General features: G+C 37.3%; 2 protein-coding genes across 14 annotated transcripts; both read left to right on the top strand.

The window, feature by feature from the left end:
* The first annotated feature begins 30,065 nt into the window (after nt 1-30,065).
* On the top strand, nt 30,066-35,807 carry ccn2b (cellular communication network factor 2b). 2 transcript variants are annotated; one of them, XM_048201973.1, is made up of 5 exons: nt 30,066-30,367; nt 31,215-31,431; nt 31,579-31,830; nt 32,118-32,329; nt 34,164-35,807. In XM_048201973.1, the coding sequence occupies exons 1-5, from the start codon at nt 30,311-30,313 to the stop codon at nt 34,467-34,469; spliced, it is 1,044 nt and encodes a 347-aa protein (XP_048057930.1). In that variant the 5' UTR covers nt 30,066-30,310; the 3' UTR covers nt 34,470-35,807. The 2 variants fall into 2 exon arrangements, with proteins under 2 accessions (XP_048057930.1, XP_048057929.1); XM_048201972.1 differs by having other exon boundaries at nt 30,077-30,367; nt 31,579-31,842.
* A 2,286-nt stretch (nt 35,808-38,093) lies between these two features.
* epb41a (erythrocyte membrane protein band 4.1a) lies at nt 38,094-138,982 on the top strand. 12 transcript variants are annotated; one of them, XM_048201969.1, is made up of 22 exons: nt 38,094-38,159; nt 38,408-38,579; nt 87,540-87,922; nt 89,792-90,292; nt 91,298-91,402; nt 94,566-94,608; nt 94,705-94,780; nt 96,989-97,207; nt 97,531-97,618; nt 99,013-99,165; nt 99,608-99,705; nt 99,822-99,997; nt 107,289-107,533; nt 107,953-108,027; nt 108,785-108,823; nt 113,815-113,877; nt 118,897-119,067; nt 130,343-130,471; nt 131,086-131,184; nt 131,600-131,680; nt 132,380-132,496; nt 136,306-138,982. In XM_048201969.1, exons 4-21 carry the CDS (start codon nt 89,864-89,866, stop codon nt 132,476-132,478), a joined length of 2,388 nt encoding a protein of 795 aa, XP_048057926.1. In that variant the 5' UTR covers nt 38,094-38,159; nt 38,408-38,579; nt 87,540-87,922; nt 89,792-89,863; the 3' UTR covers nt 132,479-132,496; nt 136,306-138,982. The 12 variants fall into 12 exon arrangements, with proteins under 12 accessions (XP_048057926.1, XP_048057927.1, XP_048057925.1 ...); XM_048201971.1 differs by lacking the exons at nt 38,094-38,159; nt 38,408-38,579 and adding exons at nt 64,347-64,522; nt 114,006-114,053 and having other exon boundaries at nt 87,522-87,922; XM_048201970.1 differs by lacking the exons at nt 38,094-38,159; nt 38,408-38,579 and adding an exon at nt 38,712-39,037.
* The last annotated feature ends 5,197 nt before the right edge of the window (nt 138,983-144,179 follow it).

Raw genomic sequence — 144,179 nt, 5'->3', positions numbered from 1 at the left:
AGATGTCAGCTTTCATTTAAAGTTTAAGGCAGCAATAAAGCTACATATTGCTGCTAGGTGCCTGGTCTCTTATATAGGACTGTTGTAGTTTAAATATCGCTGACTATGCAAGATCTACTAAAACCACAAAAATACTACTTGTCCAAAGAGTTGTCATCGCCAGTATTTTCAGAAGAAAGTTGGTTGTCAGACAAACATCAGCCACTCCCATGTGTCTTTCATGAACGGATGCCAAAGAGCAACTTGATTAATTGCTGGGTGGTAAGAAGTTTGACATTGTGAGTTAATTCACTTAAGTCTCTGAATCCATTGCCTCATCAGCTGTCATGGTTAAGTGCTTTGTGTGAGTTTCTCAGATTTGTGTCGGTTTGGCCCACTGCTGCAGGAAAAGTGTTGCAGCAGTACAATAGTACAGTGTTGGTATAAAATAGTAAGCTACTTTGATGCATACAGCAGAACCTGATTTTATCAAGTACAACATGTTCCAGCATCAACATCTTTGTTGATCCTGGAACAACATTCCAATCAACCAATCGATCAGATTTGAGGGACAAGTGTACAGTTTATGTCAAGTTTAAGTTTACAGTCAGGATTTGGTGCTTCTACATTAGTGTTATTCACCTATCATTTCCCTCTGATTTTAGGCATAACTTATGTGTAGGAATAGGTTTAAAGGAAGGGATGGGGTTAATTTTTGGACAGGAATGTTACCATAGTACTGAAGGATTGCCATATTCATGTACCATGGTATATGCTACTCCAACTTAAAAAAATGTGCAAAAAAAGTATTGCCATGCACTTTTTGGTGTTTTTTAGTGTACATTTTACTGCTGTGAAGAGGGCAGAAGGGCATATCACAGCATATGCTGACATTAAATTACACTGATAAAGCTTTTTTCCAAAGCAAATTATAACTGGAATACACTAGGGAATGCTAACCTTAGGAATAATGCCATATTTGTCTGATCCCTCTAAATAAATCAAGGTGCAGACACAATGAGGCCTTTGGCTCTGAGCTGTTACTAGGTCGTCATTTGCTGTACTCAAGCATCAGTGAGTTTAGAAATCGTCATTACTGTTTCCAGCCTTTAGCATGGGGAGATCAACTGTACTGAGGTGCTGATCCTCCCAGGGTGATGCCCTTTTTATATTTGGATTGTTTTGCTATGACCCCATTCTATCTATCCATCTAGTTCCTTTCCATCTCCCATTCCATGGCACTTTAACATGGATTCTCCATGGAAGCTGATCTTTGGACTGTCAATGAATATTTTTAACCCTCCTTTTTTTTTTTTTTTTTTGGCAGGGGCAGATGGAAACCCAGCTATTATTTGAGTACATGGGCAGCTGAATCATCTATCTATTTTCTTCTAATATATAGGGAAAATTGGATGTGTGGCAACATGTGTCTAATGTTTCCATCAGAAGGTCACAGTTAGTCTTGCATGTGTACCATTATGACTGTTGTCTAATGAAGCTTGTGTGAAAATAGCTATGGTCTTATCCAGCAACACATTGCCCTCCCTTTTTTACTAAATGTGCTTTAACATTTGACCACCTAACAAGACACTAAAAATTATAATAGCTAATGTTTACCAAAAGTCATCAATTCTGGAACCATTCCTAGAGCCTTCAATCTATTATGAACAGAATATTGAATGCAGTAGACCACAGTCTGATATGGGGGTTCTGTGCTGGAGTTCAGTGCAACTCTTTACATAATCATGATTTTCACAAAAGAGCATTGTCAGGAATAGTTCTGGAAAGCGAGGACCCAAAAGCAGAGATGCACTTCAATGTTCTTTATTTAGAAAATGAAACAAAAGACAAACTATTCTACCCCATAGGGGGAAAAACACCAAGGCCTCCAGCACAGCAGGTAGAATAGGGCTTGAGCACAAGGCTGGGTGCAGGACACAGCAAGGCTAGGAGCAGGGCAGGCCACGACAAGGCTGGGAACAGGATATCACACGTGGAGCGTAACAGCGAACTGGCACAGGACAGAAAACACAGGGAGAATAAATAGGAGAGCAAATTAGGAGGGTGACGAGGAAGGATAGGTGGGGCAAATAATCCAATAGTCAGATAACAAAGTGTGGGGTTAGTCAATAGACAGGAGAGCATATGGCACATAGAAACAAACATAACAAGCCATACGCTCACAAAAAATAGGGGGTATTCCAGAAAGCAGGTTATGTGACATACCCGGGTATGTTTAAGTGTAAGTAAGCAGATAACCTCAACTTACGGTTACCAAAATGGAGGTAACTTTCAGGGTATCTAAGTAGCCATAGCAACTTACTCTCTGAACATAACCTGCATGTACAGTGGGTATAGAAAATAATCACCCCCTCTTTAAAATAATCACATTTTGTTGCTTTGCAGCCTGGAATGAAGACGGGCACAGTTTTGTTTTATCCAGCTGTATTTACTCTTTACAACTTATAACATTCAAGTGAAAGATATAACTCCAGCATCTCAGAAAAAAAAAAAAAAAAATTAAAACCAGAATAACCGAGTTGGAAAAAGGATCACCCCATTGTGTCAGTATTTAATTAAACCACCTTTTGCTTTAATTACAGCCTTTAGTCTGTTGGGATATGTCTCTACTAACTTTGCACATCTAGACTTTGCAATATTTGCCTACTCTTCTTTGCAGAACTGCTCAAGATCAGTTAAATTGATGGTGACCGTTTGTGAACTACAGTCTTCAAATCATTCCACAGATTTTCAATTGGGTTTAAGTCTGGGCTCTGGACATTGACATTTTTCTCCTTCAACCACTGTGCGGTCAGTTTTTGATGTGTGCTTTGGGTCATTGTCATGTTGGAAGGTAAACCTTCTTCCCATTGACAACTTTCTGGTAGAGGGCAGCAGATTTTCCTCATTTACTCATCCTATTTTGCCCCGTCCATTTTTCCTTCTATCCTGACAAGTCCCTGCTGCAGAGAAACACCAGGACATTACCACCTCCGTGCTTTACCGTAGGAATGGTGTTATTTGGATGGTGAGCTGTATTGGATTTCTGCCAGACATATTGTTTGGTGTTAAGGCCAAATAATTCAATTTTAGTCTCATCTGGCCATAACACTTTTTTACACGTGGCCTCAGAATCTTCAAGTAGTGACTGCATGTGGACTTTTTTGAGGAGTGGCTTTTTTCTTGCAACCCTCCCAAACAATCCACATTTGTGTAGAATTTGTGATATTGTTGTCATATGCACACAATGACCACTCTTTGTCATTAATTCCTGCAACTGCTTCAGAGTTGCTGTAGGCCTCTTGGTAGCCTCTTTGACCAGTTTCCTCCTGGCTCTTTCATCCAGTTTGGAGCAACATCCTGATTCAGGGAGGGTCTGTACTGTACCAAATACCTTCCACTTGTTTATGATAGACTTCACTGTGCTTCTAGGCATTGATTTTTTAAATGTTTTTGTATCCATCTCCTGACTTGTGCCTGTCCACAACTTTATCCCGGAGATCTTTTGACAGTGCCCATAGTTGATTGTTTGCTTTAGTTGCTCTTTTCATGCTGAGCTAATCAAAATGACCACATCTGATCACAGTTGAAAGTCAAATGACTTTGTGTGCCATTGAGAAGGTGTTTAGCTACACCTGATTGAGTATTCAAGTCATTTTTAGGAGGGGGGTGATCCTTTTTCCAACTCAGTGATTCTGTTTTTTTAATTTTTTTCTTTTTTTTTTTTTCTGACATGCTGGGGTTATATCTTTCACTTGGATGTTATAAGTTGTAAAGCATAAATACAGCTGGATAAAACAAAACGGTGTCTGTCTCAATTTCAGGCTGCAAAGCAACAAAATGTGTATTATTTTAAAGGGGGGGTGATTCTTTTCTATACCCACTGTATGTATATATATGTAGGTATATGTATTTATATACAGTCAAACCAAAATTTATTCAGACACCTTGAACATTTCATTCATTAATACAGTTTATTCACTATAGTTTTTAAAAATGGTAATGAAATATGACAAGATCTCAGAGTTAAACTGTGTCAGAAAAAATAATCTTAATTATGATAACACTTAAGCAAAACATGGTCAGGTCAAAGTGTCTGGATAAATTTTTATCAATTTTACTGGTAGTCCACTGTATGAAGTATGGGTATAAGATGTCACAGTTTACTTTATTTTGCTATCCTCACTTACATGAGTTTCCTGCACCCACTAATAAAAATATACCAAAAATATCAAAAACATTTGAATAATTTTTGGTTTGACTGTATGTATATAGCACTATTATAAAGCGGTAATCTTTAAACGTTTATTCAATTGTAATATATGTATTTATTTTACTGTTATCTCACACATGGATCTGCTTTTTTTCCTTTTTATAACAGGACATTTTCTATGCTATAATTTCTATAATAAAATACATATGCGATATCTTATCTGGTTTCGCATTGTAAACAATATAATTCTTATTCTCTGTGAATAAAGATTACTTATTAAATGAAAAGATTGAAAAAATGATTGCACAATCACCAAATAGTTGCACTAAGTAGGTTATGTAAATCGCCATTAAACAAAAGAAGAAGAAGGAAGTTGAATGGCATGCTTTTTCTTACTCCCGGACATGTTTTTGGTACCAGCATACCTCGATTAAGCAAGGTTTAGGTTAATTAACCGAGAGTTCAGGGTATATGTGACGGTAAGTTAACCTTGCTTTCTGGAATGCCCCCCAGGAGCACATGGCCAGCAAACACAATCACTTTTACACAAAACATAACATGAAAGGACGCAGCAAATGAATACGCGAACCACGTGCTACATAGAACACGACAACACAAGAACACCTGGAAAATGAAAACAAACCAGGCAGTTCACAAAAACACATGAGACAAGAGCGCACTGCGACTGAATGAACGCTCAACACGTGCACTCACACCAACAGATAAAACACAGAGCGTGAATGTCCGAACTAGACAGAACACCATGCTCCACATATGAAACAAAGCATTTGGACAAGAGAGCACACGGCTCAAGCACACTGAAAGCTGCACGCTCACACAAAGACAAGACGATACATGAGTGTCAGGGCTCTGTCACAAAACCAAGAATAAACCAGACTGAAGTGACAGAACCCTGACAAGCATTACATTTAACCTGCCAGCACAAATTATCCTTTGTGATGTTCCAAGATTGTTTTTACATTTAATAGAAAGACAATTAATCATAAGAAAAGCTGGAATGAAATTTAACAAAAAGCCCTTGTTTACGCCTTAGTATGTTACACAATGCTTATCGGATCACATGTGGATGTGTTTAACATTCCCTCTTCTCATCTCCAATTCCCTTGATTCTATTTATCTCTCCAAGGTTTCCCTCCACCAATGAAGTTCTTTATCTAAACGTCCTTGATGCCTCTCGCCTTCCCTTTGCCGAAAATCCTCAAAAAGCAGCCAAGAACTCCTGAAGGAAACTCTTCACTCTCTGAAAATAGATAAAGGGGTCAAAGGGCACAGGAAAACTTTAAAATGATGACAGAAGGGCCATTCTCAAAGGTCAAATGTGATGGAGCTCTTCCTCTTCTTAAAAACTCCCTTCGTTCATATTACTGTGAAGGATTGTGCACAACAGAGCAGTATATACAGGTCAGAGCACTCTTCTAAAGTCAGGTTGTCTCACCAGGGCCTCATAGTCATTTGGAAATTAAATTAATGTGGATTTGAGATAAGGCTGTAGAACAAGGGTAGCTAAAGACTGATTTATACTTCTGCATCAGACCTACGCAGGAGCCTCTGCGCCGTAGGCTATGCGTCTGTTTTCATTTATACTTCTGCGTCGTTGTCTGCGTCGACGTGCATGCAGACCACTAGTAGGCAGTGTCCACGGACATGTTGCATATCAAGGCAAAAGCCGAAGAAGAAGCAGCTTGTCATGTACGTTGTCAGAGAAGCTTACAAATAGAACCAGCAGAGAAGCAGCAAATAGGTAACGACTTTTGTTGCATTATGACTGCATGTGTCCCCTGAAACAGAGCATTTTTTCATTCCTATGGAAATTGAAAACGCTCGCTCTTCTCCGAGTGTTCTGCACCAGTTTTTTTTTTACCTGAGGGAGGGATTCTAGCAGACCAATCACAGCGCCTGCGGTCCGCGTAGAATACATGACATTTTTGAAGAGGTGCACGTCAGGCTACGTCATAGGCTATTTCTTGGTACACACAGCCTACGCCGTAGCTACGGCGTACACTTGACGCAGAAGTAGAAATCAGCCTTAACCGTGCTCCTTGAGGGCTATCTTCACACAGATTTTTGTTCCAGCCCTGTTCCAACACACTTTCTTGACATTTTCAAGAAATCCAGGACACCTTTATTATCAGGTTCAGGTGTGTTTGATTAGAGTTGGAGCTGAACTTTGCAGGATGTAAACCTCCAGGAGCAGGATACTGATACTGATGGTATTTATAAGGCCTATGATCATTTTTACTTTTAAACTCTTACCTATGGCGCTCTTCCACTGCATGGTATGGTTCGGTACGGCTCAGTAAGGTTCAATGCTACCAAACCCACAAAATTTAAATAGTCAGTAACAGCCACCGTAGTATAATTTGTTTGTGTGACTTTTTTTAAACAACTTGCTTTAAACGACCATTGCACGCAACTTGAAAAAAGAAATGGCTGTATCATAATGGCAGACTCGTTGGTAGCCGAGGAGCAGATCCACGGCAGTAAAGGCGCCGCAACTATAATGATCAGTCTATAATCCCACCCACTTTGAAGTGGTACTAAACTGCAGTGGAAAAGCAAACCAAAAGTGCGAGCCGAGCCATGCCGAACCGAACCATCTAGTGCCATCTAGTGGACCCGCAGTTTATTCCAGGCATGTGTGCAGACGACTCAAATGGACAAATGAACCATACTTTCGGTTTAAGGCAGCCATGCTGAAACCACCTTAGTTATCCACCAAGCTTGTTCCCATGCAGTGGTCAGTCTTGTTTGCTTTGATGTACTTGATATACTCATGCTTGGAGACAATACTGTGCTTTATGGCCTTTTTTCCTTTGTTTCCAGATGCCGACACCCAGTGCTCACGTTTTTCAAATAACATCAGTGTTAACTTTCAGTACAAGGTCTGTGTCAATATTCTGGCAGTTGTACAGCACCACCCCGGCTCCTCACTGCTTATGTCAACTCCTCTGTAGACCTCACCCAGAAAATACTAGAGCAGCCCAGTTCCTTTGGAAAGCTCTCAGAGAGCTGGGCCATTAACATGGAGAAGAAACCCATTAATCTTGAAGATGTTTCTGAAAAGCATTAAATGTGCTTCATCTGATCTGGCAGTCACTTTGATTGATCGAGGGCCAGCTGGCATGGGCGCCTGATATTTTGGCCCTTGATGCAAAGGAAGTCTTGGGAGAAGCATCAGAATGGAGAAGGTTAAGAGGTCTTCCAGCATTCCTTTAATCATTAGGCTACAACCAGAGTCACATACTAACACCTTATAAATGTATATGCAATAGTACATCAACACAATACAGTGTTAAAGTGTTAGTTCACCCAAAAATGAAAATTATGTCATTTATTACTCACCCTCATGTCGTTCTAAACCCACAAGACCTTCGTTCATCTTCAGAACACAATTATGCTATTTTTGATGAAATCCAATGGCTCAGTGAGGCATCTATTGCCAGCAATGTCACTGAACCTCTCAAGATCCAGAAAGGTACTAAAGACATATTTAAAACAGTAGATGTGAGTTCAGACGAAGATACTTTTTGTGCACCAAAAAAATAAAAATAACGACTTTTCAACAATATCTAGTGATGGCCGATTTCAAAACACTGCTTTGAAGCTATACGAATCTTTTGTTTCGAATCAGTGGTTCGAAGCACCAAAGTCACGTGATTTCAGTAAACAAGGCTTCGTTTAAGCGATCCAAAACACTGATTCGAAACAAAAGATTCGTAAAGCTTCAAAGCAGTGTTTTGAAATTGGCCATCACTAGAGATTGTTGAAAAGTTATTTTGTTTTTTTGATTAAGGTTGAACCACTGTATTCACATGAACTGTTTTAAATATGTCTTTAGTACCTTTCTGGATCTTGAGAGGTTCAGTGAAATTGCTAGCAATAGAGGCCTCACTGAGCCATTGGATTTTTTATCAAAAATATCATAATTTGTGTTCCGAAGATGAACGAAGGTCTTACGGGTGTAGAACGACATGAGGGTGAGTAATAAATGACATGATTTTCATTTTTGGGTGAACTAACCCTTTAACAGTGAGTGTTGTTTTGGCTTTCTACAATGCAAGGTACCTTTCGACAACACTGCCAAATTGGATTAATAATTACATCTTTTCTATGTTTTTGGTTGGTATAATTTAAAAACATACTAGGGTTGTCCCTGTAATACTGATGGCATCTAAATGACTGCTATGTTTGACATAAGATCTAGTGTGGAAATACGTCCTCCTCATTTTGAGAGAGTTGTGCTTCTTAAGAACAAGGGATTGGTCATGAAGGTGGAACAGGGAGAGATGGTAACGACAGAAGAACTTAATTCTGATGGGGTGTGTCTCCCTGACTCTGGGAAAATTGGTCCGACCATCTCGTCCACCTCCCCCACCCCTTAATTCCTTCCAGACAGGCCGAATGTTGAAGCTGGAAGGCCTTCAAGGGCCTCTCCTGTCTGGAATGTGTGAACGCACTTTGGGGGGAAACAGTGAGACGGGTTATTGGGCGCTGGAGAGAACCAGGGCAATGTGATATGCCACCTCAGCCACTGCTGAGCACCTGTGGGATTTAGTTTGGAAGGAAAAAATTCCCTTGCTTTCATCCTTGATGGCTGTCATCTCTCTGAACACTCGCTGTCCACCGCCTCTACCCTTTCTACCCCAGCCGATATACCCTAGCCTCCCCCCCACTTTCAGCCTCCAGCCCTGGTGCAACATTTCATCCGTTCGGCTCAATGGAGACCCACCCCAGAGTCAGCCTGGGCTGTGCCAGAGGTATTTCCGTGCAAGAGTCTTTCCAAGTCAAACCTCTGGGGACGGAATAGTCCCTGCCAGCATGGAGCAGTCAAAACAACCCTCTATTCTGAACAACTACCCTGTGGGTCTGCACCACCAGTGCCTAACTAAACCAAATGCTCTTGCTGTTTACCAATAGAGCAAAGGCTAGTTTGTCTTGGGTGTTTTATAACTTTCCTCATATAGGGTTACCAAATGGGATAGTAAATGCCTGTTGAGAATATGTCTGTAATAAAGTACAGTGATTGATGTAGAATATTTTCTCTAGCTATAGGGTTGTGTAAGATGATGAATGGTAATAGTAACTCAGTTGCTCTCTCAGTTCTTATTTCCTCCAAAGATATAGGATAAATCAATGCTTTGAAGTCACTCATATATTTCTATTGCTTGATTAAACTAACCAGTCATTGTGATTTTGTTCCTTAAATCCAAATTTGTGTTAACACATGAGTTTTGAAAAGAGAAATACGTGATGGTAAATTTTCCACTGGAGTAAAAATCGTTAAAAGACATGTGAGTTGCAATTGATGTTTTCTTGTTTCTTTGTGTGTTTGAATCATGCACGTCACTTAAAACACTGACTATCTTGACTTAAATGTCTCAGAGTTATCATTTGAAGACTGATTTGTCCAGCACAACCTTTCTGTCACCTCTGGTGCTGTACATACAGTGTATTCACCACAACAGTTCCTAATTTTTTCCCCCCTGTCTCACTCTTTCTTTCTCACACACATACACATACGCACACACACACACACACACACACATACACAGACAGGCTTGTGGAAAACCATGTCTGCTGCAGTGCTTTGCATTCCTGTGGTTTGACTGGCTTTTCCTGCCGTGAACGTGAAGCGCGGCTGCACTGAAGAACATTCCTTGATGCTTTTTTCTTCTTGTATTTTTTATTAGCTCAGTTTGTCTTTGTCAAAATGCACATCGTCCACGCAAACACAATGGCAGTGATTGTGTGCCCGTGCAGGATGTTTTAGCTTTGCTCTGGCCATGAAAACAGCTACCACATCTTTTAGCCATTCACCGCTGATGCTAGACTGATAAAGATGATAACAAGAGTTTCGAGTTGACACAGACGTCCGAATGTTCTCATATCTATCTCATATCCAGCAGTGAGAAGGAGGTCTTATAAAACTGTACAAACAGAGAGAGGTCTTTTAAAACTGCAGCCAAGGATGCAAATTCAAGACCACATGTTTTTCTAGTTGGTACATTGCAATGACTGAGACCAACAAGACAGTTCATTATGTTATTCAGAACTATGGTGGGATTTCGAGACATCATAATATATTTGTATCCCACCCTAAAGATCTTCCCTTAGCCTGGCGTGCCAAGAAACCATAAGTTTATTGAAAAAGCAGCATGAGTTACATATGATCTCACAGTTAAAGCACAATCCTGGGGATAACCGAAGCACAACCCTTGGGCTTTTTACTTTGTGAACAATTGTCTCAGTTGGGGGTTAAATAAGAACTTAGAGACATTACAATAACTCACGAGTGTGCCCATATAATCTTAGCGTAAGTGGTAAACAGATTTGGCTTGCTGTCTGCTATAGAGGGGCTCAGAGAAGATATTCTACTCGAGCTCCGATTGCCCCCCTATAACAGGCAAAATGGTACAAAAAGGAGGAAAGGGGGGGGGGGGGTGCTGAAAGAACTAACAACAGGAAGAGGAAAGATGCTGGTTTTATACCTTGGTATTAATTGGAAGATTAGATGGGTGTACTCCTCCCGAAATTACGGTTATTAACTTCACTAATTACAATCAACATGAAATGAAAAGTCACCACTATATACTTAATACATATTCATCAGTACACATTATTCCAAAGGGAAAAAAGTGTTTTTTCTCATAATTTTACATTAAAATGTGAAAACTTTGCATTTGAAAAAACTTTTGCTGTTTGTTATGGTGTTTGTAATGACCTTTCCCTGCCTACATTTCTTTCATATAATATCCTGTTTTACTCAGAAATATATCAGATTATATTTCATAAGAAAACATGTTGATAATTGCATTTGGTCATGTTGACCAAATTGTGACTTTGTGAAACTGTTGCTTTTGAGTACCAAAGCAAAAATTGTCTGTTATCTGAAGTAAAGTCAGAATGATTTTGATGTCTGCAAATTGAACTTCTAACATAATATCTATTTTCAACCTTCACCTGTGGCACCAAGTAAAAGCTGCTTTCCTTTGCCTCACCGTGATTTTTCCGATGCAAATGTCCTCGTTCTGATCCATTCATGCAGCTCTGTGCACGCTTAAATTGTCCTTCCAGCTGTGCATTTCTCTGGATCCCATTTCCATTGAGCTTTAGCCAATCACAATGGCTAATTTTAGTACAGTGTTCAACAGTGAATGAACAATGTAATTCCCAGCTGAAAAGTTAGAGCTGATTTGGTTGTTTTTATTTCTTTCTCTGCTTTTGAGAAAAGAAAAATTCACTGTCATTATATATTACAGTACGGTAGCAAATATTGTATAATTTTGAGATATATTTAAAGGGTTAGTTCACCCAAAAATGAAAATTTTGTCATTTATTACTCATCCTCATGTCGTTCCACACCTGTAAGACCTTCGTTCATCTTCGGAACACAAATTAAGATATTTTTGATCAAATCCGATAGTTCACTGAGGCCTCCATTGACAGCAAGATAATGAACACTTTCAGATGCCCAGAAAGGTACTAAAGACATTTAAAGGTACCCTAGAACGTTCTTTCACAAGATGTAATATAAGTCTAACGTGTCCCCTGAATATGTCTGTGAAGTTTCAGCTCAAAATACCCCATAGATTTTTTTAAATGAATTTTTTTAACTGCCTATTTTGGGGCATCATTAACTATGCACCGATTCAGGCTGCGGCCCCTTTAAATCTCACGCTCCCTCAATTTTTGATTCTATAGCACCTTTAAAAGTTTATGTGATAGTGGATCAACAGTGGATCAGTACAGTGGTTCAGCCTTAATATTATAAAGCGACGAGAATACTTTTTGTGTGCTAAAAAAAACAAAATAACGACTTTTAAACAATATCTAGTGATGGCCGATTTCAAAAACACTGCTTTGAAGCTTTACGGATCATTTCGAATCAGTGGTTCAGAGAACCAAAGTCACATGATTTCAGTAAACGAGGCTTCGTTACATCATAAGTGTTTTGAAATTTCAATAGTTCATGTCACTTTGGCAGTTTGATACGCGATCTGAACCACTGATTCGAAACAAAAGATTTGTAAAGCTTCAAAGCAGTGTTTTAGTGTTCAAACTAACCCTTTAATTCTGAAAACATTAAAATACCTTAGTCTAGTTTATTAGATAGACCACCAAGAAAACACTAGCAATTGTATAGCAACATGCTTAAAACCATAGCAAAATTTTAACAAAATACCACTCACTATACTTTTTTTTTCTCCAAAAAAATTCACACATTTAGTTACTATATACTTGATTATACAGATTCACACAAGCAAACTAACCAGAGTATTTACAATTTACAATTGTTTTATTTTTTTGTAAATGTCAGAGACATCTTGCCTTTATTAAACAGCTGAATAATGAATAATAATAAAAGTTTGCAGAAAAAACACAGCAGAAGACTCATTTCCAGGAAACAGACCTCAAGCACCCATAAATGTTCTACCTGCCTGTGTCTGTTATTCTAGCCTTTTTACCAGGTCATTTCACAGGGTCAGCTAACAGCAGCAGATGCTGGGGCTTACACTGTTTGTTATATTGAATATGCCCTCATAGCTTTCAGATTTGGTTTGATGGTTGACCAGGCACAAGGCAAATGAAGAGGAGGGTGACTGTGGACGGATGAGGATGAAGGAGTCATGAGACAGAGACGTTGATAAGCATTTGGAAGCTGTATTGCTGAAGATCATAAAATTCGGTGAGCACAGCCACTCATCCTCAAAAGCAGAGGAAGTAACAACACCATTAGCATGAGAAAAGCACAGTGTTTTAAAAAGTCTTTACAACTGTTCAAGTTGTCATTATATACAGTCTAACCTGAGTGATTTTCCAGTCTGCAACTGAAAATGCTCTTTCGCAGCCAGATTTTTCATAAATACAACCCCCAGGGATCTCACAGCAGTGCTGTTATGTCATCAGTTCTTCAAGTAAAAAGTTTCCACAAACATAACTCACATAACTGTTGTGCATTTGTCTCAGAATGGAATGAACAGTCCTGTTTGACCCATCACAGCTCCACGTCAGCAACGCTTAGACATATTAGTGTATAATTTATTTTGAATTCCCCAAAACCACCCTTAAAATGTGTACGTAACCCTTCCACCACTAATAAAAATGAATCTTCCTCAATACAGCAAATGCAGACCTCTGTTCAGAAAATAGCTCACAAATAGAGTCCAGTATGATAATGACAGGGAAAATGAACAGTCAAACCACAGTCGGGCTGATACTGACGTTGGATATAGTTTTTTGCCTCTGAAAATACACAAGTTTGGGATGAGACATTAGACCACCCCGGAGCTTTGGTGGAGTTCCATTCTGGGATAGAAGCACAAATCTTTAACTCAATATTTCATGGAGTATATAATTTTGAAACAGCAGTGCTGCATATCTCTCCCTTACCTCCCACGTAAAGCGTAATGTTGTGTGGGAGAGCTGAACACATGCCGAATGAACAGCAAGAAATCAGCTTAGTTTGACATTAATCACCTCGATGTTTGTAATTAGCACATGGTAATGGTTTTCAGGATGCTTATAAAGTAAATGTTTTTAATTACGTACTAAGCATACTTATGAAATTCTGAGCGATTCATTTTCATTACAGTGAACTTTCACCCTCTTATATAAACCACCCATAAGTCGTGTCCCACTTGACATATTATACACTATGCACTATATACTCAACAGTCTAATTTTATAATGTTATTTTGTCATATCAGAATCTGAAAGCCCCTCCACATCCACTACGGAAGGAAAGCTGCGACCGGTGAGTGCATGAAGTGTCCAACTTTCCTTTTCCTTTTTTTTTGGTTAATTATGTGCATCATCAGGGTATTTAAAATGCACTTCTTCATTTTGGAATTTTCACTGTCAATACACTACTTTTACAAAATAGCATATAATAGTACAAAAGTATTGAGACATATAGTCTTATAGTCTTAGTCTTAGGCACAAAAATGCTAAATGCGAACTACTGTAGTTAATCTATCACCAGAGCTGTCAACACACTGATTCAATTTGAAATCCGAGGAGTCTGTTGCATAAGACAGGAAACATTTCCATTACTCTTGCTTTAGCACATTGGTCAAAATCAGCTAGACCAGCAAATACAGTTCATGATGTCATATGAATAAAACCACCTGCTGTCAGGTAGCCTGCCTTTCAAGTCTATTTATTTATTGTAATAAATACCCTGCTGGAAAAAAAAAAAAAAAATTGCTTAAACAAGAAACTGGTTAAGATGGCCTCCCAGCCCGGCCAAGCATGGTCTTTAGCAGGTCTAGCTCATCCACCAGAATGGTGTCCCAGCCTGATCAGCTCAAAAGTACAAAAACCCCTCAAAAAGACCAGCCTGACCAGGCTAGTTTAGATGATTGGAAGTATAGTCTTTTGAAAATTATAGTTTTTGAAAGTTTGGGTTTTACCCTCAGGTTCTCTGAAGTTAAAGTCAACTTGAAATCAAATTTTACTGTGGTAATAAACAATTGTGGTGTTATTGTGCATGATAATTGTTGGGAATATAAATTTAACCAATTACTATAATAAAACCAATTAGTTATTTAGTCATTGATGTTGTACTGTAGGTAATTGCACTTTCCTTATAACATTAAAGGGGTCATGAATTGCGAAATCAAATTTTCCTTGATCTTTTGATATATAAGAGGTCATTGTACTATAAAAATATCTTGTAAGTTTCAGAACTCAAAACTTCCTCAGTAGTCCAAAAACAGCTTTTATTGAAACCAGGCTCAGAAAATGACTCGTTTCGCAACACATAAGTGTTACAGTGTTTTTACTATGTGTCACTATTGTTTTGTCTGATACCGATCGTTTGATATGTAGCCTACTGATAATGCCGCAGTCAAACTGAATAGTTGTTTGCTGTTCTTTCCTTTGCTTCAGTATTACTGCATTGGATTATCGGATATGGAAGAAAGCACATAGAGAACGCTACTTTTGTTATTGTTTTGATCTAATCCATTTACTGTAATCTTGAATAAAAGCTTCAGTGAGCGACATCAGTAAGATATTACAACACATTTCATTTTATTTATTTAAACTTTATTTGCCAAGACTTATAAAGCATATGTAATACTGTTTTACATCGTTGGTTTCAACTATGTAACGATATTTTTCAGCATCTTTAAGTGTCCAAAATTCCATGTAATGGTGGGGATGTTGACTGTTACCCAATCATAGCAGTGGCCGTTTACTTCCAAGTCTTGAATGCAGCATGCCTATCAAAATGGATTGTTTGAAAGAGAGGGTAAAAACTGGATAGAAAATAGCTTATTACTTCTAAATTAGGATGTAAAATCTTGATAACATTGTATATATATATATATATATATATATATATATATATATATATATATATATATATATATATATATATATATATATATATATATATATATATATAAATGCAGCTTGTGACCACTTTAATGTGATAAAGTTTACAAAAGTAAGAGCAAATTGTGAATTTGAAAAAGAAGCATTAGCACTGGGCTGTTAGCATGTGGAGATGCCCCAGAACCATTTTTCTTGTTGAATATCAATGTTTCATGATGACTTTAACCTCGTTCCTAAACACATTTCAGGTGCTGCTGAACTCTTACTGCTATTTAAAGAACAGGGGTCTCCTTTAGGGTTCACAAAAGATTGCATATGGTTCCTTGACCTTAGCTCAGGGGTCAACTATTAGTTTAGATGTTTAGACCACCTGTTGGCTGGAATGGTTCACAGGTGTCTGTACATGCATTCTCTGTGGATTTTCATGCATTCGGTGTTTCTTATGGCAGTTAGGTTTATCAGTCATGTGGCAGCTTTAAAAGGTCAAATGTCTGTGTGAGATAGATGCTTTAGAGAGGCACATCTGGGCTGCAGACTGGAGATCTTTCATTGGTAATATTGACATTGAGGGAATCTGGAAGCACAGGATGTTCCGGAATTTGTGGAACATTGAACATTTAAACATTCTATTTTCCTTTTCTTGTTGGGGGTCGCCAGTAAAATCTCCACCTTTGTAAAAAGCAGGACACAAGTTCACGAGGATGCATTGATTCCATGCCAATAGCAAATCGCACCCCAGACCACCTTCACTGTAAAAGGTAACATGCTCTATCTACTCAATAAAATTGTGGCAACAGATTACAAGCATTATTATTAATTAAATTCAACATATAAGAATTGAGTTAGAATTAATTAAATTAAATCCTTAAAAGTTAACCATTTAAAATTAAAATTAGCAAGCACCATTACAAAAACCACAAACTGACATAAAAAGTGAAACACCGATCACCATAATGGTGGCATTTTCAATAAAATCAACATCAACATCTAAACCTCTGTTAATTCATGTGTTTCTCTTTCCTTCAGTGATTTTACTTCATAGAATGTTCATCAGGTGTCTTCAATGTTGGCAATAAAAAAGAAAGAATTATTAATTCATCTTTGACATCTGTCTGTTATTCAGATATTTTTGTTTAAATTTTACTTGTTTTAAATGGTTGACATTTAAGGAATAATATTGCTTGTAATCTGTTGCCAAAATTTTATGGAATAGATATAGTGTATTACTTTTTTACAGTGTTTACATGCAGATTCTGATGTGGATCACTAATGAAAAAAAAAAAACCTGCTTTCACACCAAACAAGTCAATTTCTGACACTAAACAGAATCTCCTTGTGAAAAAAGTGCCCATAATTTGTATTGAGTGTGCACATATATATATATATATATATATTTTTTTAAACTGTACATGCAGTTTAAGTCATTATACCATTAAGTCATGTAAACTGTACATACATTTCAAGTCATTATGTTTTAATAATCTTTTGTCATACTTTAAAGAAGTACACTTATTTTGATGTGTTGACTAACATGTTAAAGCACATGTAAAGTACTTCATTCTAATTGAACTGTAGTTTGTTATTTAATATTACAGGACATTTCAGTTAATTTAAAATTAATCCTCAAACCCTAGAGATCAGACATTAATAGGACACAGACTTCTGAATCTCATGTGCATTTCATTAGTTCCTCATACAAACAAGCATTGACAACTACATTGAGCTCTCTTATACATGATTAAACAAAGGCCCATTTCCTTTAGCAAAGCTCATCGGCGAATTATAGCAGTCAGCCTCAGTGTATTTATTGCATCATGCATCCAATATAAGATCCCATGCTGGTGCCAGAGGAAAAAAACAGTCAGATTCAAGAAAGGGAACAAAAATAGAAAACATTTTAACGTGAAAAAGAATCAGCTGTCTAAACTTTTACTCATTACCAGACGATACAGCAGAACACCACAAAACCACAGGTATGGGACACAAAGTGCTTCTCAAAAACCATCCACGTTGAGACAGGAGGGAACGGGAAAGTGGAAAGGAAAAAAAAAAGGATGATGATGCAGACAGGCCAAGTGTGTAAGGAATGTACCAGCAGCTTCAACAACATCCTGAGGGAAAAGAGAAAAAAACTATTTTTAGCAGAGTACGATTCACCTCATTAGAGACAAGGTGCTTTTGTCATCACAGTGGGCTACAAGAAAATTTTATTACATAAAATCCTTCATTACATAAAGTCAAACAACGTGGGCTGCTAAAGAAATAATTCACCCAAAAATGGAAGTTGTGTCAGTATTTGCTTGCTTCATGTGTTTTCAAACCCATATGATTATTTCTGTGGAGCACAAAAAGTGTTATATAAAAAGGTGAATATTTGAAGAATTTAAGAACATATTGGCTACATTTTTCAATATACTGAAAGTTAAAGAGAACTGAGTCTGTCAGGTTTCATATGCTACAGCTTGTGATGAAAAGACCGCTGGTGCATTCATAATCAATGTCTGATTCATGAACAAATTATTCTTTTGAGTCACTCTTTACGGTCTCAGAAAGATTATCAGTGAATAATGACTTCTGGTCAAGTTTGTTTTGAAAAATAAGGCAGTCAGTTTCCAAATTTTAAAGTAAACTGAACTTGTTAGAATTTACAGTGCATCCATTGGGATTCCATGGAATAGAGAAGCCAGTACATTACTCAAAATTTGATTTTGTGTTCCACAGAGGAAAGAAAGTCACATGAGTTTGGAGTGGCATTGGATCTCTGTGACAAAACAGAGATCACAGAATTTTTTTTTTTTTTTTAGTGAACAAGTGCGTTAAAGGGTTAGTTCACCAAATAATGAAAATTATCATTAATTACTCAATGTTGTTCCACACCCGTAAGACCTTCATTCATCTTCTGAACACAAATTAAGATATTTTTGATAAAATCTGATAGCTCAGTGAGGCCTCCATTGACAACAAGAAAATTAACACTTTCAGATGCTCAGAAAGCTACTAAAAACATATTTAAAACAGTTCATGTGACTACAGTGGTTCAACCTTAATGTTATGAAGCGACGAGAATATTTTTTGTGCACCCAAAAAAAAAAAAATCGACTTTATTCAACAATATCTAGTGATGGGTGATTTCAAAACACTGCTTCATGAAGCTTCGAAGCTTTATGAATCTTTTGTTTAGAATCAGTGGTTCGGAGTGTGTATCAAACTGCCAAAGTCATGTGATTTCATTAAACGAGGATTCGTTACGTCATAAGTGTTTTGAAATTTAAATTGTTCACCACTGGGGGGGCGTGACTTTGGCAGTTTGATACACGCTCCCAACCACTGATTCTAAACAAAAGATTCGTAAAGCTTAGAAGCTTCATGAAGCAGTGTTTTGAAATCACCCATCACTAGATATTGTTGAATAAAGTCGTTATTTTGTTTTTTTGGCGCTTAAAAAGTATTCTTGTCGCTTCATAACATTAAGGTTGAACCACTGTATTACATGAACTGTTTTAAATATATGAACTGTTTTCTGGGAATCTGAAAGTGTTAATTATCTTGCTGGCAATGCAGGCCTCGCTGAGCCATCGGATTTTATCAAAAATATCTTAATTTGTGTTCCGAAGATGAACGAAGGTCTGAGGTTGAGTAATTAATGACATAATTTTCATTTTTGCGTGAATTAACCCTTTAATGTCCACACATTTTTAGGAATTTTCTCTTTTGATAATGTTTGCCTATGAAACCTAACTTTTTAAATGGGGCCTATAAGCATTTCTCTTCTCTCTTAGAGAGTGTGCTTTTACTTTCTTACTTCTTTAAGAGAAATAATTGACAGCAGTTTTTAGTGCACTTATGTACAGTCACAGATTGAATGGGCTCTTTATGTATGTTGGGAAATTACGTTTGTGTTGTTTTAGATTGAACATACTCTCTAATATTAAATTAGTTTTGACGGAATTGCGCCTGACCATTTCAGACAGATGTTGATGCAATTTATTACAGCCTACCAAAACTATTTGAAAACCAGCGTCATTAGAGGGAGTATTGGATTTGTACAAGGCTCTCATTGACAATGTCTCACATAAAAGTTTTGGAGTTAGATAAAAGAAAATTTAAAAAGTTGGACTGCCTCCTGTTTAAAAGAATGTGACCAATAAAAGAGCAAATTGTTGGATTTCTTTCTATGGGTTTTGGGGAAAAAGATTTATAATGTCACAAATCTGTTCCTTTCTTTTCAATTTGAATGCTAATGTTTACAGCAACCAATGGATCTGCTGTAATGTGCGTTTGGCTTATAGATCAAATAGACAAGAATAATAGCTTCAATCTTCCATCATTGCTGTCATCCTCTTTAACTCTAAAAAAAAAAATAAAGATTGCAAAAGGGGTTTTTCATAACAATGCAATAGAAGAACCATTTTTGGTTCCTCAAAGAATGACATTTTAATAATCTGAAGAGCCCTTTTTCGCTATCAAGAACATGGTACAATGGAAAGTTTCCATGGATGTCTTAGTAGAACCATAGATGCCAATAAAAAACCTTTATTTTTAAGACTTATATGACATGCCCATGCTCAGGATCACAATAGGAGTGAAAACAGAACATGCCTGGAACTTGTTATTACCTCATCATTACTACTGAAATCCACCATTACGTCTCTTTCATGGCTCTCCTTGGGTTTTAGAATAAGGCTCTGTGCTAACCTGACTGTGCAAAAATGGCATTACTTTATTTTTGATAGTTTTGTACTTCCTCTACTCTCATTTACATATAAGGTGTCTATTCACCAGTACTAAATCCATCAGTTATACGGAATCAAATAGTTGCATTGTATTGCTTTTCTGTCAGGAAATTGCCGGTGTCCCATCAGGCCTCTTAACTTGCTTAACCAGCAAGACTTCTTGGTCAGTCAGCTTCAGTATTCTACCTTTTGCACTCTTGAAATCCCCTACCTCCAGAAAGAGGATATAGACATACAGAAATCAGATGGCGAGCAAAGCAAAGGCAGGTGTGAAGTATGACATACTCATGAGAACAGGTGCTTACGTCTGCATTCAGTCAAAAGGGGAGATTAACTAAAATCAGAGCCGCCTAATGAAAGTACCTTTGGCATAAGCATGAAAATACACCCAAAGCTCTGCCCTGTCTGGGCCTCTTTGAAGTGGGAGGTAATGAACTGAGTACAGGATAAGTGCATTGATGCTGAATCAGAGATCTCTGCAGATGTGATTTACCCTGCTGTCCCATAGCACACCACCACCAGAAAATAAACTCATGGATCTGAACTTTGATTGTAATACAAAGTGCTACCTCTGATCAAAGAAAGAAATGCACTGTGCTTCTTTCTTTTTAATTGATTTAGCTTGTTGGTTCAGTAGGTAGCACTGTTGCCTTACAACAAATATTGTGTGTGGAGTTTGCATTTTTGCCCTGCATCAACGTGAGTGTAAATGTGTTTTTTTTTCTGTCCAACTGTCCAGTGATGTGTTTCTCAAAATCATCACAATCTTAAGTGGATCGAAGAAACCACAGGCACCAATGATATCTACATGTACATGGGTCAATGACGTGACAGGTCTTTTTTTTTTTTTTTGTCCAAAGGCCTTAATAATAATAAAAAACAAAGATATGACATCCAAAGTAAGGTAGTACAACTAGATCTCTTTTATTGAATCCAAAAGGTTTTAATTATATTTTGCTACATATAAAGGTATTTTAAAGATTTTGAAGTGTCAAAAGGTCATTCGGTTTAACCATCCAAAAGCCAATACAGCCATTTCATTTGTGATCAAAATATCTTAAAATGTAATAAATGTGTATATTTTTTATTCTCTCATGATATTATAACATCATATATCAGCATAGTGCGAAATGGTATTAAAATTATGTGTAGAAGTCATTGCTTTGTTATGAGAAAGAATATCCGGATAAATGAATTGCAATGATGTCATTCGGAGTAACCAATATAAAGGGACCATTTTGGATCAAGTCATGCGGTTAGTATCATGTGACAGGATGTGACATCATTCAGACACCTGCAAAGGACTACATGGTCATGAAGCAAAGTAACTAACTCTCTTTTAACAATTTGAAAAATTAATGTTTTCACTTGCTCATACGCATGTCCTGAAACATCATTTGGTGCAACCGCTATAAAACATGGAAAATGTTGTAATATTTTAAAAACTTGTACTAAATATAAAATGTTTGATTGTCCTTTTGCTAGCTAGCTAGCTAGCAAGCTAACCAGCTAGCTTGCTAGATATCAGCCTGTTTGAAAATATCGTCATTCGGTATAACCAAAAGTGTCATTCAGTAAAACCAAAATTTTGGTTAAACTGAATGACTTTTTGTGACAAATTTTGTCCATCTTGTAAAAAATGTCAAAAGCTGTGCTCATTGATTATAAAAACCACATAATCTCATTGGTAATTCTTAATAAAACTTCAAAATGTATTATATCTCCATTATGTTTTTTTTTTTACACTTTTAAAAACCTTATTCGTCAATGACCCACTTATCTACTGATAAAAATAGGATAAGGAGGTACAGAGGATGGATGGATTGATTCTCACTGAGAGTGAGATGTTCTGCTTTAGCATAATTTAGAGATGTAAAAGGGCCCAAAGGTGAGCCTTGAGGAAACCCCAGTGTAAAACCTCTTTATCTTTAAACTGTTATGCAAATTGTCTGCCATTCTGTCTAGTCAAGTCAAGTCAAGTCACCTTTATTTATATAGCGCTTTTTACAATGCAGATTGTGTCAAAGCAGCTTTACATTGATAACTGGTACATAATTTGGCTGCACAGCAGCTCATAAATAATAGTGTCAATGCAGGCAGATCAGAAGCACTGTTGAATAAATGTCAAGAATACTATTGAATATCAAATGTCAAGTGTCCCCAACTAAGCAAGCCAAAGGCGACAGCGGCAAGGAACCCAAACTCCATCAGGTGACATCAGGTGGCAAACAAGTGGCAAATAGGTGTTAAAATGGAGGAAAAAAAAAAAAACCTTGGGAGAAACCAGGTTTATTCGGGGGGCCAGTTCTCCTCTGGCGAACAGTGCTTTGTTACAATCAGGTTGCTATCATAAGTCTTATAGGATCGCAACAATCAAAGTATTTATTTCAGTTCCATCCAGTTGAGGATCGTATTCATCACGCCGGTATGGACGGTCTGTTGAGGAACTGTGGCACTGGCTGTCGTGACTCGATCTCTGTTGATACTTCAGGGCTGCGTTGTGGTCGTGTCAAGGCAATCTACTAATACCAAACAGACAAAGACAAATGCAAATTTTGCATAAGGTCTTCAACTGTTTATTGTCTTTCACAGGTCAGGAAATCTTTACAGAGGCACTTTACATTATACTAATACCAGCTATACTACTCCTTGGCTTCAGTGGTGAGTATGCAGTGTGCTGCATTATAAATTGTAGTCAATAAAATCAAGCTTGCTTTCATAAACTTCCATAGAGAATGTTTAGGGCCTCTAAAACACATGCATCATGCATTAGAGATCCTCCCTCTTTGTTACTCTCGTGATAGCAGTGCTGCGAAGATTATCTGCTGAGGTTACTGAGAGAAACCAAGATGTCAGCTTAGATAAGAGCAAACACCTCATGTAATGGAAACCACAGAGAGAGGTCAGAACCCATCCTCATATCTTTCTATCTCCACACCAAATGGGGCCAAAACACTTCTGATAGACCACTGGATAGATGCATGTGATTTGGGTTGACGAAGTTAGCATGTCTCTGGTGAGGGGTGTTATATCCTCCTGACAGAGCAAATGTAGTGGAATGTTTCTTTTCAAGCTGTGTAGTGTGATTACCGGAAGTTTCGCCTCATAGTTGATCAGAGTGGCATGGAGTTCACACAGCAGCTCTGCTAAATCACTGAGAACCAGGAAAAGACCACAGGGCTGCATCCCAGTTTGTACACCTATTTTCTGCACAAAGTAAACACTTTAAATAACAAATTTGTCATTATAGTCAATGTTTTCATGAAATGGAAAATATTAATATTTTCCCTGTCTGGTGTCGTTGAGTCATTAGTCACACGATATTTAAGGCTCAGGTATTCTCACATAGCCAATCCTTTGCCTCATGACATGAGGTCTGGGCTTCACAGCCACAGCAACTGGCCACTTAGGCCGTCTGACATGTAAAGTAACTAACAACTTTTTGTTCAATGTCATGTTTAGGGGTGGCTAAGTGTCGCTCCAATAACAGACTGTAATAACAGATTATCAATGAGTTCATGTTTACATAGGTGTGAGATAGATTTGACACATAACTAATAAACTAATAAAAAAATCACTTAGGAATCCAAAGTTGGCTGAGCTCAGAAAATAGTACTTTTCCCATATCTGAAGATGTGAATACATATTATTAGTGCTAATAACATACCTTTAAAAAGCTAAGTGCCAAAATACTTGCATGTCTTTTAAAGTTTTTAAGCTATGAACTTCTCAAACTTTTTTAGCTGCTCCCCTGAAGCACTTGCTGCTGCAGTCCCGGAACTTGTAAACACGACTTTGTTTCCTGGAAGACTGTTAAAAAAAAATCACCAAATACTAGGAAAACCTGGAAAACTCGTAGAAATCATCCAATCAGATTCAGACTTTCACTTTTGTTAAAGTGTTTCGTAAGTGTTTCATAAATGTCTGTGCCCAGAACTGAGAGCTATTTATGAGTTCACATATCCATCTAATTAAATAGAGTAAAGTAATGCGTATTTGGCGTGCTGTCCGGGGAGAGGGCTCCGAGCTCGGAATTTTGGCCCGAACCTAGAGTACTCCCCCCGGTGTAATAAAAGTAGATAGAACTAGAAGTGGGGAGATGGGGTGGAGGAGGGATGCTGATAAACTCTCAGATGAACAGAGGTAAGTCTGCTGAATTTATACCTCTTGTCATTGGTTGAGTTGATTAACTGAATGCTCTCCACCTGTGTTAATTAGGTTAAATATCTGAACATGCTCCTCCCGAACTTTGTTAATAAAATATCATAAGATGAGCAAAGATGGCAGCAAGCATGTTGCACATTTCCATGTTGCCCTGCACCAGCCAAGAAACTGCAATAGATGAATGGAAATGTTAAAGGGTTAGTCATTAATTCTGTCATTAATTAATCACCCTCATGTCATTCCACACATGTAAAGCCTTCGATCTTCTTCGAAACACAAATTAAGAAATTTTGGTGAAATCCGATGGCTCAGTGAGGCCTGCATTGAAAGCAAGTTAATTTACACTTTCAAACACCCAGAAAAGGTACTATAGTTATATTTAAAACAGTTCATGTGACTACAGTGGTTCAACTTTAATGTGACGAGAATGCTTTTTGTGCGGCAAAAAAACAAAATAACAACTTTATTCAACAATATCTACTGATGGGCGATTTCAAAACACTGCTTCATGAAGCTTCAAAGCTTTACGAATCTTTTGTTTCGAATCAGTGGTTCGGATCACCAAAGTCACGTGATTTCAGTAAACGAGGCTTTGTTATGTCATAAGAGTTTCGAAATTTCAATGGTTCCTGTGACTTTGGCAGTTTGATATGCGCTCAGAAACAACTGATTCGAAACAAAAGATTTGTAAAGCTTCGAAGCTTCATGAAGCAGTGTTTTGAAATCGCCCATCATTAGATATTGTTGAATAAAGTCATTATTTTGTTTTTTTGGTGCACAAAAAGTATTCTTGTCACTTCATAACATTAAGGTTGAACCACTGTAGTGACATGAGCTGTTTTAAATATGTCTTTAGTACCTTTCTGGGCTTGGAAGTGTAAATTAACTTGCTTTCAATGCAGGCCTCACTGAGCCATCGGATTTTATCAAAAATACCTTAATTTGTGTTCTGAAGATGAACAAAGGTCTTACGGGTGAGTAATTAATGACAGAATTTTTATTTTTGGGTGAACTAACCCTTTAAAAGATAGCTTTGTCCATCTATTAGACCCCCTTGGGACATACATGTCGTAAAATAGTATCTTGATACCATAAATTCCATTTTTGCATACACTTCAGATTTTTGTTTGTTTGTTTTTTGCAAATATCTAGCTAAATTCCTTATCTTAAAATTCAATATTACTTCACTTTTAGGTTCATTTAAAAATGTCTGTGCCAGCTTTGGACTCATAGTGCTCACTACTTTTCTTCAGCTGAAAAAGACAACTTTAAAATTGTACTCCATTAAATATGGAGTTGTGGGTAATATTAGCCTGAAAACATTAATAAATCACAAATAACAGAATGTAAAGGCACTGATCTGAGGTTATACTGGTTTTGATCAAATCATACACAATAGTAAGAAGACAGTAACAGACAGTTGCATATCCTGAATATATGCTTTTTTAGTCACTCACATAAAGCAGAAATTGATAACAGCCTACGTGAAACTTCTAAGAACTTAGGGTGTCTGTAAAGTTTGATGCAACATACAACTGCACTTGTATTGCAGATGCAGTGCTGCAGAAATCAAAAGCAGACATTTTTTGTGCCCATTGAATGGTGTCATTAATCTAGGATTTGGTGTACCAAAGTCTGGAATTAAAGTTGTCCATATCGTGAAAACACGACACTCTGTGATCCGTAACAGTCGAGACAAGCAGATATCAAAAGGTATTAAACCTGCGTAGAACATGTTTGACCGCTACTCTTTTGGTGTTTTGTTTTTTGCAAGCTTGCAAACAAAAAAGCCAGAAAAAATATCTGCACGCAACAAGGGTAAGATCAGATGTTGGGTGTTTTTAATCAGGAGAAAATGTCACTATTTGCAATGTCCTAAGAATCAGTGACAGAATTTCACACATCTTTTAGATGAACACACTAATCTAATATTGCCTAGCCTGCTAAGATATCTGTGACTATGGAGAACAGAATGAGATTGTCAGATTTAAGATGGTACAAGCTTATCCTAATTATGGAAATGTTATATATAATTTGTTGCCCAGAGCAACAAATTATCACACAACATCTGGGCTAAAAGTAGTAGTAGGACACTAAAAGTAGTGTCCCATCCTGCTGTAGTCTGAAACCGGTAGAAGACTGAACTAGCACAGAGCAGCCACCAGTCACTGAGAGTACGGTTAGCAGCCTGTCCCGCAGCAACAGAGTCATGGCAACTCCACAGTCACACAGCTTGAGGATATTTACGGCACTCCTTAGTTACGGTTCTGTTTTGAACTTATGTACATGTTTCATGGCCATACCGGAGTATCCCGTTGCCAAAGCACAATCCCCAACCCGCCACTCCAGAGGAGAGGAAAGAGACCACGGCGCGCTGCCTGCTGTTACATTCCTGCACCTCAAGTTCCCCAACCCTGAGAAATAAAATTCCCATGAAAACAAGAGACCTCGTAGCACGGCACAGCATGATAAGGCCTCTGTTTGCTGCAGATATCCGCACATTTTAGTGGGCCGTACGTGCAAAACTATTATACAAGTGTGAAATGCGTACATTGTTGAAAAGCTTTAACACACCGTAGAGTAGAAAGACATGTTCTGAGGTTTTGGTGTGATAAATTTGTTTATCCAGCATGAAATTTAAACAATTCTAAGTGTTAAAGATGCATTCAGTTGTTTGGGGCTCATTTAAAAGGTTTTACACATTAAGAAGTAAATTCTGTTTTTGTGATGAATCATATGTGACAGTACTCATAATAGTTTTCTATAAAAAGAGTTGCAGTGTGTCGGTCGCACCCTTAAAGGGTTAGTTCACCCAAAAAATGAAAATTATGTCATTAATGACTCACCCTCATGTCGTTCCAAACCCTTAAGACCTTTGTTCATCTTCAGAACACAGTTTAAGATATTTTAGATTTAGTCCGAAAGCTTTCTGTCCCTCCATTGAAAATATATGTATGCTATACTGTCCATGTCCAGAAAGGTAATAAAAACATCATCAAAGTAGTCCATGTGACATCAGTGGGTTAGTTAGAATTTCTTGAAGCATCGAAAATACATTTTGGTCCAAAAATAACAAAAACTACGACTTTATTCAGCATTGTCTTCTCTTCCGGAATCCTTTCCATTGAATTGATTCCATTGAATTGATTCCATTGAATCCTTTCATCTGTCGGCGTTGGTAATGCACTTTTACGTCGCTGTGGTTGTTTTTGGCGATTAGGACATCTGCGATATGCACACTTACGCACCATTTTAAAAAATATAGCAATACCATAATACAAACAATGTAGAATAGCTTGAATACAGCGTGCGTCTCCCGCAGACTGTAAACAAAGCTCTGGCACACCAGATAACACGTCAGCAGCGTTACTGTGGAGTCGTGAAGCACACTCCGGAGCAGAAGGGGGCGGTAATGCACCAATAAGCTAGATGCCAACCACCGTAAAACAGGAAAGAAGAAGAAGAAGCGGAGTTCCAGTTTTACGGCAGTTGGCATCCAGCTTATTGGTGCATTACCACCCCCTTCTGCTCCGGAGCGTGGTTCACGACTCCGCAGTGAGGCTGCTGATGTAAGACGCTGCTGACGTGTTATCTGGTGCACCAGAGCTTTGTTTACAGTCTGAGGGAGACGCACGCTGTATTCAAGCTATTTTACATTGTTTGTATTTTGGTATTGCTATATTTTTTAAAATGGTGCGTAAGTGTGCATGTCCTAATTGCCAAAAACAACCACGGCGACGTAAAAGTGCATTACCAATGCCAACAGATGAAAGGATTCAGTTCAATGGAATCAATTCAATGGAAAGGATTCCGGAAGAGAAGACAATGCTGAATAAAGTCGTAGTTTTTGTTATTTTTGGACCAAAATGTATTTTCGATGCTTCAAAAAATTCTAACTAACCCACTGATGTCACATGGACTACTTTGATGATGTTTTTATTACTTTTCTGGACATGGACAGTATAGCGTACATACATTTTCAATGGAGGGACAGAAAGCTCTCGGACTAAATCTAAAATATCTTAAACTGTGTTCTGAAGATGAACGGAGGTCTTACGGGTTTGGAACGACATGAGGGTGAGTCATTAATGACATAATTTTCATTTTTGGGTGAACTAACCCTTTAATGCATTTTGCAATGTTGACATGACGCGATCCACTGTGTTTCGCTAAACATCCTCACAGCTGCCTCTGTAGATTTGCTAGTAGCATAGTGTTGTTTAGTGATGTGAAGAGCGACAGGTAAAATGCCAGAGTCACGTGATTTCAGTAAAGAGGCTTCAGTAAATAAGTGTTTCGAAATTTCAATAGTTCACCAGTGGGGGGCGTGACTTCGGCAGTTTGAGACACGCTTCAAACCACTGATTCGAAACAAAAGATTCGTAAAGCTTAGAAGCTTCATGAAGCAGTAATATCACTAGATATTGTTGAATAAAGTTGTTATTTTGTTTTTTTGCCGCACAAAGATTATTCTCGTCACTTCGTAACATTAAGGTTGAACCACTGTAGTCACATGAACTGTTTTAAATATGTCTTTAGTAGCTTTCTGGGCAATGAAAGTGTTAATTATCTTGCTGGCAACTTTACCAAGCCATCGGATTTCATCAAAAATATCTTAATTTGTGTTCCGAAGATGAACGAAGGTCTTACGGGTGTGGAATGACATGAGGGTGAGTAATTAATGACAGAATTTTCATTTTTGGGTGAACTGACCCTTTAAGTACATGAAGAATAAATAACTGCTATTTGCACCTTTAAACTTTAATGCTTAAAGGGATAGTTCATCTAAAAATGAAAATTCTGTCATCATTTACTTCATATTTCGAAGAATTTTTGTGTATACAATGACAGTCAATGGGGTCCTGGTACTATTCTAGTACTATTCATTTTGGACCCCATTGACTTTCATTATATGGGCAAAAAATATATATATTTGTTCAAAATATCTTCTTTTGTGTTCCACAGAAAAAAGAAATTGTGGTTTGGAATGACATGGAGAAACCAGAATATCACAAGGAGTGGACTCTTTTTCTTCAGAAATGTGAAAGTCTAGCTTGAACTACTTGCTTTTGCTCAGCACATTTGGTCTCTTTTCTCTCATACAAAACCTGACTGACATGCTTCAGGAAATAGCTGCAAGGAGAGAAAAATAAACAATTTCATTCTACCATGTTTCTTTCTCTGCACCTGACGGATTTCATGAGCTTGTTTTGTATTTCCACTAAAAACACTGTCCTCTGTGTAATTTTGTCCCAACAAAGATTAAATTGTGGGCTGTGTCATATCCTGCCCTGCAGGCCTGTCTAACATGACATCATGTGGTGGGAAATTTGTTTTGTTTTGTTTTTACTGTTTAATGCAATACCATTTAATGCCAGTCCAAACATGAAGCATGCACGCATAGTTTCACACATCACTTGTATGACATCTAAACATTGTTGCATTCCAACAGTATATGATAAACATTCTAATCTTTCATCTGCCAAAGCATCTTGAACCATCCCGTAGACTGGCCTACATTAATATTCAGATAAACAGCAGTCGAACCATGTGCAGAAACCAGACTTTTTCCCATGTGCACGCTCTGGAATCTGTGGTATGATTAATTGAAAGGCTGGTCGACAGCATCTCTTGCGTTTTCAAACATTATGGAAAACCATCTGGAATTGAAATATTTTCACCCCTCTGGGTCGCGTGGCATGGCTTGACTCCGGTGGGCTACACCCCATTCTGGTAGTATTTAAAGAGGGGCTCTCTACTCTTCACTTCACTACAGTCCTGCAGTCTAACCGTGATCACAGACATCAGAGAACCAAAACAAACCCGTGGAGTGTGCTTCTGTAGGGAACTCTTTGAGGAAATGGCTGGAACAGTATTCATCAGATCATGCATCATTCTCTGCTTGCTTATACATACGGTGAGTGAACACAGCAATTATATATTCAAAATAAAAGGACCTCTTTTGCTATATGCAGAATTAACATAAATTTGCTGATTTGATTATGTAAGTTAATTATGGATTATTTTACTATTGAAATTACATAATGAGATATACACATATTAATTAAATAAGTGTACAAGTATGTTCGTGCTATAGTGAGTGAGGCATTTAGTTGGGGATGTGGTTAACATCTTAACTATAGTTTTGGGTAATTATTCTAATTAGATTTAATTTAATGCACTCTAATAAAGTTTCTCATGATAATGAGGAGATTATGTAAGTCTCTATACTGGTTTGTGTTCGCATGTGATGCTCAAAACAGTGATTTCAATGCAAACTGAATCATTTGAATGAAAAACCTGTTCTACATACTTTTAATGTATAATATTATACAAGTAAATATGCAATAAAATGTATTATTATTATATACTGTGTATATATTTAGTAGGCTATAGCAGTCACATTTTAAACCAGTCATATTTATTATTTTAAACATGTTTCTTATAGTTATACTACTGATAGTTATAGTTATAGTTACATAATGTCATGTTAGACATGTTAGACAGAAAACATCACTTCCCAAGTTACAAATCTACATAATCTGTAATGCATTTTATCCCCCCTGTGGCCATCATGAGTATTGCATATGGACATGGATCATGTCAATTAATTTGTCACATTTTAGAAAAAAACTTTTTGCATGCTCTGGAATCTGTGTAATGATAAAATTGTTATTACCACAGATTTATGAGAGAACGCTTCTATGAGGGATTGCTAAATCTGCAAGTTGAAACCCTAACATTGTGTCATTGTTTCTATGCAGGCGATGTGTCAGGAATGCTCTCAGCCCTGTGACTGCCCGGCTGAGAGCCCTTTATGTCCTGTAGGCACCAGTCTAGTGCTGGACGGCTGCAGCTGCTGTAAGGTGTGTGCCCGACAGGCAGGAGAGCCCTGCTCTTTCCTGGAGCCATGTGACCATCATAAAGACCTGTATTGTGACTATGGTGTGCTCAGTGACACTGAGACAGGCATCTGTATGGGTGAGTATATGTTGTGTTTTGGAATGTAATTTACATATTTGTTATGTAAAGAGGAGAAGAGAGAATGTATTGCACTACACTTTTTGTCCACAAGTGGGAGCCTGTCATTGTTATGAAGTTGTCTTATGTCTGTTGCATGTGTTGCAGCTCAAGAGGGTCAGACTTGTGACCTGGGGGGCGTGATTTACCGCAGTGGTGAGACGTTTCAGCCCAGCTGCAAACATCAGTGTGTCTGCATGAATGGGGAGATTGGCTGCGTGCCAACCTGTGCCAGCAACATACGGCTGCCCTCTCCAGACTGTCCCTACCCACGACGCGTCCAGATCCCTGGAAAGTGCTGTGAGGAGTGGGTGTGCGACCAGATCCCACAAGAAGACACCTTCCAGTCAGCAATGGCTGGTAGGTCAATCGGCAAGTCAAATTTTCTTTCATTTTGCTTCACTATGTTGAAACAGCTGCTCCTTCTTTCAATCTCCCAAAAGCCTTGTCATTCGGTCTGGTGGAGAGGGGAAACACCTATTAATAAAATATAATGAAATATGGTCCCGGGCCCTGTGAATTTCCACAATTTGGGTCCTTTTCTATACCAAACTTATTTTACTAGCTGTTCTGCATGACAGTATGCTTTAAATTTCATATTATTGGCACTTGCACATGAATTTAACATCCACTTTCTCTTCTTTCAGCATATAGAGAAATAACTGATCAGAGTGTCCAGCCTGAGAGCGCAAGAGACAACTGTATCGTTCAGACCACTGAATGGAGTGAATGTTCTGCAACTTGTGGCATGGGTTTGTCCTCTCGTGTAACCAACGACAATGAGCAATGCCAGCTGGAGCGACAGACCCGCATGTGCATGATCCGCCCCTGCCATGCAGAGCTGGAAAAGGACATAAAGGTAAGATTGGGTTGAGAGCACAAAGTAAAGCTGAAAATATAATTCCCTTATCCACATTTCACTCCAGACTGTGGACAGTTACCATAAAATAATTTTCGCCCTCTGTGTAGTCTGCATGCCCTGGATGTGTCCATCCATGCTCACGATCAGAGTATACTTTGAAAGGCTTGCGTGAATGTGTTTTACACGGACCGGAACGTGGAAAATTAAGTATACAATGGGCCTTAAGGCTGAAACTACGAAGCCCTTGACATGATATTCTGGGGAAAAAATAAAAGGCATTGAGGCCACATATTAAGAATTCGTTCCCCACGACTTATTCATTGTTTCCTCATTTTAGTGGCTATGTTTTACTACTTTGTTCTCTTGTTTTAATTTAGTTAAATCATGGCCATGATGCAAATAATTAATATATTGTGAAAACAAACAAGTACAAGTTGGCCACGATTTACTTAAAATGAGAAGAGTAGTTACTACACTCTAAAAAATGCTAAACAATGCAAAACAACCCAAGTTGGGTTGAAAATGGACAAACCCAGTGGTTGGGTTCACCCAAAAATGAAAATTATGTCATTTATTACTCACCCTCATGTCGTCCCACATCTGTAAGACCTTCGTTGATCTTCGGAACACAAATAAAGATATTTTTGATCAAATCCAATGGTTCAGTGAGGCCTCCATAGACAGCAATAACATTCCCTGTTTCAATGTCCAGAAAGCTACTAAAAACAGTTCATGTTACTACAGTGTTTCAACCTTAATATTATAAAGCGACGAGAATACCTTTTGTGCGCCAAAAATAGACATGAACGACATGATATAATGATATAAATGATATAATTTTCATTTTTGGGTGAACTAACCCTTTAAATGTTTGCTCAATGTGCTGGGTAGTTTTATTTAACTCAACTATTGTTTAAAAATATCTGTATTGCTTGCTTAAAATGGCCCCAAAGTATGTTGGAAATTAACATGTATTAATATGTTTAATAAATGAACATTTATTAATAATTGTAATTCTTGTAAATAACTAATAATTAAACAATAAACATTTAGTAAATTGCTTATCAATAAATGTTCACCTTTTGATTATTATTGTTGCCTCTAATAATTATTTGAATGATTTTTAATTAGACACAACAAATAGTTAAATAAAACTGCCCAGGATGTGGGGCAAACATTTAACCCAACCATTTTCAACCCAGCTTGGGTTGTTTTTAATCCAGCATTTTTTAGAGTGTACAATGTAGGGACAAATTCTTAATTCGTGACCATGATTTTTTTTTTTTTTTCATGTCATGTGAGGGGCTCTATACAAAAAATACTTCACGCAAGTATTTTATATGTGATTGCATGAAGTGTGAAGTGTGTCGCAAGTCATAATGTAATGCAAGTATGCATTGTTGCATAGTGCAGTATGTTGGCCATTAGTGTAAAATGTGTTGTTGTGCAGTTCAGGTCAACTTCTAATTTGGTTCCTAAAGAAAATCTGAGCAATTTTGTTAATCAAACTAAACTAATTAGTTATGTTAGTTAAACTGTCACCATGTTTTCAAATTTAATGGCACAACATCTTTTGAAAGTAAAGATGAAAGTTCAGCGCGATGTTGTGTCTGCATGCGAGAGTGATTTAATTGCGGAAAATGTAGTATACCTGGGCCTTTACTCTATCGCCTCCTTGAATAGGTTTAAGGTTTGTTACCGTCAGAGTAACACAAAAATGCATAATGTGTTTAATGCGTGCATGCAGAGTTTGTTTCTGGCCTTGACTTTTTCAGTAAATCCATCAAAAAAACTGCTTAAATATTAATAGCCCACCTCTTCCCCATTACAGAGAGGGAAGAAGTGTGTGCGGACCCCAAAGAGCCAGCGCGCGATGCGTTTCGAGTTGTCTGGATGCCAGAGTGTCAGGCTGTATAAGCCAAAGTTCTGCGGGGTGTGTACAGACGGCCGCTGCTGCACGCCTCACGCCACCGCCACAGTCGAGGTGGAGTTCCGCTGTTCTGAGGGCGACACTTTCAGGAAGAGGATGATGTTTATTAAAACCTGCTCCTGTCATCACGATTGTCCCCGTGAAAACGATATCTTCCTTGCCTCACACTCACGGAGAATGATTGGGGACTATGATAATGACATGTGAGGAGCTGTCCAGTGTAACATACACACACTGACAATCAAGCACATGTGCACATGAGGCAGCTCCGTGTTTTACTGAACCCTGAAATACTCACGTCCTGTGAGCATAAAAAACTAGAATGTTTGACATGAAGCGGGCATTGATAATGGCCCTGCAAAACTTCTCTTCTTTTGTTTGTATTTTGTGATGCTCTGAAGTCATCTGGCTGTTTGACTGGTCATGCTACAGCAGACCTGAAGCACTGAGAACTTTGTGTTAATAGGATAGTTCACTCAAAAATTATAGTTCTGTCATCATTTGCTCACCCTCATGTTGTTTCAAGCCTATGAACTGTTATTTTTTTTCTTTTTTCTTTGTTTGGAACACAACAGGAGAGTTTTTGAAGAATCTTGATGCAGCTCTTTTCCATACGATAAAAATTCACAGTAACCACATCTGTAAAACTTAGAAAAGGACCACAAAGACCCAAGGAAATACTACAATTTTTACATTATATTAAAAATATTCATATCATAGATCTGCATAATTAACAAAAACATTTAAATCGGTAACAGTTTGGTCACTATGAACTGTTATTGTATAGAGAAGGGCTGAATGAAGATTCCTTAAAAAATCTCCTTTTGTTCACTGGAAGAAAAAAAAAAAAGACATAATTTGGGTTTGGAATAGTGACGTTTAATAATTACACATATTTTTTAATGATTTGCATTATTATTATTATTATTATAATTATGATTATTATTAATGATTATTTTTGGGTAAACAGTTCCTTTAAGACATTGTGTACTAATGGAGTAGTTAATTTCAAGAACGTTTTCCTCAATACAGGAATAGATTTAAATGACAATAATGTAATCATACAATTGATATGTATTTTTTCATTAATTTGTAAAATGTCATTGAGTCATCTTTATTTACAATTATTTTTACCTTACAACAAGGAATAATATTTAACAACTGACGTAATAACTTTTAATGTTTGTATCTAATTGAATCCAATCTTTCAAATATGAATATCTAAAATGAGTCCCAAAGTATTTTGGGAAGAAAACATTCCAACAAATGAGGCTCAGATAATGAGATACTGCCTATGTTGTTTACTGTTTATTTAATACCAAATGAATGGAAAAGAATTGAACAATGACGAATACACCTTGTGTAAATACTGTAAGAAGACCGTGTACAGATTGTACTAATTTATGTAACTGTTGTTTAACTCTTAAACGTAGTTTTGTATGTGTACTGTATTACTCTGTGTTCATTGTAATCACCTGGCAATGATACAAGCGAGTTATTTTCTGATGCACTTTTATTTTCCAATAAAGAAATTATATTTTTATATATACTCTGTGAATTATTGAAGTCACTTAAACCTACAAAAAAGGCAACTGCACATGTAATGTGATTACATAAGTATAATTAATATACAGTTATAGAAGTCTAAAGATGTAAAAGTGCTGTTACTACACAATTTGCATGGCCCTGTCTACCAAGCTCACAATAACATCACTTTGGCTGCATTTACATTACATGGTTCAAGTGACCCAATTCCATTTTTTTTCTCCCATGTGGCACAGATTGGATATGACCTACGAACATGTAAACAGGAAAAAAGCACATGGATTCTGATATTCTCAGATTGGTTTCAGGCCTCATTCATATGTGGAAATAAATCTAAATGTGAATCAGATACATGCATTTGCATCTGCCATGTAAGCAGACAGATCGGATATTCCCCTGTCAATGGCGAGTGACGACAACAAATGCGATCACATAACTCTTTTCAATGCCCAGTGCTCTCCTCTTTTTTTTCTCCACCTTAAGAGACCAATGTATTGCTGACCTTTAAAGATGCTATGGAAAGCAAAAGCTATTATCATTTGATCTGCATCCATTTCAAATCGTGTCGTGCCGTGTTTCGCCAAGTGTATAGTGTAAATGCAGATATCAGATATGGGTCACTTTGAATAGAAGATGTAAGCTGGTCGTATTGGACACAGTTAACAAAATCAGAATTGGGCATCAAGAAATGCAATGTAAATGCGGCCTATGAGTCTTACTCTATCCTTATGTTCTAACTTCTTTGTTGTTATAAATGAACCTTAACAAATGTTAAAATAATAATAAAGTTACATGAATTGTTGGAAATAATATGTAATATAAAATGTCTATTTAATTGATTTAATAATTTTCACTAATATAATCAAATCAGCAATTTCAGCATGTGATCGTGTGGTAATGATGTGATTGCTTGCACACTGCATGTAAAGGACTTATAAGTCTCCGCCATACTGAGTTTGATGCAGAGAGATGGTGAGAGAAAGAGAGAGAGATGGTTCTTGATTTATATTTCTGGCAGAGGCTAAGGATGCTGCAGTTTTTTGTTATATCGAGATTATCTTACTGGTAGGCGGATCATTCAGCTAATCTATAGAATGACTGTCTCTCTGCCGCTGAGGCAGTGGCTAACATACCACAAATATTTGTTTACCCTTTTAATAAAATAATAATGAAAAAATCTGGGTTAAAATTAGACACAACGTAAGTAAATGGGGCCAGTTTGGCCAAAACATTGACAATAGTCATTAGTTGTGTTCCAAATGACGTACTATACACTATGCACTACAATGCACTATGTAGTCAACCAGTTAGTGTATGAGGATTTAAAGGATTAGTTCACCCAAAAATGAAAATAATGTTATTTATTATTCACCCTCATGTCGTTCTAAACCCATAAGGCCTTCATTCATCTTCGGAACACAAATTAAGATATTTTTGATTAAATCTGATGGCTCAGTGAGGCCTGCATTCACAGCAATGACACTTCCTCTCTCAAGATCCAGAAAGGTACTAAAACATTTAAAACAGTTCATGTGAGTTCAGTAGTTCTACCTTAATATTATAAAGCGACCAGAATATTTTTTGCGTGCCAAAAAAACCCAAAAACGATTTTTCAACAATATAGTGATGGGCCAATTTCAAAACACTGCTTCGGAGCTTTGCGAATCAAATCAGTGATTCGGATCTCCTATCAAACAGCTAAACTGCTGAAATCATGTGACTTTGGCGCTCCGAGTCACTGATTCGAGTGTTGATTGATTCACAATTTTTTGGAGCACAAAAAGTATTCTCATCACTTTATAATATTAATATTTAACCACTGAACTCACATGAACTGTTTTAAATATGTTTTTATTACTTTGAGAGAGGAATTGTCATTGCTGTGAATGCAGGCCTCACTGAGCCATCGGATTTAATCAAAATATCTTAATTTGTGTTCTGAAGATGAATGAAGGCCTTACGGGTGTAGAACGACATGAGGGTGAGTAATAAATGACATTATTTTCATTTTTGGGTGAACTAACCCTTTAAGTGAAGTGTCCATCATTCCACACTTCTTTTGTATGTGAAGTGCACTTTTCTTTTTGTAATTTTCATTGTGAACACATTACTCACACTATATATTTATATTACAAAATGGCATCTATTGTGCGTTAATTACATGTACTGCTTCAAAAGTATCAAAAGACTATTAAACTGCCTAATTCATGATTACTTTTATAATGTTGTTTTGTACTTTTTGAAGCTTAAAAATTTTGGTTGTGCAGATTTTCAGGGGATGGACAAAATGATGAGAGAATAGGCCTATAAAAAACGTGAACAGAAGTCTTATTGGTTTGGAACAGCATGAAGGTGAGTGCATTTTTACAGAATTCTTAACATCCCTTTTCCTGACATGACAGTAATAAATGAATCATTAATATTGAATGATTGAAGGCTTCACTTTAATTCTTTCTTTTGATATTGTTGTTGGGCATTTCGCATACTCCCTCCTGGAGTATCCAAAGATTAAAATGTCTTGATCAAGGGCTCAGTGGTAGTTCATAGATTAACCCTGCTGGGATTTGAATCTAACCAGTTTCCCACATCTTTAACCACAGTTTCACCCACACCGCAGAAAAGAAATCGTGATTTGAACATTAGGGCGCATCATCAGAGAAGAGCTGTGACGCTCGCCTACGAAAGAGCAGCACAGCGTCGACAAAAACGAGTATTATTATACTGGAAAACCACAGCACAGGGAGAAAGGACAGCGCCTTTTCTTTGCCTCAGGTAAACACTTACTCTGGGTTAGCCATTTAAGCCGGCTGGTCAGAATAATGAAAATAAATATCTCTGACTAGTATCGTTATTTCGAGTACAGCAGGTGTGACTGGTTATTTCTGAGGTGTAATGTTTGTGAGGCTGACTGACAGATAATGTTGCTATAGTTACAGCGGTGACCGTTAGAGCGGTTCGAGCTGTCAGCCGGATCAGCGCGTGCATTAGACCGATCTAAATAAAAGACGTTCAACTGCGGAAACAGATAGATATGATCATTATGCTCATTGTTAAGGACGTTACTGTTACTGCATTATGCTCCCGTGAGAGCTGTCATTTCGAAGCCGTGCTGAATTGCTGTTGTCATTTTATGTTTTATTTTGTAATATCCGACCACTTTCAGTTAGTTTCTGTCGTGTAAAAAACACAAATTGAGGCATATGGCTCCATATCCACCCGTGTCAGCATTTGTGAGTTATGTAATATACATTATTATCATGGTGTTATTTATCGTACTGCAGAGAAATGAGCAATCTCTCGCCCATCTCCCCCTCGATTAAATGTCGTGTGGATTTAAACGTGCTCAAGGGAGGGAAAAAACAAAACAAAACAAAACAAAACAGTTATTGTTCATTAGATTGATTTTGTTTTACCGCAACTTTGGGCATTTGTGCATGGATACAATCTCATGTGCATGGATCTACTGTTTATGGTGAAAATAATTGGTTGAAGCATAAGAGTGTTTGTATATTCTAACATGACATTAACAGGTCACAAGACTCCCTGGTTTTGTCTCCTTAAAGGTGCAATATGTAATATTTTTGCAGTAAAATATCCAAAAACCACTAGGCCAGTGTTATATATTTTGTTCACTATCTTAAATGATTCCAACTATTTGTAAATCGTGAGAAAATTGCAATATTAACCAAGGCTCCGGGACGTGTGAGGAGTCGCCGGTTAATTGCAAATGTTTTGATACATTTGTAGACAGAAAACGAATTATTGTTATCTCAACACGTTTAGTCTTATTGTTTAAATCTAATTTTCTTGATTTTTTGCGAGTACCATGCTTTACCATGCCTCAGAGAAAAACACTATTTTGTCAAGTAGCTAACATAGCATAATCAGATGCAGCTTTATTTTTAGTAACAGTAATACAGCATTTTCTCCATCATACGTTTTAAAATTAGTTGCATTCCATTTATCAACACAAGTCATCCAGCATTTAATATGATATTCTAAAATCGATCTATCTTACTGCAGTGTGCAACAGTGTCTCACAGCAGCCACCGAGCGAACGCACAGAGTAACGTTAATCATTTTAAACACTTTCAAATGTATCTAATATGATAAACAGAGCTGCGTTACCTCATACTCATGACTGGAAAAGCGGAAGCGGCGCCGGCGACTGTGGCATAATAAAAGTTCTGCTACTCGTGAGGCGTATGTTGCGCAATCGCTCCAGCGGCCTCTTTCAGCTCCCACAACACTCGGTCCTGCTCTGCTTCATACTACAGTAACATTAATAATCGCATCCATGAACATGATTTCTTCCCAAGTCCAATTCCTATTCTTTTCCACTGGCCGTTGAGTTTAAGACCACATGTCCCAAGATTCCGCGCTCAAAGTGGCGTCATCAAGCTACGCCTTTGTTTTGAAAAGGCCTCTAGTGACCTCTAGTGGACAGAAAATATTACATATTGCATCTTTAATGGTATATGAATTATGGTATTGTGGTTGACAAAAGGTGTTTGAAATGGAACCCCAAACTGCAATGGCACTAACTAGCTCACCAGCCCTGAAAACTGAATTCAAAACCCTGGACATACAAGCCTTTGAACACAGAACACAGAACACACATGGATTAATGTAGGCCTACTATACAACAACTTTTTAAATGCCCATAACCCTTTGAAACATAATGTTTAACAGACAACCCTGACAGCAACATAGGCCACATTCACACAGCAGCAGAATACGATTGTCAGTCCTGTATTTGAGTCCTTAATATGGTTGCGTTCACATGCAGTACGGTTATTTACGGGAGTGACAACCGCATTCTATAACCGAACTCAAACCTGTACATTTTCAGGACTCACAACTGCATTCTTGGAATATTCGCGCTGTATGAATGGAACAGGACTGGACAACTAGTTGTCTGTCACGTCATACAGAGCGAGAGAGCCGGTGTTTTGTGTGTGGTTTCGCTTTCAGTAACTTACTGCGACAGAGATGTGAGCTGTACGTCATCTTAAGGTGTTAGATCCAGTCACTGTTCTCCATCGGAGCAGCTCATGTCAGTTTTGTGTTTCTTTTCAAATGCTGTGTATGCGCAAGATGTCGTAAAGGACGTGACGCATGTGCACTGCAGCGGTTAAACACTCCGGCTAGCGTGTGTTTACATGCTGCTGTTTGTTAATGAAGTTTTGATGGATGAACTCGCGGTTCAGTTAGTCTCGTCATGTGAAAAGTGATAATACTTTTCAGTTTTATGGACGTTGCCATCTTTAATATTACTTTGATCACTGCCATCATGGTTACTAGTAAGAGAATACAGGCTTGACTCTCGCTGCACGTTCATACAGACAGTGTTCCAAACGCTACTGAAAGTTGCTGTGTGAACGAGACATTTCAAGACTCACACCTGTAAGTAAATGCGGTTGTCAATCCCAAAAAATGAATGTGTGTGAATGTGGCCATAGTGTCGGCCCAGATCTGGCCCACATCTGCTCCGTGTGTAATCCACGTACCAGATGTGGGCCGGATCTGGGCAAAATGTATTATTAAGGACCAGAGAGTTTTTGCTTTGCATTAGGCTACACCATAGGAAATGGCTCAGTTCCAATCAAACAGATACATACATAGAGAATCGCATAACAAGTACAATATGCTTGGTTTATTGCACAATGTGCAAAATGTGTACATTTAGGGCTATAGAGCTTATCACTGGGACAGTACCCTTAAAGGCCCACTGAAGTGCCTTAAAACGCACTGTGTTGACGTAATTTCCTCTGAAACAAGAAGACAGGGCGGGACATATTGAGCAGGTCCTCCCCTTTTTAAAAATGGCCAATAGTGTTTCATTTATATCACAGCTAGCCAAAGCCGTTGTGCTTGGCAAAGCGGCATTTGAAAGCTTATGACAGCCACAGTGTAATAGATTCCCCTTTTAGATTTAATATAAAACTGTTACTACAGCAAAACACATGCAAAACCATGCTGAGGATGTGTAGTTTGAAAAGTGTGTAATTTATACTGGATCATTCTCTGTCCCCTATATAGTGTACTATGTGCCATTCACCATATAGAACATAGCAGGGGTGTAGTCTAGTTTTTTGTAGTGAGTATACTGTGATTTTTCCCTCCCAGCCTCATACCCGTCCCAGAGCAACACCCCATAAGCACCACCACACTCACTGATGCTAGCATCTGATCTAGGCTACATGTAATTGAGAGCATTCTGAAAGACTGCTTATGTGTCATGCATTGGATGCGATGTATTGGATGGTTACGTATCCTCACGCTTTTTTAAGTGGGTATACGGAAATCCTTGACCTTTCCTAAAGCATATACCTGCATATCACGTAGACTACACCACTGGAACATAGTAATTGTGTGAACAAGTGACTGATTTCAGCCATAGCTTCATCATCTATTTATAATGTAGGGGACAGGACACTTCAGAATCAGATTCTTGAGAGCATTTGATTGGACAGAAAATCTGATGAGAAGCTGAAGTGCAGCTTGATGTCATCAAAATCGCTGATTCATAGTGGCGGAAGTGAGAGACCGTATGCTTTGAACGCTTATATCTTCTAAATGTGAATTTTGTCATTGTTTTGGAGCACACTAGATTATAGATAACCTTAAGGCTACCAGATTCATACTAAAAGCTAAAAAACTTTAAACTTTGCACCTCAAGTAGCTATCCCTATGTTCCCTTAAAGCACTACTATGACATTTTTTTGGGTAAATAAGGCACAAAGATGTCCCTTTAAGGGTACTGCCCAGGCCCCAGTGACAAGCTGTTGTACCCCTAAAGAACATTTTTTTTCGGAGAGTGCAAGAGTGCAGGTTATATGAACATGTTATGTAATGTATTAAAGTGCAGGTGCATTAGGGTCTGGGCATACACTAGCCTGGAGGTTTATTACTTTCAAAGTAGAAATTGTTGTGGGGTAAAGCTGCTTTTAAAGAGAGATGCTCATGTGTAGGCCTACATTGTTTCATAAAGTGCAGAGTAGCTGGAGTAGATCTTTATGGTTGATCTTTTAGTGGGATTTTGGTGTTACAATAGATTTGAGAGTAAGCTTGAAATAAACAACATGCTTTATAGTGTTTTTGAATGTTATCTTTGTGCTGCTTTAATGATGTTCCCACAGCATTGGTATTTATGAGTCCAATAATAGCTGTGTCGTTTGCATATCTGAAGATTTTTTGTGAGCTGTAATGTGATGTGAAGTGGTTTGTCTAGAGACAAAACAACTGAGATTAATGTTAAGTTCTTAAGGCTGACTGCTGATTGTCATATTCACCATTTTTCAAGGTTTGAAATTGTAATCATATACAGTTATTTTTCTGTCCTTTCATGTCTGATTTTATACCCATTCTTTCATTTTTTTAGTCGTTTAGCACATAATGATATATGGGTTTATCTTGAACTTGTTAAGTTTAACATATTAATATTTTTGTGACAGTTTTATGCTCTTTGACAGAATGGTTTGAATACATTTTTGGACAGTTAAGCCATGCATAAAAGTGTATTGCATTAGACCAAGAGGCATTTATTTTACAAAATAAATTATGAAAATGAAGTATCTAAGAATTTCTTCTTTCAAGAAAGTCATACAGATTTGGAATAACATGAGGATGAATAAATGATGACAGAATTTTCATTTTTGGGTGAACTATCCCTGATGAAATACACCTGTGGTTAGTTTACTTAGGACACCTGTGTGAACTTGAGGGAAAAAATGACACAGAAAAGCAAGATGTGTTTTTTATTTAAGTTTTTGAATTAGTTATTTAGTACAATTCCATTCCTACATTTTAAGCATGATTTAAGTGTCCAAATATGTTTTGGGGCTAATATGAAGTAGGGCTGCACGATTTGGGGAAAAAATCTAATTGCATTTTTTCTGGTTAAAAACAAAAAAAAACAAAAAAAAAACAAAACATGTCTTTAATATGAAATATGAGCGTCTTATGCATCCACTGTGAAAAAAACAAAACAAAACAAAACAAACAAAAAATGTATGGAGTGAGCATTACTGAGCGCTAGAGGGAAGCCAGAGGGTGCCCTAATGCAGAAACGCCAAAACAGAAGTAATATAACATATAATGTTCCAGGAAATCCCTAATATGGACTAAGGCATCAAGCTATCACTAAAGCTAAAAAAAAAAAGAAGATAGAAAAGCTTTGACTGATTAAACATGAAGACAATAAACACACGACTGCGACAATATATGGTTTATCTTCTTCAAGCCTTCTCTTGTATTTTCATAATAATATAAAAAATAAAGTATATTTATAATGCAAAGCTAATCAACATAGCCTTTATCAATGTAGAGAATACTATAAAATAATATATTGTCTGCCTTATTCAATGATAAAAAGCCACAATAGCTCACAAAAAGAAGTTATTTCAAACACTCGACTGACGTTACGAAGTGAGTTTGGAGTAAAAACATGTTCCCATTCAGTCGGTCACGTTCGACAGACCGACGAATAGGAATCTCTCTAGAGAGGCCAATCTGCTTCGAGTGTAACTAAAACAAGCCAATACACATTGGCATGCAATCATATGCAGCAGCTGCTTGCCTCGCAGCGCGGGTATTTAATGAGCAGCAGGTGCGTTGCATCTTCAGCTTTTCGCTTCGGAGCCGAACGGTTATGTTCCTGTCTTATGGCAAGCCTCTTCTTCAGTGCGGGCGTACAGCACAGCAGCGAGCGGGGTCGAAGTCCTCTCTTTTTTCTCTCTTTGTGTTTGTGTTTGTTTTTGCCCTTTGAGTAAAAAGCTGTTCTTTCAGCTTAAAAAGGCTGTTCTCACAGCCGGTAACGGTGTGCTTTTAAGCGCTAAAAAGCCGTTCTGATGGCCGGTAACGTAGCATTCACACGGGGCGTCGGAGTTAATGCTTCTCATTTACTTTGAATGGGTGACGTCATGCATTGCCGAACTGAATTGTGGGTTCCGTCGCATCGCTTCACTCGCATTACTTTTAAGAGCAAGTCCCTGAAAGAGCTTACACAAGTAGAGTTTGCGTCTTTTTAAAGATGACTAGGGCTGCCCCTTAATAGTTGACTAACCATTAGTTGATTAAACGAGGCTTGGTCGAGCAAGATTTTATTAGTTGGTTAGTCGCAGAAAAAAAAAATCTCCACAGGAAGTGGCGAAGTCACGCAGTCCGTGAGGGGCAGATTGTTAACGTCAGGAAATCCAAACATTCGCACATCTTTCATCGACCTCAAATATGGCTTATCACTTGAAAATTGCAAGTAGTAGCAACTTTACAAGTCACTCGCTCTAATGTTAGCCTAGTCCTAGTTAAATGTGCACTGTTATTAGGTGCATATCCAGGAGTTTGTGTGGAGAGCACGCTTTTTGCATGACATGGAGGCGCCGGTGCGATCACTTTTGCATTTTAAAATACTCCATTTTAGTCATACAGATAAGAGTAATGCAAACTGTAAATGGTCTACTTTTATTTCTGTAAACTCACAATAACAGCAAAAAGGATGAGCATTTGTAAAATGATGAAAACAATCAGGATGCGCTTTCTGTCGTCTCGGTCTCAGTGAACTTGAGCACAAAATGAACTGAAACTCAGCGTATACTTGCTTCACAAACACGAAAAATGTATCTATAGAAAGCTTGACGTCTACTTTTTAACGAACAAATTCAAACGGAAAATAACTATTCTTAGATTATATCATCCATATGAAACATGCATATAGGCGCGTCCACTACTGAAGAGATGAGGAGTCAGCATCGTTGTGCAGCCGATCCCTCACTCCTCTTGCACTCCACAGCCAGTAGAGCGCGGTGGGCCATCTCAAAGGTGTGCACCATACGTATCCTTCGGAGATCCCCCCCGATGAAGGGATGTCAATAGCTGCATCGGAGGGTGAGCCTTATTTTTCTGGAGATGACGAGTCGGTGCAGTTGCCTCTTTCGGGAATGGTAACGGTGCCCAATTTTGATCCGGAGATGATGGCTGTGCTTTCCCGGGCTGCCAACAGAGTCAGGCTCATGTGAAATCCTCCACCGTGTCCCAAGCCCTTGCGGTTGCCCTCGGGGTGGCGCATGCTGGTTCTCAGCCACCCACCCTGGTTCCTTTCTTCCCAGAGTTGCATGAAGAACTCACCGGTACATGGACGTAGGGATGAAACGGTTCTCGGGAAAAGAACGAACTGTACTGTTCTGCACACTCGGTTTGGCACGCACTTACACCGCAGTTCATCTCATATCTGATGACGCATACGCATCTATTATATGGTTTGTAGAAAATAAATAAAACAGAAAAACGGAGTTAGGCTAATGTATGTTTCTGTCGATGGATATGCTTTCTGGCTTCCCCTAAACTTTGTTCAATGCGAGTGCCATATGCTTTATATGACCAGTCATTTACGGCATAATTACCTGAGTGTTAGCGCGCAAGTGCAGGTGAGACCTGAACACCGCGCGTTGCTATCTGCATTTAAACTAAACTCATTTAAGCCTTGCCAATTTAAACATTCGGGTGCAAGCCGCGAAAGAGAACTTAAGCGCGTGCTGTGAGAATATTTGTGCACTCATCCGAAGCATGCACGCGTAAGCGCGTATACAGCGCACAAATATTGAGGTCTCTTTCAACGGAAAAAAATTCAATTCAATTCACTTCAATTATGTCAACATGCCCGTCTTGGCAAGTATGCTAGCAAGCATTGTCGGTTATGTCTTAAGTTAACTTGTACACTCAAGAAAGAACGCATGTGTTCAGTATCAGTCTACTGATTACTGTATTATGTCTTAAAGAGACAGCAGCCCTTGCATTCCTGCTGTCTGAATGTGTTTTATAATGTTTATCAAACAACAAAAGACAAGGAAATCACTCATTGCTCATAACTGAATAGTAATTTAATAATTAATAATGATTGATCTTTATTTATTTACCGTGGAACCAGGTAGGTCTTGCACAGCACACTTAGACCCCGCTACGGGCCGCCTCGCAGAGAGAAGACCCCCGAAGATGTTCGATCAGGGTTGTGCTTTCATTCTTACAGCAAGGGTTGGAGCGTAGACTGTCTCCCTCCACCCTCAAAGTTCATGCTGCCGCAATATCCGCATACCACGACCACATCGATGGCAAGTAAGCACGACCTAGTCATCATGTTCCTTAGGGGGGGCTCCCTTTGAGCCCTTGCAGTCAGTAGACTTTAAGATTCTGTCTATGAAGATTTTGCTGCTGGTTGCATTGGCCTCCATCAAGAGAGTAGGGGACCTGCTGGCATTTTCGGTCGACGAATCATACCTAGAGTTTGGGCTGGGCGATGGCCACTGAGACCCCGGCCTGGCTATGTGCCCAAGGTCCCTACCACTCCCTTCAGGGACCAGGTACTGAGCCTGCAAGCGCTGTTTCCAGAGGAGGGAGACCCAGCCCTGGCTTTGCTCTGTCCAGTCTGCGCTTTACGACTGTACATAGACAGAACTCAAAGCCTCAGGACCTCAGACCAGCTCTTTGTCTGTTACGGAGGCCAGCAGAAGGGAAAGGCTGTCTCCAAGCAGAGGATGGCCCACTGGATAGTAGACGCCATCGCCTTGGCTTACCAAGCACAAGGCGTGCCCTGCATGCTCACTATACGAGAAGTGTTGCATCCTCCTGGGTGCTGACTCGTGGCGCCTTGCTGACAGATAGGTGTCGCCCAGCCCGCAGCTCTACAGATAACACGTTCACTAGATTTTATAGCCTTCGTGTCGAGCCGCTCTCCTCCCGTGTTCTCACCTCAACCGGTCAGAGGCATGGAGAGGCCCCGGCTTAATGTCGGCTTGCTGCGCTTCATGCACTTATTGCTCCAGAGAGTCTCTACAAGGCAGACCCTGTTGAGTCCTCCAATTACCCTTCAGCAGCCGGACGTAGCGGAACATCTGGTGCCAGACCTATACTCCATTGAATCCTTGAGAACTGGATTTAGGCTGGGTTCCATATGTGTGACCCTACTGGGATCCCATATGTGTATTCCACGGTTGCTCCTAAACGAAGCCTGTATCTTTCCCTCTGGGAGAACCCACCTCTCATCGAGTTGGAATCACCCCTGTTCATAGATATGAAGTACAGCCCTACGGGTTAGTTCATATTTACTTCTCCACATAACTTCTTCTGGGAAGGATGTGGCTTCCGCAGCGTTCCTTTCCAGTGAAAGGGTATGCTTTCCCAGTGTTATTCAATAGTCTCACTGAGTGGGTTTTTTGAGGAACAGAAGTGATCGACACTCTCTGTGTTAGCCCCGTCCCACCGTCCTTAGGCAAGGGGGTACAGGAGGCTTGCAACAGAGCGCTGGAAAGGGGCAGCTCCTGTGGCGCTTTGGTAGGGATTCCTATTCGTCGGTCTGTCCGATGTTCGTCGAACGTGACCGACTGAATGGGAACGTCTCGGTTACAAAGGTAACCCTTGTTCCCTGAAGGAGGGAATGGAGACGTACGTAGCGTTGCCACAGTTGCTGGACCCCGCTGATGCTACTGCCTAACCTGTTCAGCTCCTCAGCGAAAACCTGAAGATGCAATGCACCTGCTGCTCATTAAATACCCATGCTGTGAGGCAAGCAGCTGCTGCATATGATTGTATGCCAATGTGTATTGGCTCGTTTTAGTTACACTTGAAGCAGATTGGCATCACTAGCGAGATTCCTATTCGTCAGTCTGTCCGACGTACAGCTCCGTTCCCTCTGTCAGGGAACGAGGGTTACCTTTGTAACCGAGAACTTATTAAATGTTGTCTTTTGTTGGACAATAGGTTTATAAATGCTTCGCCTTACAAGTTTGGGAAGATGTTTGATGCGTGTTGGTTTTTCAAATGCACATTATAAGTGACAGAAACCAGAGGCCAGTGTCTAAAGCAGTGTTTTCCAACCCTGTTCCTGGAGGCACACTAACAGTAAACATTTTCCAAATCTTCCTAATCAAACACACCTGATTCAACTCATCAATTCGTTAGTAGAAACTCCGAGACCAGAAATATATGGTTCAGATAAGGGAGACATTCAAAATGTGTGCTGTTGGTGTGCCTCCAAGTACAGGGTTGGGAAACACCGGTCTAAAGCATGTGTGAAATCACACCAATGGCCGACGGCAGTCTCATGGATGTGACATGAAGTGCCTGGCCATATTAAAGGATGCCTGTATTAAACCTCATCAACTTTGTTATCTTCAGGAAGCCACTTTGCTTGTGTGTGCAGTGTTTATTTCTTTCTATAAAAAAAGAAAAAAAGAAAAGAAATGGCAATACCCTGGACAGTTTAGACCATGCACATTGTCGTGTCCTCTGTTTAACAGTGGTGGGAAGAGTACTAAAACATTTTACTTAAGTAAAAGTATTGCTACTTAAGAAATAATTTACTTGAATACAAGTTGAAGTACTGAAAAATAATATAACTCAAGTAAGAATAAATAAGTGGTTTTCTGAAAAACTACTCAAGTTACTACGTTACAAAGTACTTAAGTATTATTTTTCTATTTTTAAACAAAATGAGGCGATGTGAGCAATATATCTCACATCAGAATCCTCCCAAATTTTACACATTTTACAAATTTTGCACCTTTAATGTATTAGGTTAACTTATTTGGCTTGCTGTCCACTGATGAGGGGCTCGATGAAGCAGATTCAACTCGAGCTCTGATATACCCCTACAGTGAATAAATATAGGATATTACAAAGGGCAAGGTATCTGAGATGAAGGTGGAGTTTGGGGAGGTGGAGGGATGCTGGAACAGCTGAGACTGAAGAGAGGAAAGCAGCTGCTTATATACTCTGGCTGTTGATTGAAAGATTAGATGGGCTCGCTCCTCCCTAAGTAAAGTTTCTAAATGTAATTTAGGGAGGAGCAAGCCCATCTAATCTTTCAATCAACATTGAAATATACATATACATAACTATGTATGTTTATGTATATACATATACATAACTATGTTTTCAGTGGTACATAAAGACCTAACATAATGAACCATTATGTTTTTATTACCTTACAATGAGCCATTTCTATCTCATACACCGCATGTCAAGTCGCAATTATGTGCCAGCATGTTTCTACAACAGCCCTAAACAGACAAACACTCTACAGAGCGAGTTTCGTCACTATGTTGTTCTTCTAAATCGTTTGTGTTTTTAGAGGCAGCTTACATCGTCACTACGTTGAATATGCACAAAGTAGTAGTAGTAGTAGTCGTCTGGTTTATTGGAAGCAGAGACCGTTCTTTGTTAGAAGTAAGAAGAAACCTCTCTGCTCTCTCAGATGATGATGTGTCGACCAGACAGCCACTGTAGCTTCTCTGAAAGGTAGGGGTGCGAGGGGTGTGCGGCGTTAGTTGCAGTTCGCAACCTCATCGCTAGATGCCGCTAAAATTTACACACTGCACCTTTAAAGATTATATGGGCAAATGAACTCATTAAACACTCTCATGTAATTTTTCTGTTTCATTCATACTGGAAGAAAGAGGGCGCCCTCGCGCAGAAAGTCCACAAGTGAGATTCATAGAAGTATTAAACTTAGGACGTTCCAGAAAATCCCTTATATGGACATCAGATGTTGCTACAGCTAAACGAATAAATTGCAGATAGAGACATTTTGACTGATGAAACCTGAAGACAATAAACACATAACTGCGAGGATATATCTGTGTCTGTATTCTTCACTCCTGCTTGGATCTCTTTGCGAGAGATGGGAGCCAAGCATCTGCATCTCATGGTTCTGGCCCGCATCTGCTGATCGTGTGGATTGCAGGTGGAGTTGATGGAGGAATTCCTCTTTCTTGAGCTTCTACCACTAGCTCCGTGGCTCTCATGCCTGATCCAGAAGCCTGCTCTGCGGCCTCTTCCGGCTTGTCTGAGTGCATGCTGTTCCTTAGAACTAGACATGGAGGGAGCTGAGGCGGATACTGCTAGTGAGTCCGCCTCCTCCTCTGTTAGCCCTGCCTACGATGAGTTACTGGAGCTTGGTCTAACTGGTCTAGCCTTAATCAGGAAGTCAACCATGGACATTTAGACGAGCGATTCCTGTTGGCTCATAAATGGTGTCAAGGTTGCGGAGAACTCCATATTCTGCTTGAGTATGTAGTTATTGCCGCACATTCAAATTATTTGAATGTGGAGGGTCTGTGTGAGCAGGGATATGTGAGGATGCCTCCGGTAGAAGAGACGCTCACCTGCTATCTATCCACTGGGTTGGCATTCTCATTGAAGGCTCCCGTCTTGCCTTCTAAGCTGTGTTAAATCTGCATGTGATGTCAGTTTTTTAGGCCTACCAAACAGACCTTTAAAAGACTTGGACCAGGGCAAAGGATTGAGGCAGCCACAAATCTAGCCCTTGGCACCACTAAGCAGACAGCCCATGCCATCGGCCGCTCTATGGCTGCTGTGGTGGCAATGGAGAGGCAACTGTGGCTGAACTTATCAGGCACTGGGGAGAAGGATAAGAATTTTCTCCTTGATGCTCTGGTCTTGCCCTCTGGACTCTTCGGAACTGCAGTTGAGACAGTGGTGGAGAAGTTTAGAGAGGTAAGAATGCAGTCCGCTGCATTCAGTAAATGTATTCCTTGCCAGGTCCAGGATCCAGCCCCTCTGACCCTTCACTGAGGGAAAATTCCTGATGGAGGGTCAGAAGAAGAGTTTGGAGTAGGGGGCAGAGGCGTTACGCTAGGAGGAAGCTGAAACCCATCCTGACGGCCATGATTTTGACTAAGAGGCAGAAGTCGGGTGATTGAAGCTAGGTGACTGTGCTTAGGCTCTCATCCCCTCCTCCTCACTGCCACTCAAAGCAGTTAGTGGCTGTGTTTAAATGCAACCAAATAATTTATTAGTAATCAGATTTACGTCTCAATCGAACTGAAAAGCCTCCATGTAAACACCTTAATCAATCTGATTGAGCTCGATCAAAATGAAATTTCAATCGGATTGAAAGGGGTGGTGTAGACCTTTTCTAATCCAATAGAAAGGACACTTGATCGCATTGAAAACCAAAACTAGAAAGTACTGTGCATGTGCAATGACGTAGAAATGGCGTAATGATGTATGAATCGTTGAACAAGCTGTTGTTGTTGTGATGAAGTGTCATAAATGACTGCCATGTTATACCAAAGTTCTCCTACCACTCATCATCTGTGAATTGCAGCAAGAGCGTTGACCCACCTGTGTTCACTTCACACTCTCATCCTCACAGACGGCTTGTTTTGGGTGTAGGAATTGCGTTTTTACTGTTTGATAAATATAACAGCACAGAACAACGGGTCATGTTCTCGTCGTATCCCAATTAGGACCCGAAATAGGTAAATATTAAGTCTGCTCTTTAAAACAAAGAAGCAATGTAGAAGAATAGTATGTGCAAACAGTGGGAAACTCTGTATATTCGTGCAGTGTGCACGTCAATAAAATCAATTCCGATTTGAAGCTTGTTACATATAAACACACACATAAACCCAATCACTTTATTTAGCGTTCATGTAAACACTACATTTGGATTCATCAATCAGAATGAATTCATTATGACTAAAACAAAAAGTGTCCATGTAAAAGTAGCCAGTGATGGCCGCAGTGAAAAGTACTCTCTTACTGGAGTAGCATGCCCTTATGCGAAGTGATGCTTGAGGGTAAGTTTTCGATGGGGAAATGGCTAGTTGCGGTACAATATTGCAACCCATTTTTATGTTAATTGCCCTCGCTCCAGTATTTCTGGAGGTGACATTGCTAAAACAATGTTAACACACCCCCTGTGAGGTTGGGTGATGTTAGGGAAAGTGCAGTGCAAACATATTCTGATCTATGTTAGCACACTTCCTAAAATCATTCAGCGTATGTTCATTTTGTTATTTCCAACCCCTTCAGCTTTTAAGCTGCTTGGTGACCTGTGACTTCAGTATGCTTCCTCGCACTAAGAGAACCAATATATGGGTGTAGATCTTGGTGGCTGAGAGCTTAAGTGGACTAAGTCGCAAGTAGCGGGTCCATTCTCTCATCTGTCGCCCACCACGATTTATCAAATTGGGTTTTAAAGCATGGCTCTGAATGGGTTGGTTCTAGTATACTCTTTTTTCACAGTAGAGCTTGGAAGATGAGAGTTGAGATGGACTAAGTTGCAGAAAGTGGCCCACTCCCTCATCTGTCACCCTCCTCAATTCATTACATTGGCATTGGGGATTAAAGCAGGGATATGCTTCCTTGTGAACATCCTACGCATGTAAAGCTTGGCAGGTGAGAGCTGGCAAGCTCAATTATCAGATTGCGGTGTAAAGCAGGGCTTATGCTCCTTGATGAACATATTTACTGGTATAGAGCTGCCCTGGACTAAGCCGCAGGAAGCAGCCCATTCTCTTATCTATTGCTCTCCCCATTCCATTAAATTTTAACTTCCTGTGTCTTAGTCCATCTCATCTCTCATCTTCCAAGTTCTACTGTGTTCTACTTTTGTCAAAATGTAATATTGAATGTATTGACAAGCATTTATGGTAAACTAAAATATACTTTAATTTCTGTTGAATCTTGCACACCATGTCTTTAAATAATACATTTGTAATGATGAATTTGCACATTTTGATGAATTAGTACATTTAAAATATATTAACTTTAACTGCAATATCAAATTACATAGTACTTCACTTTATATGTGCTTTAGTATGCTAGTCAACACATCAAAAAGGTGTACTTTAGATCATGACAAAATATTATTAAAACATGATTTAAAATGAACTTTGAAATAACATTTTTATTTTGATATTATTCAAAATTGCACTTTATAAAAGTGTGAAACAGTCATGAAAGTGGACTCTTTAAAGGGTTATTTCACCCAAAATGAAAATTACTCACCCTCATGTCGTTCCATAGCCATAAGACTTTCGTTCTTCTTCAGAAGACAAATTAAGATATTTTTGATGACAGAATGCTGTCAGATTTCCTTCCATTGACTACCTTTGCAACTTCCACTTTGATTGCTTGTTATGATGAACAGATTTAATTTACGCAGAACGTTTGAGTTTCCAGAAGAGGTTTGTTCTCGTGCATGTAGCAGGTTTGGTTGAGCTTCTGCTTATGTTCGCTGATCAATGCGAGTAAAGGCCTAAATTAAATATGTTCATCATAACAAGCGATCGATTCTCTTCAGAAAATTTGGACTAAACCACTTGATTCATATGGATTAGTTTCCGGTCTCTTTATGAAGTTTTTGAAGCATCAAAGTGGAACTTGCAAAGGCAGTCAATGGAAGGAAATCTGACAGCATTCTGTCATCTAAAATATATAATTAATTTGCATTCCGAAGAAGAACAAAAGTCTTACGGGTATGGAACGACATGAGGGTGAGTAATCAATGACATACTTTTCATTTTGGGGTGAACTAACCCTTTAAGTTCACTTAAGTGCCTTTTATTTAATTAATATTATATCATTTGCAAGTACAGTTTTTTAAATATACTTTTAAGATTTGAAGTACACTACAAGCACATTCAGTACAATTAAGTACACTTCTTTTTCACAAAGGTTAAAATACTGTAAGCAATAGGCCTATTGAAAACTGTGGAGTGAGGACTGGTGGGGCAACACTCTCTTGCTGCAATTCACAAACGATGAGTGGTAGGAGAACTTTGGAATAACATGACAGTCATTTATGACACTTCATTCACAACAACAACAACAGCTCATTCTACACGTCATACACCATTATTTTATGAAATTGTTGTCTATGTAATACATAGACTTGCATTGTATCCAAGTTTTCTGTCAACAATTTTTATTATGATGAAAAGTAGCCTTTGTGGTGAAATCTTATGGCATGCTAATACTCTTTAGTAGGTGGTAAACTGTAGTTCTCATGTTGTCTAAGCATGGAGCTTTTTGTACCTGTGTATTAAAGGTTTCTCTGTAATCCCCACTTCACATTTAAAAGTGTTTAGCAGTATATTCCATATAACAAAAGCATAGAGTGACGGGTAGCTGTTAAGCTCCAAAAAGGATAGAAAAAGTGGCATATAAGGATCATAATAATAGTCTATGTTTTGTGTACTATATTCAAAGTCCACTAAAGTCATACAATAGCTTTGTGTTGTGAGCAGAGTTTAGGTTGAGATATTTTTCTCTATAAATCTATCACTTGGTGTGTCATTCATATCATGCTCTTGTTGATCAAGTCATGTTCTTCATTATGTTCTGGAAATGGAATTCAGGGGAACAAGAAAGGCCGCAGAGAAAAGCAGCATCGTGATAATGACACACAAGCCACCTGTCTTCAACTTAATGGGAGTTTGGTTTCATTTTTGGCATCATTAAATATTGAACCTTACTAGTGAGTGATAAGAGCAAGAGAAAGTATTTATAGAGAGCTAGCTCATATTTTCACTCTCTCTTCTGACTTCAATTTTTTCATTCTGCTGAGGTGGAGAGAATGATCAATGTTGGAAATTTGGGAAATTTTAAAATAAACATACATTTTTCTATGTTATGGTGTAGAAATTAGTAGGAAAATATATTTTTAAAAATCCTTTTTCAGTAAATTATTAACGACAGGAAAAGTCATGTGACCTTTGAATGTCGTCGTGGACAATGTGCAGCCTTGAAGTCAATGATTCTTAGTATAAAACTAAATGAAAATGTCTTTGTCTTTGAAATCAAAAGTTCAATGTTCAAAAAATAAAATGTCTTTCGAATTTCAATAGATTTGTGCTGTCTGCAGCCAGTAATTCAGTGCACAAAAATTTTTGTACTCTTTGCAAACGAACCATTTAGTTTGTGTCATGTTTTCTTTTACCTTTAGTAATTTTGTTCATGGTTCTTTAGTTTTTTAAATGAGTACATGAGTACATTTTACTAAATGACAGATAAATTAGCTTGGACTAAAAAAAGTTTACAAAATATACTTTTATGTCTGGCTGTATATGTATTGCTGATACATTTTCTCTTTCTCTCTTTTTTATCTTTCGCATCTTGGACTGGATTATCCTTCATTGGCTGCTGATTTTGTTGGAAATGACTCGCTGTGATTTGTGGTGAGTTCGACATATTACTTCCTTTCTTTATATTGAGATTTGCAAAGCTCAGCTGAACAAAGACTGGCTATTCATTGTTGCAGGTCACATCATGGTTCCCTCAATGAACTCCACATTTGCCTAAAGGGATAGTTCATCCAAAAATGAAAATTCTGTCATTAATTACTCACCCTCATGTCGTTCCAAACCTGTAAGACTTTCTTTAATCTTCAGAACACAAATGAAGATCTTTTTGATAAAATCTGAGAGCCTTCTGTCCCTCCATAGACAACTACACGTCTACCACTTTGACGCTTCAAAACTTTTTAAAGAGATCATAAAACTAATGCATATGAATTGAGTGGTTTAGTCCAAATTTTCTAAAGAGACACGATCGCTTTATTTAATGAAAAGACTGAATTTAGGCTTTTATTCACATATAAACATTCATCAACTCAAACACGTTCTGGTAAATGGAAGCTGACGCTTGCGAAGACCAGTTAAGTTAATTCTTGTGTGTTAAGCAGCACATTTGAGTGTTTGAGCTTCCTGAAGAGATTTGTTCTCGCACTACATTCAGGTTTGGTTGAGCTTCTGTGTACAGGTGCATCTCAATAAATTAGAATGTTGTGGAAAAGTTAATTTATTTCAGTAATTCAACTCAAATTGTGGAACTTGTGTATTAAATAAATTCTATGCACACAGACTGAAGTACTTTAAGTCTTTGGTTCTTTTAATTGTGATGATTTTGGCTCACATTTAACAAAAACCCACCAAGTCGCTATCTCAATAAATTAGAATACTTCATAAGATCAATAAAAAAAGGATATTTTAAACAGAAATGTCAGGCTTCTGAAAAGTATGTTCATTTCTATGCACACAATACTTGGTTAGGCCTCCTTTTGCATGAATTACTGCATCAATGTGGCGTGGCATGGAGGCAATCAGCCTGTGGCACTGCTCAGGTGTAATGGAAGCCCAGGTTGCTTTGATAGCGGCCTTCAGGTCATCTGCATTGTTGGGTCTGGTGTCTCTCATCTTCCTCTTGACAATACCCCATAGATTCTCTATGGGGTTCACTGAACCAGCTTTTGGTACCTTCGGCAGTGTGGGTAGGTGCCAAATGCTGCTGGAAAATGAAATCAGCATCTCCATAAAGTCAGCAGAAGAAAGAATGAAGTGCTCTAAAATTTCCTGGTAGATGGCTGCGTTGACTGTGGACTTCAGAAAACGCAGTGGACCAACACCAGCAGATGACATGGCAGCCCAAATCATCACTGATCACAATCAAACTTCACACTGGACTTCAAGCAACATGGTTTCTGTGCCTCTCCACTCTTCTTCCAGACACTGGGACCTTGATTTCCAAATGAAATACAAAATTTACTTTCATCTGAAAAGAGGACTTTGGACCACTGAGCAACAGTCCAGTTCTTTTTCTCCTTAGCCCAGGTAAGATGCTTCTGACATTGTCTTCGGTTCAGAAGTGGCTTGGTAAGTGGAATGTGACAGTTGTGGCCCATTTCCTGAAGACGTCTGTGTGTGGTGGCTCTTGATGCACTGACTCCAGCTTCAGTCCACTCCTTTTGAAGCTCTCCCAAGTTCTTAAATCAGCTTCACCTGACAATATACTCAAGCCTGCGGCCATTCCTTTCATTTGTACACCTTTTCCTACCACACTTTTTCCTTCCAGTCAACTTTCCATGAATATGTTTTGGCACAGCACTCTGCAAACAGCCAGCTCTTTCAGCAATGACCCTCTGTGGCTTACCCTCATTGTAGAGGCTCTTGATGATCGTCTTCTGGACAACTGCCAAGTCAGCAGACTTCCCCATTACTGCTGTTGGGATTACTGACCTAAACCCAGTATTTATACCCTGAGAATGGTAATTTAATAAAACTTGAAATTAAATATTCTAATAATTTGAGATACTGATTTTTTGATTTTAATGAGCAGCAAGCTGTAATCATCAAAATGAGAATAAAAAAGTCTGGAAATATTTTACTTTATGTCTAATAAATCTAGAATATATTTAAGTTTTACTTTTTGAATTAAATTACAGAAAAAAAAACGTTTTCATGATATTCTAATTTATTGAGATGCACCTGTATGTTCGCTGATCAGTGTTAATATGTGAATAAAAGCCTAAATGCAATTTGTTCATCATATAAAGTGATCAAGTGATCAGAAAATTTGGACTAAGCCACTTAATTTATATGGATTAGTTTTACGATCTCTTTATGGAGTAGTCTTGTACAGTAGCTGTCTATGGAGGGACAGAAAGCTCTCAGATTTCTTTAAAAAGATCTTCATTTGATGTTCAGAAGATGAACAAAAGTCTTACGGGTTTTGAACAACATGAGGGTGAGTAATTAATTATAGAATTTTTATTTTTGGGCAAACTATCACTTTAATGCAGTGTGGTATCCGTCATCCCTGTGCTAAATACTGACTGTGTAAACAAGACCAAGAAATCAAAAATGTATGCTCTCTTATGCATTGATTTCATAATACTTGTTTTTTAAGAGTTACATTTGGTTAAAGTGAGGAAATTGCTTTTAAATTGCTTTTACGGGGATTCAGGAAGTACCAATATCAGACAGATGACACTGTACTGAGAATTAGATCAGTCTCATCTGTGCTGTCAGTGATGAGGCCTGAAACACAAAACCTTAGGCTGAATAGGTTATCACCACAGCCCTATAAAAGCTTTTCACACTGTTCAGACTGACAGATGGTGGGAACTGGGAACAACTGATCGATAAAAAGTGTGCAAGGAGTGCACACTGCTTATAAGAAAAAGGTTTTGCAATTTCAGAAATGCCTATTAAATTATTATTTTTTTAATTAAAATAAGGCATTAAAGATTAAATTACATTCCTTTTTTGAATTTATGTTTTCCATGACTTTAACAGGACCAAGGGACGAGGGTTTGATGATTGAGTCATCTGTAAATACTGTATGTGTCTGTTTCATGGCTAAACACGCAGCCAAAGTAATTACATACAAGAGATTCAATGTGTCAACATTTAACTACCTTTGCAATGATCTTTTAGCATTTACTGTATACATTTTCTTCAAAGCATTACTACACACTAAGCTTTATTTTACAGGTGCATGCATATTGCGGGTCATTAGGAAGCTATATGAATGTTTGGGTCAATGCCATTCATTTTATGTTATATATGTTAATTGCTCATTGACTGTATAATTCGTGTAGAATTTCTGTCTTTGAAAAACTGGAAATAGTGCAAATAGAGGGTGAAAATAGTTTTAATATAGCAACAAGAAAAAGGTTTTCCTTGATATATCAAACACACTCCTTTATTAATTATTTTCTACATTTTCTAAAGAATGCATCTTTTTATTAGGATTTTTTTTATGTTTCTTGAATAAACAGTTCTTTATTTACCTTTGCTTTGTAAACAAACAATTATGTCCAAAATGTGTGCTGTTCTTCATTCAAGATTGAGGTGGGTGGAGTTAGGTTTGACTGACAGTTTGAGGAGCCAATGGACATACAAGATTCAGTCACAGCTCTTTTTAATACTTTTCATTTGTTAAATATTTGAAAAACCCACAGACAGACTTAATGGATGACCAGCCAATGATTTATGAAGAAAAAATAAAATGTCAAAATATGGAGATACAAATTTTCAAAAATTTCGACAGTGAAAATATTTTAATTTTTATTAATTTACTAAGTAATTTTCTTACAGAGTTTTAGTATTAGAGTGAAATAATAATAATAATAATAATATATAAAAATATATATTGTTTCTCCTTATTGTAATTGGCCCCTCTGGACATGCCAGCATAGGCACGTGCCTAGAGATTCAAAAAATGACATTAAAGGGTTAGTTCATTGAAAAATGAATGTCATTTATTACTCACCCTCATGCCGTTTCAAACACGCAAGACCTTTGTTCATCTTCGGAACACAAATTAACGCAGTTGGTGCAGTGAATGCAGTGCAGAGCTTCCGTTTTTACATCTGGACACAGGCTCAGTATTGGCTGACGCTGTTCACGTGAGCACCACAACGCATAAGTGTGATGCTGAAACAGGAGCCAGAGTTGGCGACAAACAGGGAAGATGGAAAAAATGTTGAATAAATTTGTTATTTTTGTTTTTGTTACAAATTTGTTCGTTTTCGCGCACAGAGTATTCTCGATGCTTCGTAACATTAATCATTGAACCACTGTAGTCACATTGACTATTTTAGCAATGTCTTTACTACTTCTCTGGACCTTGAATGTGGTCATTTCGTTGCTTTCTATGGGAGATAAAAAACCTCTCGAATTTCAAAAAAATATTTTGATTTGTGTTACGAAGATGAACAAATGACTTACGGGTTTGGAACGACATGAGGGTGAGTAATTAATGACAGAAATTTCATTTTTGGGTGAACTAACCCTTTAAAGTATTAGCTCCCATGCAGTTTTACATATTACTGTCAGCAGATGGCAGCAGAGAGTCAGATTGGGAAATGGAGGAACAGGTGGTCACTGGCTTGAGCTCTGGATTAACAACATGCAAAAAAAAAAAAAAAAAAAGGAAAATTCCTCATCCCAGCAGGACACAGTAAAACTCAAAAACACCCAGAGGAAGAGTGAGAGCATTTATTGTGGATGTTTTCATCACATCAGCCTTTTTTTGTTTTCCAAAAACAAATTATTATTATTTAAAAAAAAAAAAAGTTATATATTTAATATTTATTTTATTTTAGATTTAAATTTTGTATGATGCCCAACTGTTAAGATTTATATTTTATAGTTATTGCCTTACAACTATGACTAGCTCTATCTTACCTCTGAGCAATGAGCTCCTCTAGAACGTTTGGAAAAGTTATTTTTTAAGAACCAACTGACAAGAGAAATTACAGCAGATACAGTTCATAATGCATTGCATCACATATTTCAGAGATAATAATACTTATAATATTATTAATAAAGACCACATTTATAATTATTATATTTATATGAACAGTTATGATGCTCATTGCACAACATAGGAAACATTGCACAACATTAGAAAACACAGGGACATTGTATATACAGTCAAAACAAAAATTATTCAGACATTTTTGATATTTATTATATATTTTAATAGTGGGTTTAGGACACTATAGTTCATTTATGTAAGTGAGGATAGCAAAATAAAGTAAACTGTGACATATTATACACAAAAATTCTTCATACAGTGGACTACCAGTAAAACTGATAAAAATGTGGAACCAAAAATTATTCAGACACCTGACCATGTTTTGCTTAAGTGTTATCTGACATAATTAAGATTAATTTTTTATATTTTATTACCAATTTCTTTAAACTATAGTGAATAAACTGTATTAATGAATGAAATGTTCAAGGTGTCTGAATACATTTTGGTTTGACTGTATCTGCAATAATGCCATCAATGCTTTTGTTGTGCATAATACTGATAATATTTTTCTTCTTTTCTTCCTACTTTCTTTACTTTCATGTTATTAATGATAATTATTACAAAATGTTAACTTCATTACTATATGTAAATGTAATGGTATGAATAAAGACCAGACATCCCTGTTATGGGTTCTGGGTGTAATGGGTTGTGTTTGAAACACAGCCAGTGTGTTGACAATTTTTGGCTGCACTAACGATCCCCAAAATCTCTTGGCCATATTGGTGTGAGCATGTCTGACATGACATCATTCATTCTCTAGTAGGAGGTCTCCTATGGCCTGTCAGGTTAGAGATATTTGACTAATGCTGTGGTGGTTGACAGAGCAGTAATTAGGGGTTTCGTGCCCAGCTGGTGCCCACTATCACAGATGTTAATGGAGAAGGTCTGGGGGTGGGGAGGAGATGCAGAAGGCTCTGGAGGGACGGGACAGGGTGGGGTGGGGTGTGAGTGTCTCCTTTCTGTTGCACCCATCTCTGGGGACTTTGACTGTCTGGTTGGTGCTGTCACTTTGTTTTAGCAGATGTATTGCAAAGCACCTGCCCTTTACATTATCCAAGGGAAGGGCCAGTGCTATAGGTCCCTCTTAGGTTTTAACAAAACAATAATACATATTTGTGACATTTTTTTTTCTTGGCTAAATGCTTACAAAACAAATAAGGGTGCACATGCACTTTTTGTTTGTGCAGTTGCTAGGGCGGCACCTTTATGCATTATTTACTAGCAGTGATGGATGATGGTGTATTTTGAGGGCAGAGGGAACACACCCAACCCTCCAGTCATGATTATTGTGTGGTTAGACAAAATGCTGAGATTTACAATCCTATGAAGACATTACATGCTCATTAATAGCAGGGGAAACCTTATATAGCTGAACCTGAACTACACCAGATAGCTTTTATCTGAGATTTGTGGCAAATAATTGCTAGGTATGGACTTATTGTGTTCATGATGTATTGCAAAATAATTTTGCTGGAATACAATTAAGGTTAGGGACAGGTTTCGTGGTATGGCTAGGGTTAAGGTGTAAGGGAAGGGTTAACAGTGTAATTATAGATTATTATAGAGAAATTAATAACTGTAATTACATGTAGGTATTTTTTTCCTCTAAATTAAATGTTTATTGGTTTTCTAAAAGGAAATAATACAATATAACACATCAAAATTCTATATATTTAAAAAAAACAGTTACATGTTAAACTGCAGCTTTTATAGGAGAGAGGATAGAAACATACATAACCACTAGTTTGCATACATGACAACACACTGAAAAAAAGTGTGTTGAATTTACATGATTTAATAGTGTACATTGGTCCTACAAGAATTAATTAAGTTACACAAATATAATTTGTTAATGTAACTTCAATATGATGAAATTAAATAATTTTTAAGTGACCCAATCAGATAGTCTCAAAGTTAATTTTGTGAGGTTCATTGATTCATTCATCCAAAACATCCATTTATCCATCCATCCATCCATCTGTCATGTTCTTTCATTCAATTCAACTTCATATATGGGTTATGTGATTGAATCATTAGACAGCAATAAATTTGAAATTACTACATTTTCCAAGTTACGTCTGCCTGACTGAATTCTTTCAGATGGAAGTATACTGTAAATCTCTTGAAACCACTGGTGAATTGATGGTGGTTTGTCTTTAATCCAATGAAGTAAAATACAATTTTGTATAAATATAAAGCAACTTCTGTGCAAGTGTCAAGTAATTGCATACCAGACCTAGAGGATGAAGAAGAACCATGGGTCTTTACACATAGTATAGCCAAATAATTGGGCCTTGCTCCAGAATCGTGAGACTAACGAACATAATGAATATGGCGGTGTGTAACATTACTCTTACACTTTGGGCAAATTGATGGCTTTTGCAGATTAATTTAGTATGTAAGGGGTGCAATGCAAGCGATGAACAATTTTATACTGTGTTTCTCTTGTGTTATTGCAAATAAATATACCCATATGTACCCAAGACCTTCTCCCACTCTTTGTTCTCAGGGATGTTACCAAAATATTTCTTCCAGACATTTCTTCTCAGGCCTACTTAAAATAATTTTACTTAGTGCCCCAGTAACCGGAGAATAAGGCAAGGTTAATAAAATAAATCAATATGCGTAGTTGACTGCATGTCCTGACACCAGTTTAGAAGGATTCTAAAATAGAAATGAATATTAGGGAGGGCAAGAACACCATCATGATTGGTAATTACAGTTTGGAGATTTTCAGCCTTGGTTTCTTTTTATGCCAGATAAACCTTGAGAAATGTTTTTCCAGATCACAATTCATATTCCTGCCAATGTAAAGCATTCCTTATCTTATTTATTTATTTATTTATTTCCTCAGAGGTGTCGTTAAGATGTAGTAGCCTAATTAAGTTTGCAGGGGCATGAATTCCCAAATAACAGAACCCCTCAACTGACCACCTAAATGGGAAACTGGGCAAGGCATTAATATTGCCAAATTCACCAAGGGGCAATGCTTCAGACTTGTTGAAATTAATTTTATAGCCTGAGAAGGATCAGAAATGTCTATTATTGTGATAACAGCTGGCACCGACTTCTCAGGTTCTGTCAAGAAATAGTTTTTGTTTTGGTTTTTTAAATATAAATTCAATGTAAAAACATGCATATACAAAATAAGTGCAGTGAATCAAATTATTTATTCAATTTTAGTACTATATAGAAGTTAACGTGTATAAAGTGAGACCAAAAATACGTTTTTTTTTTTTTTTTTTTTTTTTTTTTCCCCCACTGGTAGAACAAGTTGCTTGCACTATCACAAAAACAGAAGAACGTATTATGTAAATTTCTGAGATTAATGAATCCAGTTGAGTCGAACACTTTTTTTCACCTGAAATTTGCGGCACATATTTTATTTGGAAGATAGACTGTAATGAGCTAAAAACTGATAAAATGTTGTTCATTTTTCAGTCAGTCATGCCTATTCTGGAAACAAAGTAGCAGCTGAAATGAAACAGTTACAAAACGAATCCAATTGATCCCGTTTCAGAGTCTCCTTGGTTACGATGCTGCTGCTGCAGCCTTAGCGCCAGGGACCGAAGCTCAGTGATCTCGCATCTGATTGGCTCATTTCTACCTCTGCTCGTCTCCCATTTGTCGCTTTTACAAATACGCTTGGCTCATTGCATAGATAGCTCCCCCTTTTTACTAGAATCTAAACACCGTTTTAAAAAAGGTTGGATAATTTGTACATGGGTTTGTTTGTGTGAAATCTGTGGAAAAGCGGTTTCAGGCTGTTTTGTAGTGGATTAATTCTACCCGTTGATGAATTAAAGGGAAAGGTAAGAGGGAAATCTTTCTGCTGGATTATGTATTGTGTGATGCTCGCGAGGACGGGAATCTGTTGACATTTTTTTTCACATTCGGCGCCATTTTCAGACATTCCATTCACGCGCACCTGCTCACGCACTATGATACTCAATATCAAAGCATTTTGATCGACAGCTGTCAAAAAACTACAAACGCTTTAAAGTTATAGTCGTTTGTTGAGCGCTCTGATTTATTGTATTGTTTCGGTGCACTGCTGGTTGGCTCTCTGTATCCCACATATGTTGTATAGTTTAAGACACTCATGGCAAATGTTTTCATTTTATGTGCTTTGATTTAGTATACAACAACTTGCGTCTCGAAGAGGGTTCATTTCTGTGTAGTTTATGTTCGTTCGGTCGTGTCGTGTCGTGGGAAATTGTCCCGTGAGGCTGTATCAGAATAAAGCGCATGTGTACTTCATGCAGGTATATTTACTGTAAACAATGCTTGCTTTGTCATTGTTTAATACTAAAGCTTGTTGTGCACAATGCGGTTGATAGGGGTAACGTTAGGATAAATAAATCATATATCCTCAAATTAAAAGGCGCTCAAGTTAGCTTTCTTTCTTTCTTCACTGTAAAATGATTTGTCAGGTAATTTAAACGTGTTTTATTGATTGAGTCAGCAATATTATTCAATATGACAGAATAACCCTGGCTGCATTACACCAACAAAATTCATGTTTCAGATCAGTTTTTGCACAGTTTTGCTTTAAACAGTGCAAAAAGGAAATATGAGCTACCTGTCCTTTTGCATTATCAGTCTGTGGGAGAACTGCAAAGCTGGTATTATGATATTTAGAGGCCCTGTGACACTGGATGTGGCATAAAGACTAACAGTCTTGAAGTCAACAAATCTCATGCTGTGAGTTTTTGGAGACTCTGCATTGCATTTCTAACCCAGAGGCCATGTTATTGTAATAGCTACCTTCACTTTATTGTTTCTGAGGCTTTGGCTTCAGCCTCTGCCCATTCAGAAATGTTATGCAATCAAACCTCATTTATAAATTGATGTGCTGTAAGCCTTCCCATGTATTTGTATGAAAAAAATGACAGAGATGTGTAATAAAAAGCGCCTTTTCCTTTTGATTGAACAATGTTCTCTCTGATGTGATTTTCTGAACGCACATGTTCTTTGCATGGTCTTTGTTATTGTTCTGCCATGCAGCAAAAGCACTCAGGAATATCTGTGTCTATAGCACAAGTGAATGTGAAGTAGACACTCTTAGTCACTGCAATGGACTACAGTTCCTTGAGGTCTTTCCTGACATTTGTGTGTTCTTGATGGCCCAGCAACTTCTGCACATTATGCAGTTCAGTTCAGATGGAAGTTTAACACAACACTAGGGTGTGTGTGTTTGTAGACGCTGCTGGTTATGCTGAATTAGACATTCTTAGCAGAATTACAGTATAAGTTCTTGTGTGTGTTCATGAGCCTATGCACACCTGTAGTGTTAATAGTTGAAATATTATTGTTTGGGGCCCAACTTAGCTCACAATGCTTTTGAGAAAAGCAGCTCTGCTAAGTTGCAAACAACATTTTATTTTCCTAAATCAAGTTACACAATATATTTTGAGTAATTTAAAAAAAAAAAAAAGTTCTTCTTTTTCCTATCTTTCTGCTCCTCCATTGTGTCTTTCTGCTTCAATATGTCTGTTTTATTCTCACTGTCTCGAGCGACCGCCCCCATCCGTTTTGTGTCCATGGAGATCAGGTGCACTGTGGCGGCCTGTGCGACCATGTGGTCATTGATTGGTTTGATTGTTCTGAGTTCATCCTCCTGAGCCCCAGTGTGTGTGCACATTTAGGGCCTCCTCTACAGCCACTTGCCCTTCAGTGGTCCCAAGAGGAACCTCTCAATCTTGTTAATTTGGTCACATTTGGTCTGTCTATAGCAGTTTGGATGAAAATTAGCCTCTTAATTTGGTTTATCAAATCTTTGTCTTACTTCAATCTTGTGTGTATTTAAATCTAGAGGGTCTTTAAAGGTAAAGTGTGTAATTTTGGCACCATTAATGGCACAAAATGGGATTACAAAAACAACTAGTTTTTTACTCTTAAGTAAATGTGAGTTGTGCTTACAAAATTCAGAAGGTTAGGTTGTTCTTGATGGTTGCGAGGGTGTTGCTAGGTTGTTGTTAAAATGTACTGCGTGGTTGCTGGTTACATAGGTTTACATACATGCAAGTATAATAAGGCTGCAGCGTTTTTTTGTGTGTAGAGCTACAGTCTTCATGTCCAAGTATTTAACTTTTCTTAATGTAAGAGCGGGTGTAGCTGTTGTAACTTGATTGTGAGGCTTTCCGGTCTCATCTGCTTCCATTTATTTTAGATGTACAAAAACTGTCTTGTTATGTGGCTTGATATTTCAAACTTTTAGTTCTTATCTTATTATTTTAATTTATTTTTGTCAACAAACTGGTTTGTAGCACAAATTATTTGACCATTTATTTTGTTATTCTTCCCATTATTTGCCTAAAGCAGCAAATGAATTGGATGTTAGCTTACTTCCACGTTGCAACATGATGTAAACACATAACACAAGTGTAATCAAACATTTGGAATATCATATTTTCATATAAATATACAAAACATTTCCAAAACATACAAAAATGGCCAAAAATATACTACTAAAATAGATTCTCTATTTCCTTTTTTTAATATATTTATTAAAAATAATAACATATTTTTAAAATATATTTACATTGTCTAAAATATATTTTGCATAATGTATTTTTTGGTTGGAAATGTATTTTTTTGTCCATTGATATATATTTTGTAATATATTTTGCCATTTATTTCCCTATGCATCACTGTTTTACAACATATATTATTAGCATATATTTAAAATATATTTTGGCCAGAAAAATAAAAAAAATAAAAATACCGTATGGGAAGAAATACAGCTCTTTTTAACGTCAGCTCTTTACGGAGCCCCGGACATGACGTGCAGGAAAAAAATAGTAGGCTGAATCGTGCACACGATTTACTAATTCATTTCCTCGATTTACTAAAACGTGCGCATGTTTTAGTAAAACGTGCGCACGATTTAGTAAATTGATGGAATGAATTAGTAAATTGTGCGCATGTTTTAGTAAATTGAGGGAATGAATTAGTAAATTGTGCACGTTTTAGTAAATCGTGTGCACGTTTTAGTAAATCGTGCGCACGATTTAGTAAATTGAGGGAATGAATTAGTAAATCGTGCCCACGATTTAGTAAATTGAGGGAATGAATTAGTAAATTGTGCGCATGTTTTAGTAAATTGTGCACACGATTTAGTAAACTGAGGGAATGAATTAGTAAATTGTGCGCGTTTTAGTAAATCGTGCGCACGATTTAGTAAATTGAGGGAATGAATTAGTAAATTGTGTGCATGTTTTAGTAAATCGTGTGCACGATTTAGTAAATTGAGGGAATGAATTAGTAAATTGTGCGCCTGAATTAGTAAATCGAGAGAATGAAATAGTAAATCGTGCGCACAATTACATTTTTTTTTTTCTTGAATGGCATGTGCGGGGCTCCGTAGCTCATTCTTTCAGATCAATCAGTTCAAATAATGCCAAGCTACAATCACATTATCTAGGTTTGGTAGTTTGACTTTATTTCATGTGTACTAAAGCATTTTCATGACATTTTAAAAAGACAAATTATATATTTTGTTCGACCTAAACTTTTAAAGTGTATGTAAACGTATTCAGAAAGTCAGCCTAATAGCTTACTTACAGTCTCAGCATATTAAAAGTCAGAAAAAAATACACAGTTAAGCTTTAAATGGGCAAAAAATGATATACCGTCACCATGTTTCTAATTTCTGTGTCTGTAGCACATGTAAATCTGGTTTGCTCAGGCTGGGGTTTTCTGGGTCATTCACAGCTGGCTCCTGTCCTTTGAGCCCAGGGTGAGCAGAAGCTGGGTGTCTAAAGATGGAGACCAACATGACAGTGAGAGCAAGAAGAACTGACAGTGAGATCCAGATGCTTGCTCCCCCTACATTTATACATCTATATAGAGAGAGAGAGAGAGAGAGAGAGAGAGAGAGAGAGAGATTCTCTGTAATCCCGCACAGGACCCCGATTAATTTTAAAGCCGCTTTCCAGTCTTAAGCTCACTTTCTGCATCCAGTTACAAAAGCGTATAGCACTTAGACATTCTACTACACTGTTTACTCTGTCTTCCTATTGTTTACTGTCACCGTAGTCCCAAAGTGCCTCTGTTAGTGTGGCATCAGTGAGCACAGGGGAAGAAGCAATTACTGTATGAGATGATGCACCCAGAGGAAGAAAGTTTTGTTACACATCCCATCAAGAGCCAAAATAGTGTGCATATGTGTCTTAAAGGAATAGTTCCTTTAAAAATGAAAGTTATACTCAGTTGACGACCCTCATCTCAACTTCTAAGAAAGAAATTTCTAAACCTGTATTACTTTTTCTTCAGTGGAACATGAAATCAGATGTTTTGCAGAATGTTTGTGTTGCTCTTTTCCATACAATGAAAGTGGGTGGGGGCTGGAAAGCAAAACTCGTTCACAAAATTCCAAATAATCTGTCACGCAAGTCATAGCTTTGTATGTGTCACACACACTCACATATATATATATATATATATATATATATATATATATATATATATATATATATATATATATATATATATATATATAAACTGCACGTCTGTATTTTTGATTTTGGCCATACAACTGACCTCTGAAGTGAAAGTGGCAGCTTTGTGCCACTGCAGGTGTGAATGTATTTGTGTGTGTGTATGTGTATAAATCGGTGTAATGTCACTGTCAGCATTAGAGTTGTGTACATCTGCTCCTGTGGGCTTCCCACTTCCCGTTTTTATGCCCAATCAGCAGCTTCTGACCCTGCCAGCCAATCACAGAGCAGCATTCCAGTGAGGAGCTGTTATTGCTGGGGATTTAACCTGAGATTTCCAGCACTCATCATATTCGCTCAGTCTCACACTTCCTTAAGGCCTGTTCGCACAAAGGACGATAACTATAATGACAAAGAAAAAGAGTTCTAAAAATCATTCTAAATAAAGAATGGCAGAGTCCACAACGATAACTGAATGGAATCATTTTCAGAACGTTTTTTTTTTTTCCCAGCTGATGAACGATAAAAACATTGACAGCAATGAATAGAATAAACAGAATGAAAGCACGCATTGGTGTGGATGCTAATATAGTTATCGTTATATATTTATAGTTATCGTTCTTGGTGTGAACTGGCCTTTACACCTTTTTTTAGCAATCTTAAAAAATCATGGGTATTTTAATAGTGAATATACATTTTTCTAATCAGCTAGAAATTACTCTTGTTGAGAACAATCCATATAAAATACTTTTTAAAATTCCTGAAAGATGTGGAATGTGGATTATGAAGATTATAATTAACCAGTAATAAATATGTCATAAACACAACATGTTTAAGTTAAGCTTAAAAGCTCTGTCATAGCGTACATTTAGGAACACACAGTTATCTAATGACAACTGAGTGTTGTACAAAGCTGTGGTTTTAATGTTTTTGTGTTAGACATATGTATATGCCTTCTCTTTTTATAGATAAAACTTAAAGCTCATTCCAGGGCTCTAAAGTATTAAAATGCACACTTGTATGTGTACTAAAGATCAGTCTGACAGTGTGCACAGATTTACACACTTACTACAAGCACAACTTTTATATTAAAATACTGGCTCATTCCACAATGGCCACAAGCTTACATTGGAAAGTGCAATTATGCTCTAATTTCAGCCACTGTCTCAGCTAAAGTTTTGAAACAAAACGTGTAACTTAGACCAGGGTGAAAAAAATGAGTACAATATGTGCTTGCAAAGCAAACATGTTTTGCCACTTCATATCCCCAATCTACACATTTTCACTTTTTACAATATGCTATTTTACTGATCTCACCATAAATGTATATATTTTTCATTCAAAAAATTAAGCTGATAATTAAAAATAGTGTGTATATTTTATTAAGCAAATAGTTTTTCAGTGTTGTAGACAATATTGAGAACATTTCACTAATAAAACCAAGAGATACATAACTCATTTTTTAAAGGAAACCTAATCAATTTTGAGTCTTGAATTGAGGATCCGATTAAGCTGATAAAATTAAGGAAAGAAGGCTAGAATCTATTTATTTTAAGAGTAATAGCTCAATTATGTGGTTTTATTTAGAGACACCATTTGGTGGTTGTTGTTAGTTCCCAGCATGCTTTGCATATGGCTGGGAAATGGAGAGTAAATATTGAAATTAAGTGTTGTTTCATGTGTTTTTGAGTGAAGGGAAACAACTTTTAATGTTTAATGTTCTTATATATTTGACATTTGAAGAGTTTATGTTAGGCCTATTTTGAAGTTTCGATGGTTGCCATTGTGCAAAAGACTTATGGTATGGTTGTGGATAACTTTAAGTACTAATACTATGACACATGTTTGTTCAGTGAGCAATAGATATGCTAATGCCAGTGCAGTAACAAGTTTGTTCCTACTAATACCATTAGCATATAGTCTTTTAATTGTACAACATGACTCAACATCAGATAGCTACAAACAGGTCATTTCCGTTCACTTAAAATCACACACTTTTGAGAATCAACTTAAAATAAAAAAGCACATTTCTCTAAAAATATTACATTCATTGTGTCATAGACTAAATAATTTAGGAGATTGTACATGACTTATTCAGGTAGATTCCATTAAATAAATCAAGCAAGCCTTAAAAACTACTCAAAACTATCATGTGTAATGTTGTTACACATGATATTCCAAAATTCAAGTTTGCATTCTAAAGTTCAAGTTTGGTGAACTCTGACCTGTGAATTCATATACCACCGATATATCATGCTGTGACCTCTTAGCAGAATTGAAAGACTATTATTATTTGTTATGTTGAATTTATGTTTTTAAAAAAGGCACCACAGAGTGTGTTGCAGTGTCCAGACAACAATTTGGCGTCTTTAGAAATAAACATTTGATATTTCTCATTAAAAAAATTACTAGGTTTTTCTTTTTTTTTCTTATTTTTAAAAGTATGCAGCTACAATATAACTCCATTACAGATATAAATTCAAAAACACATTTTTTTTTTTGAAAGAAGTCCCTTATGAACAGTAGTTTTGTTGCTGGAAAATTAAGATGACTGTTTTTCTATCCATTTCAACTGATGCTTCCAAGTCTATCACAATTCTCGCAGTTTCAAATTGAGCAGATTTCACATCAATGTTCAGTACATCACAGAAAATCCAATTTTTAAATTTGCAAGGCAAGGTATAGTTGTGTCACTGCACAGAACTTGCCCAATAGGGTAAGTGACAGTTTGGTCAGTTGGCCAGAAGCTCTTACACTCGAGCCGGCCATCAGGCCATACTTATTATTGAACCCTGGCAGAGAGCATCAGTCAGCTGTCTTGAGATGCCCAAACATGTTCTCTGTATAGTACTTTTCTATGAATATGTTCAAATGTTTGTTTTTTGAAAGACCGATCTGTGTTTTCTGGAATTTTTCCACTTGAATCGGCAAAGCTTAATGTTTGTAAATAAAAAGAAGTATAGTCTAGAAGTTTAATGTTGTTCTGTTTTAATTAATTACTTAATTAACCACACATGCTGTACTTGGTGATCACTGAAACAATGCTTTGTCTATTATCAGCATTTGGTCTGAGCATTGATAGGATGATATAAAGGCCAGATTGATTATTCTGCCAATATTTGGCAGTTTTGAGATGATTGCATTGATAGAAAACTTGAACTGTGCTTACTTGGTTGATTAACAGCAATACAATAGTTATTGAATATATATCAAATATCATCCAAAGATTGATGAATATTGAAGTATTTTATTTTAGCTATATAGCCCAACCCTTTACTCTTTCAGAAAAGAGGAGGAGTAGTGTGAAGATAAATGTGTGCAGTTAAACAGTCATGATGTGTCAAATGAAATCTGATCTTTGGTGCTTGTGAGAGTGATGAAGATAAGGATTGTTCCGAGTCAATAAGTGTGTGTATTCCTCTGTAGAGGTTGTCGGTCAGGTCAGAGGCGAAGGGTCTCACATATGTCCACTTTTCATGGTCTCTAAGAGGCCAAAACACCCCACACACCATCTGTCACCACTGCACCATCTGATGTGTGTGTGTGTATGTGTGTGTGTGAAAGATAAGGAAGATGACTGCAGCAACTATACGCAAATGTGTTGTGGTCGATGTCAGTGCTTCCTTCTGCACTGAAACATTTTTGGTGTTGAAACATTTTTCACTTAGAAATTGCTAGCAAATTTAACAAATAATTACAAACGGCAAGTAGCTAATTGAAATAAGGGTCAGTTCACCCAAAAATTAAAATTCTGTTATTTATTACTCACCCTTGTGTCGTTCCACACCTGTAAGACATTTGTTCATCTTCAGAACACAAACTAAGATCTTTTTGATGAAGTCTGAGAGGTTTCTGTCTCTCCAGAGATCCAATGCAACTACACCTCCAAGGTCCAGAAAGGTAGGAAAAAACATCATTAAAGTACTCCATGTGACTCCAGTGGCTTAAACTCGATTTTATGAAGCGACATGAGTGCTTTGTTGGCACAAAAAAAAAAAAAATAAAACAAATAAAACATAATTTACCACTTTATTTACAAAAATATTGATCTGCAACGCAGGTTCACGAGTGCATCACGACCATCACGACACATGCTTTTGGTGTTCACGTGAGAACTGGCATTGTTGAGTGAACATGTTTTAGATAATATTATTTTGTAAATAAAGTGGTCGCTTCATAAAATCGAGTTTAAGCCACTGGAGTCACATGGAGTACTTTAATGATGTCTTTTTCCTACCTTTCTGGACCTTGGAGGTGTAGTTGCATTGGAGCTCTATGGAGAGACAGAAACCTCTCAGACTTCATAAAAAAGATCTTAATTTGTGTTCCGAAGATGAACGAAGGTCTTACAGGTGTGGAACGACACGAGGGTGAGTAATAAATAACAGAATTTTAATTTTTGGGTGAACTAACACTTTAAACATTACATTTTGATGTGGAAAGTCTCATTTTTTTTTTTTTTTTCTTGTAAAACATACACCAATAATCTTTATTTACAACTTTGAAAAATAATTTTTTACAGGATCTGAGTGCAGTGAACTGTAATACACTGTAAGTGTTGCAGTGAGATATAATTGGATGAGTGCGTGTGTATCCGCACTTGATACATAAGAGGATGATGGGGTGTGTGTGTGTGTACTTGTGTGTTTTGGGGAACAGTGTAAAGGGATGATGTTGTGCGTGGGCAGGCCTGTATTGATTTTGAGGATGATGTTGTGATGTGTGGATAATTTAGAGAGCTGTAATTAGATAAAGTTGTGTGTCCAATAGCAATAATGGGATAGAAGTGTGTTTTGGTTCACAGGGCACTCACATGTCTATTTTTGAAAGTGTTATAAGTGATGTTATTTGCATATGAGAGGTGTGTGGTGTATTGATGGATGGCAGATGCAGCAAGAAGAGGGACGTGTGTGTGTGTGTGTGTGTGTGTGTGTGTGTGGGATCCTGGTACACCCTACATTATGGGGAAAAATGTCCCCATTTTTTGGTCCCCATGAGGAAAACCTCTTATAAATCATACAAAATGGTGCTTTTTGAAAATGTAAAAAAGTTTTCTGAGGTATGTGTTTAGGGGTATGGTTATGGGATAGAATATACAATTTGTGCAGTATAAATATCATTATGTCTATGGAAAGTCCCCATAAAACATGAAAACCCAATGTGTGTGTGAGAGGGGGGAGGGAATGTTAAAGAGTGGATTAGTGTCAGTGCAGTGGTGTTAGTGGTCAGAGGATCTAAACAAAAGAGCGAGAGAGAGAGAGAGAGAGAGAGAGAGAGAGAGAGAGAGAGAGAGAGAGAGTTTGTATAATGGAGTATTTTTAACATTATTTTATTAAATATTTATTTAAATATATTTAATATTACTTAAATATATACTATTAAATATTTACAAAACTATTTATTTATTTTTACTACAAAAAAAAAAAAAAATACCACTATTACTAGCATTTATTTATTTCAGAGAAGGAGTTTGTACAGTGGAGTATTTAATATGTATTTACTATTTATTAATTCATAACATTTAATAATAATTAATAATTTTTAGTATTTAATATTTTTTATTTACTTATTAAATGTTAATTTAAATACATTAATATTTATTTGATTTAGTAGCGTTTATTTATTAATTCATTCTTCATTAATACCTTTTATTTATTATTACAGTTAATACCACATTACAGGTGCTAGTATGTCTACTGATATCTTATTTTGAACTTTGGCTTTTCTTTTCCTGATTGTTGATTTTTTTTTTTTTTTTTTGTCATTCACTGACGTCCTGATAAACTCAGCGTTGGTGTTGTTGTCTGCTGTTCAGAGAGGGTTCAGGACTTCAGCGTGTCTAATGTGTCTCTGTCTCAGTTCAGTGTGTTTGTTTCTGTCATTGTTGTCTCAGTAAATCTATGCCGTCACACCCCCGGCCCCTCCTTCCTCCACCCCGCAGATTAATAGCGGCCGTACAAAAGCATTGTAACACAAATGCATGTAGACAGGCCTCATACTGGCGGTGGACAGGATATTAGTGGAGTGACAGGGTCTGTAGAAAGGATGACGTTGATTTGGAGGAGATATTGGATGGCCTGCAGGAAAAATAGGCGTGTGTTTGTTTGCTGTTATGGCAGACAGGCCAAATTATGTCACTGGAAGCTTCCAGACATCCACACACCCTGCTCACCTGTTCCTTCAGGCCAGGAAAATGAGATGGGTTCTGTAGAATCATACCTCTTTCCACAGACACAGCGCTGAATACAAGACAGTTCTAGGTTGTAAAATGGGCTCTGCACCTGCTGGTCTCAAATCAGGAGCTGACGCAAAACAAAACCAGATCACTCCCATCATTATCAACTAAGTTATTCATATTGCAAGCACCCGATGCACCCTATACTATTTTAGTTACACAAAGGCTGCATCCGAAATCTCATATTTGCCTACTATATATAGTAGGTGAAAATATAGTAGTCAACAATTGAAGTGAATCAAAATCTTTCATCAAAGTTGTCCTAAAACCTTCTTCTTAGGACAACTTAGTTCTTATGACAACTTTGATGAACTTTTTTGATACACTTCAAATGTTTACTACTCTACATAAAACAGTAGGCAAATAATACCCCAGATGACCTACTTCTTCCGTTGACATTCTGAAATGCACATACAATTTACTATCCCATGAGGCCACGGGAGAGGAATTGTGAATGGCAGTGAAGCGAGGCAAATAGTGCTGGTAGGTTACAAAACAATGTCGACATGATGAATGTTTTACGTACAGAATACATTCATGCACTCATTCTACGTAGAACATACTTTTTTAATGGTCACAAATGACTTAAAATTATTTAAAAGAAGTACCTCAGAAAGTGTGCGATTCTTACCCTGATTACACATTAATTTACATAACACTTTATGCAATACAAATTGTTTCAAAGCAGCATCACATTAATAAACAGGAAAATAACAGAGTTAATGTTGTAAAAGTCATAAATTATGAAATGAAATTCAATTTTAGCTGTAAAGCAAAATTGCTAAAATTAGATAAAAATGTGCTAAATTTAGTTCAGTGATTCAATTCAGTTCAGTTCAATAACTGTCAATTTTGCAAAGTTTATCATTTATGAATCTTGATCAATTCAGCTATAATCAGCTCTACAGAAGACTATAGTGCCATTATTCAGCTCAAGTTAGTTCAATGTTGATTCAATTCAGTTCAAGTTGCAAAGTTATTGTAATTATCCAGCTCAATTCAGTTCAAATTTCATCCTCACCCAATAATGTCAGTGCAGTTAAAGGGTTAGTTCACCCAAAAGTGAAAATTCTGTCATTATTTACTCACCCTCATGTCGTTCCACACCCATAAGACCTTTGTTCATCTTCGGAACACAAATTAAGATATTTTTGATGAAATCTGAGAGCTCTCTGACATAGACAGCAATTTAATTACCACTGTCAAGATCCAGAAAGGTACTAAAGAAGACATTAATAAAATTGTCCACATGACTACAGTGGTTCAACCTTAATTTTATGAAGTGATGAGAATACTTTTTGTGTGCAAAAACAAAACAAAAATAGTGACTTTATTTAACAGTCTCTTCCCTGACAGTCTCCTACGCAGTTTATGTAGTGAATGCAGTGCAGCGCTTCCGTGTTTACGTCAATTACTCATTATTTGCCGGCTTCTGCGTCAGCATCACACGCATGTGTCATGCTACTCACGTGTTCTCACAGCGTCTGCCAATACTGAGCCGGCGTTCTGACGGAGAACCTGGAAGCGCTGAATGTAAACAGCGTAAGAGAATGACACAGGAGAGAAGAAATTGTTGAATAAAGTCTAGGGCTGCCCCCTAATATTTGACTAACCATTAGTTGATTAGAAGAGGCTTGGTCGAGCAAGATTTTATTAGTTGGTTAGTCGCAGAAAAATCTCCACTACTGTGGAGATGATGAGTCAGCATCGTTGTGCAGCCCAAAACAGAAAACAATAAATAAAATGTTTAGACAGTCGCCTTTTTTCACGACACACTCATAATCATTACTTTTGCCGGTGCGCTGTGGAAAGCTTTATGCTTAGGCTTGAGCACTGATTAGGCTATGTTTTATATAGGCAATTAAAAGCTGGTTATTGTGATTTATGACTTATTAATGTAAACATGTGATTAGTCGACTAATGGCTTAATTGAACGACTACTAGTCAAATAGAAAAATCTTTAGTCGGGGGCAGCCCTAATAAAGTCATTCTTTTTGTTTTGTTTTTGCGCACAAAAATTATTCTCGTAGCTTCATAAAATTAAGGTTGAACCACTGTAGTCACGTGGACTATTTTAACGGTGTCTTTAACCCTTTCAAATGTGAGTTTAAAATATTCTAGTTGACCCTCAGAGTGAGTTTTTTAAGGCGACCCTTATTTTAGAACATTTGCCCTTATTGTTTCCATGCTTGTCACGTAACACACCACAGCCACAATACCACTGTATGGCAGATGTATCGCTATTATTTTGCTTTTCCTTTTTTATTTAAAACATTCACACACTTGCTTACCATGTCATCAACTATCTGATATTCCGATTCCGAGTTTTGTAATTTAAAAACCTTTATAAATGATCTTTATCTTGATCTATAACGCAAGATGGGTGCCGCCATCTTAGTTTGCGCCTGAGTCCTGTCAGTCGGATTTATGGCATTTCTCCCGAAATGCATGCAATTAAGTGGCTGGTGAACTGGAAGAATAATAGAATAAACTTTATAGTTACTTAGGCCCACTATGTTTGTCTGATATAAATAAATGTTGGCAAATTATATTTGAAGGGATTGTTATTGCTGCTTCCACTGATGTCTAACATCAGTGTGTATTTTACAAACTCTAAATGTATTGTTTTACTGGTGCTTATGTGCATTTAAATGTCTAAAACGTTAAAAAAATGTTATGTGGCTAAAAAACACTGCTTAGTTGTACAAGCGCTGCTGAGCGCATCCGTCTCACAGCCAAAGCGGGAAAGCACAGTTTGAATCTGGCAGTTATGTGACATGACTGAATGTTCTAAATCCCATATGTGGGACCGTACTCTCAGGGGCACAGAAATAAAAATCCCATATGTGGGACCAAACCACTCAAGGTTAATACCTTTCTGGACCTTGACAGTGGTAAATAAATTGCTGTTTGTGGAGGAGTCAGAGAGCTCTCAGAAACAGAAACCAGCATGTACTGTTTGTTTGTGGGCACTGGGCAGGTTGCTGTACTGTATGTATTATCATTTGGCTTTCAGGTCAGTGGAAACATGGGCCGGATCTAAAAGAGTTTTTCAGATCCCCCAGCAGAGCACCATGTGTGTGTATTGGCATTAGAGTCAGTATCTACTCTTGTACAGATGAGAGGAGGGAAGATTTGTGAGAATCTTTGTTTGGCAAAGTAGAAAGGCACTGCAAGACACACTCTTTGTAGTAAAACATCTTGTTTTTGAGCAGCTGGATGGTTGAGTCCTAGTTGAGCAGGTGGTGGGTGTGTAGTTTAGTTGTTGATGGCTTTAAGTAGATAAATTGAGAAGTTCAGAAGTTCACTTCCTGTTTGGGTTCATTTTAGAATGGGAGGTGTAACAATTTGCTTTTGGCAGTCACAGACACGTGCACTCTCCTAATAAGAAGTATCTTATTGTGCAGTCAGTACATATGTATTTATTTATTGAAGAGACTGAGGAAAAATACACACTTGTCTTTTTGTACATTCCTTTTTTTCCCTATAAAACCTGACCCTTACACAAACCCTTAACCTGATTCACACTCATTTTAATGACAAGTTCCTTATGTCATTATGTTGATTTCTTTAGAATAAAGTAAAATAAAAGATCCAGTGAGGTCAAATGCATCTTGGTGCCAGGTTAGTTGATTAAACACTCACTCAAACAAACAGCCGTTCTGCATGAATGGCACAGTCTTCTTTAGTCCACTGTGTTTGCTGTCTGTCCTCAAGAGACTGCCAGTGCTTAAACTTGAACCCTCATAATGAGGCTTTGTAATTATTTTACTAATGAATGGGAAAGAATGATGACTGAATGGCAGACATGTATGTGTGTGTGTGTGTGTGCGTGTGTGCGTGTGTGTGTTCTCAAAAGGGAACTATTTGAGTCTGTTTATTTACTTGTCTGTGTGCTGTGCTTCATTAATTGTTATCACTGTTAGCAAAAAATAAAATAAAAATAGGCTTTTTTATAATGTGGTGCATGCAATGAGTCAAAGACCCAAATTTCAATGCAATACTACACCAGAGGGAGGGGGATAGAGAACAAAGGAGAGAGTTGCGTGGTCCAGACAGAGGATGGAAGGGATTGTGTATAGTTGGGAATCGGTGAGGGGAATAACATCCTTGAGTCGTTTTTAAGGTTGCTTGCGCTGGAAGAGCACTCAGGCAGTTCAGTCCGAATCTGTATGGGACAGCAGAACAGCGAGAGTGCTTGTTTGGTTAGATCATGTTTTTTGTAGTCTCAGCGATTCTCCTTTGATGTAATTCAGGTGCAGCTGGTTTCCAGCAGCTGTATGACCCGCTTGTGGTTAACCAGGGCTACTCTGACAGGTACAGAGGACACAGCAGCACGATATTTACTCTGAGATCTTTGAATAATATTACCAGTGTTACACGGAGTTTGGCCGCATACCGATTACATTACTTGCCCACCACGACACCGCCCCCACTGATTTAGTTTTTTTTTTTTTAGAGAAATAAAAAAACATTTAGTTCAGTTGGAAAACGGATGCAACAATTTTAAACTGGAAGTGTTTGCTCTGCTCCATATACAGCACGAGCTGCAGAGTCGCAACAGTGCAGCAGGAGTCAGATTTCTACGGTGGCCGAGAGAGCTCAATGCACTGCAACTGAAGAAAACACATGCAAAAAAACAGCAAATAAAGAAAACATCTTCATCAGTTTGACAACATATGTGCTGCAAATACTCACAGTTCAACCAAATACAGAAACGCACTGCAGATACTGTACAGTACATACGATCAGGATGTTAAAATAAACAAAAAAACCCCGTACCTTTCAAGTTATCGACAACACCACTGATGGATAGACATTGAACAATAAGCATGTCCCAGCCAGGTTTGCCGCTTGTTGGGGTCCCCGCCTTGAAACATTTCCATTGTGGTCTGTGCTATTTGCAGCACACGTGTTGTCCAACTGATGAAGATGTTTCTTAATGTGCTGTTTTTTTCTATTTGCATGTGTTTTCTTCAGTTGCAGCGTGTTGAGCTCTCTCGGCCACTGTAGATTTCACTTATTACATGACGAGTAGGAGAGATAACTGACAGGACGATTTAGTGTGCATCAGATCCTGAGCGTCATTGACAAATATCTTATCTTGTAAAATGTGCGGTCAGTACCATCGCTCCTTATACATAGAGTACACATAATCACAAATTCAAAAGTGTAAGTAAAAGATGAACTTGCATTCAAAAGCGATTTCAATACCCCACATATTGATAGCAGCTCCATGATGGCCAAAAATTATAGGCCTATTTTGGCAAGCAGGGCGGGGCCGCGAACCATGGGAACAGAGCGAGGCCTAGGGCTGGACGATTATGGCCTAAAATCAAAACCTCGATTAATTGAACATTTTACCTCGATTACGATTAATGAACGATTATTTTGTTTCTGGTTTTTTTTTTGTTTTTTTGTTTTTTTTTGCCCTCATAGTTCACTGACAAGGTTTGTACTGTAAATATGATTGACTATTAAAGGTGGGATATTTTTTCCTATTGAAAGAGCGATCTGACATTATAGCTCACTTTCAGCAGTTATTTTTATCTATGGTTCATAACATTTCTTACAGATTTCTACTCATTGTAAATCAGATAAAGATAAATTAGCACAGTACCAGTACGAGTGATTCCGTGTGTGAGTTAGTTATACCGTCACTCTATTAATTGTGAAGCTGTGGGTAGTAAATAGTTCCTTCAAAAGTAGAAAAATATATGCTATAATAAGTTTTGACTTTCTAAGCTACTTTAGTGATGAATCACAGGACAGCGCTGACAACTAGTTTCTGTGTTCCTCTCAGTGTGCGCGATCTTCACGTTTTGCGCAGCTACTGTTTGTATGAATGTTCGTGTCACAATGCAGCTGCGCGAGCACGGTAGCTCGATATATTAATATACATCCGATCGTCTAATCGCTTGAATGTCCATAAAACAAATACAACTGACAAAGTTTAGTATAGACGCAAGGCTCACCGCTCGCGTGCCATCACTATGTGTTGAACCGGCATTCACCTCTGTGTTGCTTTTATGCCACTGACTGGACGGGGCAGAGTCATGTGGCTACACACGCGGTAGTATGTTTTTAAGGGGGAAGTATTAACAGGACTAAAAAAACAAAATAACCGTCATGGGAAAATTACGTCGGTTAGAGGTTCTGAATTTCGGTTTCGATTACTTTTCGATTAATCGTCCAGCCCTAGCGAGGCCGGTGGCACGATTGCTAATAAGTGTCACCTGCACGCCACAAAGGTCTCGAGACTCATGGAGGAGCTCCAGAAGGATAAAAGGAGGAGTGATGACAGTGAAGGATGAGAGAGGACCAGGCCAGGGACATTTCTGTTGGTGTTTTGTTTTAGAGGTAAATGTAATCCTACATGACATTGTTTACTACGAAGTTGTTTTATTGACATCTTTCCACCATTGAAACACTGATTGAGCAATTACACGAAATATGTTTCAGTTAGTTGTACTGTATTTTTCTACTAGGGGTGTGCACAAATAGTCGAATATTCGACCTGTAATTAATATTCGAAAAATAAAAATACTATTCGAATTTTACTATGTTGCTTTGCTGGCCGTAAAGAAGTTCATTTTATTTGATCGTCATGAAAATGAAATCTAAACACCCGTCGAATGAGGAAAGACAGCTGTCTATTAACTTACTGCATTCACGACAGGTAAGTGCAGCTGTAACCCGAATGAGCCGATAAGAACTTATCTGATAGCAAAATGATTTTGAGACGTATGCTTTCTTTAAGTTTCATCGAGGAAGATATATTTACTAACAGAAATCACAAAGTGCTGCTGTTAGAAACTTAGCTTAGCATACCGTTATGTATTTTCGTTATCTTTGTTTCTGCAATGTCTGTTGCGGCTCGTTTTCTCACCCGAGCATGTGGATATTATTATTTTTCTCAACATGAACATGTGAAACAATATGAAAACGATAACCATACCATATAACGTTACTGACTCGAGTGTATTATTTTTACATTTACATTTACATTTTATGCATTTGGCAGATTATTATGAACGTTATTATGAACGTTTTGTACGATAACTGGCGCTGTCTGCTTTTAAGCGTTTTTCCCGTTCACGCTGCTTGAGCTTAAATGTTTTTGTTCTTTATATAGTATTTTTTGTTTGCACATACTGTTTAATGCTTTGAACTAAAAGAAAAGCTTAAGATATAACGTAAGCTTGTTGTGCATATTGCCTAATCGTAAGCTTGTTCAGAAATGGTTACAAAATCTTGATGAATTTTAAAAAAATAACGTCCTTCTCGTTTAACCTCATTTAAATAAACAAATATTCGAATATTCATTTTTTACGAGCCCAAATATTCGAATACAATATTTTGGAAAAATGTCCATCCCTACTTTCTACATACCTTCAGATGTTCATTCATGTCCATTCTGTAACTAGTATTAAAGAGGAAGAGATGATACGCTCTGCCGCTTTAACTGAGGCGCCTGTATTAGTCGCGGCACATTAAAGAGCACCAAAACATCATTTTTTGTTTGAATTTTGTGATAAAATGGGCAGAATTTGAAAGATGACACTTTGTTTCTTATCGAAAGTAACAAAACATGGAGCTTATTGTGGTTATTGGTGGTTAATGGTGGTTAGGCTACAACACTGTATTTGTCGTGTACACATTAGACACGTACCGAAAATTTGCGGGACGAATATGTTTACCTACTGTTACACCCTTAATTACTATTTAATAAAATGCCAAGAAAGAAAAATTAGTTTTGTGAGGTAAGGTAAAGTGAGGTCATCCTCAACAACGGGCCAAGGCTGGGCCGGGGGGCATTCGGTGGTGTATTTTTTTTTTTCAGTTCTGTTTTGAATATTGTTACACCCCTAACATGTACCAAGCTTTATGCCAACTGTCATGTTTCAGTAGACTAATGTTTGTAAATGCACATGTGATATGTAACCTTTTGGATGTTAAAGAACAAAAAGCTGACATTTGAATGCCACAGAACCATTCCTCAAATCCGGCCCTGAATGGCCATTGTTCTGCACACTTTGCGTTCCCCTTTGAGTTCTTTTGCAAAATTTTTGCATTTGTTAGAAAAACTTTGCTTTCACTCACCAAAATGTTAGCGTTCCCTTGAGAAACTTTGCATAATGAAACTGAGTTTTTCCTCCCATCGCATATTATTTCCATCTCTGGCAACACAAAAGTTTTGCAAGTGAACACAAAAGCATTGAGTTTTTTTCTCAATCACCATTTCCTCTTTGGGGCTTTGTAGTGCAACAGTATGGAAGAGAATGCAATTACGCTGCTAAATTAAAAGTTTAAATTAGTACTTATTAAAGCTAACACAAAACTTAGACAGTTCTAGATAAACAAGTCAACTAATGAGCTGAACTAACCTGTAACATCTGTGTTACATACTAAAGTATAATTCTTGACCCATGTTTGGGCCAAACTTAAGCCTTGTCACTGTGTGAAATGTTTGAGTGCACGCTGACACAGTCGACCTCAATGAATCCACTGTTGCCTGGGCAACGCAGGTCAAGCTGCTTCAGGTTTTGTAACAGCTTCCTTAGACCAACTACCCTTTAAGCTTTAGTGTGTAAATCTTCTGTGATGTCATTAGGTCTGGGGACGGCTGGATGACGTAACACCTTCATTGACTAAAATGGTTCATGTGCACACATTGGATTAGATTTAAAGGTGCCCTAGAACTTTTTTAAAAGAAGATGTAATATAAGTCTAAGGTGTCCCCTGAATGTGTCTGTGAAGTTTCAGCTCAAAATACCCCATAGATGTTTTTTAATTCATTTTTTTAACTGCCTATTTTGGGGCATCATTATAAATGAGCCGATTCAGGGCTACTGGCCCTTTAATTCTCATGCACCACGCCCACGGAGCTCGCGCTTGCCTTGAACAGTGCATAAACAAAGTTTACACAGCTAATATAACCCTCAAATGGATCTTTACAAAGTGTTCGTCATGCATGCGGCATTCATGCGTCGGATTATGTGAGTATTGTATACTGTTATATTGTTTACATTTGATTCTGAATGAATTTGAGGCTGTGCTCCGTGGCTAACGGCTAATGCTACACTGTTGGAGAGATTTATAAAGAATGAAGTTGTGTTTATGCATTATACAGACTGCAAGTGTTTAATAATGAAAATAGCGACGGCTCTGTTGTCTCCGTGAATACAGTAAGAAACGATGGTAACTTTAACCACATTTAACAGTACATTTGCAACATGCTAACGAAACATTTAGAAAGACAATTTACAAATATCACTAAAAATATCATGATATCATGGATCATGTCAGTTATTATTGCTCCATCTGCCATTTTTCGCTATTGTTCTTGCTTGCTTACCTAGTTTGTTGATTCACCTGTGCAGATCCAGACGTTACTGGCTGCCCTTGTCTAATGCCTTTCATAATGTTGGGATCATGGGCTGGCATAATGCAAATATTGGGGCGTACACCCCGACTGTTACGTAACAGTCAGTGTTATGTTGAGATTCGCCTGTACTTCGGAGGTATTTTAAACAAATAAGATTTATATAAGAAAGAGGAAACAATGGAGTTTGAGACTCACTGTATGTCATTTCCATGTACTGAACTCTTGTCATTTGACTATGCCAAGATAAATTCAATTTTTCATTCGAGGGCACCTTTAACACTGAAATGTGTGATCTTGTCATAATTGGATATGGCTTCACTGATCATTTCAAAATAGACGGATGCATTTTAAAAGAGCACTTTGTCATGTGTTTGCTGTGTATGTGTGTGAAAGAGCACGAGAGATCCAATCAGTTGTTATTTTGTTTATTCACACTCTTCAGGGTTCAGTGGCGATGTATAGAGAGCTGTAGTTGTGTAGCAGTTCTGAGCTTGTCTGAAAAAATCGATTCACTTCAGGCATTGTGATTCTTTCTTAAACGATTCTGCATAATTCACAACAATTTCGAATAAAATTTACGTTTTTTCTAAAACATAATTAAAATTAAATTTCATAAGTTTAATAAGTAAATAAATAAAATTAATCATTTTAAATTATTATTAATGGGATAGTTCACCCAAAGATGAAAAGTTTCTAATCATTTATTCCTCATTTACTCTTTTGTGCCAAACCTGTATGATTTTTCTTTCTTCTGTGCAGCACAAAACAAGAAATTCTGAAGACATAAAATTACATGCATTTCAAGCTTTTAGGCTTCAACATAACACACAGCATCGCAAAGTATCATAACAGTAGTCCATACACCAAAATATGCTATATTACAGTTTTAGTTAACTAATAGCTTTGTTGCTTTGAAAGAACAGTGTTCATCGATAATCTTTATGTCCACTGGGCTACTAACTGCCCTGACTGAATTATTGAATTGGTTCTCATGAACATCATTCAGACTGGTTTTGTGAAGAGGATCAACTGATACTTTGAGTTGCTCATTACTCGGACATCAATATGTCTCTGATGAACTGTCATGAACATGCCAAGGAAAGAATCTAATTAACCATATGGGCAATTGGGCACATGGCCATGTGGCATCATGTCCTGAAGAGGCACCAACACAGGCTCTTAAGCTGGGTGCACACTGTACGATTTTGGCCATGATTTGGCCGTCTGAGACAAATTTTGCAAGTCCTAAAATATTCCTCTGATCCTAGGCCAATATCTGTAGTCTTTGATTACTAGTTTGACATGTTCACTGACAGATTGCAACCGTTGATGATAATGATAATTTTTACCTCTAATGAAATTCTACCAGTGTCAGAGGTTTTGGAGCACAGTCCTGCAGTGTGGCTTCTCCTACGACATCTGTCAAATCAAAAATCAGTAAGGGCACAGAACCTGATAACACAATCAGTGCGACGACAACAACAAACCACCACTTGTTCCACACACATCATCATTTTTTTTTTTTTTTTTTTTTTTTTTTTTTACATTTTTCTTTTCAAGACAAGCCATGATCAGAATTAATGCTAGAAATCTCCACAATTTCACAGAAAATGTCACAGATTGATGTGACATGCATGCAACTGTTTTTAACAAATCATGGCTGTCGTACAGTCTGACATTTAAAGACTGAGATCCTACAGTGTGACATGACTCATAGTGGGGATCATGTTCGTACAGTCTGACAAGCAACAATCGTAAAAGACTATTATAAATTGTATAGCATGAACCCGGATTTTGAAATGTTTACAACGTATTGACCAAAAATGTAACCATTATTTTTATAGTATTGTGTTTGCACATTCCTCATCATTAAAAATCTCCCCCTTTTTTCACCTTTAAGCCGGCACACATTTAACGACTAGCTGTGCTCAACATACAAGTGATTGTTTCCTGCGACTGAAGCCGATTTAAATACTTACACATGGAATTTGAACACCGACTACAATCGCAGACTGAACGCAACTGGCTCTGACTGGACGCATTTGAGCGCGATCAGTCATAAGTATCAATTTACATTCATAATCAGCCTTACAATCGTTAAGTGCGTGTGCGGCTTTAGAGATAGTGTGGATTTAATTTACTCTAAAGGGATAGTTCACATAAAAATTATCCCATGATTTACTCACCCTCAAGCCATCCTGGGTGTATATGACTATCTTCTTTCAGACGAACACAATCTGAGGTATATTTAATGGTTATTAAAGACCTTCTGAAGCAAATCGGTGTGTTTGTGTAAGACAAATGTCCTTATTTAAAACTTTATAAAGTAAAATAACGAGCTTCCAGTGTGACAGCCATATGCATTCGATGTACGTCCAAAAGGTGTTAACTTCCACGGCGGAGTACACAATGGTATGACGTACTACGCGCTAGGATGGTTTGAAGGTGAGTAAATCATGGGATAATTTTTGGGTGAACTATCCCTTTAAGGGCACTGACTTTGGTCTGCGCATTTACTTCCTATCACATGCACTGGCTTTGTGGCCAAGAGCGCAAGTCTGGGTATTGGGACAAGCCCATACTGTGAAAATCCATTGAAAATAGTATACTATCCGGACACTTTTAAAGTACTATTTTCAAGCTCTAATCTTAATCTCTCATTATATTTAAGATGAAAATGATGTGAATTTGTATGCAAAATAAAATAAAATGCTGTAAATTAGATACTGAAACTTCTCTTCCTCCAGTGACTGCCATGACGACAGACGAGGCGGAGAGCGTTCATAAGAAACAGGTGTGTGAGCAGCAGCAGGAAGAAGAGGACCCCACTGCACAGGAGCCAGGCCCCACCGATACAGCTCAGGACAGTCCCTCCGGCACCTCGCTGCCCCCTGGGGGATCGGAGGAGGAACAGCAGCTAAAGCCGCGGCAGCGCACCTCCGCTGGCCGTGGCCTCTCCCGCCTCTTCTCCTCCTTCCTGAAGCGCCGCTCGCAGTGCTCGGAGGGTGAGGGGGTAGAGACGGAGAGGGCCCGAGAGAAGGATAGCCAGGAAGAACCCAAAGCTCCTATAGCGGATCCCGAGCCAGAACTGCGCATAGAGGGCGATGTTGCTCTAGACCAGCACTCAATCAGCAGTGCTGAAAACCAGGTGAGAAAAATAATATTTTTTTGAAGATTTTTGCCATAGAGAGATATTGGAAAAATAGTATGAATAGTATGCTAGTATGCAGTTTTTATTGACATCAAAATGTACCATTTGCACCATCTAAAAATTAATTTTTATTTTCAGTTGCCAAGTTTGGTGCAACACTACATAAAAAATTCATAAAAGTGGTCCATATGACTAAATTCCAAGCTCTTTGAAGAAACAGTATGTAAATTTTTTTCTTTTATATATAATAACAGTAATGCTTTTAGTAATTGCCTTTTGTGGTTCATTTTTGGCCATAAGACTTTTTGTAAGAATTTTTTTTTTTTTTTTAGCAAAAAGTCAGAGTAACGCTTATCCTACTGGTGTGTGGGCTTAACCGACATGTCAGATATGACCTCAGGGTGACAACTGTTTGTTCAAAATGTTTGCATGTAACAAGGGATGTCTATCCAAAGGCTAACTGGACTGTGGAGCTTCACACATCTCACATTCACACGTTTGTGTTACAGTCAAAGGTTGCGTGTTAAAACCTTCTCTCTGCAGCTCTCATCTGTTCCAGCAGCACTAAAAGCTTTTTGAGAGGCTGTTCATACTGAACAGGCACTGCTAACTACTGTCAACATGCCTCAGCTCTTTCCTCACTGCTAGCTTTTTATTATTAATTCTGCTCTCTTTTCTCTTGAATAGAGACATTAAACCAAGTGATATGGTCACAAAGCTTTTTAAGACATCATTTGCTATTTTTGCAAAATTGTAAATTTGCACTTTAAGGGATAGTTCACCCAAATTAAATTAAAATTATCCCATGATTTACTCACCATCAAGCCATCCCAGGTGTATATAAAACTTCTTTCAGACGAACACAATAGAAGTTACATTATAACATTTCCCAGCTCTTCCAAGCTTTTTAATGCAGTGAATGGTGCTCCTGATTTTGAAGTCCAAAAAAGTGAATCCATCCATCATAAAAGATATCCACACACCTCCAGGGGGTTAATAACGACCTTCTGAAGCGAAGCGAAGCGAAGCGAAGCGAAGGGTTTTTGTAAGACCAATATCTATATGTAAATCTTTATAAACTAAAATAACTAGCTTCCGACAGATGGCCTACGCAAATAGATTGACGCCAAAAGAGTATCCTCTTACCTGATGCATGACGCTAGAGAATAAAGCAAAAAAAAAACAGCGGTCATGAATTAAAGTCTAATACGAGAAATTTGAAAAAGAAATACATTTTGATTGAAGAAAAGAGGAGCTTGAGTTTGTTGCCCAGCACTATTTGTTTGAACCACGAGAGACATCTAAGCTTACAATACTGTTATAAAATATGGATATATTTCTTACAAAAACCCATCTCTTCACTTCAGAAGGTTTTTATTAACCCCCTGGAGCCATGTGGATATCTTTTATGATGGATGGATGTACTTTTTTTAGACTTCAAAATCAGCAGCGCCATTCACTACCATTATAAAGCTTAGAAGAGCAAGGATATATTTTTAAAATAACTCTGATTGTGTCCGTCTGAAAGAAGATAGTCATATACACCTAGGATGGCTTGAGTGTGAGTAAATCATGGGAGAATCCCTTATCCCTTTATAGTCTTTTAAAGTCCTTTAAGTAGCTTTAACGGTTCTATGCATCATTTGTTGATTGGATGTGGGACTTGCACACAAAAGTTGAGGAAAAAAAGGATTTTAGTTTATGTTTGTTTAAACAAAAACATCTTTCTGGGGGGAAAAAAGTTTATTGTTTAGAATGCCAGACCAGTTAAATGCTGTCTGTTGAAAAACTCATTGTCTAGACGTTGTTGATTGTGAATTAATTTAAATTTTGGTTTTTAATATGTTTAATTCTGTCTTCCTCCAGCAAATTGTAGCAGATCAGAAAGAAGACGCCGAGCTGGAGTCAGGCAAGGGAGAAAAGGGGGAGAAGGGGGAGATGAAGGAGAAGAAGGACAAGAAGGAAAAAAAGGAGAAAAAGGAGAAAGCAGACAAGGAAAAGTCAGAAAAGAAGGAGAAGCTAGAGAAAAAAGAGAAAGTGGAGAAGAAAGAGAAGAAAGAGAAGGAGAAAAAAGAGAAGAAGGAGAAGAAAAATGAGGACAAGGCCAAAGGAGAGGAGGGAGAGAAAGACAAGGAGCGTGAGAAGGAAAAAGAGAAAGTGGAGGAAGAACCAAAGCCGGAAGACACAGGTGCGGCAGAAACAGAAGTAAAAGAGGAAGGAGAAAAAGAAGAAGAGAAAGAGGAAGAGAACGCAGTGGAGGGGGAGGAGGAGGAGGAGGGGAAGAAGCAGAAAGCATCTCGCCGCCCCAGGATCATGCACTGCAAAGTCAAGTTGCTGGATGACACCCTCTTCGAGTGTGAGCTGGAAGTAAGCGACATACACACACAAAGCAGACAACCGCCGCTTTTAATGCTTATCGAGTGTAGTGTATCATTTTCTAGTCCCAGGAGAGTGACTCTGAAACTCAAGCATTGCTCAAAGGCTTTTACTTCCTTTGCTAATTGACTCTCAAACTACCAAGAGACTGTTTCTGCTGATGTGACACTTTGGCCTGCTTTTGTTGCCATCGTACTGTGTGACTTAAAAACCGACTGAGCTGACTCGAAGTCTACCGTCTACAGAGAAAGCATTCTATGGGAAACAGAACATCTTTATTAGAAGCAACTTGACCCGCTAGTCTCGCTTTACATTCACAGCTATTTCTGACATTAGCATGTAGCCCGCTAAGCTAACAATTACATTTTATGACCCACACAAGAGTCTCTATCAAAATCGAATCTACCCTATATTTAACGTTGTAACTTGAATGTGTTGAGGCTTCCGGTCTCATGCCCTTCCAGTTATATTAGCTATAGAAAAAATATCCGTTATGCTGCTTGATATTGCAAACTGTTACTTGTTATCATATTATTTTAATTTATTACCATAATAAATACCATAGCGCAAATTATTTTACCATTTACAGCATTATGTTTTTATTCCAGTTATTTACCTATTACCTATGAATCGAAGTCTCCACACATTCAAAGAAAATAGGTTACTTCCACATTGAAAAATAAGGTGCATCCAAAGTCATCTATTTATGTAGAACATACACTGTGTGCTTCAAAAATAGCAAGCGAAACAGTCAGCATAATGTTTCAAACTGAAATGTGCTACATCGTTGTCACATGACTTCCTCTCTTTGCATGTGATCTATTTATCTTGTAAAAATGTCTTAACCTTTGGCAGTCCCATAATAGTAATTAATAATAATAAAAAAAAAACATAAGTTGCTATATAAGGACTACAGTTGTTATCTGCTTAAAATACTAAAATAGTAATGTTCCAAACAGGGGCTTTTATGTTTTAACTACGTCTCTTTGTTTCCAGAAACATGCCAAAGGCCAGGAACTGTTTGCAAAGGTGTGTGACCACTTGAACCTGTTAGAGAAGGACTATTACGGTCTGGCCATATGGGAGACGCCAACTATAAAGGTACCTCAATCTGTTAGCACTCACTCACACTATTATAATGTTCACAGATATTTTTTTCTTGACAAAGCATGTTTTCTTCAGGTTTGAGTAGGGATGCACCGATACCAATACCAAGCTCATGTAGGCTACTTGTACTCGTACTTGTAAAAATACCCCCGATACCTCATGTGATGTAACTGACAGAATTTTCCGTGCACAGAGGCACCGACGGCAGCAGCAGAAAAATGTCAGCCTCAGGGGTGTGGAAATACTTCAAAATTAATGATGACAACCCACACATTGCAAACTGCATGTGAAGGCGGGGTAGGCGGAATCGCGCTGAATGACACAGACCAGAAGCACTCTCTCTCTTTCTTGCGCGCCAATCTCAGTTCTCTCAGACAGCACGTGATCAGTTCTCCTTGCACCTGAATGGTCAAATGAACACATACTGTAGTTGTCAAAATGTTCATCGTGTGGAGTATCTCATGTAAATACAGTTGGTTATGGCTTAAGTGGACGTAAACAGATGGTTGAAAACAGGATATATGTAAGAGTATATTACATCCATGAATTCGGTCTTAAAGGATAGTAGCCTAATTAAAGGTGCCATCGAACGTTTTTTTACAAGATGTAATATAAGTCTAAGGTGTCCCCTGAATGTGTCTGTGAAGTTTCAGCTCAAAATACCCCATAGATTATTTTAATTAATTTTTTTAACTGCCTATTTTGGGGCATAATTAGAAATGTGCCAATTCATGTTGCGGCCCCTTTAAATGTGGTACAGAGGATGTTTTGTTTTATACATTTTTGCAATATTACTTGAAACTGTCTTTACTAACTGATAAAAGACTATTTATTAGGTGCACTGAAAGGAATATTATTAATATACATCATCTGTGCACGAGGTAGGGCCTTAAAAACATCAGCCAATCATTTACGCGATCATCGCGTAAACGATTGGCCCTCTGGCTTGTCAATCACTGCCATTGCGAGAGGCGTGCGTGGATTGGCCCTCTGGCTTGTCAATCACTGCCATGACGTTCCTTGTGAGAGATAGTAACTTTCCACACTCCGCATGCAATGTTTTTGTCAGGAGACAGGAGTAACAACTGCAGATTATGAGTTACCTGCGGTGAGTCCGACATAATGAATCCACTAAGTGTGTGCGCGGCTTAACGATTGTAAGGCCGATTATGAATGTAAATTGATACTTATGACTGATCGCGCTCAAACGCGTCCAGTCAGAGCCAGTTTGCGTTCAGTCTGTGATTACAGTCGGTGTTCAAATTCCATGTGAAAGAATATAAATCTGCTTCAGGAGCAGGAAACAATCGCTGTATGTTGAGCACAGTCAGAATGTTTTAGCTAGTCATTAAATGTGTGCCCGGCTTAATAACACAGCGAATGCCGGTGGTAAACAAACACTCGTGCACGAGTTTTGGGAGGCGTTCACTTGAAATGAGCTGTGAAGGAGGGGGGTTGTTCTTCCGCATGCGCTCATTTCAAAAACTCAGTCGACGAAAACATCCTCTGTACCACCTTTAAATGCTCACGCTCCCCACCCATGGAGCTTGCGCTTGCCTTAAACAGTGTTTACACTTACTTAAACAAAGTTTACACTGCTAATATAACCCACAAAATGGATCTTTACAAAGTGTTCGTCATGCATACTGCATGCATGCGTCGGATTATGTGAGTATTGTATTTATTTGGATGTTTACATTTGATTCTGAATGAATTTGAGGCTGTGATCTGTGGCTAACGGCTAATGCTACACTGTTGGAAAGATTTATAAAGAATGAAGTTGTGTTTATGAATTATACAGACTGCAAGTGTTTAATAATGAAAATAGCGACGGCTCTTGTCTCCGTGAATACAAGAAGAAACAATGATAACTTTAACCACATTTAACAGTACATTAGCAACATGCTAACGAAACATTTAGAAAGACAGTTTACAAATATCACTAAAAATATCATGTTATCATGGATCATGTCAGTTATTATTGCTACATCTGCCATTTTTCGCTATTGTTCTTGCTTGCTTACCTAGTCTGATGATTCAGCTGTGCACATCCAGACGTCCTGCCCTTGTTTAATGCTTTGAACATGAGCTGGCATATGAAAATATTGGGGGCGTACATCCTGACTGTTACGTAACAGTCGGTGTTATGTTGAGATTCGCCTGTTCTTCAGAGGTCTTTTAAACAAATGAGATTTATATAAGAAGGAGGAAACAATGGTGTTTGAGACTCACTGTATGTCATTTCCATGTACTGAACTCTTGTTATTTAACTATGCCAATATAAATTCAATTTTTAATTCTAGGGCACCTTTAAATATTTGTCTGTCATTAATGTTAATAAAACAACAAAAGATGTTAAATAAATGTATATAATATATATTGTGAAATAAAATTTATATTGCCCACTCATCCTGTATTCCAAATTTAATACTTTTTTCATTGGAATAATAATAAAGAAGCTGTCCTACATTCATAAGTCTCACTGTGTTGTGCTTGGAAAACTGCCACATCAAACAAGAAAAAAAGGAAATTAATAAATGTACAGTATATAGGCATTGGTATTGGTGAGTACCAGAAAAAAAGTATCGGTACTCATACTCAGTCCTTAAAAAATGGTATCGGTGCATCCCTAGTTTGGAGTGTTAATTTTTTTTTTTTTTTTTATGATGGCTGTTTTGTTTAATGTCTTAAAACTAGATTTGCTTTTTTAAAGCAAAGTTAGAGTTTTTAAAGCAGCCTGATCAAACCAAGGACCATAACGTCTATGTTACATATGTAACCCTCATTCCCTGAAGGAGGGAATGCAGATGTCACATATATAGCAACTTATGTTCCGACAAGACGTTGAATGTGACCAACTGAAAGGGAACTATAACTTTAAAGTTTTTATAATCAATCTATTTCTATCAGAATAAATAAGTCCACAGCTATAACAGTAACTATAAAGAGGAACAATATCATCTGAATCACTTAAAGAAAATGATGAACTTTAAAAAAATTGACCAGCCAATCATAATCCATCCAACTTTAAAGAATTTAAAGTGGCAAATGACCCAAATGCAGAACATGCTTACATGCTTGTGACAGTCTGGGCACTAATATAGTTATAGTTATTGGTGTAAACAGGCCTTTAGTCAAAGCTCCCTTTTTCTTTCAGACATGGCTGGACTTTACCAAGGAGATCAGACGGCAAGTACAAGGTGAGTAGCATCATGCTGTTCAGCTCTTTGACATGTAATATTTATTGGTATATTTTTCGGTTGTTCCTATTTTAAATCATTTTTGCATGTATCTAGGCTCCAACTATGATTTCACTTTCAATGTGAAGTTTTACCCACCTGATCCTGCCCAGCTATCAGAAGACATCACAAGGTGAACAGCACTTTCTTTATTCTATATAAAATGTGCAGACTAACCACTCACACATCTCTTTGCAGCTCTGGCTAGACGATTTGACCTTTTCATTGACCTTTGCATTCACCCATCCATTTTTCTTTCTCTCCTTAACGTTTCCCGTCCCTGATGTCTAGGATTATAGCCATATAAATAAAATCAGTTTGGCGACATGGCTTAGTGTGATTATCAAATCACAAAGGCTGTGATCTAATAAAATATATTCGCTGCGGGTTTCAGAGTGAAGCACTGCATTGTGTTCACTTACTGTAAACCAAGCTGCTTTGAGACGTTGAAGCTCCGTACCATGAGCTGCACGTGTGTAAATGAACACAGTGCCACACGTCACTCTGAAACACACAGCGCATATATATTTATTTGTCAGCAATCCGCCAAAATAAAGCTTGTGGTTTAATGTTTAAAATTGAAATACGATGTAAATATTAGTACTGTCATTTTTCAGTTGTATTATAAAAATAATTTTTTTTTTTACTTTTTTTTATTGTACAATATATTTTTATTTTGTTTAATATTTTATTTAATAATAATCACAATAAAATTATAATAGTTATCATTTTATATTCATATTAAATGGGTCAGAAACAGTGGAAATGTAGCCTATGAAAGACATTTGAGTTGGTTCTTGTAATGAGTATACCCAAGTATGAATGTCGTTCAGCTCTAAAAGGATGGTTCACACTTACAGTCTTCAGAATATAAAAATAATTTTAGCTTTTTTATTATAATTTTTTAATATACAATATGGAACATTGTGCTACAATAGTATAACTTTGCTTAACAGTGTCTAACAATGTATTCAGCAACTGTGACTACATGTATAAGTGCCACAGCAATATATATAAAAATTGTCCATCCGTCCTACCAACCAACCAACTGCTTTATCCTTATTAGAGCTGCAAGATTCTGGAAAAATTGAGAATCGTGATTTCTTTTTTTTTTTTTTTTTCTGAATAGACAACTATACAAAATAACATAGGTTGTTTAGGTTTTGACAAAATGTTAATTGCTGCTCTCTTTTTTTAAATTTTATTTTATTTTAATTTATGTATTTTAATTTTCATTAATTATTTTTTTAATTGTGTTGAATTAATGATGATTCAATGACTCACTGATAAAGACTTAACTTGATTAATTACTGGTTGAATCAGTGTTTTTGAACAAATCTCTTGAATGAATGATTCAATGACAAATACATTTTTAAAAAAATGCCACCTTCTTTTGATTTACTCTACATATTTTGATTGCTACCATAGACATCAGTATTTATATCTGAACTATAAACTTTTATCCCAGTACTTCTATGATAATTTGAATTATTGTAACACAAATAATGATACTGAGTGGTTAAAAAGACTGTTTGTGAAGCTGTTTCATACCTATACATGACAACTGCTCACTCTGGGCGGCAACAAAAGCGGCAACATAGATTTTAATGTTCACTGTGATCATTCTTGTCAAAGGTTTGATAGACAAAGCTGAATCATTCTCATTTAGGAAAAGGATCGCATCTGTGTTTGAATTGAGATTGCGATCTTTTAATAATTAATCATGCAGGCTGTGGGGTGTGGTGTGTGGTGTGCTGAAGCCTATCCCAGGGTCTTGGCCAACAGGCAGATAAACCCTGAATGGATGGCCCCAGTCCATCATAGGTCTTATATATATATATATATATATATATATATATATATATATATATATATATATATATATATATATATATATATATATATAGGGGTGAATTGAATCAGTTCCAGAATAATTACATTCTAAAATTATATCCAATTCCATCCATATAAGTAATTTGTCTCTCTCTATTCCTCTCTCTCGCTTGCTCACTCACTAATTTTAAAATTAATCTCTGATACTTGCCAGATTAAATCATTAATAAAATGGAGAGCCTCCTGCTGTTTTCTACCAAGAGAGCATGCAATTCTCTAGCCAGTTTCATTATCACACTCGTAAATTACAAAACCACTTTCTCCCTGAATAATCACAGCGGCACACTGACGTCACTTTACTGCTGTTGTCATGGTACCAGTTTTGGACTCTTGTGTATTACATTCTGCTACAAAAAACTTGTCACAACTTGTTACATGATAACCTGGCAAATAGTGTCATAATGTCTTTGAGTTGTTGAACTTATATGAAATTATTTGCGCTACGCAGGTACTACTTGTGTTTGCAGCTGCGGAAGGACATCAAGAACGGCCGTCTGCCCTGTTCTTTTGTGACCCTGGCCCTTCTGGGCTCTTACGCCCTGCAGTCTGAGTTAGGCGAATATGACCCAGAGGTTCACGCCAGTGACTATGCCAAGGAACTCCAGCTAATCCCAGGACAGACCAGAGAGCTTGAGGAGAAAGTCATGGAGCTTCACCGCACATACAGGTGATCATAACTGTTTCTTATTGGTGGGGTGATGATTATGATTTATTTACACACATATATACTTAGGATAAATGGATGTTTGGGAAAAATTTGTTTATACGGGGGAAATAAAAGCACATTTACAAGAGGTTAAGATTAAAATATATGTATTTGCTCCTCACGTTCCTTTTGTAAGGTGATGTTATAATCCTGAGTAAAATGAGCTAAGAATTTAGAGTATGTTACACTTTCAAATATACTGTCCAGTTAGCATATCTGTAACAAGTTTTTGTGTGTGTGTGTGTGTGTGTGTGTGTGTGTGTGTGTGTGTGAATTTTCTGCAGATCAATGAGTCCTGCTCAGGCTGATATGATGTTCCTGGAGAATGCCAAAAAACTGGCCATGTATGGGCTTGATCTCCACCAGGCAAAGGTACAGTATATTAACAGAAGGCACTTTCCATGAATGTGATATGAAAAATATGGCTTTAAAATTGAAGAGTTTAGATGCAAAAGCTGCTAAATGCCACCTCCATCAAAAATGAGATACTCTGCACATAGTAAACGTTCATCAAATACTTTCGCTTCAAATCCGCTAAATCCCAGCATCAGCCCATTTAGAAATACTGGTTCATTGGCAGAAACTGCCACTTCCCTTTGTCAGCAAAAGCCTACAGAAGAACCAATCAGAAAATATAAATCGAATCATATGATTAAAAGATAAATGACGGTGTGCATATGAGCCTGCTTTCAATTGCTGAGCTGTTTTGTCCATCGTTACAGTGGCAATGGCAGGATTTCGCGAGTAGCAAGTAAACACAACCGTGTTCCTTTTGCTGCTGTAAAACCTACAGAAATGGATGTTTTACTAAGCCTCTTGTCCAAAGAGGTGGACGTTTTTGCGAAAATGGACTTCAAATTTCAGACAGTCAAATTTGTTAAATACCTATGAATTAACAAAAGTGACATTTTTGAAAATAAGGCATTTCAATAACTGACTAATAACCTTTTCATTACCATTAAAGTGAAATGACTGAACCTAAACATATGAGCCTGTAAAAAATGCTCATTAAAAAAAAAAGATGGACTTTTTTTTTTTTTTGCAATGGAACTGTTTGGTTGTTAACCTTCAGAAAATGTGGTTTATTATACTAAGTATGAGATGATTTATTGTCTTTCCATTTTTGCAGCACTGTTTGAAATCCATGTTTGGTTATTTTCTATCAACAAATTTAAAAAATAAACATCAATATCAAATAATGTTTAACATGATTAACATTTTAAAATAAATTAAATGTAAAATATATGCCAGCTTACTTTGAATGAAGTTGGTTTTGTAGTTATTGATGAACTAAAAACAAAACATTTATTTGGCCTTTTTTTTTTTTTTTTTTACAGTAACTTTGGTTGTTGATTGGATTATAATATTAAGAAATAAATTTATAAGCCTCCATTTACTGCAGTGTGCAGTGACTTAAAATACATTCAATTACATGTATCAGTTAGACAATGTGACTTTCCCCATTATTGATTAAACCACCTGCTTTATGTGAAATCATCAATCTGAGCTGTCATAAAAACATCAGTTAGACTGAAATGCCCTTCGTATCACAGGAGTGCTTGTGATAAAAGCATTGCATGTCCTGCCACTGCTCAGATTTGGTAGCTGAAACCAGGTCAATCTGGTTGCATCAAGCCATGGATTTAAATAAATTATAGAATTTTCTATATTAAAAGTAAAGCAGGGGCGCCTCCTTGTGGTAGAGCTTTGTAAATTGCAAAATACTTGTTTATACACTGGGTTTCAATTGTTTCTCTTTCTGTCAGGATCTGGATGGGGTGGATATAATGTTGGGGGTTTGCTCCAGTGGCCTGATGGTGTATAAGGACAAGTTGAGGATTAATCGATTTCCCTGGCCAAAAGTTCTCAAAGTCTCCTACAAACGCAGCAGTTTCTTCATCAAGATACGGCCATCTGATGTACGTGTACACAGACTTAAAAATACTGAAATATCTTTTCTTTTTTTTCTTTTTTTGGAATGTTAAGAGCTAAGTCTGATATCACCTGTATTGTAAAGATTATCATTAAGACATATTCAATTATTTTTCTCCACAATTTAAAAACATTTTTATATGTCAAAGTGAAACAAAAGTTTATCAAAAATAACATTTAAAGTTACAGCCCACCCAGAAATTAAGGGAGCTTTCATTGCTCACCCTCATTTCATTTCCAAACCATACATCTTCCACTCTGATGTAACTCTCAGATGAAATATGGCTACATTAGACATGCTTTGACTAGTTTGACGTCACAAGATGAGATGAATCAATTGTGTTTGGCATTGTATTGCTCAGACCTGTATGTGCAGTTAGCTTCTGCTGTAATACATTTTCTTTTTAACACTTTTTAAAACATTTTCAGCTGGAACATTACGAAAGCGCCATTGGCTTTAAACTGCCCAACTACAAGGCCGCCAAGAAACTGTGGAAAGTATGTGTGGAGCATCACACATTCTTCAGGTATTAATATCAAACAATTCATCACAGCAGGTATTCACATCTTAGTGACTGTTTGTTTTGATAAATTCATTTGAGTCCGTGTACGTTAACAAGAGATGTAAACTCTTCTGTCCCAGGTTGACGTCCACAGAGGCGGCCACTACTCCCAGGAAGTTCCTGGCTCTGGGATCAAAGTTCCGCTACAGCGGGCGTACTCAGGCTCAGACCCGTCAAGCCAGCTCCATGATTGACAGACCTGCCCCCCATTTCCAGCGCTCTGCCAGTAAGAGGGCATCCCGCAGCTTAGATGGAGGTGTGTTACCATCTATGGAATTATTTTCTCTCGCGTTTTGCCATTTACTTTAGTCAATTCTGATTGCCTATGGGTATAGCAAGTTATATAGAAAATAGGGCAGATGATGGGCAAACTTTGTTGGATTCTGGCCAATCACTGCTAGTCACCTCAGGGAGTTTGACATCACAAGTCTGATACCTGCTGTTGCTCTGCTTGGAATCTCATTTGCTCTTTCAATCTCTCTCCTTCTTTCAACCACTCGCCAGTTCTCTAATATACTTACCTTGGGAAGGTTCAGACTCTTTATGTAAGGTGTTCTGCAAGCATCTGTTTTTATTTGAGCTGTGAGTAGAAGTTATTTGTCTCTGCTGGCTTTACACTGAAGGACAGATAAATTCCACATTCAGGTTGCTCTCTCTGTGTCCACAGCAGACAAACCCACTAACAACCTTATGTTGGACAGCTTTCTCAGTCCTCAAGCATGGGTTTTGACCCCTGCTGGCTATTCTGGGCCAGAAATGTTAAGTCATGTTGTCAGTTGTGTACTGTATATATGAAATGAGTATGAGAGCAAGATTAGTGTAATGTTTTTGCACACTTATTTGCATATTAACTGCAATTAAATGAAATTGTATTATAGTTTAATTTTTAACTTTTTGACGCACCTAAGTACATGTTTATGTGTAATTAGTTGCATTGTCTTTGAAATATGGTTCAAGTGTACTGTTGAATATCCTGTCAAGAATTTATGGTAAACTAAACATGTTCAATCGGTGTTTGTCAGGTCATAAATTGTCTAAGTGACATACTGTAATCTAGTGATTGTCGGCGTTAGTCGGCATCTGTCAGTGTGAATTGGCCTTTAAAGAGATAATTCACCCAAAAAATAAAATTTTGTCATAATTTACTTACTCACAAGTTGTTCTAAACCTGTATGAGTTTCTTTCTTCTGTTGATCACAAAAGAAGGTATTTTAAAGAATGTTGGTAACCAGACAGTTGACAGTAGCCATTGACTTCCATAGTAGGAAAAAAATTCCGTCAACTGTCTGGTTACCAACGTTCTTCAAAATATATTCTTTTATGTTCAACAGAAGAAAGACTAATACAGGTTTGGAACAATGTAAGGATGACAGAATTTTCAATTTTGGGTGAACTATCCCTTTAAGTGGCCCTTTATTTCATTAAATGATTAGTTCACTTTTAAATAAAAATTACCCCAAGCTTTACTCACCCTCAAGCCATCCTAGGTGTATATGACTTGCTTCTTTCTGATGAACACAATCGGAGATATATTAATAAATATCCTGACACATCCAAGCTTTATAATGGCAGTAAGCTGGATCAATGAGAATGAAGCTGAAGAAAGTGCATCCATCCATCCATCCATCCATCCATCCATCCATCCATCCATCCATCATAAACTTACTCTATACGGCTAGTCCAAAACAGAACTGCCGTCACGTCAGTTAAGCTTTTTCCGTAAGTTGAATAGGGAAGGCGGTCTGGTGGAAGCTAGATATTTTACTTCATAACTTGTTAAATATAGATTTTTTTTTTTTTTTTACACAAATGCATCGATTCACTTCAGAAGGCCTTTATTAACCCCCCGGAGCCGTGTGGAGTACGTTTTATGATGGATGGATGTGGATGGAGGCACTTTCTTCAGCTCCATACTCGTTGGTCTCGCTCACTGCCATTATAAAGCTCGGATGTGTCAGAATATTTATTAATATAACTCCGATTGTGTTCATCTGAAAGAAGAAAGTCATATACAGGTGCTGGTCATATAATTAGAACATCATCAAAAAGTTGATTTATTTCACTAATTCCATTCAAAAAGTGAAACTTGTATATTATATTCAATCATTACACACAGACTGATATATTTCAAATGTTTATTTCTTTTAATTTTGATGATTATATCTGACAACTAAGGAAAATACCAAATTCAGTATCTCAGAAAATTAGAATATTACTTAAGACCAATACAAAGAAATGATTTTTAGAAATCTTGGGCAACTGAAAAGTATGAACATGAAAAGTATGAGCATGTACAGCACTCAAGTACTTAGTTGGGGCTCCTTTTGCCTGAATTGCTGCAGCAATGCGGCGTGGCATGGAGTCGATCAGTCTGTGGCACTGCTCAGGTGTTATGAGAGCCCAGGTTGCTCTGACAGTGGCCTTCAGCTCTTCTGCATTGTTGGGTCTGGCATATCGCACCTTCCTCTTCACAATACCCCATAGATTTTCTATGGCCAATTAAGAACAGGGATACCATGGTCCTTAAACCAGGTACTGGTAGCTATGGCATTGTGTGCAGGTGCCAAGTCCTGTTGGAAAATGAAATCTGCATCTCCATAAAGTTGGTCAGCAGCAGGAAGCATGAAGTGCTCTAAAACTTCCTGGTATACGGCTACGTTGACCTTGGACCTCAGAAAACACAGTGGACCAACACCAGCAAATGACATGGCACCCCAAACCATCACTGACTCTGGAAACTTTACACTGGACCTCAGGCAACGTGGATTGTGTGCCTCTCCTCTCTTCCTCCAGACTCTGGGACCCTGATTTCCAAAGGAAATTCAAAATTTACTTTCATCAGAGAACATATCTTTGGATTACTCAGCAGCAGTCCAGTCCTTTTTGTCTTTAGCCCCGGCGAGACGCTTCTGACGCTGTCTGTTGTTCAAGAGTGGCTTGACACAAGGAATGCGACAGCTGAAACCCATGTCTTGCATATGTCTGTGCGTAGTGGTTCTTGAAGCACTGACTCCAGCTGCAGTCCACTCTTTGTGAATCTCCCCCACATTTTTGAATGGGTTTTGTTTCACAATCGTCTCCAGGGTGCGGTTATCCCTATTGCTTGTACACTTTTTTCTACCACATCTTTTCCTTCCCTTCACCTCTCTATTAATGTGCTTGGACACAGAGCTCTGTGAACAGCCAGCCTCTTTTGCAATGACCTTTTGTGTCTTGCCCTCCTTGTGCAAGGTGTCAGTGGTCGTCTTTTGGACAACTGTCAAGTCAGCAGTCTTCCCCATGATTGTGTAGCCTACAGAACTAGACTGAGAGACCATTTAAAGGCCATTGCAGGTGTTTTGAATTAATTAGCTGACTAGAGTGTGGCACCAGGTTTCTTCAATATTGAACCTTTTCACAATATTCTAATTTTCTGAGATACTGAATTTGGGATTTTCCTTAGTTATAATAATCAAAATTAAAAGAAATAAACATTTGAAATATATCAGTCTGTGTGTAATGAATGAATATAATATACAAGTTTCACATTTTTAATGGAATTAGTGAAATAAATCAACTTTTTGATGATATTCTAATTATATGACCAGCACCTGTACACCTAGGATGGCTTGAGGGTGAGTAAAGCTTGGGGTAATTTTTATTTGAAACTGAACTAATCCTTTAATGTTAGATTATCACCAATCCCAGTTTTTTTTTAAACATATTTTAATGATTTAAAGTAGACTACAAGTGCAAATTTAATGCATTTAAGCATTTTTTTTTGACAAGGGTAGAAAAAATGTATTTAGTACTTCAAAGTCTTTAGAAGTATTTGTTCTATTGAAGGTATTATATTTACATTAATTGCATATTTTGGGTCAGACTCCATTGGAATCCACTGGTCTTAAATTTAGTGACAGCCATTTTCAAAGATGCTACCTATGGTGAGTGTTTCAAATCAGTGTCTTGAGGTTGCATTTCGATTAAAGTAGCTGGCTGTGTAGACGGTGACAGCTTGCTGGAGTTTGGAACAGAGCCATGTGTCTCTGAGGTAAAGTGGAGGTGATTTCTTGTGGTATAAATAAACTGGTTGCTTTAGGCAGTGCAGGTGAACTCACTGTGGGAGAAAAAAAAATCACAGCAGGATTGTGATCCAGAAACGCAACCCTGGTTAACCCACTGATAATTTAACCATTCAGCCCTCAGGTAGAATACGGACACAGATTTAATTACTTTCTGAATTCATCAGAGATGCACACTGTTGGTTATTTAATACATAACAATTCCATGAAGTGAATCTTACTTAAAGAGTTCAGTTAATGCAATGCAATAAGCAAACAACCCTCTCTTATAAAAGAAAAAGCAAGACAGAATGATTGCTGTTTTGACTGACAATTTGCTTCCTGAGAATTTTATTATTTTTTATTCTTGTGGATAACAATCCCAGCATGTACCTGTGAAGACATTAGTCTATGCAGAGTGAGATTTCGAGTTCCTGGAGCAATTGTTTTTGTTGGAGTTATCTTTGATTGGCAGGTCAGTCTTTGCCCAGAGCATTTCTCACAGTCCAACAGGAGCTTGATCAATTCAAGAGGAGTGAAAAAATATATGGAAAGAAACATGGCAGGATGAATGGTTTGTGCTCCTGGGCTGCACTCTTTCAGAAACCCCTCTTTCCTGAGGTGGAGCTTTAATGCCCTCAGCTTGTTCTTCTTCTTTCCTCCTAAAGTTCCTACTCTTACGAAAAACAGCAGCATCTGTCACTGTGTTTACATGATTTTGAAGGTAGTTTTACATTTGAGATGACTCAAAAGACTTTTTTAACTTGCCCTTGTGAAAAACAGTGTGCTTAATTGTATTTAATGTGCACTTAAAGGGTACTTACTAAATTTAAAGTTCATGTATAATAAATGTACTAAATCAAAGACTATACATAGAGACAGACGATTCACTCCTATTCGTTTTGAATGGGAGAATTTGCTCAATATGGCAGAATACATCCCGCCTTCTAAGTAAAAGAGCCAATCGCTGATTGATAAAGTCATTGTATCACTGCAGCTGCCATTAGAGGCTCCGGTTTCCATAGAAACTTGAGACTCGCGCATAGGACTGCACATGCACATTGGCTCATCTAGCCTGAATCATTTTATTGCTATATTAGCATAAGAAACAACATTTATGGGACGGCTCATGTCAGATCTTGTTGCTGATTTGAAATGTGTAATTTAATTGGGAGTTCGCCTAGCAGTTTTTGAGATTTCATGATTCCCCCATTCAAATAGATTGGACTTGGTCTTGGATGCCCATAATAGCTGCCTGGAGACGTTGCGAATATGGCCACCAAGTGAACAGACTTTGCTTGAAAGGGACTTTGACTAAATGCAGCTTCATTACAAATGTGTAATTACAAATATATTTAAACACACAACATACAAGTTTTAATAGAAATGACATTAGAGCATGTTTTATGCTTTAGTAAATTAAGCAGTACGCTTGAACCATATTTTAAAGACAACATAATTATGAAATAAAAAAGTCCTACTTGAGTCCTACTTAGGGTTGCAAAGGGCCGGAAACTTTCCGGTAAATTTCCGGAAACTTTCCACGGGAACTTAACCTGGGGAATTTTGGAAATATTCCAATTTGGAAACTTAACAGGAATTTATGGGAATTTACGGGAACTTATGGGAATTAATTGGACATTTTAGGAAATTTATATAAATGTATAATATTTACATAAAAAGTGTCATATAAAAACAAATATAAACATTTTCTTTGGTCATACCATAAAATAACAGTTATTTATTTTTCGCATTCAATTAATTCTAATTTAGTTAATATGTAAAATAAATATATTTTTATTGCAACAATTGTTATGTGTTATTTATTTCAGTGTCACATGATCCTTCAGAAATCATTCTAATATGCTGATTTGATACTTTTGATACTGATTTGTAATTATCATTGTTGGAAACAGTTGTGCTGCTGAATATTTTTTGGAACCTGTAATACTATTTTCAGGATTCACTTATTAATAAAAAGTTCAAAAGAATAGAATTTATTCCAAATAGAAATCTTTTCTAACAATATCACTTTAATATCACTTTTATTTAACAATTTCACACATCCTTGCTGAATAAAAGTATTAATTTCTTTGAAAAAAACAAAGAAAAAAAAATTACTGACCCCAAATTTTGAATGGTAGTGTATGTTGTTACAAAAGATTCATATTTTAAATAAATGCTGTTCTTTAAATTTGTATGCACAATAGGGCTGCACGATATATCGCATGAGATTGTCACGCGCATTTCGTCAGTAAAGCCGGTTCCCTGATTACCGCTAAATGGCCATCACCTGCTTTCAAATGGAGCGGCATTTAATAGACAGAGCCGTAGTTCACTGAAAAGCCACGCAATATCGCGTTCATTATCAAAGGCGATTCATCTGCGATATGAACGCGATATTGCGTGGCTTTTCAGTGATCTACGGTTCTGTCTATTAAATGCCGCTCCATTTGAAAGCAGGTGATGGCGATTTAGCGGTAATCAGGGAACCGGCTTTACTGACGAAATGCGCGTGACAATCTCATGCGATATATCGTGCAGCCCTAATGCACAACTGTTTCCAACATTGATAACGGAGTATCAAATTAGCATATTAGAATGATTTCTGAAGGATCATGTGACACTGAAGACTGGAGAAATGATGCTGAAAATTCAGCCTTGCATCACAGAAATAAATTATATTTTTATGTATATCAAAATAGAAAGCCATTATTTAAAAAATCGTAGTTATGTTTCACAATATTACTGCTTTTTTCTGTATTTTTGATCAAATGTGCATGTTATGGACTGGGAGAATGCACAGTGCATGCAGGGGGTGTGGCCTCAATAGCCCTGCAGTAAGTAGTGTGCTGTGTGAATGTCAGGGTAAAAATTCAACTAAAATTGCATTAAATATGGTTGTTTTAACCAAAATTATGCTGCAATATGTTCTTTTCAACTACATTTAAGTACCCTGTCATAGGCTAACCTGTAATTTAGCAAATTCCCTTGTCCATTAATTCCCGTTAATTCCCATATATTCCCCTTAATTCCCATGGAAAGTTTCCAGCTTTGAAAATTCCCGGAATTTTGCAACCCTAGTCCTACTTACGTGGGCTAAAAAACTCTAAAGTTCAGCTAATTGCATTTATTATAAATATAAACTATAATATATTTTTTAAGTTGTTCATTTTGCACTTATAGTGAATTAATTTAAATTGTTATTTCCATAATAAGTACTCTTTTTAAAAATATGCTAAAGTGTAAGTGTTTTTTAGTGTACTAATTTAAGTTTGAATCGTTATGTAATTATTATTACTAAAGACCAAGAATGTGTATTACTGTTTGTATGCCTTCTAAGTTTCTCATCAGAGGTGCAGCAAACACCTTAACTGGTTTTACAGCAGACAAAACTACAATTGTCAGTATGTTAACATGAATTTATTTCATTTTTTTATATTCCATGACTTTAGTGTAACATACTTTTTTCTTTCTTCCTTTGTCTCATACATTTTTCTCTGACAGCCATGGTTTCGACCCCAGATAAGAACGCTCGACCCGTCAGCGCTCCCATCATGTCTCCCATCTCCCCAGGCGATGTGGCTCCTTCCCCAGTGGCATCTGCTGCCCGCACTGACCGTAAAGAGACTTCCACGCCCACAGGCCGTCTCCGTTCCTCTGAGAGGAAGAGTGAGGTGAAGGCAGAAGCCCAGGTGACAGATGGCTCCAAAACACACAGCACCAAAGCAGAGGGCACACCTGAAATCAAGGTATGGCACACACACACACACAAATATATACTATAGCTTGTTAAAATGTAATTAATCGAAATATATTTTCAATCATAATTAATACTATTATTTTATTTATTATTTTTTATTTTAACAAAATCACATTTTGTTTTAGATAATTTTAGTATGTAAATGTTTCCCCTATTTTGTGTTACTATAGATTAAAGCCTCAGAAACTTAGTCAAAATTTAAAAAGAAATGCTTTGATTTATGAATTGATCAGAAAGCAAGCCTGTAAGAAGCCTTAAGGCCTTTTTCTTAACAAGAATGACATAACAAAACCATTCAAATTAGAAACAAAATGCATCTTTACTTGAGACCACAAACAGAAGGCAGACATGATATTTGGGTCTATTTGAGACCGCAAGAGTATGCATACTCTCTCTGTGATGCTGCAGAAGGTAGCCCGGCGAGAACGGCGGCACCGTGATGCCCCGGTGGTGACGGCCACCAATGGGGAGAGAAAGAGCCAGGTTTGTGCTCATGATTTCAGCTAATCACACAAGAGCATGCACAGCAGCGAGGCTTCACTAAGGCTGTTATTATATGCAAAAGCATTTTATAAAATTGGCCCTTGACTAAGCTCCACCTCGCTTGATTAATCTTGCTTGCTCAGACAAACTTTACATAACAACGATATGAATCAAAATGCAAATGAACTATGTAAAAGTTATTAACATTAATGTATCTTGGAACAAATGTTCTAACTGATAGAGTACATATATTTATTAGAGAATGAGAGTTGCCACATAGTTGCATGCACTTCTCAATAACCTTGTGTTACTATTAGTACCCTGGCAATAACATTTTATCATATTTTTGGACAATATCTTTAAAATTGCTAAATTAAAATAAATATCATAGTTTCTCAACAGACATAACTTCTATAGACTTTTCTGTAGAACAAAGGGTGTCTAATAATATTGCAGATACCAACAGTTGCTTAGGTTGGATTGGTCAGTAATGTTAAGGCGGGGCTTAGTAAAGGATCAATTGCAAAAGCAGTAATATTATTTTCAATGATAGATCAACAGCAAAAACTTGCGTTAAAATATTAGTGCATGCTGACAATATTATAGTAACATGCTAAAGACATGCTAAAATGAACAGCTGTAAAGAAATCATAACCATCGTGAACCTTGTTTTTTGATCAAATAAGTGAGTAGCAAGAGGTAATTTGTTTTGTAGAAACTTACATGCTCTCTTCCTTCCCCTCTGGGGTCTGAACAGTCGCCACGGGCGGACACAGAGATGGTGCGCATGAGGAAGGTCAGAGCTCGTTCCATACAGTTATCACAGCATGAGGACGATGCCATTGTACTCATCATCTCCTCACTGCCCATTTTTACAACAAAAAGATCATTTTATTATTTTTTCTCATCTGCTTTGGCTGTATCTTGCTTGCACTTGTGTGAGTTTGGCTGTACCAGACAGCACTGTAGCTGTCAGATACATATTCAGGCAGCACCAGTGAATCAGTGCATACTGAGGTTTATGGAATGAGTCTTATTACCCCACAAGAGTGAAGTACTGATGAACTTTATGACATTTACATTGTTATTGTGGCATGCATTGTCTGTTGTCATGCACTGCCTTTTCCATAGATACAGACCAAAACTTTGGTTTTTATGAAAGCCAAACTGTGTTCAACTGTTGCAAACCTGAGTTACTCCAACTTTAAATCCAACTGAGATAAATAATAATTGAAATAAACACTGTTATAAACATTTTAATTGTACTTTTAATTCATTAACATTTTTAGAGAAGCAATTGAAAGAATATTTTATGGAATGTTCAAAACAACTTAAGCTATATCAACAGAAACATGCTGATAATGTATAACAGAACTGAAGAACAAAATTATTGTGATATATACACTACCAGTCAGAGGTTTGGACATACCCATTTTCCTAAAAACCCATGCCCTGGATGATTCCAGCAGTATATATTGAAAAAAGGAAGGGGCCACGCACCGAACCTTGAGGTACCCTGGCGATATCCCAAGATCTCACAAAGAATTTAACTGTAAGGTGAGAATAGTTCCTGTGATGCACAAGTTGGAGTGGATAGAAATGAGGAAGTGGCTGACAGTGTCAAAGGCTGCAGACAAGTCTAACAGAATGAGGACAGATTATCTTTAAGATGCTCTAGCCACCTGCAAGGCTTCAATAAAGGATAGCCAGGCTGAATCTGTTGAATGTTTGCTTTTAAATCAAGTCACTCAAGTTAAATCCTCACTGATTGCTGTCCAGCAGCTTGTTCTGTGAGGAAAAAAAAGAGAAACCTTATTGAAAACAGCTTGCCCAAGTGTTTTTCACCATGAATGGAAAAAGACAGACTAGTCTGCAGGTTTAATGTTAGTTACACAAGCCAGCTTGAATGTGGTGGGAAAAGTTCCAGCGCATAGCGATGCATTTATTATGCATGTGAGTGCTGTTTAAGGTGTGGGAGAGATGCTGTGTAAAAGATGGGAGGGAATAGGATCAATGGGGCAGGTGGTAGGATGGTTGGAGAGGAGAACTTTAGAGACCTCTGCCTCCATAAGAGGAGAGTAGAGATTTGCATGCTAGTCGTGGGTGTTTGTTAGTTTGTTGTGTTGAGAATTGGCTGCTGCTGATTGTTACTTTATCTTTGGAAAATTGGCAAAGTTGTAAGCCATTAGGGAGGACGTGGGAGGGAAGAGGTGAATGCCTCCACAGTTTGCGAGTGTCTGAAGTACTGTTGATCTTGTTGTGTTGTTGGATGCTTTTGCAGTGGCAACTTTGGCAGAAAAAGAAGACAGCAAAGAAATGGATCTCTTTGACTAATATGCATAGGCTTTCTAAAGATGTGGTCTCACCTGACAGCACATGCAGTGTCATTCTCAAAACCAGAGGCCCAAAGGCTTAGACTAAATGTGACTGGATAAATTTTATACAGAACCTACTCTAGAAAAAGCTATAAAACACAAGACATTTTTTAGACCACCAGGACTAATGTGTGTGGCTTAAGCTGATTCTAAATGTTATCCTCAATAATTCAAACTTGTTGATGAATTATGATTTTTGTGTGAAAACCTTCACACACAGGTTTTATGTACAACAATGCACATATGCATGGTTAGTGAATGTGACCCACTGCTACCTACTCAAGTCAGCAGAATTTGGATTTGCATTATTTTCTTTTGACTGCCATGAATAGCAAACTGGCCTAGAAGTGAAAGTACAGATGTATAATATCTAGAAAGGTTGTTGAAGTGGAGCATTATTTACATAATTTAATTTATTTAATCTTGTGAAAAAGAAGTATACTTTAGCATACAAAAGACTTACTTAAGTACTTAAAGGGATAGTTCACCAAAAAATGAAAATTTGATGTTTATCTGCTTACCCCCAGGGCATCCAAGATGTAGATGACTTTTTTTCTTCAGTCGAATGCAAATTATGATTTTTAACTGCAACCGCTGCCGTCTGTCAGTCAAATAATAGCAGTGATTGGGAACTTGAACAATAAGAGTCGAAAAAACTTCCATAGACAAATCCAAATTAAACCCTGCGGCTCGTGACGGCACATTGATGTCCTAAGACACGAAACGATCGGTTTGTGCGAGAAACCGAACAGTATTTATATAATTTTTTACCTCTAATACACCACTATGTCCAACTTCGTTCAGCTTCCGGCTAGTGAGGTCTGATCGCGCTCTGACAACGGAAGTGATGTCTCGCGCTCATTGAAGTCTATGGGTCATCACTTCCGTCTTCAGAACGCGTTTTTTGACCTCACTAACAGGAAGCTGAACGAAGTTGGACATAGTGGTGTATTAGAGGTAAAAAATGATATAAATACAGTTCAGTTTCTCGCACAAACCGATCGTTTCGTGTCTTAGGACATTAATGTGTCGTCACGAGCCGCAGGTTTTAATTTTGATTTGTCTAAGCAAGTTTCATTTACTGTTATAGTTGAAGTTCCCATCTACTGCTATTATTTGACTGACAGACGGCAGCGGTTGCAGTTAAAAATCATAATTTGCGTTCGACTGAAGAAAAAAAGTCACCTACATCTTGGATGGACTGGGGGTAAGCAGATAAACATCAAATTTTCATTTTTGGGTGAACTATCCCTTTAAGTACTTATTGCAACTTAAAGGTGCGGCAAGTAGATTTTGAACAACGCTTTTGGACATTGTTGATATTTGAAATCAACCCAAACAAACCCACCCCTCTCTTCATTGCTCCACCTCCAAAATTCACAATCCAATCCTAACCACCTTGCTCCGAGTCAGTCTCTATCCCCGGCCCGCATTCTCTAGCTGTGTGTAGTGGTTTAACAGCAAAACTCTCACTATCTGGCCACTGTTACACATGCAATGCGAGTGGATGTCTGTTTATCACAGCTGACGTGCAACAAAATGCTTCACGAAAAATAAAGCACCGTTAATGAACATGTACTAAGACCGACGGAAAATGAAAAGTTGTGATTTTCTAGGCTGATATGGCTAGGAACTATACTCTCATTCCGGCGTAATAATCAAGGAACTTTGCTGCCGTACCATGGGTGCAGCAGGCGCAATGATATTACGCAGCGCCTGTGACCCCCTGCTTGCACAGGGAGCGTGCCTTGCAACCATGGAGACATTTGTGAGAGGCGCTGCTTAATATCATTGCGCCTGCTGCACCCATGGTACGGCAGCAAAGTTCCTTGATTATTACGCCGGAATGAGAGTATAGTTCCTAGCCATATCGGCCTAGAAAATCGCAACTTTTCATTTTCTGTCGGTCTCAGTACACGATGTAACTACAGAAGAGTCAAGTTTTAAATAGGAAAAATATCGAAACTCTTTGGTCATTTTTGAGCGAGATGCTAACGGTCTAATCAGATTCAATGAACTATGCTAAGCTATGCTAAAAGTGGTACCGCCAGACCCGGAGATCGGCTGAATGGATTCGAAAATGATAAAACTCAACTGTTTAACTCTAGGAGAGTTGGAAAATGAGCCTATTTTCAAAAAAAGTGGAGTGTTCCTTTAAAGCACGGAACACACCAAGCCGACGGTCGGCCGTCGGGCAGTTTTTGTGCATCGGCCGACAAAGTTTCCTCAGTGTGTTCCGCACCGTCGGCTGAAATTGGTCCTCATCAGCTTTTTTTTCAGCCGATTCGACATGAATCGGCGTTCGGGCCGTCGGCGAGAGAGAACTCTGATTGGCTGTTCAGTATAGCAAACGAGTCAGTTCATGAGAATATAAGCAAAAGTTATGAAAGCAAGCAAATAAGTCATGAAGGCACAGACAGAAGGTTGTTCCAAATTTACGTCATCTTACCAGAGCCCTCGCATGCACAAATATTTCCATAATAAAATGAGTGGAGTGGAATAAAGAACGTGATCAGCATAACTGATATACAAAACGGTAAGCAAGCGCAGTTTTGTTTATGGTTTGTATACATGCAGTCTTAGTTTCGCTTTCCCTTTTTGCATGAAGAATATAGACAAATATATCTGCTTAAATAGACAGTTATCTCCTTTATACGCAGCACAGAACGCGCATGCTAGTTGACAGCTGGCTGAAGTTCTTTCGGTGTGTTCAAGCACACGTTTTTCCCTGACGCAGTCGACGTGAGGCGACAACACCGTTGGCATTCGTTGCCGCTAGTCGGGTTGGTGTGTCCCGATTTTGAAGTACACTACAAGTGCACATTCAACACAATTAAATACACTTCTTTTTCACAAGGGTAAGCCTGTAGATCAAAAGCTTTTAAGATCATGAGAAATAAAAATGTGGTTACTTGTGTCCAAACTTTTGACTGGTAGTGTGCCTTTATATATTGTAGATAATCATCATCAGATATTCATCTTATAACCAAGATTATCCAAAACATTTTCAAGACAAGAATTACACTGGTTGAGCCAGTGTTGCTGGGTCAGAGTGGTCAAGATGCTTAATCAAATGTAGAATTGATTTGATAACACCAGAGAGTTACAAAGTGAATATACACAGTGTTTCAAAAATTATGGCAGAGGAGCTTATTTTAAACTCATTACACTTTCATAACTTTACCCATTGCACAATTATTCCTGACCTCGCAGTCACCCCTGACCTTTGACCTCTTCCCCCCGTCTATCTGCGGCTGCTGTGGTTCATCCATATTTGATTTGTCTCCATCCCTCTACGTCCCAACACACTGAATGCAACTACAGATCAAACCTTAAAAATTACCCAAGAATCATTTCACGACTTTCTCACGTTCAAACACTGCCAACTTTTTTCCCCCCCTGTTCTTTACAGAAAAGAGCTACGAAAATTGAGGGTGAAACTATTTATATCAGACATAGCAATTTAATGTTGGAGGTTTGTATGGAAACTCTGGAAATGTCTTGTTTTTGCCGCTGCATGTCTCACTGCATGATATTCTGTTTCATCTTGTTTCTTTCTTCATTCTTCTCACTGCACATTCTCTTTTGTGTTTTGTTTTGTAGCTTAACCCTAAAGGCTTGGCATGCACTATTTACCTCACTAACTGTAATGCAAGTACTCGCTTCTATTTATTCTTTGTTTTGTTTTTTTAGCACTGTTTCGTTAAATATATGATTGGGAGTTTTGTTTATTTTATATGAAATTTATTTACTTTTTTCGTTCATAATTTCATGCAAAATTAATCTGATCCAAAAATGTAGCCAGTAGTTCTTTAGATGCCTTTTACAGGCTCTTAGCATTAATGCCTTTTATTTAATTTAGCACTAGACTCTATGCCTACTCTGTTCCAGCAAGATTTCTAATGGGCTTTTCACACTTTAAATTAATAGCCAATTTATAAACCTGTATCTTGTTTTCTGTTTATATGCTTCATACTTCACCCTGGATTATTAAATTAATCCTGGGTAGTCAGATTTTGAGATTTCACACTAGAATTAGCCTGCTGGCTGGCCTGCAAATTGACGTCATGGCTAAACAGTTCAATAGTAATGATTAAAAAAGAACAGCATGTGTACAGAACTGTCAAACTGTCACCTCATAAATCTGCTAATGTACATAAATGTCAATAATACAGTCTATTCATCACTAATTAAACTGTTTTCTATCACTGTTATTTTTAGTGGTTTCTCCTGGACACTGAAACTAAACACAATGATTGAGCAAAGCACATGGAAATTTAATCAGGGAATTCAGGATTTCATGACTCAGAGTTAAAAGTGGTGTTTAGTCTGGGTTAAAAACAAATGTTGAACCAGGGTTAAACATAGTGTGACAAGCCCATTCATTTTCTGAAAAAAGTCTACTGTTTAGCCAGATGTATAATCATTGACTGTACATTTAGCTACTAATGCATGTTTTTCTTCATTTATTTGTTATCAGATCACACGATTATATTACTGTTTTGTAGTGTTCTAATAATACTGATTACACAGCCTGTCCCAGTCATATATTTACATACTACAAAAAGCTACAAAGGCTGTTTGTCACTGTTGTCCTTGAGAGGTCTGATGAGTCTGATAATGAGTGTGACAATGGATTCTGTGACATTAACCCCTTCAGCCACACCATGACCTTTCCTCTAACCCCATGAACTCTGTATCTAACCAAACATCACGTATAACACTGTGTCTCCATCACATATACTATTATTATATTAAGTTTTTAAGTATGCTTTTGGTGTTTGAGCCAAGCACTGTTTCGCACTTTGCTTTGTTTCATAAATTAACTGATTAACAGACATGTGTCAAATATATCATATGCTGCATTGAATTGTGACAGCATATGATTTATTTAGTACACTAGATTTAGAATGGAATATAGACCAATTTGTGAAACAGCATGTTTAGAGATCAGAACCCAGCGTTTGACCCATGTCTGAACTCAAGCTTTGTTCACACTGGAGCTTAAACAACTTGTCTAGTGTTAAAACTGGTGAAGTGCTTGCATGATTACCACCTCATCTACCTCAAATTAGCAATTGGAAGAGTTTAATTATTGATATAACAACAAATTAGATGTTTTACAAACTATAGTGAGCTGACTGCCAGACTAGCTTTTAAGGTATCATAAGCATGCTCCAGCAAAGCTATACAAAAACTGATACACACAAGGATTTTTAGAGTTGATGTTAGCATCTTGCTAAGCTAAGCTAATTGCATGTATATTTTAATACATGCAAAAAAATGTTTGATATCTTTTCAGTAAAGTATACATATGTTACTTTACATTTCTGCCAAAAAGGTTTATTTGGAGGCAGAATAACGTTGCTGACTATAGCCAAAAGTATATTTCATTTTATGTGTATGCTATACTATCTGTAAAGTGCATGTGATGTAAATTTTATCATTAGCATAGCACAGTATGTTTGCTGCTAGATTTTTCTAACCACATGTGCTCTGTACACTCAGCTTACGCATGCACATTTTGTCCACAAGGTGGAAACACTAGCCCAGCCCGTTGTTTTACAGTTGCAAAAGAACAACAAACTGCTGGAGATGCAACAACAACAGATACCCATGTTGACGAGTGCTTTTGTGAGGAGTTTAAGAGATATACGCAGCTCTTTAGCAAAGACATTTTTTATCGCTCATCAAATTGCGCAAATTTGAAACCTTCTAGTCCACATATGTTGAACGACTCATGCATCAAATGAAGTATACCTTGTAAGATTGTGCATTCATGTACTATGCATATGCTAGCACTCTGTCAAAACTGAAGTATACTTTGGGCCTATCTTGTGGAACACTTACGATACTTTAAAGGGTTATGGGTTATGTAAGGGTTATGTAATTTATTACTCACCCTCATGTTATTCTACACCCTTAAGACAGTTGTTCATCTTCGGAACACAAATTAAGATATTTTTGTTGAAATCCGATGGCTCAGTGAGGCCTCTATTGCCAGCAATGTCACCGAACCTCTCAAGATCCAGAAAGGTACTCAAAACATATTAAAAACAGTTCATGTGAGTACAGTGGTTCTACCTTAATATTATAAAGCGACGAGAATACTTTTTGTGCACCAAAAAAACAAAAACATGACTTTTCAACAATATCTAGTGATGGCCGATTTCAAAACACTGCTTCAAAGCTTTATGAATCTTTTGTTTTGAATCAGTGGTTCGGAGCACCAAAGTCACGTGATTTCAGCAGTTTGATACACGATCCAAACAACTGATTCGAGACAAAAGATTCGTAAAATCAAAAATAGCTTAATTTGTGTTCCGAAGATGAATGAAGGTCTTACGGGTGTAGAACGACATGAGGGTGAGTAATAAATGACATTATTTTCATTTTTGGGTGAACTAATCCTCGAAAATACTGTCTAGGTTGTCAGCTCACTAGATTTTGGAACAGAACCATTTGCTAAATATAAATAAATAAATAGCAGTTTCAAACTACTAACCTGCAATCTTAAATTTGACACACTGTAATAAAATAGCTTTTGTAGTTTGTTACTTGAACATTGCTAAAAAGGATTTACCCAAAATTTATGGAGGAGTCCGACAAACATCTTGTCTTTGTTTATTTTCACATAGCCGCTGTCTGTCTGAAGTCAGTGAATGTAGATGATGAGGGCTGGTTTCTCATGAGAGTGTTTCACTCTTGCAGATGTTCTGTTGGGCACTGAGACACAGATCAGTTCTCTCCATTTTATTTCCAAAGTCTCTCCTGTCTACTGCAGTTAAATGAATAAAGATCAGCTGAGATTTTAGACTGTCTTTTTCTCTCTCTGTCTCATTAATCACAATCTGTCTGTACACACATGGATCGTTTGTTTTGGGCAATCACAAAATCTCCTCTCTGACATGAATATTCATAGCGTCATAGTGTCTGAGCATAGCTGATTACCCGATGCCACTGAGAGGAGATGATGGGTGACAAATCAAGCTGTGGGTGATGAGAAAAGGGGGAAAATGCAGTTAGAAGACAGTGAAAGTGGAAAAAAGAGACTTGGGTCTTGGTGGCCAATGGAAGATTTGTACACTCTAAAAAATGCTGGGTTACAAACAACCCAAGTTGGGTTGAAAATGGACAAACCCAGCGACTGGGTTGTTTTTAACCTAGCAGTTGGGTTAAATGATTGCCCAACGTGGGTAGTTTTATTTAACTCAACTATTGTTTAAAAATTACTATATGGCTGGCTTAAAATGAACCCAAAATAGGTTGGAAATTAAAAATCAATAATAAGCAATTTAATAAATGTTTATTGTTTAATTATTTTATTTAATATTAATACATGTTAATTTCCAACATATTTTGGGTTCATTTTAAGCAAGCAATACAGCATTTTTTAAACAATAGTTGGGTTAAATAAAACTACCCAGCAGGATGGGCAAACATTTAACCCAACTGCTTGGTTTAAACAAGCCAGTTGCTGGGTTTGTCCATTTTCAACCCAACTTGGGTTGTTTGTAACCCTGCATTTTTGAAGTGTAGAATGGCTTTGTGTGTGACATTCGCTTGACTAAAAACCGATGTGACTAGGGATGGGGATTAGAAGAAATGTAATGATTTTGGTTCCTTAACGACTCCATTAACTATATAAAAAAATATGTAAAATAATGATTCACTGAGTGATTTGGTTGGTGAGTTCAAACCCAAACGTTCAAAACTGATTTGTGAGTCTTTTGACTAATTAAAAACAGCTGGTTGAGTCATTCACACCTATACCGGTTACACTGTACATTTGTTGCTGCATGCAAACAGCGAGGACAACACAATATAAGTGTGCTGTCTATTTATTTTTGTATTGTTTTGTATACAATCTTAAAAGTAAAGGTTATTTATTATGGCACATTTTGGAACAATAGAACTTTCCATTGTAGAAAATGTTATTTATAGTGGAAAAATGGTTCTTTCAAGAACTGTTAACTGAAAGGTTCATTGGGGAGCCCAAAATGGTTCTTCTATGTCATCTCAAAACCCTCATTTGGAACCTTTATTTTTAAGACTGATGCACAGTCACAGTTTTTTTTTTTTTTTTCAATCATCAATTCAGACTACAAGCTCAAAACCAACCCCAGATGGAATCCGTGAACATTTAATCATTTAATCGTGGACATTTAATCGTTAATGGAACCAAAGATCTTGAAATTATCTAGTGCCAGTGTATTGGTAAAAAAATACTTGATTCCCATCCCTAGATGTGACATCCCTTGAGTTTGAGGTAAAATAGTGATATATGTCAGATCATCAAACTAATGAGATTTCTTTATTGGGTTATTTCTCTCTCTTAATCTCTTCATCTGTCCTTCATCTTCCTGAATTCTCTCTCTCCTGAATTTTTTTTCTTCCACCTTAATTTTGCTAAATTTCTCTTCATCTATCGTCTTTTTTCTTTTGACCTTTTTGGTATACTTTCTTTCTGCCTGGACCTCTCTTTCTCTCTCAGGATGTGGATAAGACACAGACAGAAATCATGCGTCATCACACGAGTATCAGCGAGCTCAAGCGAAGCTTCATGGAGTCGGTGCCTGAGCCGCGGCCCAGCGAGTGGGACAAGCGTCTGTCCACCCACTCGCCCTTCCGCACTGCCAGTATCAATGGCCAGCTGCAGCCCGACGTGAGTACTGGGGTTACGCAAGGGGTTAAAGATTACACTTCATTGTTGGATTTAGAGTCTTTGTATGCCTTGCTTGAAGATAGATTGGATAGTCATCTGTGTTTGTGAGTGGTAGTTACATACCGCGGCATTGCATTTTTAAACTTTTTGGAAAATTGCAAACTATTTTTTTATTTATTTATATATATATATATATATATATATATATATATATATATATATATATATATATATATATATATATATATATATATAAAGAGAGTCAGGTAATCAGTGTGCCGAAAAGTGACGTTGACATGCAAGGTACTAGGTTGATTCAATGAGCACTTTTGAGTAAGAACTGTAGTGACATCAAAAATTTAAAAGTTTTACTTAGTGGTGAGTAAACTAGGTATCCATGAGCAGAATTGTATATTCAGCTTTCTGTTCTGAGTTATCTCTGTGAAATTATTGGGTAACACTTTATTTTACAGTGTCATTGTTACACGTTACATGTACTGTAGTTACTGTAGTAATAACTAGAGATTATGCATAATTACATGCAATTAACCCTAAACCAAACCCTCACTCTAACCCTAAACCTATGGTAAGTACATGCAGTTAATTATTATTACTCAGTACTTAAATGTATAATTACACTGTAATAATGGTGTAGTAATAGTGTAAATTTTTCATCTATTCTATCTATCTTCTACTTATTTTTATATCCCCCGTAATGGCATGTAAAAATGAATCCAAACAGCAGTTGGTCACTTTATATTTCATCACACTGTCTCTTCCTGTCTACCAGACACTAGTCAGAATGTCTGGCTTTGCACTGAATAATGTGCTAGGTGGAACTTTATGTGTTATAACTCAGCCTAAGCATGATGCAGTTGCTATGATGCACATTGTGCAACCCTGAAAGCACAGTTTTTTGATGTGAAAAGCAGTAAATTAGACAAGTTCAGAACTTGGAACTGAATGCTTATTCTGACAGCCTGTTCAAATCATTCTGAATCATAAGACAAACACCTCAAGCACAAATTTCTTTCTTCTATGAAACACAAAGGAGAATTGATCTTATGGCTGAAAAAGGACAGCACAAATAGCCAATCAAATCACTGCACCGATAAGCCTTGTTGCTATCTGCCATTTTGTCTTTCAAAATTAATCAACTGTCTATGACTTACAAACCTCCTTTTTTGTGGCAGTTTGCCAACATTATCAGTGCTCGACATTAGCTTGTCCAGGGCAAGTGGATTTTTTGAAGGGACAAGTGAAAGGGTTTACCGACCGGACAAGAGGCCTGATTAAAATGTCAATAACAAAAAAATATAACTAGGGAAGTACCGCCAAACATTTTCAGGCGAGAATGATTCTGATTTTATTACATTCAGTATAAACGAAATACATATAACATGATATATTTAAGCAACATCACACAATCAATTTTTTCGAATCAACACAATTGCAAATGTGACATTGATTTTATACTATAGTTCAATAAACAGGTGGTTAATATTAAGTGACTTACATTTTAAACACAATATTTACTCTATTTCGCCAATGAAGATAGTTCCAAACAAATCCACAGCAGAACAAGTTGCCGTCTCCGAGCAACAATGGTGTTTCGTCACTGAATGATTCAGCTTTTTTAAACAAATCGGGTGAGTCAATAATTCAATGACCCATTCATAAAAACAGTCACTTGCTTCATTCTTGAATGAATCAGCCATTTGAACAAACCGGACAAGTAACTTTTGTACTTAGACAAGTGAATTACTGATTGACTTACCCGAAGGACAAGCAAATAACATGGCTTAATGGCAAGTCCTGATTATGGTAAAAGGTGTTGTTATGGTACATGTTTAGGTATCCAGAGAGGCTATTGAATGATGTTTTCTACTTTGGTTTCGTTCCCGAAATCTCGAAAAATGCAAGAGTTGGATTAGACTGCAATATGCAACATGTCAACATCAAAAAGCAAAATCATCCAAAAGCAAAACATCAAACATCTCTACATTTGCAGAAAACAATAGTAGAATACAGTATGGGGGATGTTATGGTGGATGAATAATTGATTTTAAATAGCACTTATCATTCTTTATGATATTGACCTTGTTCATTTTACACTTCAGTGATTTGTTTTCTCCATTAAATACAAAGACTGAGAAAAACACACACAAAAAACATTTATTTAGCCGTTTACATCTGCAGAAAGCATCCGTTGCACATTTTTCCTGTGTTAATGTCAATGTTTATGACATGTCATTGTCTGACTTCTTGACACAGTTGGGTATATTTCCCATAGTTTCACTATCTTCTCGACTTCTACGGTTAGATTTAGTGTTTAATCATAACCTGATACAAAAGCTTGTGCTTTCTGTTTTTTTTTTTTTTTTTTTTTTTTTTTTTTGCACTGCGATAAATTGCATTTGAAGTAATTTATTCCAAAGTCATCAGGTACATCAGTGAGCGAGCTGATTTTCAGTGTCATTTTGTTTAACGGATAGAGTACCCAGTGAGTGTGGCTAAGTAATCATTGTTGTAAGGTTAATTGTGATGTTTGCTCTTTTCCATGCAATTAGACCTCATGCAAACTGAGGTTTTCAAGCTGTAAAAGGATGCAAAAGCACAAACTAGTACTCCATCCGATTTGGGCTATATTCCAAGTCTTCTAAAGTCGTACATTAGTAGTTCTATTCTTCTAAATGTCTCCTTTTGTGTTTCACAGAAAAAAAGGAAGTCATAGGTTTGGAATGACGCTAAGCAAATAGTGATTTCTTTTGCTGAACCAATTCTTTAACATGAAAAATGGTAATCATGTGGCACTTAATAAGAAACTTCTAAAAATAATTTGGCTTTTATAAGTTTTACTGAAGGATTCCATTGATGAACTTTTTCATACAGTTTTCACTGATACAGAAGGCATCTAGTTGGTCACTGACACCTGAATAAGCATTTTATTTATAAACTCTCAGTGTGTTTGTGTGTGTGTGTTGGCACGTGTGCACACAGGTGAAGATGCCTCCTCTCCTACCCATACACAGAGTAGCAGGGGGTATATCAGAGGTAAACGTACTCTCATTTGGTCGTTACTGCCAAGGCTGTGATGCAACCGCACCTGAAAGACTTGACGTTTCTTTATGTAGATAAAGAACAACACAAGCAGAATTGGCCGCTGGACGCTTTGGTTATGGCCCAGTCAGAGTAGGAGAACTCCTCTCTCTCTGAATCTGCTCACTGCCAGTGGCTTTTATAGACCCTTGACCACACCCTCTGCCAAAGCCACACCCCTTTACTACTGCTGCTGCTCTCTGAATGGCTACTGCCGGCTTTCCTCTGCTTTGATCTGCCAATCGCATGGCTGGATTACACTGCATTAATAAGCTGCATGAGTCTGTTAGTTCATTGACAACCAAAGTAGGTATAAAAGGAAATCGTAGCAAAAAGCAAATAGGAAAAGGAAACAATAAGAAACTGACGCCTCCTCCTCTTCATTTCATTGTCTTTTCCCTTTTTTTCCTCTTGTTCCTGTCCTTCACTGGTTGTCCATCCTTTCCTTCCCCTTGTTTACTCTCCTCCATCTCTCCTTGCAAAGTCTTGTCCTGGATCACAGTCCTGTCCTCCTCCACTTTCATCCATAGCTCCACCTCCACCTCGATCCTCCTCCTCTCCACAAGCAGGAGTCTCTAGAAATGCTCAGAGAGGGGCACATCCGATTTCCCCACGCCCCTCCTCTGCTGAGGCTTATTACATCATGTACCAGTCTCAGACCTGAACACAATAAACTGCCACATGACACACTCTCAATTAATAGACTCAATTTAAAAATTAATGTTTAAATTCATTCTCTCAAATTATCTCAAGACATTGTGCTCTTCTAGTTAAGTAGTTACTTTTTAATAAAACTAATTAGTGTATTTTATGCTTATCCAGAGTTTTCAAAAGCACGTCTCTAATATGTGTTTAAGTGTTAGCACTAGAGATGGGAATTGTAAGGAACTGAATGGTTCTGATTTTTTTAATTCAATATACCATTCCTTTACAAATTTTGAGCAGTCATTCCCCATAATTGGCTTTAAATATATGTTAAACAAAAATATGAAACATTTTAAAGTATGGTTTATTACAATAAAACACGACAAACACTTAAAAAAAAACCTACGATAAAACAAAATGTTACTGCACGGCATAAATTAACATCCACGTCTTAGTTTATTTCAAGATTTAGATAACAGAAGTAATGACTTATGGGTTGAGTGATTAATTCAACGACTGTTCTGCAATGCATTTCCCAAAAGTATTGTTAGCCAACTATGGTTGCATAGTTCCAGCGTTACCAACATAGTTCAATGATTTACCGTTTTCCGAAACCGTAGTTCCAACAAACATTCACAAACTTGCGATAGTCCTTCATGTGCTCTTCAAATAATCCAACAGAATAAGATAGTCCACAGAGTCAAATCCTTACTCTGGATATTTGATAATATATGCGGTGAGAACAGCCATTTGAGGAGAAACCCCAGAGTGGAGCTCTGTCCATATAAGTAGAGCCTTTGCAGACAACATACAGAAGACAACATTCAGAGTAGCATTTTAAGAATGCATCTACAAAAAGAACATAAATCTAGCATTGGCTAGAGAGGCCATACATAATTTATATACCTCAAGTAAATACAAATACACAATATAATGCACAAGAAAAAAAACGTGATTGAGCAGGAAACAAAGTTTCTCAATCAGGACTAAATGAGCTTTGCTGAGGTGCTAGGGTAAGACCATGGCCGCGTCGGAAATCGCATACTCGCATAATCGCATAATCTTTTTAGGTAATTATTTTGAATAAGTAATTACCTCACGGCCGCTCTAAAAAAGTACATTATGTATAGTATGAATGTAATCCAGACGTACTACATTTGCCATGCTGTCGTTATCATGTGACCTACCAGTGTCAGTTTATTCACTGCCATTCACAAATCCTCTTCCATGGCCTCATGGGATAGTCCGTTGTATGTGCACTTCAGAATCTTGCCGGAAGTAGTAGGTCATCTGGGGACTTTTTGCCTATACTCTTTTATGAGTACTGTGAATTCGGACATACTACTTTTCTTTTCGAGTTCTATATAGTAGGAAAGTATGTGATTTCTGATGCAGCCCGCGCTTCCCTCTTCCAATCAAAACTGACTTCTTCTACTCTACTAACTGTTTAAATTAAACAGTTGTATTTGTATTAAAGCTAATACAAATGACAGCCCTATATTGTTGAACCAACGTGGGTCGAACGGTGGATATGCGACACTACGGTTTCGGGAAACAGTTGTGACTAGCTAGTTAATTTCTCCAATGACAGACAATGAGTCATTAGACTAATTCATATTGATGACTCATGAGTTTTATACTGATTTGTGAGTCTTCTTGACCAGTTCACTTAAAAGAGCCAGTTTGTAATAGCCGTTTATTCCTAAATAAGACTACATCAGGTGCATTTTATGTTGCATTCAAACCAGCAAGAACATTGCAATAGAAAGATATGTTGTCCATTTTGAAGCACTCATTCTTTTATCATATTCGATTCAGACCACAAACTCTCAACTAAAACAATTTCTATAACTATGGTGCTGCAGATTCAGTGGCACACAAAACACTGTTTAGTAGTTCAAGAACTGTTAACAGAAATAAACATCATGAAATTCATTAAAAATGGAACTTGTTCTGAAAAAGAACCAGTTCTTGATTCCCAACCTTAGTTAGCAATGAATGTTCTTTGTGGATGTAGTAAACTCTGATCTAGCCAATGACAGAGTGTAGTTCTGTGACAGACACATCCACTGATCTGATCCTCTGAGGATTTCGCTTAGTGGTCCAACCCACCCAAACCCTGCTGGTTTTTATGGTGTTTTTTCGGTCAGTGATGGATATTTGCACTGCCAAAATAATGTCTGCTGCCAATCCTAATGTCAATCAGATGTCCACCATGCCACCAACGCCATAAAAACCCTCAAGGCCTTTGCTTCAATCCATCTGGCCTGCTTAAAGCACTCTGGTCAGATGCCGAGCCCGAACCCATCAAACCTACCCAGAAATCTGTACTACCACCATCAATCTCTCCCCATGTCTCCCCATTCCACATGTCTGTTCATTGTGCTGTGTCTCTCTTGGTGTCCCGTTGCCCCTGCGCAGAGATGGAAGCGTTCAGCAGGCATGTGGAGGCAACAGCAGGTAAGAGTCAGGTGGGTGCCCGTGCCAGGAGGGCCGCCGCTACTGCAGCATATGGAGGAGGATGAAGATGATGACCGTAATGAAGAAAAAGACATTGAGGCACAAGGACATGCTGTCCAAGTCTCTGTAGTCTTGTCAACAGAAGAGGAAGAGAGCCGCGCTGCCCGAGTCTGCCAGCTGTACCCAGTGGTACTGCATCCTCCCTCTGTCTCCTTCCTGTTGAGCAGTCTGCTGGTCTTGACCCTGATGCTATGGTGGCTTGTCTTCATTTGAGAGAAAGTGGAAGAAAAAAATAGATATGAGGGAGGCAGCAGCCGCTTCTCAGACTGAGCTTATCTGGATTATGAGACAATAAGGAGGGAGAGAAGATGATGTCCTTCCTGTTTTTCTGTTTGTTCTTCTTGGATTCTTAATGATTTCACCATTTCACAGTGGATGTCGCTTGACAGCTTATAATTTTAAACTATTTATGTACTGTGACACAAAACCCCTGGATGCAAGTGCACTATGTTATCTTAATAGGGTGTAAACATTCACTTAACATTTCTCTGGCTTTTCAGATTACCTTGATTCTGAACTCACTGCTTACAATAACCATTCAATTTCAGTCAAATTACCTTTTTTTTTTTTTTTTTTCTCTCTTGGTATTTGCAAGGTGAGTATGAATTGTAATCTGACTCTTCTATTTCTTTTTTTTTCTCAATTCATTCATCTTAAACCATTTACTACACAAAATAAAACTTTGCCTTTAAGATAATTTCAGTTTTAGGTGTTGTTTTTGTTCAAATTTAAAATTCAACTTAATAAAAAAATATAATTTTGGAAATGTCCTGTTGACCTACACTGTCATTCAGCATTGATGTTATCATAGTATTTGCATACTACATTGTGAGTGGGCTTTTTTATGCATTTATTTGCATACTGATGGGATTGATCTTCCAGTTATGCACAACCAAATCCTAAAACCTAAGTCTACCTGAAGCTTTAACACCATTCTTTTACTGCCTCGCAAACATTGCTAATTTCTTCAGTAAATGCAGTTACAGCTTTTTTTTTTTTCGCTAGCTGTGCACATTGTTACCAAGTGACCAGTGGGTTTCTCTAGACAAGTTTTCAGCACACTGTGCACTTCGCTTCTCTTAGCAGATATAAATCTCTTCTCCATTTCCAGCCAATGCATAATGAAGGGGACAATTTCTGTAATACTGCCAAAAACTAGTCTACTTCTTTCTAGAGTATATTTATGTTTAGCCTATTAGGGTTTTAAATACACACCCCTTGAATATTATACTGTTTCTCCTTCCCTGGCAGTACTACTGTCATGCTATAGCTTTAAATTTGTCTTGTGTGGTATAACAATTATAGCCTCTTTCCACAATGAGTGACAGCATAATGCATAATGATAGAAGGGAAAGAATGTTTTTTTTATGTTTGTTTTATATTGTTTTGTTGTTGTTGTTGTTGTTGTTTGTGTTCAAGTAGGTTAATATATCTCTAAAAATTGTGTACACATTTGCACTTCTATGGACTTTAGTCAGAGTACATTATATATTTAATTTGACAAATTTCAGTTGTCTGGCTGGTGGAGTACTGGGACATGAAAACAGCTTATGAAGATGTTATCACTTTTTTAAAATCTCTTTTGCAACAGATTTTGTGGTTCCTTGGATGGTAAAGATATAATCCAAAACATTTCCCCTGGAAAATGCATAATTAGATTTAGACTAATTAAAGTTCCCTTTCGAAGTGGAACTCTACACTGCGTCATCAGTTGACGCTATGGGAAAACTTCGCGTGAGCTCATGTCTGAAGAACGTGTCGATACATGCCAATTTTGATTGGCTACTGCAGTCAGGTGACATCACAGGTGCACCGATGAGCTATAAAAGGGTGCTTATTGAAAACATTATCAGCTTTTTTGTCTTCAGGAAGCAGTTTGTGTGTCATGCATGTAAATCTAGCGTGTGTATGTTTTAGAAAAGAAAGATAGTATCAAAAAAGTATTTTCATTAGTGTTAGATCACCACTTGTGGCCCACCTCTTCATCTGTTGGTGATGGACACAGGAGAGGAGAATGGGCAGTACCCCCACTCGTGTCCCATTCCTCATCTGTCACCCTTCCCGGTGCAGAAAGCGTGCATTTGACAGGCTGTTACAGATAGGGTTATTACAGAAGAGGAGAGCAGGCAAAAATGGCACTTGTGTCCTGCCACTCATCTGTCACCCTTGTACAGAGGTAGTAACGATGTGCTCCCTCTGTATTCACAATTAGGGGCTGGTATGGATGAAAGAAGTGGGCAATACCAGTTCTTCATCTACCACCATTCCGGTACTTGGAGTTCAGAGCATATAAATGGGCCGGTATGGAAGAAGAAAGTGGCAGTACTGCCACTCACGTCCCGCATCCTCATCTGTCACCATATCTGCAATGAGATTCACCCTCCGTGTTCATGTACTCACTTACTTATAGGCTCGGCTGAAGAGGGAAAGTGAGCAATATTGCAGTCTTACCTTCCTTCCTTTTTGGCCGCCACTCTCAAGTACAGGCAGCACAAAGGTGGTAGCGATACGCTCCCTCAGTTTTGGGCTGGATTAGTACAGGTGAGGACAGTGGGCAGTGCCGCAATTTCCACCAAAGTTTCTAGTTTCTGAGACTGAGCCCTTCTGTTACTCTGCAAATGACTCTTATTTTAGTCTTTCGTCTCTTGCTCCTGCTCCTAATGATAGAGTACTTTGAGTGACTTTTGTTTGGCCCCTTTTAAATTCACTAATAAAGGAGACTTGCGGACCTAATGTGATTTGTCACACCGAGCTGTTCTTTAAGCACCACATGGTGAGCCCTTGAATTTTACACAGCGTTCATTTCCCATCGTTATCTGTCAACCTGACGTGGCCTTTATTGAATGAAAACAATATTTGACTTACAATGTGCCAAGTGTTCCTAAATCAAAAGCTTTTTTGGCTCTGTGCCCATAGATAAAATATTAAAAAGCAAAACTAAAGTAATTTGTAATGGTTTTGAAACGCATAATCTGCATATCTGAGCTGAACATTATGGATAATAGGGAGTGGTGTGCAGCTAGGAGTGATGATGGCTTCATTCAGGATCTCTCAGTCAAGAGGATGTATTTTGTTTTGGAATAAACACTCCTCACCCTTAATGGAGGAGTGTTTGTGAAGCTTTCTGATAGATTTTGCTGTCCATGAGGCTCTGCTCAAGGGCAGCATTCTGTGCAGCATAATTTCATTCCAACTGAGACTTTTTGTGGCTACACAACGGTGTAAAGCTAAATTAGCTAACAAGCTAAAAATATAATGGTGTTTTTCAGTTACTTTACTGCTGTTGTATACATTAGTAAATCAAGTGCCTAAACAGTCAAATTCACATTGACCCTCCTAGTAGCATGAAAAACAAAACTGTTCATATTTTGAAATAGATTAAAGGTACAATATGTAATATTTTTGCAGTAAAATATCCAAAAACCACTAGGCCAGTGTTATATATTTTGTTCACTTGAGTACTTACAATATCCCAAATGTTTCCAACTATTTGAAAATTGCAGTTTTAACCAAGGCTCCAGGACGTGTGAAGACTCGCCCGTCAATTGCGTCATACCCGCGTTAACCCTCGGTCTGCCTCGGTTTCCGGTTATATTTTGTAGAAACCATGGAAACGCCAAAGACGCTTTAGTATATTACACATTTTAATAGACAAGGGAACAACTGTTTTGATATATTTATAGACAGAAAATAAATTGTTGAAATATAATTGTTGTTAGATATCTCAACACGTTTAGTCTTATTGTTTAAATCTAATTTTCTTGATTTTTTTGCGAGTACCACGCTTTACCTCAGAGAAAAACACTATTTTGTCAAGTAGCTAACATAGCATAATCAGATGCAGCTTTATTTTTAGTAACAGTAATACAGAATTTTCTCCATCATACAATACGTTTTAAAATGAATTGCATGCCATTTATCAACACAAGCCATCCAGCATTTAATATGATATTCTAAAATCAATCTATCTTACTGTAGTGTGTCTCAAACAAGTGTCTCACATCAGCCACCGAGCGAACGCGCAGAGTAACGTTATATAACATAATTTTCAACACACTCAAATGTATCTAATATGATAAACAGAGCTGAGTTACCTCATACTCATGACCGGAATAGCGAAAGCGACGCCGGCGACTGTGGCATAATAAAAGTTCAGCTGCTCGTGAGGCATGTGTTGCACAATCGCTCCAGCGGCCTCGTTCAGCTCCCACAACACTCGGTCCTGCTCTGCTTAATAACTGCTCTAACGTTAATAATCGCATCCATGGACATGATTTCTTCCTGAGTCCTATCCCTATTCTTTTGCACCGTCCGTTGAGATGGAGACCACATGTCCCAAGATTCCGCTCTCAAACTTGGCGTCATCAAGCTACGCCTTTGTTTTGAATAGGCTTCTAGCAACCTCTAGCGGACAGAATTCTTACATACTGTACCTTTAATTCAGTTCAGTATTCACATTACTGACATGTTACAATTATTGGTTACAGTGCTCAACCTCTGCAAAAACATATCGGGAGTAGACTGAAATGGAATATTAAAATTGTAATTGTGATATATATTTGATTAATTGGGCAGCACTAATTTGAACATCTTTCTCTGTATAGAGTTTTAGCTCAGTATGGAGTATTGGGGGCAATTTTATACCATTTACATTTGAGAAATCCTATCACTGTGCCTTATTGAAAGTTTTTAGATTAGTTAACCACTCTACCCAACATAAAATAACATAATTTGATTGAAAAGGTTGATAAAGTAACTATGTATGGCTATATTTTCTGCCTGTTCTAGTGTTGTTGTTTTGCCAACCATTCAAAGTTTCACCAGACTAAGCATTTTTTCTTATCTAGTAGTTTTTATTTTAGTCAGCACAGAATACCAATCTCACAGTCTGAAGACTTGACCAAAGGTTCCAGATGGTGCTCAGTAATTGGTGGTGTGTGGAGGTGAAGTTAATGTAGTGAGAAAAGCAATTCTCTACTCACTTTCTACTGTGTCTTGACCCCTTTCACAGTCTCCTGTGGTGAAGACAAAAACGATCACTATTTCTGATGTCACCAACTCCCTTCGGAGTGAAATCACCACCAAGGACATCCCGATAGTGCACACAGAGACCAAGACCATCACCTATGAGTCTGCACAGGTGAGGGGAGTCAACCCTGTTGTCTTATGTAAAAGTTGCTGTCTTGCTGTCATCATTTTTGTTTGTCCTGGGTTTGTTTCATCTTTGCTATTCCAGTATTTGTCTGAATATGTCACAAATGGAATGAATTTCATGAAACTTATCACTGGGACGCAAACTATAGTACTGTAGCATCCACATCTCACAGTATTAGTGATCTTGTTAATAACAGGCATTGGTCGATATTGGATATTTAATTGACTAATATTGGATTTTGGTAATGTTGCATATATTGGTACACATCTGTATTCAAAACAGAACATTCAGAACATATTCAGAACCTCTTATTACCTTGAAAGACTTTTGTGTTTTCTCGTAAAACTTTTGTATTCTCTCGCAAAACATTTGTTCCCCTGAGAAACTTAGCGATCTCAGAGTGAAAGTTTCTCAGGCAATGCAAAACGTTTGCAATAGAACACAAAAGTTTTGCAAGTTTGCATTGAAATATAATTTTCCCTCCCATCTCATGTTTTTTTCCATCACCATGTCCCCTTTTGAAATAGCTTTTGGAATAAACAATAAATAATGAGAGATATAATGGAGTATTTTAACCATGTGTGTTTGTTTGCTAATAGCCTAATGCACTGTCAGAGAAGGAGTCTGGGATGCTGTTGAGTGCTCAGACCATCACCTCAGAGACTGTGAGCACCACCACCACAACCCAGATCACTAAGGTACCTGTTTTTCACATCAAATTATGCCTAAACTTGCAATGTCATTAAATGTCCTGACATGTCTGCTGCTTAAAGAACTAATTGTAGTTAAATTATCTTGATTAACCACAACGTAAAACTTATTTAAATTATCACAATTATAGGATTGCTGCAAAACATAAAGAAAACTTTACAATGTCCAAGTTACAAGTGATTTGCATGTGCAGCATACTAAGTTAGGGAATTGTTCACAATGGTGCCATAAGGCTGCGTACATGAGATAAAGCCATTGTTAATTACAATTTATATCACCATTTCACAGTATCTTTCCATTTTGCAAGTTAGTCAAAAATTGCCGTACTGCACAGATGAGATATTTTCTTCACTGTGTTTCTGGCTCTCTCATTCTCTCGTTCTCTTCCCTTTCTCTGCTCAGACGGTGAAAGGCGGGATCTCAGAGACCCGTATCGAGAAGAGAATCGTGATCACTGGAGACACTGAGATTGACCACGATAAGGTGAAATGGACATAGTTAATAACCATTTCGTTTTTTAAAGACATTCTCATTCTAGAGAGCTTTTTATTGGACAAAAAAAATTAGACGCCCCTAAGACGGAGATGATGTCATCAATATTATTTCCTGAAAAAAAAAAAAACTAAATGCATATCTCTTTTTTCTTGATTCTTTTGACCTCAACGTTAACATGCATAGATTAAAAGCCACAAAACTTCGATTTTGATTTCATGGGGCCTTTAAATGTACAGTCAAACCAAAATGTATTCAGACACCTTGAACATTTCATTCATTAATACAGTTTATTCACTATAGTTTTAAAAAATGGTAATAAAATATGACAAGATCTCAGAGTTAAACTGTGTCAGAAAAAAAAAAAACTTAATTATTTCAGATAACACTTAAGCAAAACATGGTCAGGTCAAAGTGTCTGAATAATTTTGTGTTCCAAATTTTTATCAATTTTACTGGTAGTCCACTGTATGAAGAATTTTTGGGCATAATATGTCACAGTTTACTTTATTTTACTATCCTCACTTACATAAATGAACTATAGTGTCCTGCATCCACTAGTAAAAATATATAAAAAAAAATATAAAAAATGTCTGAATAATTTTTGGTTTGACTGTATTAACATTAACAGTTGCTACATATTTTTTTGCCTAGCAGTTTGGTTTAAATACTGTCCTCTCTGGTCTCCAGGCTCTTGCTCAGGCTATAAAGGAAGCAAAGGAGCAGCACCCTGACATGTCTGTCACTAAAGTGGTGGTGCATCAGGAAACAGAGATCACCCCTGAGTAACTCCTGTATGAGACATAGGTTAGTATTCATCTGCAAAACCTGTGATTATAAGACTGGGGTCAGAAGAGAGATTAATATTATATGCATTTAATTTACTTTTTTCTTTGGAAATATTGAAGTGATCTGTATGCCAAACGACCTCTTGCAGTAATGCTTCCTCATCGTCACTCAGCATGTTTTGTTCAGTTCTGATCTATATAGGAAGCTTTAAAAAAATGCAATGAGCAGAGTGGAAAGTGCTGCTTGTTGAGCTGGAAGGTGCAGTTTGGGAAAGGTGGAAAACCTGAAAAATTATGATCGATTTAACTATTTCAAAAAATGCTGAAGTTAATGAAAAGTTATTGCGATTTTTTTTTTTTTTTTAAATGAATGAAAAAGATTAATGAAAAAAAATTCATTACTGATTTTTCATTTTGCCATGCAGATTAAATCTGTTAAAAGAAGACTGCTGTGAATATAACCAATTCAGTTACAAGATGATAAGAGACTGCAGTAAATCTGCAAAATGAGATCTGCTGCAGGCATGTACGTGTTTTCATGTTTTAAAGATCTTGTGGACGAATTGCTTAAATTCTCTGCATTCTAGTTGGAGATTTTATTTTATTCATATGACTGACAAAAAACTACAATTCTGGAGTTCTTGCTTTATTTAAAGTGCAAAAACATCTTGGGTTATGTATGTACACTGCATCAGTTGCTGATACTCTGGGAACACGTCCTGAGGAACCCGGTGCAGTAGCAGCTCCTGGCCGTAAATTTAGTTAGGGCAGATTCTGGGTCTTAGCACTAGATTATGATAAACATTTTTGCAAGCTTTAAATTCTAATTGCTGAACATGCTGAACACAAGCAGAACACTTTTGGCAGAGGTTGAGTTATTCAGCCAGAGGGTGGTGCTCTAATGTTGATTGACAGGCTTTTAGTACACACAACACACGCATAGAATTGCCTTAAAGGTGTCATCGAACGTTTTTTTTACAAGATGTAATATAAGTCTAAGGTGTCCCCTGAATGTGTCTGTGGAGTTTCAGCTCAAAATACCCCATAGATTTTGTTTAATTAATTTTTTTAACTGCCTATTTTGGGGCATAATTAGAAATGCGCCGATTCAGGCTGCGGCCCCTTTAATTGCTCACGCTCTCCGCCCCCTCCCGAGCTCTCGACTCTATCATTGCATAAACAAAGTTCACACAGCTAATATAACCCTCAAATGGATCTTTACAAAGTGTTCGTCATGCATGCTGCATGCATACATCGGATTATGTGAGTATAGTATGTATTTGGATGTTTACATTTGATTCTGAATGAGTTTGATAGTGCTCCGTGGCTAACGGCTAATGCTACACTGTTGGAGAGATTTATAATGAATGAAGTTGTGTTTATGAATTATACAGACTGCAAGTGTTTAATAATAAAAATAACGATGGCTCTTGTCTCCGTGAATACAGTAATAAACGATGATAACTTTAACCACATTTAACAGTACATTAGCAACATGCTAACAAAACATTTAGAAAGACAGTTTACAAATATCACTAAAAATATCATGTAATCATGGATCATGTCAGTTATTATCGCTCCATCTGCCATTTTTCGCTATTGTCCTTGTTTGCTTACCTAGTCTGATGATTCAGCTGTGCACAGATCCAGACGTTACTGGCTGCCCTTGTCTAATGCCTTGAACATGAGCTGGCATATGCAAATATTGGGGGCGTACATATTAATGATCCCGACTGTTACGTAACAGTCAGTGTTATGTTGAGATTCGCCTGTTCTTCGGAGGTCTTTTAAACAAATGAGATTTATATAAGAAGGAGGAAACAATGGAGTTAGAGAATGTCTTTTCCATGTACTGAACTCTTGTTATTTAACTATGCCACTGTAAATTAAATTTTTAATTCTAGGGCACCTTTAATTTAGCTCTTATTGTCACCGGGCTCTGCAAGACACATCCCCATAGTGTCAGCAAATGACGCAGTGTTGAGTTTCCCTTGAAAGGGAACAACTTTTTCCAGACAAATCCTTTCAGTCTGTGATATTTCAAGATAACACTTAATGTCAAAAAGATCACCAACCATTGTTTTTGGATATACATTCCAAATTGATGTTTGCATCCCATAACATGCTTCCCCTTTCAGTGTTGCATGTACTCTTTGTTTCAAGCAAAGCATTAGCTCTACAAATATATTATTGTGTCATCTCTCCCTCTGCGGCCCAGGTCTCTTAGCTTGATGGGTTTATGGCTTGTATTTAAATCTCCCCTCCCATGGGCAATAAAGCCATACCATCTCCCATGCTACATTAAACCCATTACAGCATTTCTGAGATTTTTGTCTTTGAAAACAGTGAGGAAATTGCAGAATACTGCAAGCTTATCACTACAAACAAACAAACAAAAAATCCCATAACAAGATGGTAACGATGGAAACCCTCCATAGCACACCTCATACAAACAGAAAGGAGTCCTTAGGATCGTAGAGAATTAGACAGACATGTAAACTGTATGATTTATTGTTAGCATTAACTGTGCTCTAATAAAAACCTCAGTCCCTTGGACAGCACTGTTATACTGCCGTATTTGTAATCGTTATACATGCTGGTTGCAGGGTTGGTGGCATTCAAGATTTTAAATTCCAGTTCAGCTCAAGAATTTCAATTGAGGTAACATGATGCAGAATTTAATTAGATTATATTAATATTAGAGTTTATGGAATATTAGGTGATACATAATATTAATTAGATAACATTAGATGATATTAATAATCGTTGTTAATGGCACCTATAGAAATTTGTATAAAATTTATTTTACAATATTTAATAAATTATTATTTATTTTATGGACTATGATGAAGAACAATGTTATTTTAGTATTATTCATATACTATTATAGTATTTACTAATATTTTGACTTACTTTTTGTTTTTATATTTTCAGCTTTCATTTTAATTTTACTTTGTTTCATTAATTTTGTTGTCATTTTTATTAGGTTTTGTTTTTCTAAATATTTCCATTTAACTTAAATTTATATTTCTTTCAGTTTCAGTTTTTCAATTTTAGTACTTCAACTTTTTTTGTTAGTTGCCAAGGCAACATTTTTAATTTTCATAAGTTTCAAAGTTTAAGTTTTTCATATGATATTTATATTTTATTTTATCTCAGCTTTTTTTTTTCAATTAATGAAACTTTTTTTTATAGTTTTATATTTAGTTAATATAAACAACACTGATAAAGACCAACACCAACACCAGACGACCAGCTTTCATCTAACTTTCAACTTTTCAATGTTTTGAAAACGAAGTCAAACATAAAAAAATAATCAATAGAATGTTTGGATTCTTGACTGCTTTTGTATAGTTCCTTTTAGTCCATAGTTTCGAGACATTTGTGTAATGAAAAAATGAAGGAACTCTCAGAGTTAGGTCTGTAAATGGGGACTTTTAGTCTGTTTGTGTGAGGCATTGGGCATCTGGTGCTGTTTAACCAGCTGTCAGGGTGGTATGTATACAGACACAGAACTCCCAGAGGATAATGGTTAATGCTGCCCTGCTAGTTTGTTCCCACAGTGCCCTTTTTGTGCGTGCAGAGACCCATTTCACCCCATTCGCCCCATCGATGTTTACTTCACTTGCTCTCGGCCAGAGAGTGCTTCAGTTTTCATATTTACCATCCACCATTATTTCTATTTCAGTCAGGTCTGCATGCCGCAGGCATTCCCGGTTTCCGTCATGGACTCCGTGACCCATTTGGGATGTGTTTACTTTTTGCCTGACCAGAAATGTTCTTTCTCGCATGATTGTTGATCAAAACTTTGATCTCACATCAACACAGGGTGAAAAAAAACGGGACCAGTCAGGTTTATGAATGTGAAAAAAACAACGCAAGAGCCCTCACATCCCCTTCCCATCAACTCACTATGCCCACCAAGATCCCCCCACGGAAAAACACTTCCTGTAGCAGCACGTCCAACCCAGCCATTGCCGTCTGTGACCGCCTCATTCCAGACCCTAAACATCTGTCAGATCTCAAGCATCTTGTACTGCAAAACTGAGCATCTACTCCTGTCCAGCATCCTAAAACAGAATTCAAAGCAAAGATTCATCCAATTCCCAACACCTTGGACAGACTTTTCCCAAAAAACCTGCCTGACCTCCACCTCGTTCAAGACATTCCATGATGGACTGAACCATGTTACAATATCGTTTTGTAAAACAGTGGCAAAAGAGCATCTTTTTATCTCTAATTCATACAATATTTTTAGGGTGGATTCCAAAGGGTCGGTTTACATAAACAACTGGGCGGTGGGAATTTAAAAGACAATTTTCTAAAGTGTCAATTTGTATTTTTTTTTATATATACTTAATTTATTTCTTTTAGCAATTGGTTGATTATACATCTTATGTTGTTACAGGCAAATTTTTTTTTTTTTTTTTTTTTTGTTCAGACAGGGCAAAGGAGCATCTGTCATAATCTGAAACACTTGTTAAAGGGGAGGTTCACCCAAAAATTCAAATTTTCTTTCTTTAATGGAACACAAAACAAGAACTTTAGCAGAATATTCATGCTGCTCTTTTCCATTATTTTCCAAGAAAGTGAAAGACTTAATATTTAGGGATAGTTCACCAAATAAATAAATAAATAATCTGACATTATTTACTCAGTTGTTCCAAACTGGTATGACTTTCTTTCTTCTGTGGAGCACAAAACAATATATATTTTTTACAATGTATGTCTATACAATTCAAGTCAATAGTCACCAGAACTGTTTGGTTACCAACATTCTTCAAAATATATTCTTCCATAGGAGAAAAAGTCATACAAGTTTGAGGTGACATGTGGGTGAGAAAATTATGACAGAAATTTATTTTTGGGGCTGAACTATGCCATTAAGTTGTTTCCCCTCCTCTATTGTTCTCTAATTTTATTTTCGTTCACACACATTCAAATATGAAAGGGTTTAACATCAATAATGTCAAACGCCATTCATTGTCATGAGTCTCGCAACTGAACCCAACGCATCAGTTTGAACACGGAAATAAGGTTTTTGAGTACTGTAGAGGCCATATCATATGTTTTTTAATATTCACAATGTATATATGTAGTTTTGTAAATTCCTCACACAAAACTACCATATGACTTCATAGGACTTGGATTATAGTGCATTAGGCACATAGACTACTTTTTTGACACTTTTATGGTTTTCATTTTTTGGAACTAGATAGTTCCATGCCCTATTCATTTTTATTGTATGGAAGAGAGCAGCATGAACATTCTGCTAAACTTCTGAATTTCACAAAAGAAAGAAAGTCATACAGGTTTAGAAAAATGTTCATTTTTGGGTAAACTTTTCTTAATTCGTAACTCCATTGTGTTGTAAAGTCCCATATTTTATGTTCCTCTTAAATGTGAAAGTATTATTTTGTTCTTGGTGTAAAAAATAATGTGTTAATTTCATTCAGAATGCTGGAGCAATTTCAGATGTTTTCTCGTGTTTTAAAGTTATGTTACTTTGCATATTTGTTGAAGGCTTGTATAAATTTTCTTTTGTTTCATTGGTAATGTCATCATGTGTCATCATGGATTGGGGGTCCGATGAAGATGGGGTAGGGTATTGTAGTGAAACTACATTCTGTTATATTTCTATTTATTTTCATCAGTTTTGTTTTCTTGTTTGTGTGTGTACTTTGCATTTTAGATGCCCTGCTCTCTTAAATGCAGCTTTGGCATTTTTGTATTAGATCCAGAATCCCAAACACCAGCTCCTGAAAGTTTTTAAATGGGATTTGCAGGGATAACTTTATTCATTTTCAGTATATTTCTACTTTTCTACTAGAGGGGGCAGTATGTTCTTACCCATGAGTCTAGCAGATCTGCAAAGCCTTTAAAATGAGCATCCACACACAACCTGAAGTGGTTTTAGATTAATTGGAATCGATTAGCCAGGAATGGAGTTAATTTGCAATTATGGTAATTAAATGAGTCTGAAAGCGATCCGACAGATCCTACAGCAAATTAAAATGTGTTTTCGTCATTCATTAAGACATTCAACTGCTCTGATTGACTTTAGAGGTCAAGACTGACAATTCTAGTGCAGTAATTCAATTCTAAAAAATCTAAGTGGGAATTTTGTGGATTTTATATTGTGCATCAACACTGCCGGTGGCATAAGGGCTCCTGTGGTAAAGCGTACTGCCCCGCGTCAAGCCGACAAGTCCAGTATGTCCAGTTTTTAAATGTCTATTTTAAAATGTTACGCTTTTATAGTTCAAATAGTATCCTGTACAGAGACCAAGGTGTTGTAGTTCGTTCGGTGTGTTGTTTTCTTCATTGTGGCACTCCTTTCCTATGCTAGTCTGGGGTGAAGAAAAGAAAAGAATCATACGTTTGTCCTCAGAGGTTCTTTTTCTTCTCATCACATACCTCTTTCTTTTTTGCCATCACTGAAAAAAGACAAATGTACAATAAAGCACCATGCACTGAATAAACTCCAACTTAGACACATTCTTCACATGGTTTCATGAGTATTTGTTATTCACAACCTTCTTCACAACGGTCTCCTTGTGTTGTTTGTGTGTTTCTTAATACACGTTCCAGGTCTTCTCATGGGTGTTTACTTGGTACTCTTGTAATTTTTCATTAAAATTACTTCCTTTTCAGTTGACGTCAGTCCCTGATTTAAACTCCTCGCCTCCAACCAACACCCATTTTTCACAATCTGATCAATTCCCAATAGATAAAAATTCCTGTGCAACTTTTTCAGTTTTAACACCATTTCACATGGAATGTAAATTAGATTTCATGGTGATCAAGTCTCTAATACTCCTGATAACCATTTTATAATTTCCAACTGTTATTAAAGAAAAGAAGAAAAAAAACTCAATATAGTAACCCAGAAATCACTTCACACAGCACAAACACTGCTCAACATATTACTTCTGTTACACATGCATAAGATGTGTGAAACAGGCCTAACTATTCAAACAAGCTCTGCATTTTATTACTAGCGTTTAGCTTGATGAAAGCAAGGCTGCAGTTAATGACTTTTACTGCAGTGGATTCCCTCATAACCCTGGAGACAGGTGGTGTGAATCGTGAACACAGAATGAAACTACAGAATAAAACAAGATTCATCAGGAAGGTTATAGACAAATCTGGAAAACAATTTTAGCTGGAAATGACAGCAGTATAGATGATCTGCTGTTAAAACAGAGATGAATACTGCAGATTTTCTTGTCTCTTGCATCATGCACTATACGCTTCGGTTTAAATTCTTAAAAATGGGCGGCACTAAAAGATGTGGCTGTTGCATTAATGCATTCAGGGTTCTTACTGGCCATAAAATATTTAATGTTTGAAAGGTTATTAAAAATATGCAATATATTATTATTTTCAATGATAAAAATAGCAAAAAAGCCGAAGTCAGTGAATACTTCTCATTTAGTCGGTCAATGAGCTGACAGACTCAACAGGTAAAACCGTTTGAGTAATATTTAACATTGAGTAATATTTAAGCATATTAATTTCAGTAAAATGTGTACCTGAAAAATTAACCCAATATTCCTATTATTTGGTTTTAGAGTTTTGTACTTTGTACTTTCATATCACCAGTGAAGTACATACTTTATAGTGCATATTATAAATGCAAAGTGGAACACAGCTTTAATGTCTCATGTCTCATGATATCTGCTTATTCCACTTGAGATTATCCTCTTTGTATCATATGTATGCTGATGGTGCACACACACATATTCATGTTCTGATCATGTCAGCCTTTTTGGCACATTTCTCTTCAGTCTGTCAGAAGGGATCAGGGAGGAATGTTTAAGAGCTTCAGAAAGGCTCCATCCCTGTAACTCGTGAGTTGAAGTCAGTTGGAATTATCCAGGCAATTAGTTTTTCCTGGAGCTGTTATTTATGGGAATACTCTGAATGTTCTGAATGTTTAATCTCTGGCTGCCAATTAGCATCTCTCTAAAGGTCAGCGAGAGTGCTGGGCCGCAACCATTGTTGCATTATTTGTTAAACCAGCCAATAGGATCTGGGGCTGTCTTACTCTTTAACATCAGCTCGCTGGGCAGATGGATTAAATGCTTAACAGTGGCACCTGCAATAAATTGTCAGTTAGAAGTGGATGACAGGCAATATCTCACTCTCCTGTCCTAAATACAATCTTAGAATTACCCCTAAATGATAATGAATGTTAAAAGTTATTTACCTTTCTTTTAAGATGTGGTTCTTTCCACAATCACTTTGAGGCCAGGTGTTTCCAGAAGGGAACACAATGCATTAAAGGATTAGTTCACTTTTAAATAAACTTTTTCTGATAATTTACTCACCCCCATGTCATCCAAGATGTCCATGTCTTTCTTTCTTCAGTCGAAAAGAAATTAAGGTTTTTGATGTAAACATTCTAGGATTTTTCCCTTCTGAAGCAACAGAAGATACTTGCATGTTTCCCAGAAGAAAAAATAAGTACAATTTACCTTGATATTCAAATTCAAAAGTTTTCACCCCCCAACTCTTAAAGGTGCCCTAGAACCAGTTTTTACAAGATGTAATATATAAGTCTAAGGTGTCCCCTGAATGTGTCTGTGAAGTTTCAGCTCAAAATACCCCATAGATTTTTTTTTTATTAATTTTTTTTAACTGCCTATTTTGGGGCATCATTAACTATGCACCGATTCAGGCTGCGGCCCCTTTAAATCTCACACTCCCTGCTCCCCCGAGCTCTCGACTATAATTTACAAAGTTCACACAGCTAATATAACCCTCAAATGGATCTTTACAAGATGTTCGTCATGCATGCTGCATGCATGCGTCAGATCATGTGAGTATAGTATTTATTTGGATGTTTACATTTGATTCTGAATGAGTTTGAGGCTGTGCTTCGTGGCTAAAGCTAACATTACACACTGTTGGAGAGATTTATAAAGAATGAAGTTGTGTTTATGAATTATACAGACTGCAAGTGTTTAAAAATGAAAATAGCGTCGGTTCTCTTGTCTCCGTGAATACAATAATAAACGATGGTAACTTTAAACACATTTAACAGTACATTAACAAAATGCTAACGAAACATTTATAAAGACAATTTACAAATATCACTAAAAATATCATGATATCATGGATCATGTCAGTTATTATTGCTCCATCTGCCATTTTTCGCTATTGTCTTTGCTTGCTTACCTAGTCTGATGATTCAGCTGTGCACAGATCCAGACGTTAATACTGGCTTGTCTAATGCCTTGAACATGGGCTGGCATATGCAAATATTGGGGGCGTACATATTAATGATCCCGACTGTTATGTAACAGTCGGTGTTATGTTCAGATTCGCCTGTTTTTCGGAGGTCTTTTAAACAAAAGAGATTTACACAAGAAGGAGGAAACAATGGTGTTTGAGACTCACTGTATGTCATTTCCACGTACTGAACTCTTGTTATTCAACTATGCCAAGGTAAATTCAATTTTTAATTCTAGGGCACCTTTAATGCATCGTGTTTCCTTCTGGAGCATCAGTGAATGTTTGAACCTTTTTAATAGTTGTGTTTGAGTCCCTCAGTTGTCCTCAGTGTGATAAAAATGGATCTGAAAAGCATACAGACACTGCTGGAAAGGTTTCAAATGTGCAAAAAAATGCTTAAAAACTGAAGAATCTGCAGGACCTGGAGGATTTTTCTGAAGAACAGAGCTCAGTTTAACTGCTCAGAACAAACAAGAGACTCATGAACAACCATCACAAAACAAAAAAACAGTCGTAGATCATCCAGGTAACCTCACACAGTATTAAGAACCAGTGGTTCACATACTTTTGAATGGGGCCATTTGAATAAATTCAGCTCTTTTTTTTTCTTGTGGACTATGCAAACATCTTTTATGTAAAATATCTTACTCAGGACAGTACTAAATAAAAAATAACATGCATTTTGTATGATCTCTCTTTATTTTGTTAAAATTTTTCACATTTTAACAGATTCTGCAAGTGGTTCACATACTTTTTCTTTCAACTGTATATATATATATATATATATATATATATATACATACACATACATATATATTTTAGCGCTTATTACTAGGGCAATCACACACCTTAGTAAAAGGTTAAAAGGTTTGGGACTATCTTGCTTCATCCAAAATTATTTACTGTCAAATTAGGATGAATAACTTTGTTTAAAAAGCATGTTCTATAAAGTATGCATGTTTGGCACATTTAAACTTCCGGGGCTACTGCGTCAACAGAGCATCTGCCATTGAGATGGAGTCTATATTGGTTTGTCTATGTGAGGCTAAACTTTACAAAGGTTAGAGGAATGTCCAAATTTTTCTTTTTTTTTTTGCACAGAATTTTTAAAATGTTAGTAATGTGTGCTGTCCATGGACGAAGTTCATTGCAGCGATTAATAATTTAATGAAATAAGGTAAGCTTCCAGTGTGAGCCACAAAATGGGCTGTGAGGCCAGTACACGGTCTTGAATTCATATTCATGAGTGCACTGAGTTAAATGATTATTATATATTAGCAGCAGCTGGTCTGCCATATGTGAATCTGCCCATGAGGTGCGATATTCAAGGGTTCATGAGAGGAATTTTAAAAAGGTAACTACTTTTTCTGCTTTAGGATCGTTCACACTTAAATGAAAAGGAGGGTTGTTTTCCCACAAGCTGGAATGTCTTATTCAAATAAAATGGCTCTATAGTGTTTATTTTCCTACAGAAAGCATGTGTTTGCTGGATTTTGCTGTTTTTGGACCTGACTTTGAGAATGTATGCAATCTAAGCAAGTTAAACATGAAATCAACATTTCTTAATGTGTAAAACGTTTTAAATCGGCACCAAAGTACTGCATACACCTTTGATAATTCATGTCAATGTAAAAATTGCCTTTGTGAAAATAGTGGAGTTTCTCCATGCCGAAAAACAATATTTGAACAAGAGGTCAACCGTAGTTCTGTCCTCTTCAACAGTTTAATAGTCTTTAAATTGTTTTCCCCTGTCTTTGCATATTATGATTTGGATCCTAAATACCTCAAGAAACGAATCAGAAGCCAAAGAAAACTTCTCTGTGCTAGATTTAAAACATCTTGTCTGAGAGAAATCATTGCAGAGAGACTATTCTGTCTTTACAGGCTTTTTCCAATGTTGGTAAAAGTTTTTCATGATCTATCATTAAAATAGGTGCTGATTACAGACATAATTGTGTTAATATTTTTTTTAAAAAAAAGAGAGAGAGGATATTCTCTTGCTTTTCCCCATTTTAGAAACTAAATTGCGTGCTAAATAAAATTTTAATGAAATGCTACCACAAGGGACTGGTTTTCTTATTGCCATCATCTTTAAACATTAACATTTCTTTTTGGGGATGTTATGTGTTGTTTTCCTGCTCAATGAAGTCAGTCCTGCCCTAAAGCTAGAGAACGGTGTGTGCTCAGCCAGCGTGCTTACATAAATATACTTCTCTTTGCTTTGGTTCAATTCAATTATTTATAATACAAATTTGAGTATGTTTGACTCTTAAAAAGAGTCAAACATTTCTACTTTTCTACTAAAAAAGACTTTTCAGTGATCTTTTGAAATGAAAGACTTTGACATAGCTGTAAGATAAAAGCTCCTTCCATAGTCCAGAAAAATCATATATTGAAAATAAGCTGCAAAAACTGTTTGTGTTAAAGGTACAGTAGAAATACAATCACCCATTAATCCAATG

Source organism: Megalobrama amblycephala, linkage group LG9, assembly GCF_018812025.1.
Source record: "Megalobrama amblycephala isolate DHTTF-2021 linkage group LG9, ASM1881202v1, whole genome shotgun sequence".
Taxonomy (NCBI): domain Eukaryota; kingdom Metazoa; phylum Chordata; class Actinopteri; order Cypriniformes; family Xenocyprididae; genus Megalobrama; species Megalobrama amblycephala.
This window is presented reverse-complemented; position numbering and strand designations above follow the sequence as displayed.

Coding starts and splice junctions, on each gene's coding strand:
- ccn2b (XM_048201972.1), top strand. CDS start 30,311: ATGGCTGGAACAGTATTCATCAGATCATGCATCATTCTCTGCTTGCTT. Junction 31,843..32,117: donor AATGGCTGGTAGGTCAATCG/GCAAGTCAAATT, acceptor CTCTTCTTTCAG/CATATAGAGAAATAACTGAT. Junction 32,330..34,163: donor AGCTGGAAAAGGACATAAAG/GTAAGATTGGGT, acceptor TCCCCATTACAG/AGAGGGAAGAAGTGTGTGCG.
- epb41a (XM_048201971.1), top strand. CDS start 87,530: ATGACGACAGACGAGGCGGAGAGCGTTCATAAGAAACAGGTGTGTGAG. Junction 94,781..96,988: donor CTATCAGAAGACATCACAAG/GTGAACAGCACT, acceptor TGCGCTACGCAG/GTACTACTTGTGTTTGCAGC. Junction 97,208..97,530: donor GAGCTTCACCGCACATACAG/GTGATCATAACT, acceptor AATTTTCTGCAG/ATCAATGAGTCCTGCTCAGG.